Consider the following 144,179-nt stretch of genomic DNA (forward strand, 5'->3'; position numbering starts at 1 on the left):
CTTTCCATCCAAGTTCAGTTATAGTTCTCAATAATGTGTATAATGCAGGAAGTAATATTCATTTATGATTAAAAAAATATGTTGTAGTTCATGTATTTAAATATTTTTGAAATATAAGGCAATTGATATAAAAACTAAATATAAAAGATATAATATGTTAAATAAATATCATGAAAAATATTTAGGGCTTAGGCTCCACCAGCCTGAAAGATCAGGACTGTAGGATTTTGTACAGCTGCTCAACCACCTTCAGTCACAGTGAGTCTCGAGCACAATAATAAACAGCAGAATCTTCAGTCTTCAGACTGTTCATCTGCAGATACAGCTGCTGTCTGCTGTTGTCTCTGGAGATGGTGAACCGGCCTTGGACTGACTGAGAGTAGTATTTGTAGCTGCCACCACCACTGCTGATAGTGGCAACCCACTCCAGTCCTTTTCCAGGAGCCTGTCTGACCCAGCCCATCCAGAAGCTGCTGAATGTGAATCCAGAGGCTGTACAGGTCAGTGTGTGGGATTCTCCAGGTCTTTTAACCACTGGTTCAGATTCTGTCAGAGTCTGACCATCAACACCTGTCAAACAAAAGCAGAAATGCATGTCATGTGTTACACTACCATAAATGAAAATAAGTCGTATCAAGATCAGAGAAACTGTTGACCTGCCCAGCAGAGAGTTAACAGCAGCAGTCCTGTCCTATAGTCCATCATGTTCAACTGTGTGTCCACTGTTCTCTGTCATCCTCTCTACAGTCAGATAAGTAGAGGTGGAAGACATCTGAGTTTTGCATTGACTCCTCCTCACAGGGAGGAGAGAGGTGGAGTGGACTGTGATTTCAGTTTATTGTTTGTCAAAACTTTGTCTGACATGGTTTAATTTCATTTGTGTAAAACACCACAACCACCTTTCCCACTTTATTTTAATAAAACCTATTATTTTTGATTTTAGTTCAGAACTCACAAACAAGGTTTATAATATAATTCATCTTGGAATCACAGTTTCTCATCACTCACGTGAGAATGAAACAGTAAACCATAAAACTGAAGAATGAATGTTTTAGCATCCAAGAGTCATAAGCCTCCAAGAGTCCCTCTTGCATGTCTCAATATTTCAGTTGGCTGCTTATCATTTTTTAGTCTGAATCATGTTAAGACTTTTTTTCCTCTTTCAACACTGATATTTAAGAGGTTGTTCTTTATCTTCTGCTATCGGAGGGGAGCTTCAACAGACCCACTTTAAGGACATCAGGGGAGATGAACCACAGTAGGAATAAAAGGAGGAACATTGACACACACATTACTTCCTTAAGTCAATACACAGTAAGGTTCATTGTATTGTTATTAGTTATTAGTATTTTTCTTAAAGTTCTGCTAAAGACAGGTATTAAAGTATGTGAAAATACTCTGCTATATTTAATATTTTGTTTTACAATTTCCCACATAAAAAGTAAACAAATAAAACAATAACAACAACAACGAAGCTTCCCACAAGTTGACAGGATGGGTTCCTTCGGTTTGTGATGTATTGAACCCAGGCTGTCTGAATCTGTTCTTTTTGAGACTGTCATTGGTTCACAGCAGTTCCAAGGTGGAAATACTCACTATGACATTTACTACTTGTTTTTCTTATGATATGTCTCATATCATATAACAAAGCCATGGCGACATGTTAACAAGAATCTTGATTTTCATTGAAGGGAGTCTTTACGTACATTTTATTCAGGTTGAAATTAAAAAATTAGGTAAAGCAGCAGGGTGCATTATGTCATTTAGTAATATTTCTTGTTTTTATTTTAAACAACAAAGTGTATTTATCAGCTGAAAACATGCACACGGACTTTAAATATAAAAACTATGAAAAGATAGTAATGATGAAAAGTAATGATGAAAAAGAAAAATCACATTTCATGTCACTTAAGTTCTAGTTTGAGTTGTCACAATGCAGTTTATGAAGGGAACATAGCATTTTATTTTGTCATGTTAAAGTAAAGTAGAGAATGTGAGCTGCAGAATGAAATGAAATTTCTGAATTTTGTAAATGTTCTCGAATTAAATAAGTGATGAGTTTGGCATTAATCAGCAATCATCACCTCTCATAATATGTTTGGAATTAATTAATTTCCACTTTTTCAGTGCTAATTACAATCTAATGAGAGATTTTTTTATTTTTTTCCCACAGTAAACTGGTGTGAAACCATTAGTGGTCTGAGGGCTCCTCCTCTGGTGGCTTCATGTTACAAGTGTTTTTGTTCAGGTCGACTGATGCTTTGTGTTATTGTGTCTCTGGCACAGTAATACACAGCAGAGTCTTCAGGCTGCACATTCTGTCCATTTAGAGTCACTGTTTTTCTGGATGAGTCTGTGCTAATACTGAACTTGTTCTTTAGTGAATCTTTGTAGTATGTGTGGTGCACCTCCAATCCACTCCAGTCCTTTCCCTGCAGGCTGTCTGATCCAATGTGAGCTGAGGAACAAGGAAGCTCACTGAGTTTGCATAGAATCAAACATATGAAGCATCAGTGTTGGTCCAACTGGAGCCAATAGAAGAGTCTGTTCAGTGTCATTATATCTGCAGAGTGAAAATGTGTCTGGAAACCATCTCTACTTTACTTTGTATATTTTGATTTCATTACTAACTCCATTTAAACACACTGACCCTGCTCCTGAATTTACAGAAACAACAACAATAACCAGCTGAACCTTCAGTCTTTTAGTTGGTCATCTTTAGTTCAGTCAGGAGAGAATTCACTCTGTGTTCATGAATACACTTTATTTCCATTTTCAAAACAAGAGAGGAAAAGTGAGAGATGTGAGAGTGGGCCCCATCATGATGTCATCATATGAGAAAAGTAAATCACCTGAAGTCAGCTGATTTACAAGAAGTGGGGTGAGAGAGAGGGATAAAACGAGATACTTGTGAATGGAAGAGGCATAAAGATAGTCTTCCTGATTGAACTTTCTACATCTTGTAGACATGATGAACCAAGTCTGGTCTGTTGTTTAATTAATTCAGTTTATCATTTCTGACAGTAGAAAGTCTTCAAATCAAATCACCAGTCAAACATTTTGAAAATCATCATCAAATGTTTTATGTTTTTATGTCAGAAGACATGTAAAACCTTTTCACTATAGAGTTTTTTGTGATCTGTGATGGTTCAAAGATCAGTCAGTTCAGATGAATGAGATGAGCTGCTGTAACTGTCTCATCACAGAGACAGAGGAGAGAAAAACAAGACTTTAACTGCCCTCTAAAGGTTTAAAGTGGAACTACAATATATGGTCCACTTCAATATTATGTTCATAAACTTATTTCCATTTATTCACAAAAGTTCATACAGAGTAACAAGACTGTTCTATATGTTTTACTTATTGTTTTATGAGAAACAACAACCCCAGGAGGTCAAAATAAAAATCAAACTTTTTGCTCTATCAGTTAAATTAAGATCAGGACTTTAGGATTTTGTACAGCTGCTCAACCAACTTCAGTCACTGTGGATCTCGAGCACAATAATAAACAGCAGAATCTTCAGTCTTCAGACTGTTCATCTGCAGATACACCTGCTGTCTGCTGTTGTCTCTGGAGATGGTGAACCGGCCTTGGACTGACTGAGAGTAGTATTTGGTGCCACTATCGTATCTGATATAAGCAATCCACTCCAGTCCTTTTCCAGGAGCCTGTCTGATCCAGTTCATATTGTAGCTGCTGAATGAGAATCCAGAGGCTGTACAGGTCAGTGTGTGGGATTCTCCAGGTCTTTTAACCACTGGTTCAGATTCTGTCAGAGTCTGACCATCAACACCTGTCAAGAGAATAAAAAAACATCAAGTGAAAGAGGCTGGTTGGACAAATAAAAACTATGTAAAAATATGTTATGTGAATATTTTCACCTGCCCAGCAGAGAGTTAACAGCAGCAGTCCTGTCCTATAGTCCATCATGTTCAACTGTGTGTCCACTGTTCTCTGTCATCCTCTCTGCAGTCAGATAAGTAGAGGTGGAAGACATCTGAGTTTTGCATTGACTCCTCCTCACAGGGAGGAGAGAATTTAAATGGCCTTCACCTTAATTTTTGACGATTTTGAACTAAAACGGTTACAATAGAAGTTTAGATTTTGATTAAAAGATAAAATATTACTTAAATTTTTGAGTCTGTGCTGCATTGTCTGCTGAGGTTGAATTTTGTGCAGCATTTTTTTATTTTTATTTTAAATTTATTTTTTGTTTGTTTGTTTGTTTTTTTTATTTGTTTTCCCCAAAACTCTGAAATAATGAATGTCAGTTTTTTGGAAATAAAGCAGGAATTGTTTTTTGTTCAGTGTTAGTAACATGACACAAAATCTTTGAGAAATAATAGCTGATGTGAGATATGACATTCCTGGCTGAAGTCTACAAAGTAAATTTGAATCTGTTCTCATCTTTCACTGTGTGCAGGCTGGCAGGAGACTGTTGTGGATGGAGGCTTTATGTTATGTGTAAAATATAAATGATTCATTGTTTCATACAAATCATCATCATGGATAATAAAAAACACCAAACTCAGCTGCAACAAATGCAATCCAGATAAACTGAATGTTCCCATTGGTGGTAAATAGAGGAAGTAGTTTTTGTATAACTCTGCTATCACTGTCTCTCACTGTGTCTCTGGCACAGTAATACACTGCTGTGTCCTCAGTCTTCAGACTGTTCATCTGGAGATAGACTTTACTGCTGGAGTCATCTCTGGAGATGGTGAATCTGCCCTGGACTGACTGGGAGTAATAGATAGGAGTACTAGATGTGTCTATATAAGCGATCCACTCCAGTCCTTTACCAGGAGCCTGTCTGACCCAGTTCCAGACTGAGCCTCCAAAATTAAACCCAGATGTTGAGCAGGTGAGTCTGTGGGATTCTCCAGGTCTTTTAACTGCTGCTTCAGACTCTGTTATGGTCTGACCTTCAGCACCGATCCAAACAGACAGAACAACCACCAACAGTGTGAGCTTTCTGTCAGCCATGTTGACAGTTTGCTTAGTAAGTTTTCAAATCCATGAATCCTCTTTAAATATGATGTCAACTGAATCCCTGTGAGAATTTGTTTACAGGAAACTCCTCCTACGTCACGTTCTGCTTTCACAGTCAAAGTCAGTATTTTGTGTTGACTCACAGCAACACAAAATATAACAGCATTTAAACAAATGACACATTCTAGTTTAAATCATCTGTACCTCCATGACTATAAAGAAATGTAGATAAAAAAAACTGAAAATATAATTATTATTTTTTGACACCTCTTCACTGAGGGGTCCTGAAGATGTTTTCTGTTAAAACTAAAACGCCTCAAACGTTTCACATAATGACTTTATTTCTGTTTACTTTTTTATTACTGTTGAAATTCTAAGATCAAGAAAACCATTTCACACCTGATTGTAACTGTAGGATTCATTTATTCCTTTGTGTGTTTGTTTGTAGATCTGATTGTGTAACTGAAAACACCAGTGAAGAAAGAGCAAGATAATGAAGACTTTAAATTTCAAGGTTTCAATATTCAAACTGTGTTTGAAGCCACAGACACACAGAGAAACTCTGAACCCTGAGAGGAAATGAACTGAAACTGTGTGATGATACAGAAAACTAACTGCTGTAGTGAACAGGAACATTTCTGCTGCTTATCTGTCACATGAAGTCTGTGAAATTGTTCTTTTTTTGTCAAACTGAAGACAAGTAAACAGGACAGTGTAACACTTGGACAGTTACTGTCAGCAAGTGTTACCTCCATTTATTCTCCCACTGCAAACTAAACAAAGTGAAAAAACTAAATCTCAGATCAGACAATTAGCAAAAACATCTAAGAACACAAATTCTCTTCATTGTTGCCCACTGTTGATCTTGGACAGTTACAATATAAAGCATGTTGAGATGTTCCAGTCAAAGGAATTTCAAGATGTTGAAGCTTTTTGCAGCCGACTCTGAATTAAAGGATGCCAGAGTTTCAAAGAACAAAGAGGGAAATGTTTCTGCTCACAACTGAAGGATGCTGACAGAAAATCTTTGACAAACAATGACTGAAGATGAAACTGCAGAAACTGGTGGGAAGGTACAGAGACAGTTTTTCAAGGTGAACTGCTGTGAAATCATCAGTGGTCTGAGGGCTCCTCCTCTGGTGGCTTCATGTTACAAGTGTTCAGGCACTGAGGGAGTTATTGTGTGCACTGTAAAAAATGTCCATCAAAATTACGGTAAAAAACTGTCAAATAGCAACAGTAAAATACCGTAAAATCAAAATGGCATATCACTGTAGTAAATACATTGAATTACCGTAAATCAAGAAACGGTAAATAACTTTAAATTTTACGGTCTTACTAAGTAGAAAATATGGAATTTTACTGTGAATGTTATAAAAAGTTTGCAAAATTCATGGTAAAATACCGTAATGTCATGATATATGGTTTTGGGAAGACTGGGCAGACTGTTAACGGTACTTGGTCGTGTTAGCTAGCGGTTTTGTTGACAGGTAACTTCGCCGTTGGTTCATTCACTCAGGTGCGTTCATTTTTCAAATTCAAAAGGACTTTATCGGAATAAACATTTAAAAAACAATGTTACCAAAGCTCCAAAATGTCATTCGCCCAAATATTCGGCCAGAACATAATAAGAGTGATATGAAAATTAACACAGCGCTGCCCATTGGGATTATTGTAATAAACCTGGTTTGGATTTAAGAAGGTAGAGCGCCCACACACAGAGACTTTAAACTGTGCACACACACACAAATGAAGGAGGAGAAGAGGGAGTAATGGGAAATAATAATCTTTAGTTATATAAAATTTATGCAACAGAGCCTTACACCAGGATTTTGGGACCCGTCTGAGCCCTATTTCCCCATGTCTGTCACCTACACGGGGCTAAAAGGTGTCTGGTATGGGCAACCGCCAATCTCAATAGCTGCACACAGGAGCAGCACACATGGACCTCTCCCTCTGAGGGCACTGCACTGCAGCTCACACTCAAAGCATCCCCACAAGGGAAACACCACACTGCACTACACTGCAAACTGAATGAATGGTCCTCTCACAGGCGTCAACAGCTCACTCCGCGGCGCCCTCCGTCCCCATGTAAAGGCCCTGGCTGCGTCTTAAATTCTACACAAATAGGCTTTACACTACAAAAGAAGGACACATTCATAAATCCTAGAATCACTTAACTTCCCCAGGGGTCAAGATCCTCCACAAACTGGGAAGCAGACAAAAAGGCGCTCCTATTATCCCCCACGATCACTAGCTCCCCCTGCCTGAAACGGGAACCGGTCCCTAATGCCCGCTGCCTCTCTTCACCTCCGGCAGCCTTAAACGGCATGCGAACAACACCCGCCCGCCCACAATGAGTGCAAAGTAGGGCAAGCTCGGCTGGGCCTCAGCCCTGTGCCATCCATCGAGATCCGCTTTCCACAACACACACAACTCTCCAAAAACGTAAAACTTCAACAATCTTGTAGCCCAGCAGTTATCAGAGCTCCCCCTCAGATCATCTTTATCTGGGATACTATTGTATTAATGACTTGTTGTACACTAACATTCAGTGTTAGTAATTAATAAATGATTCGAACGTAATGTTGTGGCATTACTGTACATTTCATTATTTGTTTGTTATGAAACAGACAGAGCAGAAGTGCATATTACATGAAAAGTGTTCAAATTACTGATATCTTAAGCACTTCAGCTAAATGTAAAGCTAAACTCACATTACATTTATTGTCCGGCAAGTACAGAGGAGCAGGTGATGGACAGGTGATGATGATGAACTGGTAGCAGCCAGCCCGGCTGTGGAAGGTAAGCGAGATACAGAGGTAATGGACATCAAAACATCTTTTGGTTAAAAAATAATTCATAATGCAAGACATAATGCAGCGCCTCAACACCCGCTGTCAACAGCTGTTCTTTGTGTTCTTTGACATCTTGTTAGTTCTTACATTGATTACTTGAGTTTCTGTACTTTTTCTTTTAACTGAAAACTCTAAACAATCTTCATCCATCAGCACATCTTCTTCACAGTCTTAAACAGACTCTGCCACTCTGGTTGCAGTCTGTCCTGTCTGCTCCGGTTTTCCGTCGCTCATTTGCAAGGCAAGTCAATCATATCATGTCACCGCGTGACAACGCCCTCTATTTTGTGCAGGCGCGACTGAGAAGGCCTCAGGTCTCACACACAGAGGTTGTGGAAGAAGAGGAAGAGGGGTCGCAGCTCGATATGAGCTCAGTAAAACAGATGCAGTTAAAAATGGATCATTTTGCATGTAACTACAGACCTATGATAACCTTCAATAACATTTTAGCCCCCTGCCCAGTTTTAATGAGAGTTAGCTTCACCGATCCTGATTCAGTTCCGGCCTACGAGCTGCCAATTAACAAAGTTATTAAGATTAAATAAATAAGTACACACCATATTCAAAAATATACGAATTCACTTCACTTGTAGTTTCTTCACTTCTGTTGTCCCATCAGCTCCGGTCCCAGACCACATCTAAAGTAAGTTAATTACAGGACGGATTTCTTCCCGGGTCCAGTTCATGTCTATATCACAACATTAAAAGAAAGTAATTGATATTCACAGACCTGCTGGTTTGTTTGGTAAAGGTAGACTGGAGTTGACTGGGATTTGAAGTAGCTGTTAGAGACTCATCACACTTGTGGTTTTGAGTCATAGTCTTTTATAGTTTTGTTTTTTTAATCTTTCTGAAACTACATGTTTCATTCATACTAAATGTTATTTCTACCTAACACTTATTTAATTTGGTGAATTTCTTCTCAAAAGTAGGAAGTAGGGTCTTTTGGGAAATCCTAATCTCACCAATGAGCTTGTTCTGTGTCATTTCTGATAACTGACGTGACTGGATGTGAAGTTTTTTCAAGCTTTTATCAAGAAGCGAGTTCTTCAGTTGGACGGTGCAGTGAACAGCTTCATGTTAAACCTGTGTGTTAAACGCGGCTCCAGTCCAAGTCCAGTGAAAGCAACCACTGAATACACAACAAAAACAAAACTGGGAAAGATTCAACAAAAACAAACCAGCCACAACCATTAGCCCACGCTAACATTACAGTGAGATGCTCCACAGCAATGCTAGTGAACCTGTTAGCGATAGCACACATTCATAATACTGTTACCAAACATCTTGGCATTTATAGGTCAAATATAGTTTTTTTAAATTTTCATTTTGTACAGACACCAAAGCTCACACTGAAATTAAACAGACACAACATACAATGTAAAAGAACATTTGAGATCAGGCTGTTGAAAAAAACAAATACACAACAAATACTTTATTTTCATTTTTAATTTACTTTTATTTTTATCAAATTAATATTTCATCAATACATATAATATAATGTAATACATACAGAAAAATATTCTTTCTCTTCCTTTACATTCACACTTAAGGGCAATTTAGAGTCATCAATTAACCTAACGTTCATGTCTTTGGACTGTGGGAGGAAGCCGGAGAACCCGGAGGGAACCCACGCAGACACGGGGAGAACATGCAAACTCCACACAGAAAGGCCCCAGGGAGTCGAACCCAGGACCTTCTTGCTGTGAGGCCACAGCGCTAAGCACTGCACCACCGTGCTGCCCGCTTATTGCTTATTTTTATTTATCTAACTGTGAAATATTTACAGTGTTAATTCCCCAGAGAGCAAGCCGTCTACCTGAAACTGAATTACAATTTTTGGCGACTGTGGCAAGGAAAAACTCCCTTTAAGAGGAAGGAACCTTGGGAGGAACCGGGCTCTCTGGGTGGGGGGGGCCCTTCCTCCTGAGGGCCGGCGCTCCTTCTGGTCCTCCTCTGCTCCTGATCCAGCCGCCCCAGGCTGTGGTCTTCATCCATCTTCTTCTGGATGTGCTGGTACGATGTCTGCATCTCCTGCTCAGCCTCACTCTTCACTGAAAGAGAAAGAAAAAGAGAATGAAACAGAGGGGGGGGTACTTACCTTTTGATGCCTGTTCCCGTGGTCATTCCTCTGGACTTGCTGTCTTCAGGAGCCAGGTGCCTGCTGATGGTTTCCACTCAGGCTTCTTCAGGAGCGTCCTGCCGTCTAGAACTGAGAATAAATCCAGGTGTTTTTCTGTGTTTTCTCAGCTGTAATTAGTGTGAAATGTACAGAAGAGCAGTGTTGGTGCTGAGTCTCTCTCTGCCACATCCTCTCCATGATGTGTCTGACTTCAGTGCACATGTGGCAGAGCTCAACTCTTACTTGTCTTCTGTAGAACAGGATGTAGGCGGTTCTTCGTCGCCGGTCACACACGGAGGCGCCGCTGGTTTCAGTTACCGCTGCATCGTTGTAGGTGAACCAGCGGTCGGTCGGGTCTATCTGGCCCACATCTGGATCCACCCCGTCGCAGATGTAGTGTCCTAGCAGGAGCAGAAGAAGCGTTATATGGGCTGTGTTGGATGTTATGAAGGTCGTCTGACTTTAACTGATAGCAGCGATTCAGTGAACATCATTGTTACTTAGACTCAGTGTGACATTAAGGAGAATCATGGATCATCTTACCTCTCGTTGCTGTGGCGCCGATATGGCTGATGGTGCTAACCAAACTGTAGCAGCCACCACCCTGAGAGGGAACACAGTGGATCAGAGTTAGTCTACACACAGTCCAAACATCTACTTCTATCAGCCCCAGTCTGGTGATTTTGTTTGTTATCAAATCTCTGAGTTTTTCTTTACCTGGTTGGAGGGCACCACCAGCTCTCTGGAGAGGAGGACGGGGTTGTGGTCTTTAATTAGCTGGAGAGTTGGAGTAAACCTGAAGCGCTTCAGGTGTAAGACCAGCACTCTGTAGACAGCAGGGGACAGAGGAAAAATTGAAATGTAGCAATACAAATTCTTACGATTGGTATTTCTCCTAATCAATACTTCACAGTTTGTCCTTAGAGTCAGTGGAGGCCAGTTTGATACCAGTGGGTGAACCAGTATCATCTCTGTGCACTGTGGTCAGGAGGTTGTTCATGTGTGATGGATCTGATGTCTCTCACCTTGGCAGATTGATAAATGAGGAGCGCTGGCCTGACCTGGTTGCTCCGCACTCGCAGGTGTACTCCAACTCCGTCTCCTGCAGAACAACACAAAACCAACACGCTGTCACTTCTTCTACATGCACGACGACAAACAGCTACACATCCACACACACTGACACAGGTAGTGATGGTGTGATTGAACTGTGTCAGAGTTTTCTGCATCATATCATCACATGATATCAGTGGGTGTGATGTGATTGAATGAGGACAGGTGTTTCTTACCATCAGGTAACATTCCAGCAGTCGTTGTACTGTTTCTGCTCCAGGTACCAGGTGCAGGGAGAGGTTTGTGAAATCCTCCTCTCTGCTGGATTCTGCATGGCAACTACACATTGAACAGATAACACAGTTGTAATACAGCTGCAGAGGTGACGATGAGGCTACTGCGTAGTGTTCAACACTTGACTTCTCTGCTGTGAAGCTGAAGGTGTGTAACTGTGTGGCTTTACCTCTTGCACTTCCTGGTGTTTAGCATCTTGAACACCAGGTGATCCTCCACCGGACAGCTGTAGGTCCTGTCTATGCTGGGAGCCAGCACCTGCAGCTGTAGGCCCAAACACCTCACCTGTTGTAGCACGGCCGTGAGGAACTCGTGAGCGTCCTGTAGTTATACAAGCACACAGTTGCACAGAGAGGTTTAAGCACAGAGGAGAAACTATCAGGAAGCTGTGAAACCACAAACCTTAAAACCTGCTTACTCACTTTCTGGTGGAGGTCTTCAAATTCTTGGTTCCACAGAGAAACCGCCTTCTTGAATGTGGAGAGAAGACGGGTTTTGTGACGAACATCAGTGGAGAAGTGAGACCCACTGATGTCTGTTAATGATCTGGAGAGAGAGAGAGAGGGAGAGAGAGAGAGGGAGGGAGGGGTGGTTAGAGACTCTGTCTGTGATATGAAACATTGTGGTGTTCAGGATACAAGTGAAGGATGAAATGAGTGCTTGTGTCTGAGGGGTGCTGTACCTCATGATTACACCTTCGGGGATCAGACTCCAAACCTGCTCCTGTTGGCTGATGTCTCTGACGAAGTCCTCCAGTGTCAGGAGGCTCTGCAGGCAGGAGTTGATGTAGCAGAACTGTGCTGGGTTGGGGAACCTGACACACAAACAGAACAAGTCATTTTCTCCCTGCAGCTGTTTGTCTCTTTGATTCTCCACAGCCTTTTTTCTGGTGTTTGTGGATATGCAGATGTTCTTACCCAAGACAGTGGATCTGCTGTTGTCTGAGGGTCTTGTTGTTGGTCACAGGCACTTTTTTCTTCTTCTTCTTGGGCTGGTCTTCAGGAACGCTGTCGTCTTTTGGCCGTCCTTCCTTCTCACTTTGGTCTTTAAGCTCCACCACCTTGTCGCGCTGAGGGGTGGAGTGGCACTCCTCCTTCGGGGGCTGTTCTTCTGGGGAGGGTGCAACCTTACATCTCTTCTGTTGGGGTAAAGGAGTACTGAGGTTAAATCATACAAAGAAACGCTCATCAATTATGAAATATCTGGTTGACACTGAGAGCTGCACTTTGTGTCAAACATACGTACCTTCCAAAAATGCCACCACCGAGGCTTCTTCGCAGTCTTCCTCGGGGTTTTGTCATCGGAGGTGGAGACGCTGGTGACAAAGAGGAACATTTGTTATCTCACTGGGAACTCACTGATTGGCTGGAGAGAAAACTTAAAGAGATAAATCAGCTTCTAGTCACTGGTAAAGAGCAAATACAGCCTTGTATTAACACTAACAGGATAAAAGTTTGAATTCCACAAACTCATCAGATTCTCTGAGACACTTAAAGTCCCAGCTAACAAAGAGGCTGAAGGATTAAATCTCATGTGTCTTTACCTTTGCTTCTCTTTTTTATCTGGATTTTTCTTTGTCTGTGTGGAAGAAACAAAAAACAAAAAGAAGCAATAATTAGAAACTGTGTCAAATATCATTGATAATATTTACAACAAGTTCAGATATGAGTCTTAAAAAATACTGAAATGTGTTTGATATGAAGCCATGACACTGCCAAACATACCAAGGGGCGACCGAAGAGTCGATATATCCAAGGGGTCGTGTCTCCTTTCTTTTTGGTGACAGCCGGAGCGTCGGGGGCGCCGACACTGGTGAAGAAGAGAAACACAGTTGGTATCATGAGGCGATTATTATTGCTCCTATACAAACAATACAAAATCATCCCCCAGAGTGAATAAGGAAGCTGATGGACCTGAACATGGAGATGAAGAAATAGTCAGGAAAACAGTCTGATAATAGTTATGAGCTTTCTTACCTCTCATCTGCCACCAGTTGGATAACAGCTGTTGATTTCTGTAGAGAGAAAGGAAAAATAAATGAGATTAAAATGACTGGAAACATGATGTATCTTCACAGCTGATATAAAGTGGCTTCACAGACAGTTTCTCCTAAACACTGTGAACTGTGAAGTGGACACAGTTCCACTTTTTACCGTCCACAGGGTCGAATCCACAGCGGAGAAATGACAGAGAATGTGTGGTGTATCTAGAAAACAAACCTTTCCGCTACAGGAAAACAGACGAAACATCTTGATGAGTCTTGTCGAAGTGTAACTTGGACTGAGAGTAAAGAGCTTCTGTCTGCTGGTTTGATGAACTGTGATCTGTTCTACAGGAGCTCTGACTTCACAGTGACCCTTCTAGAACGTCACTGTGATGTCATCATGTCAGTGTGTGAGGAAGCAGCTCCGAGTGTCAACATGGTGTCAGTGTATATATGCTGTAAAACTGTGGTCTGAAAAGGCCCAAACTAAATCAGGTATCTGTCTTTTAGAGTGAGTCCAACTCAGATCTGAAGTCTCTCAGAAGCTCTCAGTAATGACAACTGATGACTGAACCGACACAAAAAGGCAGAAAAACACTCACGTCCACATCAGAGGAAATAATTCAGTGGTGTGTAAGCACTGCTGAAGTGTCCATACAGTTCATCCACTGTCACTCAGACCTGTTACTGTGTCTCTGTCCACAGAAGCAGCTGAGAGGACAACATGGAGATAAACTGTCTCTCAAACTGTCCTCTATAGTCACTAGAGGATCATGCAGAGTGTGCAGGACATAAACTGGCTTGTTCTTATTGATTCCTTTATTTTATTCCACACACCCACTGTAGCTCTGTGGGCCCAGAGTAAAACCATGAACTTCTTCATAACAACAGGAGATCTGTGTGATCTGCACATGAAGCTAAATGTGTGTGTTTGTTTGTGAATGTGTTGGTGTAAAAGTCAAATCATCACAACTTGTAACAAATGAAATAACAATAATTTACTGATATATTGTTTTGTCTTTCTTTCATTTTCCTCTGACAACCTTCAGCACAATGGTGAATAACAAAGAAAACATGAAGCAGTAACAGGTTGATATTTGGATTCAAACTTTATTAACAAGGTCAAATTTATTTGGGTCCTCACCCCGAGACATGCGCGTAATCATGAAAACACATGAACTCGTTATTACACATGTTGGAATTTATAGGTCAGACTTTTACAAAACTATTCCCACTTCAAAATGATATAAAGTAGATGAAGTTAGATCCACAACTTTAATAATGACAAACAAACACAAAGCACTAACACCGTTCAGCAGGCGTTCCCGCTGGTTTTACGCACGGACCATGGGAGGTTTTCTGGAGGTGAGTTGGAGCTGAAACTGAAACACAACATACATGAGTCGATACGCACAACACTGTGTGAGAGCGACACACAGCAAACACACTCACTGACCGAGCTGCTGACGGAACAGATTCATATAGAAGCAGCTGGAGATTGTAGTGTAATTTACTGGACAGTGGCAATAGAGATAGACAAGAACACAGTGGAGAGAGAGGGGATGATATGTAGCATGGCCCAAGCCACAATTGAACCTTGGCTGCTGTGATATTAAAAATATGTGTTACATGGTCTTTGGCTGGCCCAGCTGCTCATGTTTTTGAGTCATTTAATTGTAAATTGTAAGAGTGAAAGAGTTGATGATTTCATATTTCACTTGAGGGGATGTATATCCTGTCGTCTTATATCTCCTTACACTTTCTTTCAGGTAGTCTACTAGTGTTTGTACTTGACATGGAGTCATCAACTTCTTTGCTGGCCTACTAATCTACCCTTGTGATCAGATACCAGTCTTGTCAAGGATAAATAGTGATAAGTGATTGCACAGTTGACCATGCATTAATTTAACAACAGAGGGCTTTATGTTAATCTCTTTTTATAAGCACTGGTTGCCGCCCAGAAGGAGACCGGCCACACATCAAAACAATGGCTGAGGGCTGAGTCTCAGGAGAAAAACAGACCACCACACACTTCTAGTGGGTCAAGAGTGATGATTGAGAGGATTTATGTTTGCACAGGTCCGTATGTTGTTGTTTTTTTTTTTTTTGAAAATTCTGCATACTCTACCTTTAAGCACAGCATAAATCTAGGCCTTTCATAATCTAATTGTGATGGAAATAATGGAGAAACTGGTTTACTCTTAATAAAAGATGATACAAGGAGACTTGGATGTATTACGAAGGAAACATTTATTGACACTGGATCTAGGCGAATTCAAAGATAACATAACAAGTGAGAATGATCCCTTTAACACCTTAGCCATACCATTTTTTAACAAATAATTCCACCTTCTCCACAGCACGGTGCAGCTGGATAATGCAAGGCAGTCAACTTTGCAGGAATGCGCTATGGCCAGTACTCTGATTCGTCGTCATCGTTATCAGCACTCAGCTTCAGTGAGTACATTTAAATAGATAGGCTTCTGAACTGGTGCTGCCATTAAATGTTTTTGTTTCTTCATACCTGTCAAATACTTACATGGCCCCATCAATAATTATGTCTCCCATATATGTCTACTACCCTGTTATCTGGAGTTCCTTAAGGGTAAATCCTCGGGACTATCCTTAAAAAAATCTAAATCACTCAGTCGATGTCAAATCAAAAGCATTGTGTGTTTTCAGCTGTAGCCTCCACAGTTTCTCCCTCAATCTCTCTCAAACTATTAGATCTGCTAAATCTGGTAACTGTTTTAAGCGCCTCCTGAAATCATATTTATAGGTTGGCCTTTTTATGAGATTTTTTAAACCTACTCTTCATTCACCGTTTAATTTTTTTCTGTTCCAACTTCTTTAATTAATGTTTTGTTTTGTGTTGTTGTTGTTGTTGTTGTTGTTGCGGGAAGCACTTTGCAACAGTGTAAGTGCTATATAATAATAATTATCATTATTATCATGAACAATTTTTTCTCTGTTGTCTTTCTTTGTCTGGTTGCAGAGAGATTCATGCCAGTCCACAGTAAACACCTGATTGAAGACTGCTGGTGAATTTTCAAGCAGAAATGATGACAACACCTGCCCAAAGTTCCAGTTTCCTTAAATCTTTGTTTAGAAATATTCTGCTGTCAAATAAATACAATTCAGCCCAATTAAAATATCACTGATTCCAAAAAATGTGTTTAAGTCTAAAACATTTAAATATTTTTTTAATTATCTGAAGTGAGGACATTAAGGATGTGAGTAAACGGGGGACTGATCAGGACTGTTAGGGTTAGGATTTTGTGCAGCTGCTCAACCACCTTCAGTCACTGTGAGTCTCGAGCACAATAATAAACAGCAGAATCTTCAGTCTTCAGACTGTTCATCTGCAGATACAGCTGCTGTCTGCTGTTGTCTCTGGAGATGGTGAACCGGCCTTGGACTGACTGAGAGTAGTATTTGCTGCCACTATCGTATCTAATAGCAGCGATCCACTCCAGTCCTTTTCCAGGAGCCTGTCTGATCCAGTGCATCCCGTAGCTGCTGAATGTGAATCCAGAGGCTGTACAGGTCAGTGTGTGGGATTCTCCAGGTCTTTTAACCACTGGTTCAGATTCTGTCAGAGTCTGACCATCAACACCTGTCAAGATGAAACAGAACAGAGTTTTCCAAAAGTGCAACTTTCTAAAAGTAACTTTATCTCAAGATCAGAGAAACTGTTCACCTGCCCAGCAGAGAGTTAACAGCAGCAGTCCTGTCCTATAGTCCATCATGTTCAACTGTGTGTCCACTGTTCTCTGTCATCCTCTCTGCAGTCAGATAAGTAGAGGTGGAAGACATCTGAGTTTTGCATTGACTCCTCCTCACAAGAGGAGAGAGGTGGATTGGTCTTGAATCTCACCTCTTGTGTGGTGAAAACTGTTTTAAAGTAGTCAGCAACATCACCACTGCAGTAATTAAACCTTATTGTTTTGTAATCTGCTTGATTATTTTTAAACAATGACCAATAATTAGTGAAGTGGTGCACAGCACAACTGGATGTGGCACTGTGAGAGAATTTCATCATTTCACAGCAGAAATGTTAGTAACATATTATCATTAAGAAGAAAACATGCTGAGTTTTCATGTTTGGGCTGCAAACAATTAAACGAACCACTAATTTCCTTCCCTGCCACTGATTCCTGCTCATGGATGTTACAGGGAGAAGTGTTAAAGCCAGTCTCTGTCTGCCCTCCAGAGTTCAGAAATAGGAACAGTAGCTACTTTTAACATTGAAGCTGACCCACATGACACCCAGAAATACTGTATGTAGCAGAATCGCAGAAATTCTGCTCGAGGTCTCCTCACTCTCTGTATTTCAGCATGTGACAAGGAATGATTGAATTGTCTTAGTTGCTTTATATTGAACAGATGTAGTTTCTTATTTTATATATATACACAAAACTTTATTGACTGTTTCATCTAATAAAACTGCCCATAATTTCTCTCGACGTTTCTCTGCAGTATAAACATGACGACACAATCACAACCTTCATACTTAAGTCATGCTCAGTTTTATGCTCAGTTGACGTCTTTAGAAAGTTATGATCAAGTTTTTCTCATTGTGAGCCACATGTCATGTTTTACAGTTTTTCTGTTCCACATTCATGTTTCTCAGTATCACTACTCATTACATGTTTTATTTTTATTTTTTTATTTTACATATATTTTATTTAATACTCTGACATGTTGAATCGTAGGCCTTCTGTAAGTCTTAAAATTAAAGCGCTTAAAGGAAGTGCACTTACTCAAGGACTCATGAGAGTAAGTTGTGCAGGAAGTTGCTCTGCAACAGTCACAGTAGCAACATGTTGTCATGGTGATTTGTGCAGACTCTGCTTTTCCTTATAGCATCTTTAGCATTTTACCAAATAAATCCACGGCTGTGCATATTGTGTTTCTTCCTTGTAGCAGCAATCCTAACTTTTGTCTATGTGAGTACATGTTTGTGAACAACAGGATGAGTTTGTATCTCTAATTACTTTGTGTAAGGCAGAAAAAATCAAATATTCCTGATGACTCTGTGCTTTCTGTTTATTTTTTGTTGTCGAGGACCGACTCAATCAGTATTTAAACAACTGGAAAATTAGTAAATACCAATATCAGACACCTTCACCTCAATAGGTATAAAGACCTGCTGAGTTCATTCATGAAAATGTTTTTCTTTTTTTCTGACCGGTCTTCATTGAAGGATCCAGCAGTTTTATTCTTGTAAATTTTAACGGACACGATTTAGTTTCACAATGACTTTAAGTCTGTTTACTTTTTAATTGCTGTAAAAAAAATATTCTCTAATTCTCTAATCTAATTATCATAAGTGAACTTAAAGCAACATAATCTTATTGAATGGTTGACTTTGCTGCAGCTGGTTGAAAATCTGTATTTTTACATTTTTCTGTATTCAAATTGTGTTTGTGGCCACAGACATACAGAGAAACCTGCAGCCTTGAAAGGAAATGAACTACTTAGGAACTGAAACCTGTATGAAGATATGCAAAAACTAACTGGTATGGTGACGGGGAAAATGTCTGCTGACTTATCTGTCAAATCAAACTGCTCTTTTATATCACACTTGATAAGAACAATGTTGTAGAAAACTTGGAGAGTTGTTTTATTGATGATCTGTTATGGAATGAGCAAGATTTCTCTGTTCAGGGAGATTTCTATTCATATCAATGTTTAAAAATATTTTCTCTTGGAAAATACACCTTTAAACTCCAATCAGATATTAAAGCTTCTCAGACAGTTTAAGGTGAAACTGTGTTATATCCTTTCCTCACAAATATGTCCCTGGAGAATTGATGTCCAGTATCATCTAGTAGAGGGAAGTCTCCTGCTGTTCATGACTGGCTGCTGAGCAGCCACGTTCATCACTAACAGTGTGGCTCAATAAATAAATTGATCGAATTTCTGTCTTTATTCTATTTAATGATTTTGTGATTTTGTGTTAAAAATAAATGATAAAATAAAACGGTATTTTAAATCTGTGTTCAATAGGTCAATGAGGTTGTTTTATTGTTGTTCATTTCTTAGACCAAATCTAAAGAGAGGGCAGACTTCACTTTTAATGTTTTCAGAGAAACTTGGAGCCTCTCAAAGAAAACAGCTGCTTGGAAACTGAAACCTGCAAATGCATTTCACAGTTCAGTTGTTGTTTTCTTTAGTGATCGTGTTTATCAGCATTATTTTGAACAAAGCTCTGAGCTTTGTCACTGATAAAGTCACATTGTTGTTTGTAAATGGAAGCAATTTAAATCTTTGTTTAGAAATATTTCTTCTGTCAAAAAAAAAAAAAAAATTGAACTCATTAAGGACATTAAGTATGTGAGCTAATGGGGTCTGATCAGAACTGTAGGATTTTGTACAGCTGCTCAACCACCTTCAGTCACTGTGAGTCTCGAGCACAATAATAAACAGCAGAATCTTCAGTCTTCAGACTGTTCATCTGCAGATACAGCTGCTGTCTACTGTTGTCTCTAATTTACAAAGCAAGTGGACGCTTCACAGATGACCAAAAAGTTCATTTTGAACATTCATGAAGACAGAAAGACAGAGTTTGGCCATAATATTCGAGAGAAACTAATTATCAGGGAGGAGAGAATCAAACAGAAAACCATGAAACTGTACAATGAATGTTTCATGTATGAATTACATTGATTGCCCTTCATTATTAAGTGCAGTCAATGTTGAGACTTTTCTTTTCTCCTTCAACAGTCATGTTTAACAGGTTATCTGTATCTCCTGTCATTGCAGGGACACTTCTACAGAAACACTTCTACAGGTCGTAGCAGAGAGTTGATTTTGATTTGACCAGTTGTTGATTTGCTGATTTTGGTTGATTTTGTCACTGTCTTCATATGTCATACCATTGTAAGGACATCAGGGAGATAAAACCTAGTTGGAGTAAAAGTGAAGAAAGTTGGAACAGACACACACATCATTTCATCATGAGTCAATACACAGTAATGTTCACTGTGGGCTTACTATTGGTGGTTCATTTTAAGTTCCCTCCAGACATGTTTTTTATGTAAAAATATTCTGCTATTATTATTATGCGGTTTAACATGGTTTTCCCACATAAAAAGTAAAAAAAAAAAACTACTCTGACATTGGTTTCTTTTGTCAGGTTTCTCTTTCTTTTTAAAAGACAGATGTAGTTATCAGCTGAAACCATTAAAACTTGAAATATAAACATTGTGAAAAGATGCTTTGTGTTATTTATATTCCTTTACCTCCTATATTCCTTTAGCTTAACTCTTGTTAAATATGTTCACAGACTGTTTCTCTCTTCAACAGTGAACTGGTGTGAAATCATTAGTGGTCTGAGGGCTCCTCCTCTGGTGGCTTCATGTTACAAGTGTTCAGGCACTGAGGGGTTTTTGTTCAGGTCTACTGATGCTTTGTGTTATTGTGTTACTCTCTGGCACAGTAATACACAGCAGAGTCTTCAGGCTGCACATTCTGTCCATTTAGAGTCACTGTGTTGCTGGAAGAGTCTAAGTTGATACTGAACTTGTTCTTCAGTGAATCTTTGACGTCTGTGTCCCTACTGATCCACTCCAGTCCTTTCCCTGCAGGCTGTCTGATCCAAGCTGTGTAGTGTCTGCTCACAGAATAAGAGACCTGACAGGTGATGGTCAGACGTTGACCTGGCTGCACAGTCACAGAAGCTGGCTGTGTCAACTGTTGACACTTCACACCTATTAAAAGAAGAAAATGTTTTGTTTTCAATGATCAAGTTAAACAGCAAAAGAAGAAATGTTGACTGTGACAAATCCAGAGAGACTCACAGGATCCAGCTGCCAACAGCAGCAGCAGAGCTACACAAAACATGGTTGATGGTGAAAGTGAGCAGCTGTGAACTCCACTGACAGTCTGATGTGAAGTTTTTATAGCTGAGGAACAAGGCAGCTCACTGAGTTTGCATAGAATCAAACATATGAAGCATCAGTGTTGGTCCAACTGGAGCCAATAGAAGAGTCTGTTCAGTGTCATTATATCTGCAGAGTGACAACATGTTAGGAAGTCTCTACTGCTTCACATGTGATATTTTGGTGTCATTATTCATTTTATTTTATCATTTAAAATGACCAGTTTAACAACTTTATGAATTACTGCATCTCTGCTTTTCCTGTGATCTATTTATGTCCAAATGTGTTGTTTTCAAACCAAACTGTTTTTATTGTAATTTATTACAAAACAAAACACATTCAATGAATTAAAATGACAAGAAGAATTGTGATAAACACCTGTAGAAACTGATCAACCACCAGGAATGCTACTTTCTATGAGCCATGTTTACAGTCTGTTTCATGTATTTTCAATTATTAAAATCCACCATTTAAATGATGAGTTATTTTCCTGATAAATTGGGTTTACTCCTTATTAAGTACATTTTCTATGACATATGAGCACAGCATTTATTAAGCAGAACTTTTTCACATCCATGTATTTGCTGACTTATTTATTAGCTGCAAACATAAGTAGTGACAGCAGACGGGATCATGGTAAATGGTGTAAAAAAAAAACTTTGTCGCTGGTTTGTATTATTTGCACAAAAGACTTTTAATAGCCTCAGTGTTTGAAGAAACGGAGAAACCTGAAGCCTCTAACAGAAAAGATCTGAAATCTGAAATGTGCAACAATAAGAAAAAAAAAAAGTTACGTAGTTTTAATTCGTGATGAAATCTATAGTAGTTAATGTATTTAAGCATGATATAATTTAACACATTTAACACAGTAATTTACAATATTGTGTCTTAATTCATCAAAAAGTATTGTTTCAGGGCGTGTAGTACTGACTACACAGAGGCTGTACAGGTCAGTGTGTGGGATTCTCCTGGGTTTTTCTGGGGATGGAGTGTTTCTGTTAAAGACATTTCAGACAAGTCATTTGTAGTTACATTTTATTTTATTACTTCTGTGATTAAAGTATCCTTTTCTCCATGTGAAATATGATATCACATCCTGACATAGGTTCAATTCAATTCAATTCAATTTTATTTGAATAGCGCCAAATCATAATATACATTATCTCAAGGCACTTTCCAGGGTAAGGTCAAGACCTTACTTTGTTACAGAAAAAAACCCAACAGTTCCAACAACGAGCAAGCGCTTGGCGACAGGGGGGAGGAAAAACTCCCTTTTAACAGGAAGAAACCTCCAACAGAACCGGGCTCAGGGTGGGCGGCCGTCTGCCTCGACCGGTTGGGTTTAGGAGAAGATAAAAAGAGGGGGTGGGGGGAGGAGAGAGGAGAGAAGAGAGAGAGAGAGAGACCGGGAACAGCTGTGTAGGTAATGGTGTTATCAATAATAATGACAGGTAACAGTGGTTAATAGTAAAGATGAGTAGTGGTGGATCTGGATCCTGCTGCTCCCGAGGCAGAGATACCTGCAGAATGAGGACAGAGAGAGGGAGAGAGAGGAGAAGCACAAACTACGGGAGAGAAAAGGAAACAAAGTTAATGGCATGAAGTCATCAAGAGAGAGAGGGGGAGAGAGACAGAAATAGAGAGAGAGCGCCCAGTGAATCATGGGAATCCCCCAGCAGTCTAGCTCTATAGCAGCATAACTAAGGGATGGGTCAGGACATACCCGAGCCAGCCCTAACTATAAGCTTTACTAAACAAGACAGTTTTAAGCCTGATCTTAAAGGTAGAGAGGGTGTCTGCCTCCTGACCCCACACTGGGAGCTGGTTCCACAGGAGAGGAGCCTGATAGCTGAAGGCTCTGCCCCCCATTCTACTCTTACAAACTCTGGGAACCACAAGTTGACCTGCATTTAGAGAGCGACGTGTCCTATTGGGAAAATAGGGAACTATAAGCTCTCCAAGGTATGATGGTGCCTGACCATTAATGGCTTTGTAGGTGAGGAGGAGGATTTTAAATTCGATTCTGGATTTTAGGTGCACTTTTTTGTTTTGTGGTGTGTTTTCACATTTAAAAAATAAATAGATTAAAAAATATGTGATATCATTGATAGAGTGACAAAGGTTAAGCTGAATTTACTGATCAATGTTCTTCAGTCAGATTAATGGTCCAGTCACATAGTTGATTTGGTTTTTATACAGGTGTGTTTGTGGTTTGTGTCATTGTGCAGCATGCATACACAGTAGTACACAGCTGTGTCCTCAGGCTGCAGATTCTGTCCTGTTAATGTCACAGAACTAGTAGAAGTGTATGTGTGGTGAAGGAACTTTGCATTATTCTGCTGTCTGCTGTTGTCTCTGGAGATGGTGAACCGGCCTTGGACTGACTGAGAGTAGTAGATGTAGCTACTACCACCACTGATATAAGCGATCCACTCCAGTCCTTTTCCAGGAGCCTGTCTGATCCAGCCCATGTAGTAGTCACTGAATGTGAATCCAGAGGCTGTACAGGTCAGTGTGTGGGATTCTCCAGGTCTTTTAACCACTGGTTCAGATTCTGTCAGAGTCTGACCATCAACACCTGTCAAGAGAATAATAAACATCAAGTGAAAAAGGCTGTTGAGACAAATCATGTAAAAATATGTTATGTGAAACTTTTCACCTGCCCAGCAGAGAGTGAACAGCAGCAGTCCTGTCCTATAGTCCATCATGTTCAACTGTGTGTCCACTGTTCTTTGTCATCCTCTCTGCAGTCAGATAAGTAGAGGTGGAAGACATCTGAGTTTTGCATTGACTCCTCCTCACAGGGAGGAGAGAGGTGGAGTGGACTGTGCTTTCACTTTCTTGTTTGTCAAAACTTTGTCTGGCATGGTTTAATTTCATTTGTGTAAAACACCACAATCACCTTTCCCATTTTATTTTAATAAAACTTAATATATATGATTTTAGTTCAGAACTCACAAACAAGGTTTATAATATAATTCATCTTGGCATCACAGTTTCTCATCACTCACGTGAGAATGAAACAGTAAACCATAAAACTGAAGAATGAATGTTTTAGCATCCAAGAGTCATCAGCCTCCAAGAGTCCCTCTTGCATGTCTCAATATTTCAGTTGGTTGCTCATCATTTTTTAGTCTGAATCATGTTAAGACTTTTTTTCCTCTTTCAACACTGATATTTAAGAGGTTGTTCTGTATCTCCTGCTATCGGAGGGGCGCTCCAACAGACCAACTTTAAGGACATCAGGGGAGATGAACCACAGTAGGAATAAAAGGAGGAACATTGACACACACATTACTTCCTTAAGTCAATACACAGTAAGGTTCATTGTATTATTATTAGTTTTTAGTATTTTGTTTAAAGTTCTTCAACAAAAACAAGACTTTAACTGCCCTCTACAGGTTTGAAGTGGACCTACAATATGGTTTAGAGAGAGGCCTGAAAACAGAAGTTGAACAAGATGTTGTTTAGTTTTGCTCTTTGCTTTGGTGCGATTGACCAGTTTTTCACATGTGTATATTCATGAGACAGAGACAGTAAGTTTGCCTGATGCATGATTGAAAAGAAGATTTATAAAGTACAAACTGCACATCAGTGTCATGCACCCTAACCTTGAATGAGTAAGTCTCACAAACACAGAATAAACAGCAGCTTCTTCAGTCTTCAGCTGTTTATCTTGAAATCCCTCTGAGACAGTGAGATGGTGAAGTTGAGTGAATGTCGGTTCAGATCAATGAGAAAAGCAGATTTCAGTGTCGCCTTGTAGTGACAGAGGAGACAGAAACTTGACACTTACTGCTCTCTAGTGTTTATATCAAGGAAACATTCAGTTTTACCCTCATATTGGGACAGTTTAGATTCCTCATAGTTATAACTGTAACTATGTAGAACTGTGGTTACTTGCTTGCTATTATTTTAATTCTTACACAGTGAGTTCAGTAACCAGATTGCTGTGTTGTGACTGATGCTTTTTTTTCCCTTTTTAGATTCATGTGTAATGGTTAATGGTCATTAATGATGATCCTTCACGGGGCCAGTTTGCACAGTTTCACTAATAACAACAACAACAACTGATATAAATGAATGGCTGTATCATTTTCTTCAAAAGCGTGAAATAAGAAAATGTGAAATCATTGTTGTAATAATGAGGACTGCAGGATTTTGTACAGCTGCTCAACCACCTTCAGTCACTGTGACTCTCGAGCACAATAATAAACAGCAGAATCTTCAGTCTTCAGACTGTTCATCTGCAGATACACCTGCTGTCTGCTGTTGTCTCTGGAGATGGTGAACCGGCCTTGGACTGACTGAGAGTAGTATTTGTAGCTGCCACCACTATAGCTGATGAATGCAATCCACTCCAGTCCTTTTCCAGGAGCCTGTCTGACCCAGGCCATAGCATAGTCACTGAATGTGAATCCAGAGGCTGTACAGGTCAGTTTGTGGGATTCTCCAGGTCTTTTAACCACTGGTTCAGATTCTGTCAGAGTCTGACCATCAACACCTGTCAAGAAAATAAAACACATGAAGTGAAAGAGGCTGGTGGGACAAATATAAACTATGTAAAAATTTGTTATGTGAGTATTCTCACCTGCCCAGCAGAGAGTGAACAGCAGCAGTCCTGTCCTATAGTCCATCATGTTCAACTGTGTGTCCACTGTTCTCTGTCATCCTCCTGCAGTCAGATAAGTAGAGGTGGAAGACATCTGAGTTTTGCATTGACTCCTCCTCACGGGGAGGAGAGAACTTGATCAGAATAATTTAGTGAGCAGATACATTTTATGATCTGAATTTCAATTGTTTAAAAACTGTATCTCAGTTTATTAATGTTATTCAGGAGCTTCATTCACGAGAAAAATCCAGACTGACAAACAAACTTCAGACTGTCAGTGAAAGCACCATTTTGTGTAGTTTGTAATATGAACCATGAAATAGGCCGAAGACTATTGATTCAATAACTATGACTTTTGTGATTCATTCAGTATTTTTGTTATGTTTTCTTTTTTTAAATATTGACATACTGTATATAAGAGACACTTTCTGTAGATGTCTTGTTGAATTAGGACCTTTAAAACAAAGTTGTGCTTTCAATAAGGTTTCATGTCTAACAGTGTCATTCAATTTTCACTGTGGGAACACATACAGTAATGTTTCAGTGATGACAAAGTCAGTGTGTTGAAATTGATGAAAACTGTTGCTTTATAATTTAATTAAGAACCATTTTTAAAATCTAAAGAGTGTTTCCCTCTTTACTGAAACAGTGAACTGGTGTGAAATCATCAGTGGTCTGAGGGCTCCTCCTCTGGTGGCTTCATGTTACAAGTGTTCAGGCACTGAGGGGTTTTTGTTCAGGTCTACTGATGCTTTGTGTTATTGTGTTACTCTCTGGCACAGTAATACACAGCAGAGTCTTCAGGCTGCACATTCTGTCCATTTAGAGTCACAGTGTTGCTGGAAGAGTCTAAGCTGATACTGAACTTGTTCTTTAGTGAATCTTCGTAGTCAGAGCCTCCAGTATATCTCCATCCAATCCACTCCAGTCCTTTCCCTGCAGGCTGTCTGATCCAAGCTGTGTAGTAGCTGCTAACAGAATAAGAGACCTGACAGGTGATGGTCAGACGTTGACCTGGCTGCACAGTCACAGAGGCTGGCTGTGTCAGCTGTTCACACTTCACACCTGTTAAAAGAAGAAAATGTTTTGTTATCAATGATCAAGTTAAACAGCAAAAGAAGAAATGTTGACTGTGACAAATCCAGAGAGACTCACAGAATCCAGCTGCCAACAGCAGCAGCAGAGCTACACAAAACATGGTTGATGGTGAAAGTGAGCAGCTGTGAACTCCACTGACAGTCTGATGTGAAGTTTTTATAGCTGAGGAACAAGGAAGCTCACTGAGTTTGCATACAATCAAACATATGAAGCATCAGTGTTGGTCCAACTGGAGCCAATAGAAGAGTCTGATCAGTGTTATTATATCTGCAGAGTGAAAACGTGCCAAGAAAACACCTCTGCTTTACTTTGTATATTTTGATTTCATTACTAACTCCAACAATCAGGAGAAGTGGATTCAGGTGTGGCTCTGTTCTCCTGACACATCTCTACCACTCTGACCTCCCCCTAAACAGGAAGAAGACCAGAAGCTCAAGGAGCCACCAGAGGGATGGAGACTGTGTTTTGCTGTTTTTCTTTTTTTGTTGTTGTTTTTTTTTTTGGGACAAAGTGCTTTAACCAGTTGAAATCATGCTGACACTTTAAAAATAATACTTTAATGCCCCAAATTTATCATTTATGTTTCATCATTGCTAAATATGTTCAAAGGCTGTTTCTCTCTTCAACAGTGAACTGGTGTGAAATCATCAGTGGTCTGAGGGCTCCTCCTCTGGTGGCTTCATGTTACAAGTGTTCAGGCACTGAGGGGTTTTTGTTCAGGTCTACTGATGCTTTGTGTTATTGTGTCTCTGGCACAGTAATACACAGCAGAGTCTTCAGGCTGCACATTCTGTCCATTTAGAGTCACTGTGTTGCTGGAAGAGTCTAAGCTGATACTGAACTTGTTTTTGATGGTCGGACGTTGACCTGGCTGCACAGTCACAGAGGCTGGCTGTGTCAACTGTTCACACTTCACACCTGTTAAAAGAAGAAAATGTTTTGTTATCAATGTTCAAGTTAAACGCAAAAGAAGAAATGTTGACTGTGACAAATCCAGAGAGACTCACAGGATCCAGCTGCCAACAGCAGCAGCAGAGCTACACAAAACATGGTTGATGGTGAAAGTGAAGAGACGAGAGCTTCTGATCCTCTTTAACCTCCACTGACAGTCTCATGTCTTTATAACTGCGTCACAAGGAAGATGAGTTTGCATAGAGACTTGACAGATGATGGTCACATGGATGTGGGTCCATTTAGCAGTTAAAATAATGCTGTGTTTCATTTATACCTAATCTTAGCTGTTGAGATGAATTTTAAAGAAATTGTAAATTTGATTCTAGCATTACATTTGCTCTTTTATTTCTCTCCACAGAATTTAAATGATATATTATAATGGTTAGATTCTTGTTACAATCATATTCTGGGTTTAAAGTCAACTTCAAGGGCAAAAACAGACAATAAAACTGTATTTAAACAACTGTACAGTTAGGAAATACTGATATAAGACACCTGCACCTCCATAAAGACCTGCTGAATCATTCCATGAAAATGGTTTTATTTATTTTTTTTTGGTTGTTGACATAACTTCACTGAAAGACACAAATATTTTACATCTGATTTGACTCTTTTTGACTTTTTTTGTTAGTTTGCTTTTAAGTTTTCAGTCTTCAAATTGTGTTTGAAGCCACAGACATACAGAGAGACCTGGATCATTTTGAGGAAATTAACTACTTCAGAATTGAAATATGAAATGTATGAAAATGTGCAAAAAGCTAATTGCTGTGGTCAACAGGAAAATGTCTGCAGACTTATCTGTCAAAGAAAAGTCTTTTTGAGAAATGTATGTTGGAAAATACACCTTTAAACCCCAAACAGACATCTGTGGTTCTCACGCAGAGTTTAGTAAAAGTGCTCAGTGTCATTTTCTTGGGCTATTTGAAGTGAAGACATTAATCATTTGAGTGAATACAGGTCTGATGAGGACTGTGGGATTTTGTACAGCTGCTCAACCACCTTCAGTCACTGTGAGTCTCGAGCACAATAATAAACAGCAGAATCTTCAGTCTTCAGACTGTTCATCTGCAGATACAGCTGCTGTCTGCTGTTGTCTCTGGAGATGGTGAACCGGCCTTGGACTGACTGAGAGTAGTATTTGGTGCTGCCACCACTATAGCTGATAAATGCAATCCACTCCAGTCCTTTTCCAGGAGCCTGTCTGATCCAGGCCATATGGTAGCTGCTGAATGAGAATCCAGAGGCTGTACAGGTCAGTTTGTGGGATTCTCCAGGTCTTTTAACCACTGGTTCAGATTCTGTCAGAGTCTGACCATCAACACCTGTCAAGATGAAAAGGAATAGAGTCAGGTTTTTTAAAAGGGAAACTTTCTAAAGGTAACTTTAAGACAAGATCAGAGAAACTGTTGACCTGCCCAGCAGAGAGTTAACAGCAGCAGTCCTGTCCTATAGTCCATCATGTTCAACTGTGTGTCCACTGTTCTCTGTCATCCTCTCTGCAGTCAGATAAGTAGAGGTGGAAGACATCTGAGTTTTGCATTCACTCCTCCTCACAGGGAGGAGAGAATTTAAATGGGCTTCACCTTCATTTTTGACGACTTTGAACTAAGATGGTTACAATAGAAGTTTAGATTCCAGCCATATGAATTTGATTAAAAGATAAAATATTACTAATTTTTTTTTGTCTGTACTGCATTGTCTGCTGAGGTTGAATTTTGTGCAGCATTTTTTTTTGTTTTTTTGTTTTTTGTTTTTTTATTTTTAAAGTAGGATTTGTGTTTTGTTCAATGTTACTAACATGACACAAAATCTTTGAGAAATAATAGCTGATGAGAAATATGACATTCCTACATTCCAAGTCTACAAAGTAAATTTGAATCTGTTCTCATCTTTCACCGTGTGCAGGCTGGCAGGAGACTGTTGTGGATGGAGGCTTTATGTTATGTGTAAAATATAAATGATTCATTGTTTCATACAAATCATCATCATGGATAATAAAAAACACCAAACTCAGCTGCAACAAATGCAATACAGATAAACTGAATGTTCCCAGTGGTTGGAGTAAATAGAGGAAGTAGTTTTTGTATGACTCTGCTATCACCGTCTCTCACTGTGTCTCTGGCACAGTAATACACTGCTGTGTCCTCAGTCTTCAGACTGTTCATCTGGAGATAGACTTTACTGCTGGAGTCATCTCTGGAGATGGTGAATCTGCCCTGGACTGACTGGGAGTAATAGATAGGAGCACTAGCTGTGTCTATATAAGTGATCCACTCCAGTCCTTTACCAGGAGCCTGTCTGACCCAGTTCCAGACTGAGCCTCCAAAATTAAACCCAGATGTTGAGCAGGTGAGTCTGTGGGATTCTCCAGGTCTTTTAACTGCTGCTTCAGACTCTGTTAGGGTCTGACCTTCAGCACCGATCCAAACAGACAGAACAACCACCAACAGTGTGAGCTTTCTGTCAGCCATGTTGACAGTTTGCTTAGTAAGTTTTCAAATCCATGAATCCTCTTTAAATATGATGTCAACTGAATCCCTGTGAGAATTTGTTTACAGGAAACTCCTCCTACGTCACGTTCTGCTTTCACAGTCAAATTCAAGACTCACAGCAACACAAAATATAACAGCATTTAAACAAATGACATATTCTAGTTTAAATCATCTGTACCTCCATGACTATAAAGAAATGTAGATAAAAAAACTGAAAATATAATTATTATTTTTTGACACCTCTTCACTGAGGGGTCCTGAAGATGTTTTCTCTTAAAACTAAAACGTCTCAAACGTTTCACATAATGACTTTATTTCCGTTTACTTTTTTATTACTGTTGAAATTCTAAGATCAAGAAAACCATTTCACACCTGATTGTAATTGTAAGATTCATTTATTCTTTTGTGTGTTTGTTTGTAGATCTGATTGTGTAACTGAAAACACCAGTGAAGAAAGAGCAAGATAATGAAGACTTTAAATTTCAAGGTTTCAATATTCAAACTGTGTTTGAAGCCACAGACGCACAGAGAAACTCTGAACCCTGAGAGGAAATGAACTGAAACTGTGTGATGATACAGAAAACTAACTGCTGTAGTGAACAGGAACATTTCTGCTGCTTATCTGTCACATGAAGTCTGTGAAACACTTGGACAGTTACTGTCAGCAAGTGTAACCTCCATTTATTCTCCCACTGCAAACTAAACAAAGTGAAAACACTAAATCTCAGATCAGACAATTAGCAAAAACATCTAAGAACACAAATTCTCTTCATTGTTGCCCACTGTTGATCTTGGACAGTTACAATATAAAGCATGTTGAGATGTTCCAGTCAAATGAATTTCAAGATGTTGAAGCTTTTTGCAGCCGACTCTGAATTAAAGGACGTCAGAGTTTCAAAGAACAAAGAGGGAAATGTTTCTGTTCACAACTGAAGGATGCTGACAGAAAATCTTTGACAAACAATGACTGAACATGAAACTGCAGAAACTAGTGGGAAGGTACTGAGGCAGTTTTTCTCAGTGAAATCATCAGTGGTCTGAGGGCTCCTCCTCTGGTGGCTTCATGTTACAAGGGCTCTGACAAAGTAAAAGGCAGATGGGAATCTGATCTGGGTACGAAAGAGCCTGCAGCCTGGAATGCCCTGTGTAACCAGCCCTCCAGTGTCCTGGTATCTAATTCTTCCTGGGAGAGAAAATATTAAGATTCTACATAGGCTTCATATCACTCCTGAAGCCAGACACAGAATTAATCCAACTCTGTCAGAGTTTTGGACTAAATGTCAATCTGCTGTTGGATCATTTTTTCATTGTTTGTGGAGCTGTCCCCATGTCCAGCAATTTTGATCACAATTGTTCAGCAGTTTAGTGTAACTTTTAAGTGCCGTCTACATCTTGGTGCAAGGACCTGCCTGTTGGGACTAAATGATGAGTTACCAGCTGATTTTTGACACAGGGAGATTTTGCATATTCTGCTGCACTGTGCTTGGAAATGTATTTTGGTCCTTTGGATCACTGACAAAGCTCCTTCCCTCAATCAGTGGCTACAAGTTGTGACAAGTATCATTCCATTTGAAACCTTTTCCACAGCACTAAAGGATAAACCCTTTTTATTTTACTTGATTACCAGATGCCACCGCATCTCGTAGGATGAGGTCGGGGCTGATGGATCTGGCCTGGAGAAGGGATGTATAGACATAGCTCGATATGATGTCATACTGCAGTATATGTTGCTGTCTTTCATGCACTCCCTGGACTTTCAAATGTACTTATTTATTTATTTTATATTATTTTTATCCTTTTCTGTGTGTGTGTGTGTGTGTGTGTGTGTGTGTGTGTGTGTGTGTGTGTCTGTGTGTGTCTGTGTGTGTGTGTGTCAGGTTTAATTGCTTGTATTTTGTATGCTGTTGTTATTAAGTTCTGTGTTTTCCTTTTTTTTTTTTCGTTTATTTTATTCACCCTACAACATTCACACTCATGCATCCTTTCTACTCACACATCATGCACTTCACACTGAATTTTCTGACAGCCACACTCGAAAATGTATGATTATTTTGTGAGGAAATGTATTTTCATTGATTTGTCTGTTAAATAAATACTTCTGTTTATCTTTAACATTGTGTGTCTCCCTCCTTGTCATGGCTGGAAGAGCCAGGCTGTGACTGTTGTCCACTGCAGTTCAAAGGTGGATTTTCACATCCAAGGTGTTGACTTCTTATTTCTCTCATGATATGTCTGGTTTTATATAAAAAGACATCACACAGACATGTTAACGAGCTCAAAAACTTGATTTTCATGGGAGTGGGACTTTAATTGAAACCTGTGTGGAAATATGCAAAACACTAACTTCCGTGGTGACAAGGAAAATGTCTGCAGACTTATCTGTGTAATGAAACCCTTCTTTTATAATACATTTGAAAAGAGCAACCAAAGTTGTCGAAAACCTGGACAACTGTTTTATTGAATTGGATACATTTGAACTGAGGACATCATTCATGGTAATGGTGGTCTGATGAGGACTGTAGGATTTTGTACAGCTGCTCAACCACCTTCAGTCACTGTGAGTCTCGAGCACAAGAATAAACAGCAGAATCTTCAGTCTTCAGACTGTTCATCTGCAGATACACCTGCTGTCTGCTGTTGTCTCTGGAGATGGTGAACCGGCCTTGGACTGACTGAGAGTAGAATTTGCCACTACCACTGCTATAGATATAAGCGATCCACTCCAGTCCTTTTCCAGGAGCCTGTCTGATCCAGCCCATGTCGTAGCTGCTGAATGAGAGTCCAGAGGCTGTACAGGTCAGTGTGTGGGATTCTCCAGGTCTTTTAACCACTGGTTCAGATTCTGTCAGAGTCTGACCATCAACACCTGTCAATACAATAAAAAAACAAAAAGTGAAACAGGCTGGTGAGAAAAATAAAACCATGTAAAAAGATGATATGTGAATATCTTCACCTGCCCAGCAGAGAGTTAACAGCAGCAGTCCTGTCCTATAGTCCATCATGTTCAACTGACTGCAGAGAGGATGACAGTCAGGTTTTTTAAAAGGGAAACTTTCTAAAGGTAACTTTAAGACAAGATCAGAGAAACTGTTGACCTGCCCAGCAGAGAGTGAACAGCAGCAGTCCTGTCCTATAGTCCATCATGTTAAACTGTGTGTCCACTGTTCTCTGTCATCCTCTCTGCAGTCAGATAAGTAGAGGTGGAAGACGTCTGAGTTTTGCATTGACTCCTCCTCACAAGGGGAAGAGAACTGTGTTGGATTTGGTCTTCATTTTAATGTTTGATGAAACTTGAAAATTAATGTTCAGAAGTCAATCCTTCAAGTGAGCTTATTTAAAGTTTTGACATGTTTTAATTTCATTTTGGAAAAGTAAAAATAACCAAATTGTAATGAATCATGACATTGTGTATTCTCATCCCTCCCTGTGGTGGTCAGCAGATGAGCTAAAGTTGGTCATAAAATTAATGAATGACAAATCGGACAATTCACCTTTCTGTTCATCTTCAGATCCAGCAAATCTTCTTGTCCAACTAACCCTCCTATTGTGTTAACAAGCACTGAAGGAAACAGTGAGCAAATTATCATCCAGTAAAATGTTTTATCTGCTAAGTAACTTATTATTCATTCATAACCATAATATATGATCTTACTTTGATGTTTTATAGACTATACATGTTTATGCATTTATGCATCAATGAGCTCAAATGATATGACATCACTTAATAAACAATGAATTAATATGGTAAACTTATCATTAAATAACCCAAATGTGTACAATAACTGAGGTTACACTGCGACAGCTGGGTTCAGTAGATGTGAATGTGTGTGTGTGTGTGTGTGTGTGTGTGTGAGAGAGAGAGAGAGTGAAAGACACAGTAGGTGTGTGTGGGATCATATTTGCTTCCAGTCTCTACATTTGAATTCAAGTCAAACACTTTCTTGGCATGAGACAGGAGTTTAATATTATCACACCGTATTATTGTAGCATTTTGTTACATTATTTTTCTTTTGTTATAATTTCTGTTGTATCCAGTGTAAATCTTTGGCAACATTTATGATGTATTTCTCTGTGTAACCAGCCCTGAAAACTACTTGGTCAAATTTGACCCATAACACCACAGATACTGAATCTTCTGCTGTCAGACTCTTGACCTCGAGGTACTGAGTGCTGCTGGACTCATCTTCAGTCATGAGGAAACGGCTTTGAAAGGAGCTGCCATAGATAGCAGAGTCTGAACCTGTGTTCATCCTCCCAATCCACTCCAGAGCTTCCCCTGGTCTCTGTCGTATCCAGTGTATGTTGCACTCTGTCATCTCAAACCCAGATATGACACAGGACATCTTCACTGTGTCTCCAGGTCTTTTCACCTCAGATGGAGACTGGTCCAACACAAATTTGAATCACAGGTTGGACATTTGCAAAAGAAGTAAAGCAAAATTCATTTTCTCACCATCAATATTAATTACTACAATGATAATCTCCTGTCTTTCCTATTACACGGTCATCAGCATTTCAAAATAAAATACTGCCATAATTCAATGGTTGATCAACTTTTGTCATATCACATGTTGCTATATGAAGTTGGGTTTTGTCAAATTATCATTCTCAAAAAGTAGAAATTAATAATGAAGGGAAAATACAAAGAAGTAAAGACAGTTTTTCTCAGTGAACTGGTGTGAAATCCTCCTCTGGTGGCTTCATGTTACAAGTGTTCAGGCACTGAGGGGTTTTTGTTCAGGTCTACTGATGCTTTGTGTTATTGTGTTACTCTCTGGCACAGTAATACACAGCAGAGTCTTCAGGCTGCACATTCTGTCCATTTAGAGTCACTGTGTTGCTGGAAGAGTCTGTGCTGATACTGAACTTGTTCTTTAGTGAATCTTTGTAATGAGATCCTCCAGTATATTTCATTCCAATCCACTCCAGTCCTTTCCCTGCAGGCTGTCTGATCCAAGCTGTGTAGTAGCCACCAACAGAATAAGAGACCTGACAGGTGATGGTCAGACGTTGACCTGGCTGCACAGTCACAGAGGCTGGCTGTGTCAACTGTTCACACTTCACACCTGTTAAAAGAAGAAAATGTTTTGTTATCAATGATCAAGTTAAACAGCAAAAGAAGAAATGTTGACTGTGACAAATCCAGAGAGACTCACAGGATCCAGCTGCCAACAGCAGCAGCAGAGCTACACAAAACATGGTTGATGGTGAAAGTGAGCAGCTGTGAACTCCACTGACAGTCTGATGTCAAGTTTTTATAGCTGAGGAACAAGGAAGCTCACTGAGTTTGCATAGAATCAAACATATGAAGCATCAGTGTTGGTCCAACTGGAGCCAATAGAAGAATCTGTTCAGTGTTATTATATCTGCAGAGGGAAAACATGTCTGGAAACCACCTCTACTTTAATTTTTGATTTCATTACTAACTCAGTTTTATCACATTGACAATGTCCCTGCATTTCCAGAAAAGACAACAACAAACAGCTGAGCCTCCAGTCTTCTGGTTGGTCATCTTTAGATCTACTTCCTACATCTGGTGGACATGATGAATCCGGGCTGCTTAATAATTAATGCATGAGCAGCAAACAGTGCGATGAGCCTATTGGATTGATTTTTTTTAATTTTTTGTTTTACAAATAGTTTCATTGTAATTATTATGAAGAAGAAATCACCTTTTAGAGGGTCAGACTCATCAAACTTTGCACACGTGTCAGGCCTGTTGAAAATGTATATGTATCATGGGTCTTGCAAATGGGTGGGCAAAGTGGGTCCATAGCGTCCCCTAGAAAATTTCAGTGAGGCACTACTCGCTCTGTGTTTCACCTACATGTATGAAAGTCAGTCGGCACATATAACAATGAAATGAGCTGAGTTTTTCTCTTTGCTTTGGTGCGATTGACCAGTTTTTCACATGTGTATATTCATGAGACAGAGGCAGTAAGTTTGCCTGATGCATGATTGAAAAGAACATTTATGAAGTACAAACTGCACATCAGTGTCATGCACCCTAACCTTGAATGAGTAAGTCTCACAAACACAGAATAAACAGGAGCTTCTTCAGTCTTCAGCTGTTTATCTTGAAATCCCTCTGAGACAGTGAGATGGTGAAGTTGAGTGTCAGTCAGTTCAGATCAATGAGAAAAGCAGATTTCAGTGTCGCCTTGTAGTGACAGAGGAGACAGAAACTTGACACTTACTGCTCTCTAGTGTTTATATCAAGGAAACATTCAGTTTTACCCTCATATTGGGACAGTTTAGATTCCTCATAGTTATAACTGTAACTATGTAGAACTGTGGTTACTTGCTTGCTATTATTTTAATTCATGCTCAGTGAGTTCAGTAACCAGATTGCTGTGTTGTGATTGATGTTTTTTTGTTGTTTTTTTTACATTCATGTGTAATGGTTAATGGTCATTAATGATGATCCTTCACGGGGCCAGTTTCCACAGTTTCATGAATAACAACAACAACAACAACAACAACAACAACAACAACAACAACAACAACAACAACTGATATAAATGAATGGCTGTATCATTTTCTTCAAAAATGTGAAATAAGAACATGTGAGATCATTGTTGTAATAATGCAGATTGTAGGATTTTGTACAGCTGCTCAACCAACTTCAGTCACTGTGAGTCTCGAGCACAATAATAAACAGCAGAATCTTCAGTCTTCAGACTGTTCATCTGCAGATACAGCTGCTGTCTGCTGTTGTCTCTAGAGATGGTGAACCGGCCTTGGACTGACTGAGAGTAGAATTTTCTGTCACTGTCATATTCAATAGTAGCAACAAACTCCAGTCCTTTTCCAGGAGCCTGTCTGATCCAGGCCATCCAGTAGCTGCCAAAGTTAAATCCAGAGGCTGTACAGGTCAGTGTGTGGGATTCTCCAGGTCTTTTAACCACTGGTTCAGATTCTGTCAGAGTCTGACCATCAACACCTGTCAATATGAAAACAACATTAAATGAAATACGTTGGTGAGAAAAAAAAAACTATTTAAATTTATGACATATGAAGTATTTTCACCTGCCCAGCAGAGAGTTAACAGCAGCAGTCCTGTCCTATAGTCCATCATGTTCAACTGTGTGTCCACTGTTCTCTGTCATCCTCTCTGCAGTCAGATAAGTAGAGGTGGAAGACATCTGAGTTTTGCATTGACTCCTCCTCACAGGGAGGAGAGAGGTGGAGTGAGCTTGGCGTTTAGTGTAATGTTTGATGAAATAATTTTATTTCCCAAATGAGTTAAACTACAGTCAAAATATAATGAAGCATATTGAACAGCAGATGAGCTCAGTAATCTACAGAATTCCTCTGATCATCAACATCCATCAGAATTTTTAAAATGACTTTATTGTCATCTCATCGTGTCACAAAATGAACTAATGTTTTGATTATAGTTTAGATTGTGCACACATCACTTTTCTAATGAATGATTTATGTTTAGGTATGTGACATTTTTACATTACTCAGTCTACATAACATATTGTTGATGAAATAAGATGAATGAAATTTCTTTTCTGAAATAAAGTTTTTTTATTCTTTCAAACTCTTCTTTCATCTTGTATCAAATCTGCTTCTGTTCCACCTGCAAGGGAAGCGGGTGGAAAAATAGTAAAAACATGCACACACGTGGAATTTCCACAGCAAGCGTTTACAGGTGCTGGTCATATAATTAGAATATCATGAAATAGTTGATTTATTTCAGTAATTACATTCAAAAAGTGAAAGTTGTGTATTGTATTCATTCATTACACACAGACTGATATATTTCAAATGTTTATTTCTTTTAATTTTGATGATTATAACTGACAACTAATGAAAACCACAAATTCAGTATCTCAGAAAATTAGAATATTACTTAAGACCAGTACAAAAAAAGGATTTTTAGAAATGTTGGCCAACTGAAAAGTATGAACATGAAAAGTATGAGCGTGTACAGCACTCGATACTTGGTTGGGGCTCCTTTTGCCTGAATTACTGTAGCAATGCGGCGTGGCATGGAGTCGATCAGTCTGTGGCACTGCTCAGGTGTTATGAGAGCCCAGGTTGCTCTGATAGTGGCCTTCAGCTCTGCTGCATTGTTGGGTCTGGCGTATCGCATCTTCCTCTTCACAATACCCCATAGATTTTCTATGGGGTTAAGGTCAGGCGAGTTTGCTGGCCAATTAAGAGCAGGGATACCATGGTCCTTGAACAGGGATACCATGGTCCTTAAACCAGGTACTGGTAGCTTTGGCACTGTGTGCAGGTGCCAAGTCCTGCTGGAAAATGAAATCTGCATCTCTATAAAGTTGGTCAGCAGCAGGAAGCATGAAGTGCCAAGAAAACTTCTTGGTAGACGGCTGTGTTGACCTTGGACCTCAGAAAACACAGTGGACCAACACCAGCAGATGACATGGCACCCCAAACCATCACTGACTGTGGAAACTTTACACTGGACCTCAAGCAACATGGATTCTGTGCCTCTCCTCTCTTCCTCCAGACTCTGGGACCTTGATTACCAAAGGAAATGCAAAATTTACTTTCATCAGAGAACATAACTTTGGACCACTCAGCAGTAGTCCAGTCCTTTTTGTCTTTAGCCCAGGCGAGACGCTTCTGACGCTGTCTCTTGTTCAAGAGTGGCTTGACACAAGGAATGCGACAGCTGAAACACGTCTTGCATACGTCTGTGCGTGGTTCTTGAAGCGCTGACTCCAGCTGCAGTCCACTCTTTGTGAATCTCCCCCACATTTTTGAATGGGTTTTGTTTCACAATCCTCTCCAGGGTGCGGTTATCCCTATTGCTTGTACACTTTTTTTCTACCACATGTTTTCCTTCCCTTCACCTCTCTATTAATGTGCTTGGACACAGAGCCCTGTGAACAGCCAGCCTCTTTAGCAATGACCGTTTGTGTCTTGCCCTCCTTGTGCAAGGTGTCAATGGTCAGCAGTCAGCCGTCTTCCCCATGATTGTGTAGCTACACAACTAGACTGAGACCATTTAAAGGCCTTTGCAGGTGTTTTGAGTTAATTAGCTGATCAGAGTGTGGCACCAGGTGTCTTCAATATTGAACCTTTTCACAATATTCTAATTCTCTGAGATACTGAATTTGTGGTTTTCATTAGTTGTCAGTTATAATCATCAAAATTAAAAGAAATAAACACTCGAAATATATCAGTCTGTGTGGAATGAATGTATTCATTATACAAGTTTCACTTTTTGAATGGAATTATAGAAATACATCTACTTTTTCATGATATTCTAATTATATGACCAGCACCTGTATATTACCACCACGCAAGCTCTTGGCCCGTGGTGCGGAAAACAGCCACAACCAAAAAAACACAGATCTCAGACTTTCAAAATAAGACCTCTTTTTGGATCATGAATAGTACTATATGGTGATATTAACTCTTAACCCTCAAGAATGAGATAACAATGAATACATGACTGACATATTAACATTTTAGCTTTTTAACACTTTCAGAGATTAAGTTTCTACAATTATTTAACAGATTTTAAACATATCTCATGAATTACTTCTCATGACCACAATGTCATTATCAGATAATTTTTAAATCTTATTGGACAATGGATTTCTCAATTTCTTAAAGCTTGTAACAGATTATGAATTATGATGCTCGTTTCTTAACTTGTCACTTCTTGTCAGGAACTGGCTGCACATTTCTCTTCCTGCTGCTGCAGAGAGACAAAGTGAGAGTGTAGTAATTTTACTGTTGGGAGATGACTCCTGTCGTTACACAACAGCTGCAACAACACAAGAATAAATACACTGCTGCGTTCTCAATCATACAACCTGTTATTTGTGTCTAATTTTCAATATCACTTCTTTCAGCCTGAGATCCAGTGGAACAAAGTTTATTTGTGAACTTTTCTTTCTCAAGTTTGAGAAGTCAATGAAAAGGGTGTGAACATTTGAGACTAGTTTTACTGTTGATGATTTAAATATCAAGTGTTTTTGTTGACTAAATCTTGAATAAATTGTTTGTGGATTTCTTTGGACAAAACAAGAATAAAACATCCAGAGTTTTAGTCAACTTAAACTTGCCCAAAAATAAATTAGATGATGTTGACTAAATATGAGTGAAACTAACCTGGACTGAGAAAAACAGATACAAACACTAAACAATTTACAGAGGAAAGAGAAAATTGGCATTAATTGCCCTGTAATGTTTTCATAATAGGAAGAGTAATATTTCATATTCACATTATGTAACTCACCTACAGTTAAAATACATAGTTCAACATAGTTTGATCATGAAATTTCACTGTATTATTTTGTACTATTATTGTATTATTATTTACTCATGAACAATGATTTTAGCAAAGAGAGAAATCTTGTTCTCAGCTGAAGCAAAGTTTTAGATATTAACTCATTATGTTTTCTTTTATTGATGTATTTTAGAGGCTGTTATGTAATGATGATCTTTTATTTTACTGGGTTTATGATTAAAAAAAGCAAGAAAGACAAAATGAACATATGATTACTGTGAATCTCTCGGTCACAGGATTTTGTACAGCTGCTAAACCAACTTCAGTCACTGTGAGTCTCGAGCACAATAATAAACAGCAGAATCTTCAGTCTTCAGACTGTTCATCTGCAGATACAGCTGCTGTCTGCTGTTGTCTCTGGAGATGGTGAACCGGCCTTGGACTGACTGAGAGTAGTATTTGCCACTGCCACCAGCATCAGTTGCAACCCACTCCAGTCCTTTTCCAGGAGCCTGTCTGACCCAGCCCATCCAGTAGCTGCTTAATGAGAATCCAGAGGCTGTACAGGTCAGTGTGTGGGATTCTCCAGGTCTTTTAACCACTGGTTCAGATTCTGTCAGAGTCTGACCATCAACACCTGCCAAACAAAAGCAGAAATGCATGTCATGTGTTACACTACCATAAATGAAAATAAGTCATATCAAGATCAGAGAAACTGTTGACCTGCCCAGCAGAGAGTGAACAGCAGCAGTCCTGTCCTATAGTCCATCATGTTCAACTGTGTGTCCACTGTTCTCTGTCATCCTCTCTGCAGTCAGATAAGTAGAGGTGGAAGACATCTGAGTTTTGCATTGACTCCTCCTCACATGGAGGAGAGAGGTGGATTGATCTTGAATCTCACCTCTTGTCTGGTGAAAACTGTTTTAAAATAGTCAGCAACATCACCATTACAGTAATTAAACCTTATTGTTTTGTAATCTGCTTGATTATTTTTAAACAATGACCAATAATTAGTGAAGTGGTGCACAGCACAACTGGATGTGGCACTGTGAGAGAATTTCATCATTTCACAGCAGAAATGTTAGTAACATATTATCATTCAGAGGAAAACACTGATTGTTGCTCATGGATGTTACAGGGAGAAGTGTTAAAGCCAGTCTCTGTCTGCCCTCCAGAGTTCAGAAATAGGAACAGTAGCTACTTTTAACATTGAAGCTGACCCACATGACACCCAGAAATACTGTATATAGCAGAACAGCAGAAATTCTGCTCGAGGTCTCCTCACTCTCTGTATTTCAGCATGTGTTGCTTCATATCTGTTCTATCAATATATACAAAACTTTATTGACTGTTTCACTGTATAAAACTGTCCCTAATCTCTCTAGACGTTTCTCTCCAGTATAAACATGACGACACAATCACAACCTTCATACTTAAGTCATGATCAGTATTATGCTCAGTTGATGTCTTTAGCAAGTTATGATCAAGTTTTTCTCATTGTGAGCCACATGTCATGTTTTACAGTTTTTCTGTTCCACATTCATGTTTCTCAATATCACTGCTCATTACATGTTATATATATTTATTTTACATATATTTTATTTACTACTCTGACATGTTATACTTTGAACAGTAGGCCTTCTGTAAGTCTTAAAATTAAAGCGCTAAAAGGAAGTGCACTTACTCAAGGACTCATGAGAGTAAGTTGTGCAGGAAGTTGCTCTGCAACAGTCACAGTAGCAACATGTTGTCATGGTGATTTGTGCAGACTCTGCTTTTCCTTATAGCATCTTTAGCATTTTACCAAATAAATCCATGGCTGTGCATATTGTGTTTCTTCCTTGTAGCAGCAATCCTAACTTTTGTCTATGTGAGTACATGTTTGTGAACAACAGGATGAGTTTGTATCTCTAATTACTGTGTGTAAAATCAGGCAAAATCAAACACGTTTGTCTTTCTTCATTTTTTCTGTGCTTTCTGTTTATTTTTGTTGTCAAGGATCGACTCAATCAGTATTTAAAAAACTGGAAAATTAGTAAATACCAATATCAGACACCTTCACCTCAATAGGTGTAAAGACCTGCTGAGTTCATTCATGAAAATGTTTCTTTTTTTCTGACCGGTCTTCATTGAAGGATCCAGCAGTTTTATTCTTATAAATTTTGACTGACATGATTTAGTTTCACAATGACTTTAAGTCTGTTTACTTTTTAATTAATATTCTCTAATTCTCCAATCTAATTATCACAAGTGAACTGAAAGCAACATAATCTTATTGAATGGTTGACTTTGCTGCAGCTGGTTGAAAATCTGTATTTTTACATTTTTCTGTATTCAAATTGTGTTTGTGGCCACAGACATACAGAGAAACCTGCAGCCTTGAAAGGAAATGAACTCCTTAGGAACTGAAACCTGTATGAAGATATGCAAAAACTAACTGGTATGGTGACGGGGAAAATGTCTGCTGACTTATCTGTCAAATCAAACTGCTCTTTTATATCACACTCGATAAGAACAACATTGTAGAAAACTTGGACAGTTGTTTTATTGATGTTCTGTTATGCAATGAGCAAGATTTCCCTGTTCAGTGAGATTTCTATTCATATCAATGTTTAAAAATATTTTCTATTGGAAAATACACCTTTAAACTCCAATCAGATATTAAAGCTTCTCAGACAGTTTAAGGTGAAACTGTGTTATATCCTTTCCTCACAAATATGTCCCTGGAGAATTGATGTCCAGTATCATCTAGTAGAGGGAAGTCTCCTGCTGTTCATGACTGGCTGCTGAGCAGCCACGTTCATCACTAACAGTGTGGCTCAATAAATACATTGATCAAATATCTGTCTTTATTCTATTTAATGATTTTGTGAGTAAAAAATAAATGATAAATAAAATGAATTTTATTTATCTATGTTCAATAGGTCAATGAGGTTGTTTTATTGTTGTTCATTTCTTAGACCAAATCTAAAGAGAGGGCAGACTTCACTTTTAATGGTTTCAGAGAAACTTGGAGCCTCTCAAAGAAAACAGCTGCTTGGAGACTGAAACCTGTGTGACAGTCTCCATCAAAGTAGATGTAGTTTAGACAAAGATATTAGTGGAAAACAATTGTTAGACAAGTATTTGCTGGTTTAACTGTCGAAGTACAAACACTATGAGACCATTAATAAGGTGTTGTCACATAAGTGGAGCTTGAAACCCATCCACCCTACTCAGTTCTGTTTCAGATGATGTGAAACAACATTCACCTCAGCAGGCAAAGAACAAAGAGGCTTGATGATGGACAGTCTCTGCAGGTGGGACTGCAGATGGAAAGAAGCTCTGCAGACTGAGTAAAGCTCGTCATCAGTCTATAAACTTGTGAATGCAGGTCATCAAATGCATTTCACAATTCAGTTGTTGTTTTCTTTAGTGATCGTGTTCATGAGCATTATTTTGAACGAAGCTCTGAGCTTTGTCACTGATAAAGTCACATTGTTGTTTTGTAAATGGAAGCAATTTAAATCTTTGTTTAGAAATATTCTGTTGTCAAAAAAAAAAAATTGAACTCTCTGTAGTGAGGACATTAAGCATGTGAGCTAATGGGGTCTGATGAGGACTGTAGGATTTTGTACAGCTGCTCAACCAACTTCAGTCACTGTGAGTCTCGAGCACAATAATAAACAGCAGAATCTTCAGTCTTCAGACTGTTCATCTGCAGATACAGCTGCTGTCTGCTGTTGTCTCTGGAGATGGTGAACCGGCCTTGGACTGACTGAGAGTAGTATTTGCTGCTGCCACCACTACTGATATAAGCGATCCACTCCAGTCCTTTTCCAGGAGCCTGTCTGACCCAGGCCATGTAATAGCTGCTGAATGTGAATCCAGAGGCTGTACAGGTCAGTGTGTGGGATTCTCCAGGTCTTTTAACCACTGGTTCAGATTCTGTCAGAGTCTGACCATCAACACCTGTCAAGACAATAAAAAGCAAAAAGTGAAATAGGCTGGGGTGAAGAATAAAACCATGTAAAAAGATGATATGTGAATATCTTCACCTGCCCAGCAGAGAGTTAACAGCAGCAGTCCTGTCCTATAGTCCATCATGTTCAACTGTGTGTCCACTGTTCTCTGTCATCCTCTCTGCAGTCAGATAAGTAGAGGTGGAAGACATCTGAGTTTTGCATTGACTCCTCCTCACAGGGAGGAGAGAACTTGATCAGAATAATTTAGTGAGCAGATACATTTTATGATCTGAATTTCAATTGTTTAAAAACTGTATCTCAGTTTATTAATGTTATTCAGGAGCTTCATTAAAGAGAAAAATCCAGACTGACAAACAAACTTCAGACTGTCAGTGAAAGCACCATTTTGTGTAGTTTGTAACATGAACCATAAAATAGGCTGAAGACTATTGATTCAATAACTATGACAGTTGTGATTGTTGTGGTTTATGTTCAGGTCTACTGATGCTTTGTGTTATTGTGTTACTCTCTGGCACAGTAATACACAGCAGAGTCTTCGGGCTTCTGAAGGCTTCTTCTGCTGTAACTGACAGCAGGATATCAAGTCTTTATAGCAGACTGTGAGGAAGTTCACTCTGCATAGAGAAGGACACTGACAGGATATAAAAGAAGGATGGACTGTTTTCACACAATTATCGAGACTCACATTTGTCTCTGAAGTAAAAGAGAAGAAAATGTATTTCTGTGCAGATACCTGTGAGAGTGGTTGAACTCTTCTCATCTAACTCTTGGCACGAAAACAAATAAGCATATTTTCCAAAATGTATAGCTATTCCTTTTATGCTGGACAATTTTATAATTGGCTTAATGAGGATCTTAAATGTTTTTGTAAATTGAATCATTAATTTTTTCAATACAATAACTGAATCTATGTTTTTTTACATGACGTATGTTCAGTAATTTTTCTTTTTTAAATTAAATGTGCTCGTGGAGCTTGTGCAGACCCGACAAAAGAAACTCAGGGAACCTCACATGTCATGTCAGATTTTAAATCTGGAATTACTGAAGAAAGCAAATGACTTCCTGGTGTAGCAGTTTACAGTTTAATACTCTGTAACAATTGTGATTATTCAACAAGACGAGGTTAAAACCAAGTATATGTGTAATATCTTGGTGGTGTGTAGGTTCGACTACGTTTAATTGCCCCCGACTACAACAAACTTCAAATACAACCCATAAATGAAGATATCCGATTTGGAGAGCAAACAATATCTTTTAATTTAGAAAAGGTATTCAACAGGCAGGTTGATTTACAATCAATTGATGAGGCTTAAAACAGACTGAGTAGATAATATAACAGTGAGACTAATCATAGAACACCCGGCCTTCAGGTGTTACTTTATACACTCCAAATGAATAACATGCAACACAAAATCACTCCATGCAATAAAAACACCTTGTTCTATAGCTCTCACACAAATAAAAACACATGCAATTAGATTAAGTCACGCTGATCAACCTCAGTCTTCCCCTGATCAAATACCCCCTGTTGTGACCTTAACGGTGCTTTGCCTCGGGTTTAAAAGAAAATTAAGAAAATTAAGAAAAATAAAAGCAGCAGCAATAAAAACAAATAATGGATAAAAGCAAATAACATAACCCTAAAACAACTTCTGACAACCGAGACAGTGCACCGAGCTCTGAAATGCAGAAGATAAAAAAGTTACTCTCCAAAATATGACCAATTGAATAAAATGTACATTGCATTCTACAAACAGAAAAATACTAAAAAAGCAGAATCGTTAAAACAACAACACGCAGCTGTCTGTGGCTGTGCCTGATCCTAAATAGCAGCTGGGGGTTGTGCCAATCACACACGGCTGTACCTGGTTGCCTACTCGCCACTGCCTGGGATGGTCCCCTGGCTACATATGGCTGGAACGAGTTGTGCCCTAGTTTCAGCTGGTTCCAGCTCTGTATCTGTTTGATTCTCTCCTCCTCTCTGTGCTCACATGTACAGTATTTTAATACAGCTGAACTTCCAACAATGCTCTTTTCATTTCGATGTTTTCCTGTTTCTGTTGTCAGAGAATGGAGCATGTATCAAATAGTGACTGAAACGCAGCCAATGAAAACTACATTACATTAACATTACATGCTAACATGCTAACTTCCAACTTCCAAGCCATTTCCAAGTTGCTGCCCTGCACTGCTAAAATCCAGATTTCATAACCATGATGTCATCTGACAAAATCACCAAACACGAGTTAAACACAAAGGCTGTGCTGAGTTTAGCAATATTTAATTGTAAAATGATCTCTGAGAGAAGCGACTGAATATTAGGGTGTTTTCACATGTAGTTCTTACCAAACACAGTCCTGGAACTACATGGATGTGCTGGGGTAAATTTTCAGTCACATCTTTGAATCATTTAAGATAAGATGTACAGATATTATTATTTTTTAATTCATATTGATGTAATGTATTGAGTTTGCTGTCAGCAACCAGATTGTTGTGTGATTGTCTATAACAATACCATTAAAAAATTCAATATTAGATTCAAAATATGAAATACTTAAAACTTAGGCTCTGTGAGCCTGAAAGGTCAGTGCTGTAGGATTTTGTACAGCTGCTCAACTAAGTTGATTCACTGTGTGGCTGTCGAGCACAATAATAAACAGCAGAATCTTCAGTCTTCAGACTGTTCATCTGCAGATACAGCTGCTGTCTGCTGTTGTCTCTGGAGATGGTGAACCGGCCTTGGACTGACTGAGAGTAGAATTTGTTGCTGCCACTACCATTATCAACCCAGGAGAGCCACTCCAGTCTTTTTCCAGGAGCCTGTCTGATCCAGTTCATCTCGTAGCTGCTGAATGTGAATCCAGAGGCTGTACAGGTCAGTGTGTGGGATTCTCCAGGTCTTTTAACCACTGGTTCAGATTCTGTCAGAGTCTGAGAGAGGGGAACAACAAATATAAAACCAGCAACTTTCCAGGTTTAGTCCCAGCAGGTAGTAACTGTAACACAGGTTTTCACAGTGAAACAGATCAAGGGGTATTCTCCTCCTTGTACCATCACCTCACTATATTTTAGTAAAGAAATTCCTAGAGATGAATAATTTCATCACTGTTACATGAGAACAACAACAAACAGCTGAGCCTTCAGTTTTCTACTTGGTCATATTTACATCTATTCTTTAAATTTGTTTCAAATGATGAACCAACCCCAGCCTGTTGTTTAATTCATTTAATTGATCATTTCTAATGGTGGAAACTCTCTGAATTAAATTGCATTATCACTGTACCTTTTGAGGCTGTTGTTTTGGATGTTATTCCTTTGTATGTTGTCTCACAGGTGTAAACAGCTTTAGTTTGTTCAGTCTGTATTCTTGACCTTCAGGACACTGATAGCTGAGTATGACTCTCCGTTTTTTTGGATGGGACTTTGACTGTAGTCGTTCAACTCTGCACCATTCTTTTTCCATTTAAATGATTCAAGTGTTGCATTTTCACTGTCTTCAATTGTGCAGACCAGGGCCTGGGTGTCTTCACTTGGCACCGATAGCAAAGTCAGTTTTGCAGGAAGAACATGTTCTGAACAGATGAAGGAAACAGCAGAGTTAAAGTCATTCCATTTTATATTCATATGCATATGAATCTTTCATCTACAAGTGACGAGATGGTTGGCTCAAAGGAAAAATATATGTGTCAGACAGACAAAGGAAATGTCACAAATGTGAGGGAATAAATATTACTGAACATTCGCAGTTAAGAACAAGATGAATGAGGATGGTAAGTTGACCCATTACACAGTATACTGAGGAAGTTAGAGAGATGTGTTAACAAATTAACAACACCACATACTTTTGACTTGCACTCTTTTGGAAGATCCATCATGAGTTACTGAACATCGAAAAGACTTCCTTGAATCCCAATCAGATTTTGATACTTGGGTCAAACTGACTGCTGTATATTTGTTGTTTTTCTCAGCAGGAGGATATTGTGCTGAGGTCAGGCTGGTCCCACTGGCATCGGTCCACTGGAAAGTAAGAGTCTCTGGGAAAAAGTCGTGTGCAAGACAACCAACGGTGATTTTATCTGCAGTCCCAGGTGTGCACTGAACCAAAGGAAACACAGTCGGGGATGCAGTTGACCCTGGAAAAAAGTTTGATAAGTTTAATGTCAAGCAAATTATGAAACACAAATAATGAATTGCTCATCAGATAAACTGATCACAGATAATTATTGAACTTTTCAAAATGCTTTCTACGAAACAGCTGCATTAAGAATATCTTGATGGCTCTGTTTTTGGGTTTTGCTCCATCTGATCAGTACAAACTTCAACAAGACCATGACCTAAACTTCTCTACCATCAATAATCACATTTTAAATGAAAAATCATTTGATCACTGAAAATATTGTGTAGAAATGTGGCTTACCTGATTGAACTGTGACTTTAGTCCCTTTACCCCAGTAGTCAAAAGCATCACAGTGTTGCATCTCCATTCATTGCCTGAACAAAAACCTGGAGCTCCAGAAAAATGCTGAAAAGCTTAAGTAATTGTCTGAGATGGATAAAAATCCTGGTACACGTGATACCCTGGTGTCATCCTGCAAACATGTCTGTTGTACTGATTCTTAATCAGTTCTTGAAATTAAGATTTACCCTAAGAAAACATTTACATCTTTGCACTAGCGTTCATTATAAACTATGACTTAATCCAATTTTAAAAATGTATCTGCTTATTAAAATAGATAAACGTGGCAGTTACCTCATTTTCAAATAAGAAATATTTTGTCCTGTCATTTTTTTAATCACATGAAAAGATAAGTGTAAGATTTTTGCTCTCATCCCATCACAGTGAAAAACCCTCATACAAAAACCAAACACCGTTTCCTGCACTGGAGAATAAGGGGACCTGTGTTGTCATCAGTGGGTAAGAACAAAACAAAACTTAAATTTTAATGTACAAAAACTATGTTTTTTTTTATTCATTCATTCTATGCTTTTATCAATTTATTTCTATCCTCATAGTCATGCCTGCATTTTTATTTTTTATTTGAGAATTTCTTTGTTTTCATTGGATTGAAATCATCAGTCAAACAATTCGATAAAACACTTTGGTCAATGTTAGTTTTTTTAAATGTGCTCTTGAAATAATTTGAGTTGACCTGACTTATTTAATTCATAATATTGGACAAAACTGCAACATCATAATCTGGTATATTATCTGTGTATGCTAATCATCTGTTTTACAGCTACAGGAAATTTGGAAATCACGGACATGTTTGGCATCGCCTGCAGACGACACTAAAAGAAAAGACACATTTTCCATCATCTGTTTCAAAGAGGGAGCTCGGAATATTTCTGTGTGAAGTACAGTTTCAGTCTGCAGCAGCATGAGACTAAGTTTTAAGGTTATTTCTGTGTCTAGTTTTTGTCTCTTCATTTGAGTACAGCCTGTAGGGTTGTTCATCCTTTATGCATCTGAAAGAGAGAAGATCATAACTATTATTGCCCACATCTAGTGGTGGTGAAAACAAATGAAGCAAAGCCTGCAAAGCTGATTTCTTCTTTGTTTTGTTTTTTTTTTTTTTTTTATTTTAGCAATGGTTCATTTACCAACAATAATCCAACAACACTGGTGCAAGAACAAGAAGGAACATGCTGAAAAAAATGTATAATACACAGTATGTAAGAATAATTTTACCACAGTGAATCATAACTTTACTAAAATGCCAGTAATGAGAAATAGATATAAAATAATAGATTACATTTTTAAAATAATCTCCAACAGTGTGAATTTAATCTTTTTTGTCAGTGCTGCTGTGTCCATACAACCTTATTCAAACAAACAAAAACAAAACAAAACAAAACTTAAATTATAATCAACAAAACAATATTGTATCATTATCTGTCATTTTTGTGCATATCTTTTAATCCGATAAATTCAAAATCACTCAAAGGTCAGTGTTCAGCATTTTTTGTGACACAGACCAGTAAATGGTTGTTATCATCCTTTAATTCAGACCATAAATGCAAAATAATCTGCTAATATGAAATATATTTTGTGAGTATTTTTAAGAAATTGAAGACCAACCAGGACCTTTTAGCCTCTCAACTTGTTTATGTGTGTGTGTGTGTGTGTGTGTTTGTTGTTTTTGCTCAATTAATTTTGTTTCATTTTTCTTTCAGCAAGTTGAGTGTCAACTGAAGGGAGGCTGGGCACTTATGGTGGTGTGTGTGTGTGTGTGTGTGTATTGTGGGGAGGGTATTAATTCAATTAGATACATTTAAATTTAAAGGTTATTTTAAAATACAATGGATTTACAAAGCTTCTTCGTGCCACTGTGACATCTGCAGGGGTTTGTGTGCAGCTCTGTGGCTTCCTGTGTCACTGTGGCTGTCGAGCACAATAATAAACAGCAGAGTCTTCAGTCTTCAGGCTGTTCATCTGCAGATACACCTGGTCCACGTTGTTGTCTCTGGAAATGGTGAAGCGATTCTGGACAGACGTGGAATAATATTTATTGCTTCCACTTGGAGCAGAAATGTAGGCAACCCACTCCAGTCCTTTTCCTTCAGCTTGTCTGATCCAGGCGATATGAGCATCACTATCTGATATTCCTGCATATGTACAGCTCAGTTTGTGGGATTCTCCAGGCTGCTTTACCACTGGTGCAGACTCAGTCAGTGTCTGACTGCAAACACCTGAGGAGAAAAGCAGTTTGATCAGAACAGAGCCAAACGTAAACCCTGACACTGAAAAAGAAAAGTGCACAAGTGTGGAATTCACCAGAAATTGCTGACAGCAGCAGGAATGTTACACATGTAGTTAAAGCCATCATGGACATTTGTTGTGTGTCTGGTTGGTGTTGGCAGTGAAATAAATATGGATGGAGGAGATCAAGATTTGCATGGACTCCTCCTCACAGTGCAGAAAAATTATTCACCAGCTGAAGAGATTTAATCTACGAACTCAAAGTATTTTTGTTGATCATATGAAAATATTGATTACAGGAGTTTTCTGGTGAATATTTGCTTCTTATATTTGTGTAAAAGCAAACACAATGAGACACCATAAGCAACCTACAATCAGCTGCTTTTATGAATTGGTGGCACACAGCACATTTGAACAGAGTATTGTGTGACATTTTTTTGCCGTTTTAGGGACAGAAGTGAAGAACACATATGGTAATGGAGTCGTATCAGGACACTACTGTCACAGTGTGCAGCTTTTCTTTGTGCACAATAAACATGACAGGACAAACATGTATACACAAACACAGTTTACACATATAAGCATGTGAAAAAGTATCAAAGTTGCATCTATGTTGACAGGGTGCAGATACCATCACAGACACTTGCAGAATGGATGAAAGTGTTTCCTGTGGGTGTGTGATTTTGTCACTGCCGTTAAGTTGGTGTGTGTTCCATGTGAGGCCATCACAGTGATCAGTGTTAAACACACAGTCGGTCCTTGTCTGCTCTCTAGAGTCTTAAACAAAGCACTGCAGCTATTTTCACATAATGTGTAACATAATGTGATTTATCTCACTGATGAGTCCTTAAAATATAGAAGGGGGTTGTGTTTGAAGCTCTGTCATACACACATAAGCTCTTCAGGAAAGGAGGGTGGAGAGGATTTTTGAATGATGTCTTTTGATAATACAGTCGTGGTTTTGTAAAACATATGTGCAGGTGGTGATGCTGATTTGAGTAGTGTTGTATCCATACAAGCTTATTCTTTTCAATTTCTAATGAGTATTTTTTTGAATACATATATATATATATATATATATATATATATATATATATATATATATATATATATATATATATATATATATATATATATATATATATATATATATATATATATATATATATATATATATATATATACACACACATACATACACACACACATACATTCATATAAAAAATATGTTGAATTACTTCTAGTACAACTCATTATCTTTTGCGATGAAAAACAATAACCCTTCCACTGATGGTTCTTTTTTTGAATACTTTTAATGAGTGATGGAGATCTAGTTGGACATTAAACTTCCATGTGTTATTCCAAGTGTCTGTGTTTCTGTTTGACTTTATTCCCTAACATCGCTGTCATTTTCTGGACATTGATTGCGATGAATGTAACATCATGGTCACATTGCTACTTGTTGTCTGTGGAGGTTTTTGTGCAGCTGCTCCACTGTCTTCAGTCACTGTGTCTCGAGCACAGAAGTAAACAGCAGAATCTTCTGCTGTCAGACTCTTGACCTCGAGGTACTGAGTGCTGCTGGACACATCTTCAGTCATGAGGAAACGGCTTTGAAAGGAGCTGCCATAGCTAGCAGAGTTTGAACCTGTGTCCATCCTCCCAATCCACTGCAGAGCTTCCCCTGGTCTCTGTTGTATCCAGTGTATATTGTTGCTTGTCATGCTGTAACCATATATGACACATGACATCTTCACTGTGTCTCCAGGTCTTTTCACCTCAGATGGAGACTGGTCCAGTTTGATCTCACTCCAAACTCCTGTAAGTAAAGAAATGATGAACATTATCTGACACACTTTTAAATCACATATTGAACATTGACAAAAGAAGTGAAGCAGAACTGATTTTCTCACCATGAATAGTGAGTACAAATAACAAACAAAAGACAACTGTGTTTTCCATGCTGTAATAAACACTGTAGTTCAGAGGTGTCTGATCAGTGTGTTTCAGTAACACATCAAACTGTCCCAGTGTTCTGCCACTAATGATGACAGCTGCTGCTGATGTGTTTATAAGGAGCAGAGAGTTTACATAGACCTCCCTCTACAGGTTCACTAAGGGAATGTGTAACACGTCTGATTTTCATAAGAAGAGCATCTTTACAACAACAGAGGAAAATGTAAAACATCAGAATCCTAGCAGCTAAATTCTGGACTGATGGAGCAGAGGAGTAAAACATTTATATTCTACAGTGACAGTCTCAAAATCAAGGTGCTGTGTTTAGTTTACAGCCATGTTTTCATTTCAACTGTTGGGCAAATAACAAAAAGAAAAAGTATTTGTTCATCAGTTGCAGCGATAGACTATACACACTGATGTCAGTGGAAGTACAGCAAAGTCAAATCAGCAGTAACAAAAAACTGCCTGTAAAACTGAATCGATTCCATAAACATACAAGAACATTCTCAGTGAATCAGATAATTATATCATCATTAATGTTTACATTTAGATCATGTGTTTAAGTCATGTATGTTTCTGGGTATTTGAGGGTGTACACAGTAATACACAGTTATGTCCTCAGTTGCCTAAAAGTTGCCTCTTTTGTAAAGAAAGTGAAGCTACAACAAAATCATATAAACAATATGTAGACTTGTGTTTCCTGCAGATAGTTGGAGGTTTTCAATTGTACATGAAAGATGTAAAACAGAAATCCTCTCACACAAAGAGAAAAGTTTCTTTGTACCATATTCACAGTATCTAGCAGCTACTTTCCACGTGCAGTCCCAGCAGGTAGTTACTGTAATACAGGCTTTACCTGTCTGAGTTAATTCATCATTTCTGTCTTTTTTAATGAATGTGTGATTATGGTTGTTTTTGGAAACCAGGCCATGAGTTTTCTATGTGCAAGTTTTCATGCTGATGGTTTGTGTTATTGTGTTACTCTCTGGCACAGTAATACACAGCAGAGTCTTCAGGCTGCACATTCTGTCCATTTAGAGTCACTGTGTTGCTGGAAGAGTCTAAGCTGATACTGAACTTGTTCTTGAGTGAATCTTTGACGTCTGTGTCCCTACTGATCCACTCCAGTCCTTTCCCTGCAGGCTGTCTGATCCAAGCTGTGTAGTAGCCACCAACAGAATAAGAGACCTGACAGGTGATGGTCAGACGTTGACCTGGCTGCACAGTCACAGAGGCTGGCTGTGTCAACTGTTCACACTTCACACCTGTTAAAAGAAGAAATTGTGATGTACTTGACTTCCAGTTCTTATAAATACAGTTAAATATTTTAAAGCTGAGTTAAACAAAAGTTTGGCCCTTGACAAATGTGAATTGCCCTGAAGATCTGTCTTCAGTGACTTTGTCGGAGAGTTTCACATAATTGCAAAGAACTAACTGTAAGTTTGAAACAGTCTGTGATGAGAAAACATTAATTTCTTTCATTCTTTGTTAATTTTTCAAATAAAAAGCTAATTTGAGGGCAATGATTTACAAAATATATTTACAGCAGCAAACGGTTACTGTTCATAGTTCAGTGACGGCATTCTCTGAGGATTCATTTTGATGAATCTCAAATGCTCTGCTACTGAAAACTATTTGTGTATTCAAGCTATTTATTTGTTTATTTATTTATTCTTTAGATATATTCTTCCCCAAAAATATAATAGTTAATTAAGATATCGCTGGTTACAGAAGAGCATATGTTTGCTATTATGGAAATATTTTATTTTCCTGAACTACATGAAGTGAGGGTATCAGTGATGTGAGGTAATGAGGGTCTGATGAGGACTGTGGGATTTTGTACAGCTGCTCAACCAACTTCAGTCACTGTGAGCCTCGAGCACAATAATAAACAGCAGAATCTTCAGTCTTCAGACTGTTCATCTGCAGATACAGCTGCTGTCTGCTGTTGTCTCTGGAGATGGTGAACCGGCCTTGGACTGACTGAGAGTAGTATTTGCTGCTACCACTGCGATAGATATAAGCGATCCACTCCAGTCCTTTTCCAGGAGCCTGTCTGATCCAGCCCATCTCGTAGTCACTGAATGTGAATCCAGAGGCTGTACAGGTCAGTTTGTGGGATTCACCAGGTCTTTTAACCTCTGGTTCAGATTCTGTCAGAGTCTGACCATCAACACCTGTCAGTACAAAAGCAGAAATGCATGTCATGTGTTGCACTACCATAAATGAAAATAAGTCATATCAAGATCAGAGAAACTGTTGACCTGCCCAGCAGAGAGTTAACAGCAGCAGTCCTGTCCTATAGTCCATCATGTTCAACTGTGTGTCCACTGTTCTCTGTCATCCTCTCTGCAGTCAGATAAGTAGAGGTGGAAGACATCTGAGTTTTGCATTGACTCCTCCTCACAGGGAGGAGAGAATGAAGCAGTAAATCCTGAAAATGTAAAATGAATATTTACCTTATGAGTAATAATCTTCCAGTTAATCTGGTTGCCCTTCATTATTTCACAAAGAGAGAATCATGTCAATACTTTTTTCATCATCTTCAACAGTGATGATTAACAGGTTATTTGCATCTTCTGCTGTTGTCGAGCTGCCTCTACAGAAACACTTCCAGTCAAATAACCTCAGTGGTTGTTTTTCAGTCATAACATTTTGAGGACATCAGGGCAGACTGACCCCAGTAGGATTGAAAATGAGCAAAACTAACATAGAGACACACACTTCACTCCCTTTTGAGTAAATAGGCCATATTATTATTTATGAATAGTTTATTTAAAGTTATATGTAATTTAAAATGTTGAAATGTCTAAAATGTTGACACATGACTGACTTATGTTTTGTCTTAGTGTTACGGCTGCCTGCCAGATGCTCATTTTTTTTTTTTTTTCCAGTTTAAGACACATTTTTAAGATACACTTTTTACATCGGTTCTTTTCAGTTATATATTTTAATCGGATGAAGGATTTTAGTCAACAGATCTCTGGATCTTCAATTATCTGTGAAAAAAACCAAGCAAATGTTAGACAGCTCAGCTCCCAGCCTCTCTGAGACGTCCTAAGTCCACTGAAGAGCATCAGTGAATCACTGATTTTTAAAGTGAAACTGCTTTATTTGGTGTTTCTACTGGTGTTAATCCCCTGGTCTGTTTGTCAGAGAGAGGAGGAGATCTCTGGGCATAATTTGGCTGCTCGTTAAAACCTTCTGATCGTCTGGTTCGTAAGTTATCAGCGAAACAATTGAAACAAGGGTTAGCAGCAGTCTCAGCTCACAACCTTTCCCTGACTTCTTGTGTCCGCCGTACAGCTTCAGTGAAACACTAACTTTAAATGTGAAACTGCATTATTCAGTGCTTTTAATGGTTATAATGACCAGGTCTGTTTGTTATGGAGAGGAGGAGACTTGTGGATAATAAAGCTCCCAGTAAAAACCTCCTGAGCAACTGACACTGCAGGAATCAAAACCAGGAGAAGCTCTCGGCAATGGTGGTGAAGACAGCAACTCCCATGATCCCACATCATTTCACAACATGACTGAGAGACTCCTAGCAGCATAAGTTTAAAGACCTCCTTCAATTAAAAAGTTTTGAACCATGTTAACCCATGCCCATGGTGTTTTTTTTTTTTTTTTGGTCACGAGTGAAATCAACAGCATGACTACGTATTTCCACCTTGAAACTGCAGTGAACCAATGCCAGTCTCATAAAAGTGGATTCAGACAGCCAGGGTTTTATACGTCATATAACTAAGGAACCAATCCTGTCAACTTGCGGGATGAGGAGTCGGCAAAATAAACCTGAAACCTTATTTGCATTAGAAAAAAACCACGAACATTGTGTCAGCCACTGCCAGTTACAAGTTGACAAACAATGTTAACAAATAAAAGATGCTAACTATGCTAACCGTTCTGATACGTCTGCTAGTTGCCGATTTTGGTGCACATCAGATTCTTCATCTGCATCTGGGTCTGACTGAGGCTCAAACATGTGGCTGAGTCTCTCTGAAGTTCCCTCTGCGAACCATCTTGATATGCTCTGCTCTTTCACCTGTCAACCTAGTAGAAGTAGTGGTTGTGGGCAGGACACAAGGTCAGATCCAAAATTTCTCGATGAGGAAGTAAGAGTAGATGTGATCCAGCCTCAATTTTCCAATTATTTTTTTTTGATCACTTTTTATGTGGGAAAAAATATGAATAATACCAGAGTATTCTTACATAGTTTAAAACAACTTCAAAGTTCCCCTCTCTAATGCAAACTCTCACTCTCTGTACTGACAAGGTTTTGGGTTTCTTTTGCCTCCCAACAGATTTGTAATGTATGAAACTCTGGCTGTCTGAATCTTTTCTTTTTGAGACTATAATTGGTTCACTGCACCTCATAGGTGTAATATTCACCATGGTGCTAACTGCTTATTTTGCTCATGATATGTCTTTTATTATATGAAAATCAAATATATGTTAACAAGAAACTTGATTTTCATTGGCAGTGCTCTAAGTTGTATGATGCATCTATCATTTATGTGTCAATGAAATTTTACTTTTAAAAAAAATGAAAAAAATCAACAAAAAAAAAAAAAAAAGTGTAGTAGTAGTAGCCAGAACCATGCAAACTGACTTAAAATATGAACATTGTAAAAAGATGCTTTGTGTCATTTATATTCCTTTAACTTCTCTATTGCTAAATATGTTCAAAGACTGTTTCTCTCCTTAACAGTGAACTGGTGTGAAATCATTAGTGGTCTGAGGGCTCCTCCTCTGGTGGCTTCATGTTACAAGTGTTCAGGCACTGAGGGGTTTTTGTTCAGGTCTACTGATGCTTTGTGTTATTGTGTCTCTGGCACAGTAATACACAGCAGAGTCTTCAGGCTGCACATTCTGTCCATTTAGAGTCACTGTGTTGCTGGAAGAGTCTGTGCTGATACTGAACTTGTTCTTTAGTGAATCTTTATAGTATGTTGTTGATCCAGCAGCAGCGCTGCCAATCCACTCCAGTCCTTTCCCTGCAGGCTGTCTGATCCAAGCTGTGTAGTAGCCGCTAACAGAATAAGAGACCTGACAGGTGATGGTCAGACGTTGACCTGGCTGCACAGCCACAGAGGCTGGCTGTGTCAACTGTTCACACTTCACACCTGTTCAAAGAAGAAAATGTTTTGTTATCAATGATCAAGTTAAGCACCAACAGAAGAAATGTTGACTGTGACAAATCCAGAGAGACTCACAGGATCCAGCTGCCAACAGCAGCAGCAGAGCTACACAAAACATGGGTGATGGTGAAAGTGAGCAGCTGTGAACTCCACTGACAGTCTGATGTGAAGTTTTTATAGCTGAGGAACAAGGAAGCTCACTGAGTTTGCATAGAATCAAACATATGAAGCATCAGTGTTGGTCCAACTGGAGCCAACAGAAGAGTCTGTTCAGTGTTATTATATCTGCAGAGGGAAAATGTGCCAAGAAAACACCTCTGCTTTACATTTTATAATTTCATTTCATTTCCACATTAAATGTCTCTGCAATTTGGGTAATGAAACAGTTGTTAACTCAAGATTTTAATGTCTAAAATGTCTAAAATTGCAAATTAATACATTATTCTAATTATTATATAATTGCAAATAACGATGATCATTGATCAACTGTCAACACCTCCTACATCAGAGTCATGATTAACATCAAAGCATACATCTAAGCCTCCATGACAAGACAGATGAGCTGAGTAAACACTGAATATTAAGATATTATTATAATATGTTTTAAATACATGTGTCACCAGATTTTTGCTTCCATTCATAATAACTAATTGTGGTTTTACCAAATTATATGTCCACATACTTCACTTCATATAATCTACACTGGAAGTTAAACACATTCAAACATAATGAAAAATAGATTTTCATATATTTTTTGTGACGGCAGCACGGTGGTGCAGTGGTGAGTGTGGAGTTTGCATGTTCTCCCCGTGTCTGTGTGGGTTCCCTCCGGGTACTCCAGCTTCCTCCCACAGTCCAAAGACCTGCACATTAGGTGAATTGGTGACTCTAAATTGCCCGTAGGTGTGAATGTGAGCGTGTTGTTTGTCTCTATATCTCAGCCCTGTGATAGACTGGCGTCCTGTCCAGAGTGTACCCTGCCCTTGCCAAATGTCAGCTGGGATTGGCTCCAGCCGCCCCACCCCAGCCACAACCTTGTACGGATATGTTTTGAATAATGAATAAATTAAAGTCTCTTTAATTGTCCTGACAGAGAACAATATGACAGCAGAAGATAGTTTTTCCTCCATTAATCCAGGAAGTGACAGTTTGTCTTGTTGCAGAATCACTGGTTCATTCCTCTGGTGTTTTATAAAGGAAACTTTTTATTTCACATCATTTTGTGACCTACTTCAATTCCACATAGTTGTTACTGCAACTTACCTAAAAAGTGTATCTGCCTGTTCATCTTGTATTCATTCTCATAGCTCATGATTTCAGCAATCATGCTGTGTGATCGTTATAGTAAGACTTTTTTTTTTTTTTTTTTTAATTTGTGTTTAATGGTTCATGGTTCTTGATGGTGATCCTTCTCAAAGCCAATTTCCACAATTTCATGAACAACAACAACTTAATATAAAAAACATGATATAAATAATATATATGTATAATTCTTTCTTAGGCTTTACAGTTGTATCAACATGATTAAGATGACGACTGTAGGATTTTGTACAGCTGCTCAACCACCTTCAGTCACTGTGACTCTCGAGCACAATAATAAACAGCAGAATCTTCAGTCTTCAGACTGTTCATCTGCAGATACAGCTGCTGTCTGCTGTTGTCTCTGGAGATGGTGAACCGGCCTTGGACTGACTGAGAGTAGTCTTTGCTGCTGCCACCACCACTACTGATAGAAGCGATCCACTCCAGTCCTTTTCCAGGAGCCTGTCTGACCCAGGCCATCCAGTAGCCACTAATGTCAAGTCCAGAGGCTGTACAGGTCAGTGTGTGGGATTCTCCAGGTCTTTTAACCACTGGTTCAGATTCTGTCAGAGTCTGACCATCAACACCTGTCAAGAGAATAATAAACATGAAGTGAAAGAGGCTGGTGGGACAAATAAAAACTATGTAAAAAGATGATATGTGAATATGTTCACCTGCCCAGCAGAGAGTGAACAGCAGCAGTCCTATCCTATAGTCTATCATGTTAATTGTCAAAGTACAAACACTATGAGACCATTAATAAGCAGCAGAGTCTTCAGGCTGCACATTCTGTCCATTTAGAGTCACTGTGTTGCTGGAAGAGTCTAAGTCGATACTGAACTTGTTCTTCAGTGAATCTTTGTAGGCTGAAGCGTATCCAACACGTGCACTTCCAATCCACTCCAGTCCTTTCCCTGCAGGCTGTCTGATCCAAGCTGTGTAGTAGCCACCAACAGAATAAGAGACCTGACAGGTGATGGTCAGACGTTGACCTGGCTGCACAGTCACAGATGCTGGCTGTGTCAACTGTTCACACTTCACACCTGTTCAAAGAAGAAAATGTTTTGTTATCAATGATCAAGTTAAACAGCAAAAGAAGAAATGTTGACTGTGACAAATCCAGAGAGACTCACAGGATCCAGCTGCCAACAGCAGCAGCAGAGCTACACAAAACATGGTTGATGGTGAAAGTGAGCAGCTGTGAACTCCACTGACAGTCTGATGTGAAGTTTTTATAGCTGAGGAACAAGGAAGCTCACTGTGTTTGCATACAATCAAACATATGAAGCATCAGTGTTGGTCCAACTGGAGCCAATAGAAGAGTCTGATCAGTGTTATTATATCTGCAGAGTGAAAACATGTCTGGAAACCACCTCTGCTTTAATTTTTGATTTCATTAATAAATCAGTTTTACCACATTGACAATGTCTCTGCATTTCCAGAAAAGACAACAACAAACAGCTGAGCCTCCAGTCTTCTGGTTGGTCATCTTTAGATCTACTTCCTACATCTGGTGGACATGATGAATCGGGGCTGTAGTGCCTGAGCAGCAAACAGTGCGATGATCCTATTGGATTGATTTTTTTTTTTTGTTTTACAAATATTTTTATTATAATTATTATGAAGAATAAATCAGGGTCAAACTCATCAAACTTTGTCAGGCCTGGTGAAAATGTACATGTTTTATGGGTCTTGCAAATGGGTGGGCAAAATGGGTCCATAGCGTCCCCTAGAAAATTTCAGTGAGGCTGTAACTGTGTCATCACAGACACAGAGAAAAACAAGACTTTAACTGCCCTCTACAGGCTCAAAGTGGACCTACAATATGGTTTAGAGAGAGGCCTGAAAACAGAAGTTGAACAAGATGTTGTTTAGTTTTGCTGTTTGCTTTGGTGCGATTGACCAGTTTTTCACATGTGTATATTCATGAGACAGAGACAGTAAGTTTGCCTGATGCATGATTGAAAAAAACATTTCTAAAGTACAAACTGCACATCAGTGTCATGCACCCTAACCTTGAATGAGTAAGTCTCACAAACACAGAATAAACAGCAGCTTCTTCAGTCTTCAGCTGTTTATCTTGAAATCCCTCTGAGACAGTGAGATGGTGAAGTTGAGTGTCAGTCGGTTCAGATCAATGAGAAAAGCAGATTTCAGTGTCGCCTTGTAGTGACAGAGGAGACAGAAACTTGACACTTAATGCTCTCTAGTGTTTATATCAAGGAAACATTCAGTTTTACCCTCATATTGGGACAGTTTAGTTTCCTCATATTATAAATGTAACTATGTAGAAATGTGGTTACTTGCTTGCTATTATTTTAATTCTTACACAGTGAGTTCAGTAACCAGATTGCTGTGTTGTGACTGATGCTTTTTTTTTCCTCAGTTTCACTAATAACAACAACAACTGATAAAAATGAATGGCTGTATCATTTTCTTCAAAAGCGTGAAATAAGAACATGTGAAATCATTGTTGTAATAATGAGGACTGTAGGTTTTTGTACAGCTGCTCAACCACCTTCAGTCACTGTGAGTCTCGAGCACAATAATAAACAGCAGAATCTTCAGTCTTCAGACTGTTCATCTGCAGATACACCTGCTGTCTGCTGTTGTCTCTGGAGACGGTGAACCGGCCTTGGACTGACTGAGAGTAGTATTTGTAGCTGCCACCACCATAGCTGATTAATGCGATCCACTCCAGTCCTTCTCCAGGAGCCTGTCTGATCCAGCCCATATGGTAGTCGCTGAATGTGAATCCAGAGGCTGTACAGGTCAGTGTGTGGGATTCTCCAGGTCTTTTAACCACTGGTTCAGATTCTGTCAGAGTCTGACCATCAACACCTGTCAAGAGAATGAAACACATCAAGTGAAAGAGGCTGGTGGGAGAAAAAAAAACCAGCAAAAAAAAAATGTAAAAATATGTTATGTGAATATTCTCACCTGCCCAGCAGAGAGTGAACAGCAGCAGTCCTGTCCTATAGTCCATCATGTTAAACTGTGTGTCCACTGTTCTCTGTCATCCTCTCTGCTGTCAGATAAGTAGAGGTGGAAGACATCTGAGTTTTGCGTTGACTCCTCCTCACAGGGAGGAGAGAATCAAACAGTAAACCATGAAACTGTACAATGAATGTTTCATGTATGAATTACATTGATTGCCCTTCATTATTAAGTGCAGTAAATGTTGAGACTTTTCTTTTCTTCTTCAACAGTCATGTTTAACAGGTTATCTGTATCTCCTGTCATTGGACAGTTAGCTTCATTATTAAGCACAGTCTGCATCATGTTATGAATTTGAGTAGTTTATGAACTTTACCACCTCTAAAGAAACACAGGAGACCACTGTTTGTTTATCATTTCAAACCAACACTCAACATTATTTCTTTTAACCATGACCACACTTGTTCCACAACCTTTACCACATGTTTATCATCTGAACCATGAGAGTGAAGGTCTTTTAAACTTCACAAAGGGCTTATTTTAACCCAAACCATGAACTTTCCCTGAATGTATCAGAGGGTTAAATTACTTAGCTATGGTTGTTCAGGTTGACAGACTCATTGGCTGATGTTCATATGTCATACAATTTTAAGGAAATCAGGGAAGAGAAACCCCAGTAGAAATATAAGTGAGGAAATACACACAGACACACACATCACTTCCTCATGAGTTGAAACACAGTCAGGTTCATTATATTATTATTAGTCAATAGTCACTTATTTAATGAAGTTGTATTCAGGTTAGTCAAAGTAGATGCATCATTTTAATATTAACAGAAAGGTCCCTGCTTTTTGAAAATACCAAAGTATAGTTATCAGCTGAAATCATGCACAAGGACTTTAACTACATTGTGAAAAGACTTTGTGTTATTTATATCAATTTAACTTCTTCATCTCTAAATATGTTCAAAGACTGTTTCTCTCCTCTACAGTGAACTGGTGTGAAATCATCAGTGGTCTGAGGGCTCCTCCTCTGGTGGCTTCATGTTACAAGTGTTCAGGCACTGAGGGGTTTTTGTTCAGGTCTACTGATGCTTTGTGTTATTGTGTCTCCGGCACAGTAATACACAGCAGAGTCTTCAGGCTGCACATTCTGTCCATTTAGAGTCACTGTTTTGCTGGAAGAGTCTGTGCTGATACTGAACTTGTTCTTGAGTGAATCTTTGTAGTATGTTGTGTATCCAGCAGCAGCGCTGCCAATCCACTCCAGTCCTTTCCCTGCAGGCTGTCTGATCCAAGCTGTGTAGTAGCTACTTAGAGAATAAGAGACCTGACAGGTGATGGTCAGACGTTGACCTGGCTGCACAGTCACAGAGGCTGGCTGTGTCAACTGTTCACACTTCACACCTGTTAAAAGAAGAAAATGTTTTATTATCAATGATCAAGTTAAACAGCAAAAGAAGAAATGTTGACTCTGACAAATCCAGAGAGACTCACAGGATCCAGCTGCCAACAGCAGCAGCAGAGCTACACAAAACATGGTTGATGGTGAAAGTGAGCAGCTGTGAACTCCACTGACAGTCTGATGTGAAGTTTTTATAGCTGAGGAACAAGGAAGCTCACTGAGTTTGCATACAATCAAACATATGAAGCATCAGTGTTGGTCCAACTGGAGCCAATAGAAGAGTCTGTTCAGTGTTATTATATCTGCAGAGTGAAAACGTGTTAGGAAGTCTCTACTGCTTCACATGTGATATTTTGGTGTCATTTGATGACATTTTATTTTATCATTTAAATTGACCAGTTTAACAACTTTATGAATTACTGCATCTCTGCTTTTCCTGTGATCTATTTATGTCCAAATGTGTTGTTTTCAAACCAAACTGTTTTTATTGTAATTTATTACAAAATAAAACACATTCAATGAATTAAAATGACAAGAAGAAGTCGTTGGTTTGTATTATTTGCACAAAAGACTTTTAATAGCTTCAGTGTTTGAAGAAATGGAGAAACCTGTAGCCTCTAACAGAAAAGATCTGAAACGTGTGACAATATGAAAAAAAAGTTATGTAGTTTTAATTTTTGATGAAAACTATAGTAGTTAATGCATTTATGCATTTTATAATTTAACACATTTAAAACAGTAATTTACAATATTGTGTCTTAATTCATCAAAAAGTATTGTTTCAGGGTGTGTAGTACTGACTACACAGAGGCTGTACAGGTCAGTGTGTGGGATTCTCCTGGGTTTTTCTGGGGATGGAGTGTTTCTGTTAAAGACATTTCAGACAAGTCATTTCTTGTTACATTTTATTTTTATGATTTCTGTTATTAAAGTATCCTTATTTCCATGTGAAATACAATATCACATCCTGACTTTTTTGCTTTGTGGTGTGTTTTCACATTTAAAAAATAAATAGATTAAAAAATATGTGATATCATTGATAGAGTGATAAAGGTTAAGCTGAATTTACTGATCAATGTTCTTCAGTCAGATTAATGGTCCAGTCACATAGTTGATTTGATTTCTATGCAGGTGTGTTTGTGGTTTGTGTCATTGTGCAGCATGCATACACAGTCGTACACAGCTGTGTCCTCAGGCTGCAGATTCTGTCCTGTTAATGTCACAGAACTAGTAGAAGTGTATGTGTGGTGAAGGAACTTGTTCCTCAGAGCATTGTTTTGATAAAAGTCACCTCCTCAGCAAAATCTACACCACTGGTTTTCTTTCACGCTGTCTGATCCAACCTGTTGCATAGCTGCTACTAGTCAGAGAATAACCAGAGACCTGACAGGTGATGGTCAAAGACTGTCCAGGCTGCACATCCACTGAGTATATTGCATATTGTTGAATAATTCATGTATTCAACATCATGCAAAATACAGTATAACAATAGATAAATATAATAACAATATATAAACAATTACATTCAGTAATTGAAAAGTGAACTCTTTCTTCTCAAGTTTTCACATTAAAGATACTTGAGTCATATATTGTAACCCAGGTGTGACTGTGGTTGAAATTGTGATGTATTTGACTTCCAGTTCTTATAAATGCAGTTAAATGTTTTAAAGCTGAGTTAAACAAAAGTTTGGCCCATGACAAATGTGAATTGCCCTTAAGATCTGTCTTCAGTGACTTTGTTGGAGAGTCTCACATAATAGCAAATAACTAATTGTAAGTTTAAAACAGTCTGTGATGATAAAACATTAATTTATCTCATTATTTGTTCATTTTTCCAATCAAAAGCCAATTGAGGGCAATGATTTACAAAATAAATTTACAGCAGTTTGTAGTTCAGCGACTGCATTCTCTGAGGATTCATTTTGATGAATCTCAAAAACTCTGCTACTGAAAAATATTTGTGTATTCAAGCTATTTATTTGTTTATTTATTTATTCTTTAGATGTATTCTTCCCCAAAAATATCATAGTAAAACCTAATTAAAATATTTCTGGGTACAAAAGAACATATGTTTGCTATTGTGGAAATATTTCATTTTCTTGAACTACCTGAAGTGAGGGCATCAGTGATGTGAGGTAATGAGGGTCTGATGAGGATTGTAGGATTTTGTACAGCTGCTCAGCCAACTTCAGTCACTGTGAGTCTCGAGCACAATAATAAACAGCAGAATCTTCAGTCTTCAGACTGTTCATCTGCAGATACAGCTGCTGTCTGCTGTTGTCTCTGGAGATGGTGAACCGGCCTTGGACTGACTGAGAGTAGTATTTGGTGCTACCATGAGTGGAGGCAACCCACTCCAGTCCTTTTCCAGGAGCCTGTCTGATCCAGGCCATCCAGTAGTTGCTGAATGTGAATCCAGAGGCTGTACAGGTCAGTGTGTGGGATTCTCCAGGTCTTTTAACCACTGGTTCAGATTCTGTCAGAGTCTGACCATCAACACCTGTCAAGAGAATGAAAAAACATCAAGTGAAAGAGGCTGTTGAGACAAGTAAAAACTATGTAAAAATATGTTATGTGAATATGTTCACCTGCCCAGCAGAGAGTGAACAGCAGCAGTCCTGTCCTATAGTCCATCATGTTCAACTGTGTGTCCACTGTTCTCTGTCATCCTCTCTGCAGTCAGATAAGTAGAGGTGGAAGACATCTGAGTTTTGCATTGACTCCTCCTCACAGGGAGGAGAGAGGTGGAGTGGACTCCACAAAAGTTGTTAAATTTAGAAAATATTAACTTTCAGTGAGAGAAAAGTCTTCAGAAGTTGAATTTTATCATTTGACTTTTCCTTGTTTAAAAACAGATTTTTGGTGTAATGATAATGTATATTTATTATTTATTTATTGTTAATTCACAGGGAAAAAAAACACACACACAAAACATCACAGAATGGAAATCTTGTAAAATTCTTAAACAACCTCTTAAAATATTCATGAAGTAGTGATTCTGAGAATAATGATAAACAGGAACTCAACTGAATGAATTTCCTTTCTTACAAGGTTTGACAGTGTCGCTCAATTTTCACTGTGGGAAGACAGAAGTAATTTTTCAGTGACTATAAAGTCAGCGTATTTATATATAATATAATATACAACATCATATGTCATCAAACCAAACTATTCCTAAATGTTTTCCACAGCCTCCAATTCTTTGACACTAACTTCATGTCCCCATCATCCAGGACCAAGCTGCTCCCATCTTGTTATGTTGTAATGTTTCACTAATGCACTGAAGTGCATCTGAATTTTCTTCTTTTTTTTTGTTTTTACTTTTACTTTGTTATGAAAAGCATCTTGAAGTGTCTTGTTTTGTGCTCTAAAAAGATTTCATCTTTAGCCCCTTTCCCCTGTTTAAAAAACCCACTAAGACCCACTAACCTCAGGCTGTTGTCAGCAGTGGCAAAGGGTACCATCAACATTCACACCTGGGGTCAAATGACTCTACAGTAGAGCCAGGTATTTATGAGCCCTTGCTCTGATTGGCTCTGATCAGCATTGATAGCACTGGATGGTCAGACGTTGACCTGGCTACACAGTCTCTGCATTCTCTGCATTTTAGATCATGAAACAGCTTTTAATTCAAAGTTTTAATGTCTAAAATGTACAAAATTCTGAATGAAAATGTGAATTGTTATTCAACTACAAACAATGATGATCATTGGTTAACTGTCGACACCTACATCAGAGTCATGATTAACATCAGAGCATGACAAGAAAGATGAGCTGAGTAATTTCTGAATATTAAGATATTATTATAATATGTTTTAAATCCAGGCTCTGCCAGATTTCTGCTTAAGTGTTAATTGTTGTTTTACCAAATTATGTATCCTCAGATTCACTTTACTTAATTTACACTGGAACACATTCAAACATCATGAAAAATATATTTTCATATAGTTTAGTCTGCATTTATTTATTCATTCATTATTTGCTTGCTTACACATTTTTAGTAGAAGTAATAACAGTGGTCATGTCTGATCATGTCAGCACTATACAAAGTTCAGGGGGGTGGATCAATCTATCCATCCAGGTTCAGTTATATTTCTCAATGTGTATAATGCAGGAAGGAATATTCATTTATGATTAAAAAATATGTTGTAGTTCATGTATGTAAATATGTATGAAATATAAGGCAATTCATATAAAAACAAAATACAAAAGATATAGATAGATAGATAGATAGATAGATAGATAGATAGATAGATAGATAGATAGATAGATAGATAGATAGATAGATAGATAGATAGATATAAGACTGTAGGTTTTTGTACAGCTGCTCAACCAACTTCAGTCACTGTGAGTCTCCAGCACAATAATAAACAGCAGAATCTTCAGTCTTCAGACTGTTCATCTGCAGATACACCTGCTGTCTGCTGTCGTCTCTGGAGATGGTGAACCGGCCTTGGACTGACTGAGAGTAGAGTTTGCCGCTACCAGCAGTATCAACCCAGGCGATCCACTCCAGTCCTTTTCCTGGAGCCTGTCTGATCCAGGCCATGTAGTAGCTGCTGAATGTGAATCCAGAGGCTGTACAGGTCAGTGTGTGGGATTCTCCAGGTCTTTTAACCACTGGTTCAGATTCTGTCAGAGTCTGACCATCAACACCTGTCAAGACAGAAAAAGAAAGTAATTTGCTTTTAAATCTTTTGAGGCTTTTGATGGAAAATTAAAATCACGATCAGAGAAATTGTTGACCTGCCCAGCAGAGAGTTAACAGCAGCAGTCCTGTCCTATAGTCCATCATGTTAAACTGTGTGTCCACTGTTCTCTGTCATCCTCTCTGCAGTCAGATAAGTAGAGGTGGAAGACATCTGAGTTTTGCATTGACTCCTCCTCACAGGGAGGAGAGAGGTGGAGTGAACTTTGATGTCAACTTGTCTGGTGAAACTAGAATGAATTTTCAAGTGTTTGTCCACGTCAGTAAAATTCTAATATTTTCTGATGAATTTCATGTTTCATATCAATATTAACACAGAAACAACCAGGTTTCCTCCTTTATAATTAGCAGACAGCAGCAGAGGTGTTTGAGGGAAAGCATGAAGAGAGTTCAGTGTGTGTGTCACCTCTCATGCTCTGATTGTAGGTGTCATGTGATGACCAGGACCTGCAGGACGCAGTTCATCATGGGAAATATGTCTCTGGAGAGTTTATGTCCAGTCCATCATCTAGTGAAGGGAAGTCCACTGCTGGTGATAACTGGCCGTCTAACAGACATGTTTGTCACTTCAACTAGTGCAGGTCAGGGTGCAGCTCCAAGTTGCTGCCAGTCACAAACAGACTCATCATCATCAGATAAACAAGACTAAGAGTCTACAGCCATGCTACTGGCTCTTTGTATCCAGGCACAGGAGACAAACAAATCACACTTATATCATCAGTAAAGCAGTGATGACTTCTGAAACCTCAGAGGAGGAAGATAACATGAACAGAGCCTTTTCAACCCACTAACACATTTTTGTCTTGAACGTCATTGACAATTTTAACCTGGTGAAGAACGAGAGAGATTGGGATCACTGAAGACTGGAGATTTTGTTTTTGAGATTTAGTTGTCAGGGCAAGTTTTTGAGAAGTTAATCTTTTTGTCATGGTCAAGGTTTTTAACACCAGCTGTTCAGTCACAACTTACATGAGAGCTGTAGAGAGTGAATGCATTTGAAAGTAAAGGCCTATCAGGGAGAAACTGCCCATGATGTCCTTTATTTATGTTCTCATGAATTCAAATCTCACCGTGTGTGTGTGTGGTTCAGTCACAAGGGCCTCTGGGTATTTGTACAACTCTGTTGGTGGTTTGTGTTACTGTGGGTTGACGTACACAGTACTACACAGCAGAGTCTTCAGGCTGTAGATTCTGTCCTGTTATCGTCACTGTTCCAGCAGAAGTGTCTCTGGTGTAGCTGAACTTGTTCTTCAGAGCATTGTTTTGATAAAAGTTGCCTCCTCCCCAACGATGGAAAATCCACACCATTGATTTTCCTTCACACTGTCTGATCCAACCTGTTGCATAGTTGTTATCAGTCAGAGAATAACCAGAGACCTGACAGGTGATGGTCAAAGACTGTCCAGGCTGCACAACCACTGAGTCTGTCTGGATGAGATCAATACTGTACACACCTGTGGAAACACAAATCAACATTATCTCCATCATTCATCTGAATATTCAGTGTTTCCAATGTGTTTATTAGTGTGAATCCACTGAAAGCTCCTCACAGGATCCAGCTGCCAGCAGCTGTATCAGAACTACAGAGAACATGGTTGATGTAGAAGCTGAACTGATGTGAGCTCTTCTGTCCTCTCACTGACACAGACACACACTTCACTTCTTTATGAGGAACCTTCATTTGCATATTGTTGCATATTTAAATTTGTCCTTTGTCAAGAAAAATTAAGGAATAAAAAATGATATGTAAAGACTTCTGTTTCCTGCAGAAAGTTTTACATTAAAAATGTAAAACAAAACAAAAAGAAAAGTTTCTTTGTACCATATTTACAGTATCTAGCAGCGACTTTCACTGTGCAGTGCCAGCAGGTAGTTACTGTAATACAGGCTTTAACTGTCTGAGTTCAACTGATCAAGTGTTTTTTTCCAACGTTTTAGTCTTTTTGGTCCAGGAGATGAATAATTTCATCACACTTCATCTATCCACATAATGAAAATGAGGACTGTAGAATTTTTTACAGCTGCTCAACCACCTTCAGTCACTGTGAGTCTCGAGCACAATAATATATTTATATGTATTTTTATTAATTTATTGTTAATTCACATGGGAAACCACACACACACAAAACATCACAGAATGGAAATCTTGTAAAATTTCATGTATTTGTTTTCTCTTAAACAACCTCTGAAAATATTCATGAAGTTGTGATTCTGAGAATAATTAAAAAAAAAAAAACAGGAACTCAGCTGGATGAATTTCATTACTGAAAAGGTTTGAGAGTGTCACTAAATTTTCACTGTGGGAAGACAGTAAGAAGTAATTTTTCAGGACTATAAAGTCAGCGTATTTATATATAATATAATATATAACATCACACGTCATCAAACCAAACAATACCAAAATGTTTTCCACAGCCTCCAATTCTTTGACTCTAACTTCATGTCTCCATCATCCAGGACCAAGCTGCTCCCATCTTGTTATGTTGTAATGTTTCACTAATGCACTGAAGTGCATCTGAATTTTCTTCTTTTTTTTGTTTTTACTTTTACTTTGTTATGAAAAGCATCTTGAAGTGTCTTGTTTCCACTGTTTAAAAAACCCACTAAGACCCACTAACCTCAGGCTGTTGTCAGCAGTGGCAAAGTGTACTGTCAACATTCACACCTGGGGTCAAATGACTCTACAGTAGAGCCAGGTATTTATGAGCCCTTGCTCTGATTGGCTCTGATCAGCACTGATAGCATTGGATGGTCAGACGTTGACCTGGCTGCACAGTCTCTGCATTCTCTGCGTTTTAGATCATGAAACAGTGTTTTAAATCCAGGCTCTGCCAGATTTTTGCTTCAGTGTTAATTGTTGTTTTCCCAAATTATGTGTCCTCACATTCACTTTACTTAATTTATACTGGAACACATTCAAACATAATGAAAAATATATTTTCATATAGTTTAATCTGCATTTATTTATTCATTCATTATTTGCTTACTTACATATCTGTAAACAGAAGTAATAACAGTGGTCATGATAATGTCAGTAAAAAGTTCAGGGGGGTGGATCAATCTATCCATCCAGGTTCAGTTATATTTCTCAATGATTTGTATAATGCAGGAAGGAATATTCATTTATGATTAAAAAATATGTTGTAGTTCATGTATGTAAATATGTATGAAATATAAGGCAATTGATATAAAAACAAAATATAAAAGATATAATATGTTAAATAAATATCATGAAAAATATTTAGGGCTTAGGCTCCACCAGCCTGAAAGATGGGGACTGTAGGATTTTGTGCAGCTGCTCAACCACCTTCAGTCACTGTGAGTCTCAAGCACAATAATAAACAGCAGAATCTTCAGTCTTCAGACTGTTCATCTGCAGATACACCTGCTGTCTGCTGTCGTCTCTGGAGATGGTGAACCGGCCTTGGACTGACTGAGAGAAGAATTTTTTGCTGCCACCACTATTCTCAATCCAGGCGATCCACTCCAGTCCTTTTCCAGGAGCCTGTCTGATCCAAGCTGTGTAGTAGCTACCAACAGAATAAGAGACCTGACAGGTGATGGTCAGACGTTGACCTGGCTGCACAGTCACAGAGGCTGGCTGTGTCAACTGTTGACACTTCACACCTGTGGAGGAAAACATGTTGAATATTGACTCAGTGTAGTAACAGTGACCAGTCAGTGCGCTGTCATCATACTGTCAGTGTCTCTGCCTCAGTGAGACTCACAGGATCCAGCAGCAGCAGCAGCAGCAGCAGCAGCAGCAGCAGCAGCACAGCTACAGAGAACATGGTTGATATTGAAGGTGATCTGATGGGAGCTTCTCTTCTTCTGCTGTAACTGACAGCATGATATCAAGTCTTTATAGCAGACTGTGAGGAAGTTCACTTTGCATAGAGAAGGACACTGACAGGACATAGAAGAAGGATGGACTGTTTTCACACAATTATCAAGACTCACATTTGTCTCTGAAGTAAAAGAGAAGAAAATGTATTTCTGTGCAGATACCTGTGAGAGTGGTTGAACTCTTCTCATCTAACTCTTGGCACAAAAACAAAGAAGCATATTTTCTAAAATGTGTAACTATTTCTTTTATGCTGGAAAATTTTATAATTGTCTTAAGGAGGATGTTAAATGTTTTTGTAAATTGAATCATTAATTTTTTCAATACAATAACTGAATCTGTTTTTTACATGACGTATGTTCAGTAATTTCTCTGTTTTAAATTAAATGTGCTCGTGGAGCTTGTGCAGACCTGACAAAAGACACTCAGGGAACATGTCATGTCAGATTTTAAATCTGGAATTACTGAAGAAAGCAAATGACTTCCTGGTGTAGCAGTTTACAGTTTAATACTCTGTAACAATTGTGATTATTTCACAAAATTAGTTTAAAACCTAGTATACAGCTGGAACGCGTCATGGCCTAGTTTCAGCTGGTTCCAGCTCTGGACCTGTTTGATTCTCTCCTCCTCTCTGTGCTCACATATACAGTATTTTAATACAGCTGAATCTCCAACAAAACTCTTCTCATTTCTATGTTTTTCCATTTCTGTTGTCAGACAATGGAGCACATATCAAATAGTGACTAAAACGCAGTCCATGAAGACTACATTACACTAACATTACATGTCAACTGTGACGCCCCTCCCACTGCCTTGGAGGTTGTCCTGGCCAACCTCAACAGGCCATTGGTTGACATGGGAGGGTCGTCAGCTGGTGCAGCTCAGCTGAGGCCTCCTGGGCTATAAAAGCTGGCCCATGTGCTGATCTGTCCTCTCCCTTCCAACTGCTGACAGCCTTTGCATTGACATTATGCTTCGCTTTTGCACATACAACACCTTCACAGCACATATGCTACTCATTCATGCACTGCTTTCATGACAACACTTACTAATTTCCACACCCCATTGCTTTTTATGTGTGTTGTTTTTAGTTGTGATAAATTGTTTGCTTTTAGTTTAACTTTGCTTGGACTCCCTTCTTGTCACATTCACTGAGCCAGTTTGTGACATCAACTTCAAAGCCTCTTCCAAGTTGCTGCCCTGCGCTGCTAAAATCCTGTTTTTGTAACCACGATGTTGTCTGACAAAATCACCAAACACATGAGTTAAACACAACTGTGCTGTGAGTGGAGCTATGATTAATTGTAAAATGATCTCTGAGAGAAAGTAAGAAGTGACTGAAGATTAGGACTAAACTCAGTCCTGGAACAACATGGATGTGCCGGGGCTGGTTCGGTACATTCAACCAAACACCAGATCTCAGAATCTCATCTTGGTAACAGATGAGACTGGGAGTTGACACTGACTGGTTATTTCAAAGACACTTCAGCATAAATTTTCAGTCTAATATGATGAATCATTTAAGATAAGATGTACAGATATGTTTTAATTTATAGAGATGTGTTGCATTGAGATTACTTTCAGAAACCAAATTGTTGTGAGTGATTGTCTATAAAGATACCATAAAAATTCAAGATTAGATTCATAAGATACTTGATACTTAGGCTCTGCCAACATGAAAGGTGAGGACTGTAGGTTTTTGTACAGCTGCTCAAACAACTTCAGTCACTGTGAGTCTCGAGCACAATAATAAACAGCAGAATCTTCAGTCTTCAGACTGTTCATCTGCAGATACACCTGCTGTTTGCTGTTGTCTCTGGAGATGGTGAACCGGCCTTGGACTGACTGAGAGTAGTATTTGTAGCTGCCACTACCATCATCAATCCAGGCGATCCACTCCAGTCCTTTTCCTGGAGCCTGTCTGACCCAGGCCATCTCGTAGCTGCTGAATGTGAATCCAGAGGCTGTACAGGTCAGTGTGTGGGATTCTCCAGGTCTTTTAACCACTGGTTCAGATTCTGTCAGAGTCTGACCATCAACACCTGTCAAGAGAATAAAAAACATGAAGTGAAAGAGGCTGGTGAGAAAAATAAAAACTATGTAAAGAGATGATGTGAATATTTTCACCTGCCCAGCAGAGAGTGAACAGCAGCAGTCCTGTCCTATAGTCCATCATGTTAAACTGTGTGTCCACTGTTCTCTGTCATCCTCTCTGCAGTCAGATAAGTAGAGGTGGAAGACATCTGAGTTTTGCATTGACTCCTCCTCACATGGAGGAGAGAGGTGGAGTGGACTGTGATTTCACTTCATGTTTGGTTTAACTTTATAATAAATATTGAGGAGGATTTGGAGATGATAACTTTGAAGTTTGTCTTTCATGTTTAAGTCTAATTAGTTTAACATACTTTGTTCTCCTCAGTGTCTCTACACTACAATATAAAATTCCCTGGTGTTTATTGGTGATAGGACTCAAGTCACTGTCATGATAGTGAAAACACAGAGCAGTGTTGCAGTAGTTCAGGCCGAGCACTGAAGCTGTGTCTGAATCATCAGCTGTTTTATTCCTGCTCCACAATCACTGTCTTCTTCACAATGTGAATCCAGAGTCTGTACAGGTCAGTGTTTGGGAAGAAGCCTCAGCTGATACTGGTAGAAAATCCAGACTCCACACATGGACTTGCACACAAGGCTTTCTTGCTGTGAGGTTAGGGTGTTTGACTGAGCCAACATATCACCTCACTATCAGAAAAGGTTTGTAAAGGTTGGTGCTGCTGTCCATTAACCTTCAGTGTATTTGACCATCAGAGAAATTAGTATTTTCATTTTCAGTCTGCCCTGTCTCCATGTCATCACAATACAACTTATTTATGAATCACCATGAGATAGAGCGATGGTTTGAAGCCCTGGAACAGACATACAATATGTATCTGTGTTAAGATTCACAATATGAAATGATGTGAACACCAGGTAAATCTCCTGGACTGATCAGCTGTCCAGGGGGTTTCAACCAGTGAATGCTATTATACCACCCACCAGACACACTTCACCTCTTTAGAAGAAACCTTTATAATGTTTGATATTGTTAAATATTTAGATTTCTGTTTTGTCAAGAAACTGAAGCAACAACAAAATCATGTAAACAATATAAAGACTTTCCTGCAGAGGTTTGCAGTTTTACATAAAAGATGTAAAACTAAAATCCTCTCAAACAAAAACAAAAGTTTGTTTGTTTGTACCATATTCACAGTATCTAGCAGCTACTTTCACTGTGCAGTCCCAGCAGGTAGTTACTGTAATACAGGCTTTAACCATCTGAGTTCAACTGATCAAGTGGTATTTTCCAAAGTTTCAGTCTTTTTAGTACCTAATCTCCTCCTATACCATCATTTCACTGTAGCTCAATGAAGAAATTCCAAGAGATTCGTAATATCATGACTATCTCATGAGAACAACAATAAACAGCTGAACCTTCAGTCTTGTCATTGGTCATCTTTAGATCTACATCCTACATCTTGTAGACATGATGAACTAACCCTGTTTATTTAATTTAGTTGATCACTTCTGGAAACACTGCAAAAAAACTCCAAGAAGTTTTCTAATTATTTCACAACTTAACAAAATATGACAAAATGTAATAAAAAACAACAACAAAAAAACAGTCTGAATGTGTGATGGTTCAAAGATCAGTCAGTTCAGATGAATGAGATGAGCTGCTGTAACTGTCTCATCACAGAGACAGAGGAGAGAAGAACAAGACTTTAACTGCCCTCTAAAGGTTTAAAGTGGAACTACAATATATGGGCCACTTCAATACTATGTTAATAAAGAGATTTAAAATGCTGTAATTCATAATATTCTACAATGCTAACGTAGCTGCGTTAATATGTTGTTTATTTTATTTTCATTTATTTTTTGGTGAACCTTTTCAAAACGTGTGTGTGTCATATAGTTTGAATTTTTGCGTATTCTAATATTGTTTTGAGTGGATGTTTAGTTCATGGTTCCAGTGACCTGTTGTATCCATATACCGTCTATGGTTGTGGCAAGGGGGACTTAATTAGTGATGCACAAGAGATGTATAGGTGGATAAAGCTGGATGACTTTTGTGCTGGTAAGATGTGTTGTGATCTTTTTATATACAGTCTATGGTTGTGATGCTCTTTCGATTAGTTAAACTATGGCGATTTTTTGTTTGTTTTGTTTTTCTTTTCATAATTTGTGGAAATGTCAAAATATATAATTGTCAATGTGTTAATAAGTTTTGCCATTAGTTTCGGTGGTTAAAAATTGCTGTTGATTCTGTTAATCCTATAGTAGATTTTGTTTTGCTCATTTGCACATTGTCTGATTCGCTGCAGGGGACTGAGAGAGAGTCTGCCCCTGTGTGTGGGACAACTATGGCCCTTGCTGCTCTTCTTATAGATGAAAGATGCCGATCCTGATTCCTGGTGTGATTAGTGTTCTTCAACTTATGAGCAACCATCCAGCAGCTGCTACACTAACGCAAACATTTTTTTTCACTGATTCCTCTACAGCTACAAGACAGGAGATATGTATATATGTGTGTGTGTGTGTGTGTTGGCATATATTTATGTGATATAATCTATAGATATAAGTGTGTACATGTAATCCTAGTTTTATTTAAATCTTTTCACGATTTTATGAAAAACAACACCCATAAAAGTCAAAAGAAAAATCCAACCCTTTGTGAATCAGCACAGTAAGGATGAGTATCTTAGGTTTTTGTATAGAAAAAAAAACTCCAATCACTGTGTGGGTCTCCAGCACAATAATAAACTGCAGAATCTTCAGTCTTCAGACTGTTCATCTGCAGATACACCTGCTGTCTGCTGTCGTCTCTGGAGATGGTGAACCGGCCTTGGACTGACTGAGAGTAGGATTTATCACTGCCACCACCATTGCTGATAAATGCAACCCACTCCAGTCCTTTTCCAGGAGCCTGCCTGACCCAGTGCATCCAGTAGTCACTGAATGTGAATCCAGAGGCTGTACAGGTCAGTGTGTGGGATTCTCCAGGTCTTTTAACCACTGGTTCAGATTCTGTCAGAGTCTGACCATCAACACCTGTCAATACAAAAGAGAAATCAGTCATTTGCTACAATGCAACAAGCTTTTAAAGACAACTTCAACTCAGTATCAGAGAAACTGTTGACCTGCCCAGCAGAGAGTTAACAGCAGCAGTCCTGTCCTATAGTCCATCATGTTAAACTGTGTGTCCACTGTTCTCTGTCATCCTCTCTGCAGTCAGATAAGTAGAGGTGGAAGACATCTGAGTTTTGCATTGACTCCTCCTCACAGGGAGGAGAGAGAATCAAACAGTACAGATCTCAGGTTCATAATCCTCCAACAGTCCCTCTTGAATATTTCACTAATTAACTTTGTTAATAACTTTCATTGTTAAGCTTGGTCAGCATCATGTTTATACAATAGTACAAAGTACTTATTATTAATGTTTGGTATTGTCATGAACCAGCTCAAATATAAGAAAAAACAAAGACCACACAAGTAATCAAAGTTCAATGTAAATGAATAAATTTTTTTGACTAATCATACACAATACACACATTTAGTATGACATTTATAAGGTATTTAATAGTAAAAGTGACAAAATAAAGCAAAACAAAAGCCAAAACACAACCAAAGCAGAATGTTTGTCACTGGGAGGAGAGAGAGGCAGAACTGATGTCTCCAGTCCTCTGAGAGAACAATCAGGAGAAGTGGATTCAGGTGTGGCTCTGTTCTCCTGACACATCTCTACCACTCTGACCTCCCCCTAAACAGGAAGAAGACCAGAAGCTCAAGGAGCCACCAGAGGGATGAGAGACTGTGTTTTGCTGTTTCCTGTTTTTGTTGACAAAGTGCATTCAAAACATTTTTTCTCATTGAACTGGTGTGAAATCATCAGTGGTCTGAGGGCTCCTCCTCTGGTGGCTTCATGTTACAAGTGTTCAGGCACTGAGGGGTTTTTGTTCAGGTCTACTGATGCTTTGTGTTATTGTGTCTCTGGCACAGTAATACACAGCAGAGTCTTCAGGCTGCACATTCTGTCCATTTAGAGTCACTGTTTTGCTGGAAGAGTCTAAGTCGATACTGAACTTGTTCTTTAGTGAATCTTTGTAATGAGAGCCTCCAGTATATTTCATTCCAATCCACTCCAGTCCTTTCCCTGCAGGCTGTCTGATCCAAGCTGTGTAGTAGCTACCAACAGAATAAGAGACCTGACAGGTGATGGTCAGACGTTGACCTGGCTGCACAGTCACAGAGGCTGGCTGTGTCAACTGTTGACACTTCACACCTGTTAAAAGAAGATGTTTTGTTATCAATGATCAAGTTAAACAGCAAAAGAAGAAATGTTGACTGTGACAAATCCAGAGAGACTCACAGGATCCAGCTGCCAACAGCAGCAGCAGAGCTACACAAAACATGGTTGATGTTGAAAGTGAGCAGCTGTGAACTCCACTGACAGTCTGATGTGAAGTTTTATAGCTGAGGAACAAGGAAGCTCACTGAGTTTGCATAGAATCAAACATATGAAGCATCAATGTTGGTCCAACTGGAGCCAATAGTAGATACAAAAAAGTATGTAGAAAACTGTCCCGAATCTCTCTTGACGTTTCTCTGCAGTATAAACATGACGACACAATCACAACCTTCATACTTAAGTCATGCTCAGTTTTATGCTCAGTTGACGTCTTTAGAAAGTTATGATCAAGTTTTTCTCATTGTGAGCCACATGTCATGTTTTACAGTTTTTCTGTTCCACATTCATGTTTCTCAGTATCACTACTCATTACATGTTTAACATTCTTTTTTATTTTACATATATTTTATTTACTACTCTGACATGTTATACTTTGAATCGTAGGCCTTCTGTAAGTCTTAAAATTAAAGCACTTAAAGGAAGTGCACTTACTCAAGGACTCATGAGAGTAAGTTGTGCAGGAAGTTGCTCTGCAACAGTCACAGTAGCAACATGTTGTCATGGTGATTTGTTTCTGTATAGCGTCTTTAGCATTTTACCAAATAAATCCACGACTGTGCATATTGTGTTTCTTCCTTGTAGCAGCAATCCTAACTTTTGTCTATGTGAGTACATGTTTGTGAACAACAGGATGAGTTTGTATCTCTAATTACTGTGTGTAAAATCAGGCAAAATCAAACACGATTGTCTTTCTTTATTTTCCTGATGACTCTGTGCTTTCTGTTTATTTTTGTTGTCAAGGACAACTGGAAAATTAGTAAATACCAATATAAGACACCTTCACCTCAATAGGCATAAAGACCTGCTGAGTTAATTCATGAAAATGTTTTTCTTTTTTTCAGATCGGTCTTCATTGAAGGATCCAGCGGTTTTATTCTTATAAATGTGACTGACACGATTTAGATTCACAATGACTGTAATTCTGTTTACTTTTTAATTGCTGTAAAAAATTATTAAATGGAAAATATTTTACATCTGATTTTACTTGTAAGATTCATTGTTTTGGTTATTCTATTGTTTTTTTTTTTTACTTCTGATCTAATTCTCTAATCTAATTATCACAAGTGAACTGAAAGCAACATAATCTTATTGAATGGTTGACTTTGCTGCAGCTGGTTGAAAATCTGTATTTTTACATTTTTCTGTATTCAAATTGTGTTTGTGGCCACAGACATACAGAGAAACCTGCAGCCTTGAAAGGAAATGAACTACTTAGGAACTGAAACCTGTATGAAGATATGCAAAAACTAACTGGTATGGTGACGGGGAAAATGTCTGCTGACTTATCTGTCAAATCAAACGGCTCTTTTATATCACACTTGATAAGAACCACGTTGCAGAAAACTTGAAGAGTTGTTTTATTGATGTTCTGTTATGGAATGAGCAAGATTTCCCTGTTCAGTGAGATTTCTATTCATATCAATGTTTAAAAATATTTTTCTATTGGAAAATACACCTTTAAACTCCAATCCAATATTAAAGCTTCTCAGACAGTTTAAGGTGAAACTGTGTTATATCCTTTCCTCACAAATATGTCCCTGGAGAATTGATGTCCAGTATCATCTAGTAGAGGGAAGTCTCCTGCTGTTCATGACTGGCTGCTGAGCAGCCACGTTCATCACTAACAGTGTGGCTCAATAAATACATTGATCTAATTTCTGTCTTTATTTTATTAAATGATTTTGTGAGTTAAAAATAAATGATAAATAAAAGGAATTTTAAATATGCGTTCAATAGGTCAATGAGGTTGTTTTATTGTTGTTCATTTCTTAGACCAAATCTAAAGAGAGGGCAGACTTCACTTTTAATGTTTTCAGAGAAACTTGGAGCCTCTCAAAGAAAACAGCTGCTTGGAAACTGAAACCTGTGTGACAGTCTCCATGGAAGTAGATGTAGTTTAGACAAAGATATTAGTGGAAAACAATTGTTTGCCAAGTATTTGCTGGTTTAATTGTCAAAGTACAAACACTATGAGACCATTAATAAGGGGATGTTGCAGAAGTGGAGCTTGAAACCCATCCACCCTACTCAGTTCTGTTTCAGATGATGTGAAACAACATTCACCTCAGCAGGCAAAGAAAAAAGAGGCTTGATGATGGACAGTCTCTGCAGGTGGGACTGCAGATGGAAAGAAGCTCTGATTTCACTCGAATCTCCTGCAGACTGAGTAAAGCTCGTCATCAGCCTATAAAGTTGTGAATGCAGGTCATCAAATGCATTTCACAGTTCAGTTGTTGTTTTCTTTAGTGATCGTGTTCATGAGCATTATTTTGTACGAAGCTCTGAGCTTTGTCACTGATAAAGTCACATTGTTGTTTTGTAAATGGAAGCAATTTAAATCTTTGTTTAGAAATATTCTGCTGTCAAAAAAAAAAAAAAAAAGAACTCTCTGTAGTGAGTATGTGAGCTTATGGGTCTGATCAGGACTGTAGGATTTTGTACAGCTGCTCAACCACCTTCAGTCGCTGTGAGTCTCCAGCACAATAATATATGTATATGTATTATTATTAATTTATTGTTAATTCACATGGGAAACCACACACACACAAAACATCACAGAATGGAAATCTTGTAAAATTTCATGTATTTGTTTTCACTAAAACAACCTCTGAAAATATTCATGAGGTTGTGATTCTGAGAATAATTAAAAAAAATATATATTTAAAACAAAAAACAGGAGCTCAGCTGGATGAATTTCATTACTGAAAAGGTTTGACAGTGTCACTCAATTTTCATTGTGGTAAGACAAAAGTAATTTTTCAGTGACTATAAAGTCAGCGTATTTATATATAATATAATATATAACATCATATGTCATCAAACCAAACTATTCCAAAATGTTTTCCACAGCCTCCAATTCTTGATACTAACTTCATGTCCCCATCATCCAGGACCAAGCTGCTCCCATCTTGTTATGTTGTAATGTTTCACTAATGCACTGAAGTGCGTCTGAATTTTCTTCTTTTTTTTTTTTGGTTTTTACTTTTACTTATGAAAAGTTATGAAAAGCATCTTGAAGTGTCTTATTTTGTGCTCTAAAAAATCACATCTTTAGCCCCTTTCCACTGTTTAAAAAACCCACTAAGACCCACTAACCTCAGGCTGTTGTCAGCAGTGGCAAAGGGTACTATCAACATTCACACCTGGGGTCAAATGACTCTACAGTAGAGCCAGGTATTTATGAGCCCTTGCTCTGATTGGCTCTGATCAGCACTGATAGCATTGGATGGTCAGACGTTGACCTGGCTGCACAGTCTCTGCATTCTCTGCATTTTAGATCATGAAACAGTGTTTTAAATCCAGGCTCTGCCAGATTTTTGCTTCAGTGTGAATTGTTGTTTTCCCAAATTATGTGTCCTCACATTCACTTTACTTAATTTACACTGGAACACATTCAAACATAATGAAAAATATATTTTCATATAGTTTTTTCTGCATTTATTTATTCATTCATTATTTGCTTACTTACATAATATGTGAGTAAAACAGAAGTAATAACAGTGGTCATGTCTGATCATGTCAGTAAAAAGTTCAGGGGGGTGGATCAATCTATCCATCCAAGTTCAGTTATATTTCTCAATAATTTGTATAATGCAGGAAGGAATATTCATTTATGATTTAAAAAAATATGTTGTAGTTCATGTATGTAAATATTTTTGAAATATAAGGCAATTGATATAAAAACAAAATATAAAAGATATGATATGGTAAATAAATATCATGAAAAATATTTAGGGCTTCGGCTCCACCAGCCTGAAAGATCAGGACTGTGGGATTTTGTACAGCTGCTCAACCACCTTCAGTCACTGTGAGTCTCGAGCACAATAATAAACAGCAGAATCTTCAGTCTTCAGACTGTTCATCTGCAGATACAGCTGCTGTCTGCTGTTGTCTCTGGAGATGGTGAACCGGCCTTGGACTGACTGAGAGTAGTATTTGCTGCTACCAGCAGTATCAACCCAGGCGAGCCACTCCAGTCCTTTTCCAGGAGCCTGTCTGATCCAGGCCATCGCATAGATGCTGAATGTGAATCCAGAGGCTGTACAGGTCAGTGTGTGGGATTCTCCAGGTCTTTTAACCACTGGTTCAGATTCTGTCAGAGTCTGACCATCAACACCTGTCAAGACAGAAAAAGAAAGTCATTTGCTTTCAAATCTTTTGAGGCTTTTGATGGAAAATTAAAATCACAATCAGAGAAATTGTTGACCTGCCCATCAGAGAGTGAACAGCAGCAGTCCTGTCCTATAGTCCATCATGTTCAACTGTGTGTCCACTGTTCTCTGTCATCCTCTCTGCAGTCAGATAAGTAGAGGTGGAAGACATCTGAGTTTTGCATTGACTCCTCCTCACAGGGAGGAGAGAGGTGGAGTGGACTGTGTTTTCACTTCATGTTTGGTTTAACTTTATAATAAATATTGAGGAGGATTTGGAGATGATAACTTTGAAGTTTGTCTTTCATGTTTAAGTCTAATTAGTTTAAAAGACTGTGTTCTCCTCAGTGTCTCTACACTACAATATAAAATTCCCTGGTGTTTATTGGTGATAGGACTCAAGTCACTGTCATGATAGTGAAAACACAGAGCAGTGTTGCAGTAGTTCAGGCCGAGCACTGAAGCTGTGTCTGAATCAGCTGATTGACATCAGCTGTTTTATTCCTGCTCCACAATCACTGTCTTCTTCACAGCTGTGTGTCCATCAGCAGACCATCTCCATGCAGGTGAACAGAGAGGACATTATTACCTGACACTTCCCACTGTTCCTCTGCTCAGACATTCATCACATGTTTGTGTTGCACTGATTCTTTCAGAGCTCGAAACTCTAATGTAAACAGCTCATTTATAAATATACTCGTGTTATATTTGTGTATCAAGATGTTTCTCATTAGGAATTTTTTTGTTGTTTTCTTTCCAGTTACAGGATGAAAAAAACAACCAAATAATCAGGTTTGAAAGCAAATAGTCTCTGTCCAGTCTCCAGTGTTTACATCAGCGTTTTTAGTCCTTTTCTATCAGTCTGCGACACAAATGTAGAGATGGAAGAGAAACTCACCACATCTCTGGAAATAGATCATCATTTTAAATATTGATTACAACTGTGTTTGTGCTGTTCATGTTATTCATCATAACATATTTAATTCATTCTGCTCAGCAGTATTTGATGGACTTTCCATTTACTGGATATATCATGAATAGATGTCAAATCATGTAAATTCTTAACAGCAGCTGTTCAAGCACAATATTGAGAACATTAGTAACTGTCACTGTTGTTGAAGCAGCACAAGTTCACTGCAATGAGAATCAGGAAGTCACAAAGCACAACATCAGCTGTTGTTTTAACAGTGGGCAGCATGTGTCTGTGTTTGGAGTCAAACTCCTTCTCCTTATGTTCTACTGCCCCCTGTAGGTCTCTGTGAAACATTTCTGTAGAGTTTTTGTAAAGCCTCTCTGCTCACTTTAACCAGTGTGTGTATCTGACACAGTAATACACAGCAGAGTCCTCTGGCTTCAGGTTGGACAGTCTCAGATACACCACGCTGTTGTGATTTCTATCCTTCCTTGCACACTGCTGGCATGGACAGTTTTACTTGCATCGTTGTATATTAGCCCCATCCACTCCAGTGCTTTTCCTGCAGGTTGTCTGATCCAGTTCATAACACAGCAGCTAAATGTGAATCCAGATCCTCTGCAGGAGAGACTGAGAGTCTCCCCAGGCCTTTTCACGACTGAACTGGAGGGAATGGACTCCATACTCTGACCTGTACAACCTGATGAGATGAAAGGAGAGAGGAAGCACAGATTGAAGTGAGACAGTCATCTCTGAAGGTTTCTGCTATCACTGACTGACCATCAGTCAGTGTTGTCTGATAAAAGATGACACATCAAGAAGCAGGAGAACTCACAGGACAGAGAGAGAGCGACCAGCAGAAGAGTGAGTGTGTTCATCATCCTGAGGCTGGAGATGTGACCTCTGATGCTCCACACAAACTACAAGAGCAGTCAGCAGGACACAAGTACACTGCACACACTGAGGATTTGCATCAGGACATCATGGGGAGGGAGGGGCTCATGTACAGGAAGTCTGCTCTGCTTTCATTCAATCATATCAGTTATTTTATATTTCTTTTAATGCAAGTGATTGACCATCAGTGTTGAATTCTATATCTGCGATGATGAAAAACAAAAATATGACATTTTCGATATCACTTTATTATCGTCATTAACATCATCATGAAGTTAAATAATTGAGATTTTCTGACCTTGTTGTTATTCACAGTTCATTTTTAAAGGAAGGGTTTGACATCAGAAAAATCATAACTTCCCTACATGTCTCATCTTATCGTTAGAATTTATTTTATTTCCGGTTTTTCAGAGCAAATTACATTCTCAGTGAACTAGGGTGAAATCATTAGAGGTGTGACACTATCAGTAAACAGAACAACTTTGTTGTTTGACAGACTGATGTGTTTGACTTGTGGCCTTCATCAGCAGGCCATTGGTTGACATGGGAGGGTCGTCAGCTGGTGCAGCTCAGCTGAGGCCTCCTGGACTATAAAAGCTGGCCCATGTGCTGATCTGTCCTCTCCCTTCCAACTGCCGACATCTTTTGTTTTGGCATTATGCTTTGCTTTTGCACTTACAAACCTTCACAGCACATATGCTACTCATTCATGCACTGCTTACATGACAACACTTACTAATTTCCACACCCCATTACTTTTTATTTGTGTTGTTTTTAGTTGTGATAAATTGTTTGCTTTGAGTTTAACTTTGCTTGGACTCCCTTCTTGTCACATTCACTGAGCCAGTTTGTGACATCAACTTCAAAGCCTTTTCCAAGTTGCTGCCCTGCGCTGCTAAAATCCTGTTTTTGTAACCACGATGTTGTCTGACAAAATCACCAAACACATGACTTAAACACAACTGTGCTGTGAGTGGAGCTATGATTAATTGCAAAATGATCTCTGAGAGAAAGTAAGAAGTGACTGAAGATTAGTACATTCAACCAAACACCAGATCTCAGAATCTCATCTTGGTAACGGATGAGACTGGGACTTGACACTTGACTGTTTTTTTCAAAAACACTTCAACATAAATTTTCAGTCTCATATGATGAATCTTTTAAGATAAGATGTACAGATGTTTTAATTTATGGAGGTGTATTGCATTGAAATTATTTTCAGAAACCAGATTGTTGTGAGTGATTGTCTATAAAGATACCATAACAATTCAAGATTAGATTCATAAAATACTTGATACTTAGGCTCTGCCAACATGAAAGGTGAGGACTGTAGGATTTTGTGCAGCTGCTCGACCACCTTCAGTCACTGTGAGTCTCCGGCACAATAATAAACAGCAGAATCTTCAGTCTTCAGACTGTTCATCTGCAGATACACCTGCTGTTTGCTGTTGTCTCTGGAGATGGTGAACCGGCCCTGGACTGACTGAGAGTAGTATTTGAGGCTGCCACTACTATAAATCCAGGCGATCCACTCCAGTCCTTTTCCAGGAGCTTGTCTGATCCAGACCATCTCATAGCCGCTGAATGTGAATCCAGAGGCTGTACAGGTCAGTGTGTGGGATTCTCCAGGTCTTTTAACCACTGGTTCAGATTCTGTCAGAGTCTGACCATCAATACCTGTCAAGATGATAAAAAACATGAAGTGAAAGAGGCTGGTGGGACAAATAAAAACTATGTAAAAAGATGATGTGAATATTTTCACCTGCCCAGCAGAGAGTTAACAGCAGCAGTCCTGTCCTATAGTCCATCATGTTCAACTGTGTGTCCACTGTTCTCTGTCATCCTCTCTGCAGTCAGATAAGTAGAGGTGGAAGACATCTGAGTTTTGCATTGACTCCTCCTCACAGGGAAGATAAAGCTTTTTTGTACCGGGGTCTCAGTTATCGTTTAGTTTATTATCTCATACACACTTTTTGAAATGTGCATTATACATATCTTATACGTATCTCATTTAGTTATTTTTATTTATCTCTTTAGTATTAGGAAACGTCCTATTTATGTAGAATTGAATGTATACTTAGCATTAGGAAATGTCTTGTCTTGTCTTGTCTTATCTGTCGTGCCTATGCAGTGTGCACTTTATATGTTTCACCGCGGGAGAGTGGGAAACGTCCTTTGGATTCCTTTGTATGTCTTAACATGTGAAGAAATTGACAATAAAGCTACTTTGACTTTGAGTTTGACTTATAATGATCATAATCATATTCCTTTAAATACTCAAACATCCTTATTAATGTCATGAAATTATTGTTTACATCTACTAACCCCAAATTAAACCTACACTAGGACTTAAGTAGTCATGGCTATTACACATTCACATGTTTAAAATATATAACACTTAACAGGGGTTATCTTCCTAAAAATAGGAAATTTTTTGAGTTTGAATTTTGAGTAGCATTTTTTTTTTCTGAGAGAGAGAAATTTGTCTTTGAACATGATGAATGCCTTGAATGATTTTTGGTACAAACATTCCCTTGGACTGTAACATTAACTTATTAAAAAAGGTTTGTCAAAGGTCAAAGGTCAAACATGTTTTTGACACAACTTAACACACATGAATTATAGTATAAAATGATGAAGTGATGACATTTTATATCCAAAAGGTCAACGGTCAACTTTGCTGTGACATCATAATGTTCTGTAAAAACACTTGTGGTTATGATTCAACACTGACCCAGGAAAAGAAGGAGAGGTTGGTGGAGGCACACAACTTCTTGACTTCTTTTTTCATTTTCTTTTTGGGGGATGGGGTTGGTGGACTGGTTTCACTTTGAAAAGTTTTGGAGAGTCTGAACAAAACGGTTTGAGTGCTAAATGATTTATCATTTTCATATCATATCATCATATTTGTGGAAATTCTAATCATCAATAAAGAAAAAGACATACAGCAAAATCAGCTGCAGCAAATGACCAAAACCAAACCAGTGGCGGTGGCAAATAGGGGAACTAGTTTTTGTATGACTCCGCTATCACTGTCTCTCACTGTGGCACAGTAATAAAGTGCTGTGTCCTCAGTCTTCAGACTGTTCATCTGGAGATACACCTGCTGTCTGCTGTCGTCTGTGGAGATGGTGAACCGGCCTTGGACTGACTGAGAGTAATAAGTGGTGCTGGTATAGATTGTAGAGATCCACTCCAGTCCTTTACCAGGAGCCTGTCTGATCCAGTTCCAGACTGAGGCTCCAAAATTAAACCCAGATGTTGAGCAGGTGAGTCTGTGGGATTCTCCAGGTCTTTTAACTGCTGCTTCAGACTCTGTTATGGTCTGACCTTCAGCACCGATCCAAACAGACAGAACAACCACCAACAGTGTGAGCTTTCTGTCAGCCATGTTGACAGTTTGCTTAGTAAGTTTTCAAATCCATGAATCCTCTTTAAATATGATGTCAACTGAATCCCTGTAAGAATTTGTTTACAGGAAACTCCTCCTACGTCACGTTCTGCTTTTACAGTCAAAGACTCACAGCAACACAAAATATAACAGCATTTAAACAAATGACACATTCTAGTTGAAATCATCTGTACCTCCATGACTACAAAGAACAAAAGAGAAAAAAAACTGAAAATATATATATATATATATTTTTGACACTTCTTCATTAAGGGGTCCTGAAGATGTTTCTGTTAAAACTAAAACAACTCAATAATGATTTTAATTCTGTTTAATTTTTAATTACTTTTAAAATTCTAAGGTCAAGAAAACAATTTCACACCTGATTGTAATTGTAAGATTCATTTATTCCTTTGTGTGTTTGTTTGTATATCTGATTGTGTTACTGAAAACACCAGTGAAGAAAGAGCAAGATAATGAAGACTTTAAATTTCTCATGGTTTCAATATTCAAACTGTGTTTGAAGCCACAAATGCACAGAGAAACTCTGAACCCTGAGAGGAAATGAACTGAAACTGTGTGATGATACAGAAAACTAACTGCTGTTGTGAACAGGAACATTTCTGCTGCTTATCTGTCACATGAAGTCTGTGAAATTGTTCTTTTTTGTGTAACACTTGGACGGTTACTGTCAGCAAGTGTTACCTCCATTTATTCTCCCACTGCAAACTAAACAAAGTGAAAACACTAAATCTCAGATCAGACAATTAGCAAAAACATCTAAGAACACAAATTCTCTTCATTGCTGCCCACTGTTGATCTTGGACAGTTACGATATAAAGCATGTTGACATGTTCCAGTCAAATGAATTTCAAGATGTTGAAGCTTTTTGCAGCTGACTCTGAATTAAAGGACGTCAGAGTCTCAAAGAACAAAGAGGGAAATGTTTCTGCTCACAACTGAAGGATGCTGACAGAAAATCTTTGACAAACAATGACTGAACATGAAACTGCAGAAACTGGTGGGAAGGTACTGAGGCAGTTTTTCTCAGTGAACTGGGGTGAAATCATCAGTGGTCTGAGGGCTCCTCCTCTGGTGGCTTCATGTTACAAGTGCTCAAGCACTGAGGGAGTTATTGTGTGCACTGTAAAAAATGTCCGTAGAAATTACAGTAAAAAACTGTCAAATAGCAACAGTAAAATACCGTAAAATCAAAATGGCATATCACTGTAGTAAATACATTGAATTACCGTAAATCAAGAAACAGTAAATAACTTTAAATTTTACTAAGTAAAATATGGAATTTTACTGTGAATGTTATAAAAAGTTTGCAAAATTCATGGTAAAATACCGTAATGTCACAAGCGTGTAATTACCCTAAAATTGATGGTATCATTCTGTCTGAATTACAGATTTTGCTGGTGTTTACGTTTAAATTTACGGTACAAAACCATTAAATCATACCATCATTTCTATAGAAAGTGGAATGTTAAAAAGTATGGTATATTCAAGCAATACATCAGGACAGGCCGTGGTATGTGCTTATTATATCACAGTTAAGGGGCGTTGTAAGCGGCACAGCGTCACGCGATGTCGCTTGAAAAGTTCAAATTTTTCAACTTCAAGCGATGAAGCGATGGATGTGTCAACACTTTTTGGAGTTATTTTTTATCCCTTGTGACCCAAACCCTCCCTCAGTCTCTACAGTCACACACAGGCGGCAGCGAGGGTTGAGCTGCTGGAAAGTTAGTGACTGAAATGTTATGAGCAGCTGTGAATGTGCTCATGTGAAAGTCAAACCATCACAACTTTTTCTGAAAATGTAATAAATGAAATAACAATTTCCTGAAATATCGTTTTGTCATTCATTCATTTTCCTCTGACAACCTTCAGCACAGTAGTGAATAACAAAGAAAACATGAAGCAGTAACAGGTTGATATTTGGATTCAAACTTTATTAACATGGTCAAATTTGTTTGTGTCCTCACCTCTCTCCCTCTATCTCTCTCAATACAATGGAACTAGCAGTAAATACAAAAAAATACAAAAAAAGATAAAACAACACATTTGTTATACTTAATAAAGTGATAAAGTAATTGAAATAATAAAATGAATGAATTTAAAAGGTTAAATTCCGTCATTAATATGATATATAATATTTGTCAGTGTTTAGTGGCCTGATAACAGAAGGAAAGTTGTAGTTTGTAACTATTTAAGTTGTGGATCTCACTTCATCTGCTTTACATCATTTTAACAAATGAAAATATGAATAAAAACTGAAGTGAGTATCTGGAAAAACAACGCTGTCAGGTAACCCAACGCTATTTCACTGCGAGTTTTGAGTTATTAATTCCTCATGACACTCACTGTTTATGTCTCTTGATATATGGTTTTGGGAAGACTGGGCAGACTGTTAACGGTACTTGGTCGGGTTAGCTAGCGGTTTTGTTGACAGGTAACTTCGCCGTTGGTTCATTCACTCAGGTGCGTTCATTTTTCAAATTCAAAAGGACTTTATCGGAATAAACATTTAAAAAACAATGTTGCCAAAGCTCCAAAATGTCATTCGCCCAAATATTCGGCCAGAACATAATAAGAGTGATATGAAAATTAACACAGCGCTGCCCATTGGGATTATTGTAATAAACCTGGTTTGGATTTAAGATGGTAGAGCGCCCACACACAGAGCCTCCATCGAGATCTGCTTTCCACAACACACACAACTCTCCAAAAACGTAAAACTTCAACAATCTTGTAGCCCAGCAGTTATCAGAGCTCCCCCTCAGATCATCTTTATCTGGGATACTATTGTATTAATGACTTGTTGTACACTAACATTCAGTGTTAGTAATTAATAAATGATTCAAATGTAATGTTGTGGCATTACTGTACATTTCATTATTTGTTTGTTAGGAAACAGACAGAGCAGAAGAGCATATTACATGAAAAGTGTTCAAATTACTGATATCTTAAGCACTTCAGCTAAATGTAAAGCTAAACTCACATTACATTTATTGTCCGACAAGAACAGAGGAGCAGGTGATGGACAGGTGATGATGATGAACTGGTAGCAGCCAGCCCGGCTGTGGAAGGTAAGCGAGATACAGAGGTAATGGACATCAAAACATCTTTTGGTTAAAAAATAATTCATAATGCAAGACATAATGCAGCGCCTCAACACCCGCTGTCAACAGCTGTTCTTTGTGTTCTTTGACATCTTGTTAGTTCTTACATTGATTACTTGAGTTTCTGTACTTTTTCTTTTAACTGAAAACTCTAAACAATCTTCATCCATCAGCACATCTTCTTCACAGTCTTAAACAGACTCTGCCACTCTGGTTGCAGTCTGTCCTGTCTGCTCCGGTTTTCCGTCGCTCATTTGCAAGGCAAGTCGATCATATCATGTCACCACGTGACAACGCCCTCTATTTTGTGCAGGCGCGACTGAGAAGGCCTCAGGTCTCACACACAGAGGTTGTGGATGAAGAGGAAGAGGGGTCGCAGCTCAGTATGAGCTCAGTAAAACAGATGCAGTTAAAAATGGATCATTTTGCATGTAACTACAGACCTATGATAACCTTCAATAACATTTTAGCCCCCTGCCCAGTTTTAATGAGAGTTAGCTTCACCGATCCTGATTCAGTTCCGGCCAACGAGCTGCCAAATAACAAAGTTATTAAGATTAAATAAATAAGTACACACCATATTCAAAAATATACTAATTCACTTCACTTGTAGTTTCTTCACTTCTGTTGTCCCATCAGCTCCGGTCCCGGACCACATCTAAAGTAAGTTAATTACAGGACGGATTTCTTCCCGGGTCCAGTTCATGTCTATATCACAACATTAAAAGAAAGCAATTAATATTCACGGACCTGCTGGTTTGTTTGGTAAAGGTAGACTGGAGTTGACTGGGATTTGAAGTAGCTGTTAGAGACTCAGCACACTTGTGGTTTTGAGTCATAGAGTCTTTTATAGTTTTGTTTTTTTAATCTTTCTGAAACTACATGTTTCATTCATATTAAATGTTATTTCTACCTAACACTTATTTAATTTGATGAATTTCTTCTCAAAAGTAGGAAGTAGGGCCTTTTGGGAAATCCTAATCTGACCAATGAGCTTGTTCTGTGTCATTTCTGATAACTGACGTGACTGGATGTGAAGTTTTTTCAAGCTTTTATCAAGAAGCGAGTTCTTCAGTTGGACGGTGCAGTGAACAGCTTCATGTTAAACCTGTGTGTTAAACACGTCTCCAGTCCAAGTCCAGTGAAAGCAACCACTGAATACACAACAAAAACAAAACTGGGAAAGATTCAACAAAAACAAACCAGCCACAACCATTAGCCCAAGCTAACATTACTGTGAGATGCTCCACAGCAATGCTAGTGAACCTGTTAGCGATAGCACACATTCATAATACTGTTACCACACACTGAAATTAAACAAACACAACCTACAATGTAAAAGAACATTTCAGATCAGGCTGTTGAAAAAAAGACAATACTTTATTTTCATTTTTAATTTACTTTTATTTTTATCAAATTAATATTTCATCAATATATACAGAAAATATTCTTTCTCTTCCTTTACATTCACACTTAAGGGCAATTTAGAGTCACCAATTAACCTAACGTTCATGTCTTTGGACTGTGGGAGGAAGCCGGAGAACCCGGAGGGAACCCACGCAGACACGGGGAGAACATGCAAACTCCACACAGAAAGGCCCCAGGGAGTCGAACCCAGGACCTTCTTGCTGTGAGGCCACAGCGCTAAGCACTGCACCACCGTGCTGCCCGCTTATTGCTTATTTTTATTTATCTAACTGTAAAATATTTACAGTGTTAATTCCCCAGAGAGCTAGCCATCTACCTGAAACTGAATAACAACATTTTGGCGACTGTGGCAAGGAAAAACTCCCTTTAAGAGGAAGGAACCTTGGGAGGAACCGGGCTCTCTGGGTGGGGGGGGGGGGGCCCTTCCTCCTGAGGGCTGGCGCTCCTTCTGGTCCTCCTCTGCTCCTGATCCATCCGCCCCAGGCTGTGGTCTTTATCCATCTTCTTCTGGATGTGCTGGTACGATGTCTGCATCTCTTGCTCAGCCTCACTCTTCACTGAAAGAGAAAGAAAAAGAGAATGAAACAGAGGGGGGGGGGTGCTTACCTTTTGATGCCTGTTCCCGTGGTCATTCCTCTGGACTTGCTGTCTTCAGGAGCCAGGTGCCTGCTGATGGTTTCCACTCAGGCTTCTTCAGGAGCATCCTGCCGTCTAGAACTGAGAATAAATCCAGGTGTCTTTCTATGTTTTCTCAGCTGTAATTAGTGTGAAATGTACAGAAGAGCAGTGTTGGTGCTGAGTCTCTCTCTGCCACATCCTCTCCATGATGTGTCTGACTTCAGTGCACATGTGGCAGAGCTCAACTCTTACTTGTCTTCTGTAGAACAGGATGTAGGCGGTTCTTCGTCGCCGGTCACACACGGTGGCGCCGCTGGTTTCAGTTACCGCCGCATCGTTGTAGGTGAACCAGCGGTCGGTCGGGTCTATCTGGCCCACATCTGGATCCACCCCGTCGCAGATGTAGTGTCCTAGCAGGAGCAGAAGAAGCGTTATATGGGCTGTGTTGGATGTTATGAAGGTCGTCTGACTTTAACTGATAGCAGCGATTCAGTGAACATCATTGTTACTTAGACTCAGTGTGACATTAAGGAGAATCATGGATCATCTTACCTCTCGTTGCTGTGGCGCCGATATGGCTGATGGTGCTAACCAAACTGTAGCAGCCACCACCCTGAGAGGGAACACAGTGGATCAGAGTTAGTCTACGCACAGTCCAAACATCTACTTCTATCAGCCCCAGTCTGGTGATTTTGTTTGTCATCAAATCTCTGAGTTTTTCTTTACCTGGTTGGAGGGCACCACCAGCTCTCTGGAGAGGACGACGGGGTTGTGGTCTTTAATTAGCTGGAGAGTTGGAGTAAACCTGAAGCGCTTCAGGTGTAAGACCAGCACTCTGTAGACAGCAGGGGACAGAGGAAAAACTGAAACGTGGCGTTACAAATTCTTACGATTGGTATTTTTCCTAATCAATACTTCACAATTTGTCCTTAGAGTCAGTGGAGGCCAGTTTGATACCAGTGGGTGAACCAGTATCATCTCTGTGCACTGTGGTCAGGAGGTTGTTCATGTGTGATGGATCTGATGTCTCTCACCTTGGCAGATTGATAAATGAGGAGCGCTGGCCTGACCTGGTTGCTCCGCACTCGCAGGTGTACTCCAACTCCGTCTCCTGCAGAACAACACAAAACCAACATGCTGTCACTTCTTCTACATGCACGACGACAAACAGCTACACATCCACACACACTGACACAGGTAGTGATGGTGTGATTGAAGTGTGTCAGAGTTTTCTGCGTCATATCATCACATGATATCAGTGGGTGTGATGTGAATGAATGAGGACAGGTGTTTCTTACCATCAGGTAACATTCCAGCAGTCGTTGTACTGTTTCTGCTCCAGGTACCAGGTGCAGGGAGAGGTTTGTGAAATCCTCCTCTCTGCTGGATTCTGCATGGCAACTACACATTGAACAGATAACACAGTTGTAATACAGCTGCAGAGGTGACGATGAGGCTACTGCGTAGTGTTCAACACTTGACTTCTCTGCTGTGAAGCTGAAGGTGTGTAACTGTGTGGCTTTACCTCTTGCACTTCCTGGTGTTTAGCATCTTGAACACCAGGTGATCCTCCACCGGACAGCTGTAGGTCCTGTCTATGCTGGGAGCCAGCACCTGCAGCTGTAGGCCCAAACACCTCACCTGTTGTAGCACGGCCGTGAGGAACTCGTGAGCGTCCTGCAGTTATACAAGCACACAGTTGCACAGAGAGGTTTAAGCACAGAGGAGAAACTATCAGGAAGCTGTGAAACCACAAACCTTAAAACCTGCTTACTCACTTTCTGGTGGAGGTCTTCAAATTCTGGGTTCCACAGAGAAACCGCCTTCTTGAATGTGGAGAGAAGACGGGTTTTGTGACGAACATCAGTGGAGAAGTGAGACCCACTGATGTCTGTTAATGATCTGGAGAGAGAGAGAGAGGGAGAGAGAGAGAGGGAGGGAGGGGTGGTTAGAGACTCTGTCTGTGATATGAAACATTGTGGTGTTCAGGAATCAAGTGAAGGATGAAATGAGTGCTTGTGTCTGAGGGGTGCTGTACCTCATGATTGCACCTTCGGGGATCAGACTCCAAACCTGCTCCTGTTGGCTGATGTCTCTGACGAAGTCCTCCAGTGTCAGGAGGCTCTGCAGGCAGGAGTTGATGTAGCAGAACTGTGCTGGGTTGGGGAACCTGACACACAAACAGAACAAGTCATTTTCTCCCTGCAGCTGTTTGTCTCTTTGATTCTCCACAGCCTTTTTTCTGGTGTTTGTGGATATGCAGATGTTCTTACCCAAGACAGTGGATCTGCTGCTGTCTGAGGGTCTTGTTGTTGGTCACAGGCACTTTTTTCTTCTTCTTCTTGGGCTGGTCTTCAGGAACGCTGTCGTCTTTTGGCCGTCCTTCCGTCTCACTTTGGTCTTTAAGCTCCACCACCTTGTCGCGCTGAGGGGTGGAGTGGCACTCCTCCTTCGGGGGCTGTTCTTCTGGGGAGGGTGCAACCTTACATCTCTTCTGTTGGGGTAAAGGAGTACTGAGGTTAAATCATACAAAGAAACACTCATCAATTATGAAATATCTGGTTGACACTGAGAGCTGCACTTTGTGTCAAACATACGTACCTTCCAAAAATGCCACCACCGAGGCTTCTTCGCGGTCTTCCTCGGGGTTTTGTCATCAGAGGTGGAGACGCTGGTGACAAAGAGGAACATTTGTTATCTCACTGGGAACTCACTGATTGGCTGGAGAGAAAACTTAAAGAGATAAATCAGCTTCTAGTCACTGGTAAAGAGCAAATACAGCCTTGTATTAACACTAACAGGATAAAAGTTTGAATTCCACAAACTCATCAGATTCTCTGAGACACTTAAAGTCCCAGCTAACAAAGAGGCTGAAGGATTAAATCTCATGTGTCTTTACCTTTGCTTCTCTTTTTTATCTGGATTTTTCTTTGTCTGTGTGGAAGAAACAAAAAACAAAAAGAAGCAATAATTAGAAACTGTGTCAAATATCATTGATAATATTTACAACAAGTTCAGATATGAGTCTTAAAAAATACTGAAATGTGTTTGATATGAAGCCATGACACTGCCAAACATACCAAGGGGCGACCGAAGAGTCGATATATCCAAGGGGTCGTGTCTCCTTTCTTTTTGGTGACAGCCGGAGCGTCGGGGGCGCCGACACTGGTGAAGAAGAGAAACACAGTTGGTATCATGAGGCGAGTATTATTGTTCCTATACAAACAATACAAAATCATCCCCCAGAGTGAATAAGGAAGCTGATGGACCTGAACATGGAGATGAAGAAATAGTCAGGAAAACAGTCTGATAATAGTTATGAGCTTTCTTACCTCTCATCTGCCACCAGTTGGATAACAGCTGTTGATTTCTGTAGAGAGACAGGAAAAATAAATGAGATTAAAATGACTGGAAACATGATGTATCTTCACAGCTGATATAAAGTGGCTTCACAGGCAGTTTCTCCTAAACACTGTGAACTGTGAAGTGGACACAGTTCCACTTTTTACCGTCCACAGGGTCGAATCCACAGCAGAGAAATGACAGAGAATGTGTGGTGTATCTAGAAAACAAACCTTTCCGCTACAGGAAAACAGACGAAACATCTTGATGAGTCTTGTCGAAGTGGAACTTGGACTGAGAGTAAAGAGCTTCTGTCTGCTGGTTTGATGAACTGTGATCTGTTCTACAGGAGCTCTGACTTCACAGTGACCCTTCTAGAACGTCACTGTGATGTCATCATGTCAGTGTGTGAGGAAGCAGCTCCGAGTGTCAACATGGTGTCAGTGTATATATGCTGTAAAACTGTGGTCTGAAAAGGCCCAAACTAAATCAGGTATCTGTCTTTTAGAGTGAGTCCAACTCAGATCTGAAGTCTCTCAGAAGCTCTCAGTAATGACAACTGATGACTGAACCGACACAAAAAGGCAGAAAAACACTCACGTCCACATCAGAGGAAATAATTCAGTGGTGTGTAAGCACTGCTGAAGTGTCCATACAGTTCATCCACTGTCACTCAGACCTGTTACTGTGTCTCTGTCCACAGAAGCAGCTGAGAGGACAACATGGAGATAAACTGTCTCTCAAACTGTCCTCTATAGTCACTAGAGGATCATGCAGAGTGTGCAGGACATAAACTGGCTTGTTCTTATTGATTCCTTTATTTTATTCCACACACCCACTGTAGCTCTGTGGGCCCAGAGTAAAACCATGAACTTCTTCATAACAACAGGAGATCTGTGTGATCTGCACATGAAGCTAAATGTGTGTGTTTGTTTGTGAATGTGTTGGTGTAAAAGTCAAATCATCACAACTTGTAACAAATGAAATAACAATAATTTACTGATATATTGTTTTGTCTTTCTTTCATTTTCCTCTGACAACCTTCAGCACAATGGTGAATAACAAAGAAAACATGAAGCAGTAACAGGTTGATATTTGGATTCAAACTTTATTAACAAGGTCAAATTTATTTGGGTCCTCACCCCGAGACATGCGCGTAATCATGAAAACACATGAACTCGTTATTACACATGTTGGAATTTATAGGTCAGACTTTTACAAAACTATTCCCACTTCAAAATGATATAAAGTAGATGAAGTTAGATCCACAACTTTAATAATGACAAACAAACACAAAGCACTAACACCGTTCAGCAGGCGTTCCCGCTGGTTTTACGCACGGACCATGGGAGGTTTTCTGGAGGTGAGTTGGAGCTGAAACTGAAACACAACATACATGAGTCGATACGCACAACACTGTGTGAGAGCGACACACAGCAAACACACTCACTGACCGAGCTGCTGATGGAACAGATTCATATAGAAGCAGCTGGAGATGTGTAATTTACTGGACAGTGGCAATAGAGATAGACAAGAAACACAGTGAAGAGAGAGGGGATGATATGTAGCATGGCCCAAGCCACAATTGAACCTTGGCTGCTGTGATATTAAAAATATGTGTTACATGGTCTTTGGCTGGCCCAGCTGCTCATGTTTTTGAGACATTTAATTGTAATTTGTAAGAGTGAAAGAGTTGATGATTTCATATTTCACTTGAGGGGATGTATATCCTGTCGTCTTATATCTCCTTACACTTTCTTTCAGGTAGTCTACTAGTGTTTGTACTTGACATGGAGTCATCAACTTCTTTGCTGGCCTACTAATCTACCCTTGTGATCAGATACCAGTCTTGTCAAGGATAAATAGTGATAAGTGATTGCACAGTTGACCATGCATTAATTTAACAACAGAGGGCTTTATGTTAATCTCTTTTTATAAGCACTGGTTGCCGCCCAGAAGGAGACCGGCCACACATCAAAACAATGGCTGAGGGCTGAGTCTCAGGAGAAAAACAGACCACCACACACTTCTAGTGGGTCATGAGTGATGATTGAGAGGATTTATGTTTGTACAGGTCCGTAATGTTGTTGTTTTTTGTTTTTTTTTGAAAATTCTGCATACTCTACCTTTAAGCACAGCATAAATCTAGGCCTTTCATAATCTAATGATGATGGAAATAATGGAGAAACTGGTTTACTCTTAATAAAAGATGATACAAGGAGGCTTGGATGTATTACGAAGGAAACATTTATTGACACTGGATCTAGGCGAATTCAAAGATAACATAACAAGTGAGAATGATCCCTTTAGCACCTTAGCCATACCATTTTTTAACAAATAATTTCACCTTCTCCACAGCACGGTGCAGCTGGATAATGCAAGGCAGTCAACTTTGCAGGAATGCGGTATGGCCAGTACTCTGATTCGTCGTCATCGTTATCAGCACTCAGCTTCAGTGAGTACATTTAAATAGATAGGCTTCTGAACTGGTGCTGCCATTAAATGTTTTTGTTTCTTCATACCTGTCAAATACTTACATGGCCCCATCAATAATTATGTCTCCCATATATGTCTACTACCCTGTTATCTGGAGTTCCTTAAGGGTAAATCCTTGAAACTATCCTTAAAAAAATCAAAATCACTGAGTCGATGTCAAATCAAAAGCATTGTGTGTTTTCAGCTGTAGCCTCCACAGTTTCTCCCTCAATCTCTCTCAAACTATTAGATCTGCTAAATCTGGTAACTGTTTTAAGCGCCTCCTGAAATCATATTTATAGGTTGGCCTTTTTATGAGATTTTTTAAACCTACTCTTCATTCACCGTTTAATTTTTTTCTGTTCCAACTTCTTGAATAGATGTTTTGTTTTGTGTTGTTGTTGCAGGAAGCACTTTGCAACAGTGTAAGTGCTATATAATAATAATTATCATTATTATCATGAACAGTTTTTTCTTTGTTGTCTTTCTTTGTCTGGTTGCAGAGAGATTCATGCCAGTCCACAGTAAACACCTGATTGAAGACTGCTGATGAATTTTCAAGCAGGAATGATGACAACACCTGCCCAAAGTTCCAGTTTCCTTAAATCTTTGCTGTCAAAAATAATGCTAAATATTCTGCTGTCAAATAAATACAATTCAGCCCAATTAAAATATCACTGATTCCAAAAAATATGTTTAAGTCTAAAACATTTAAATATTTGTTTAATTATCTGAAGTGAGGACATTAAGGATGTGAGCTAATGGGGGACTGATCAGGACTGTTAGTGTTAGGATTTTGTACAGCTGCTCAACCACCTTCAGTCACTGTGAGTCTCGAGCACAATAATAAACAGCAGAATCTTCAGTCTTCAGACTGTTCATCTGCAGATACACCTGCTGTCTGCTGTCGTCTCTGGAGATGGTGAACCGGCCTTGGACTGACTGAGAGTAGAATTTGCTGCTACCACTACTGATATAAGCGATCCACTCCAGTCCTTTTCCAGGAGCCTGTCTGACCCAGCCCATCCCGTAGCCACTGAATGTGAATCCAGAGCCTGTACAGGTCAGTGTGTGGGATTCTCCAGGTCTTTTAACCACTGGTTCAGATTCTGTCAGAGTCTGACCATCAACACCTGTCAGACAAAGACAGAAATTTATGTCATGTGTTACATTGGCAGCACAAATGAAAATATGTAAGATTAAAATTAGAGAAGCTCTTCACCTGCCCAGCAGAGAGTGAACAGCAGCAGTCCTGTCCTATAGTCCATCATGTTCAACTGTGTGTCCACTGTTCTCTGTCATCCTCTCTGCAGTCAGATAAGTAGAGGTGGAAGACATCTGAGTTTTGCATTGACTCCTCCTCACAGGGAGGAGAGAGAATCAAACAGTACAGATCTCAGGTTCATAATCCTCCAACAGTCCCTCTTGAATATTTCACTAATTAACTTTGTTAATAACTTTCATTGTTAAGCTTGGTCAGCATCATGTTTATACAATAGTACAAAGTACTTATTATTAATGTATGATTAATGTATGGTATTGTCATGAACCAGCTCAAATATAAGAAAAAACAAATGAGACCAAACAATTAATGTTCAAAGTAAATTTATTTGACTAATAATAAACAATACACACATTTAATGTGGGACATGTAGATCAGTGGTGTGGTGAGTGCCAACAAAAGCCAAAACACAACCAAAGCAGAATGTTTGTCACTGGGAGGAGAGAGAGGCAGAACTGATGTCTCCAGTCCTCTGAGAGAACAATCAGGAGAAGTGGATTCAGGTGTGGCTCTGTTCTCCTGACACATCTCTACCACTCTGACCTCCCCCTAAACAGGAAGAAGACCAGAAGCTCAAGGAGCCACCAGAGGGATGGAGACTGTGTTTTGCTGTTTCCTGTTTTTTTTTGGTTTTTTTTTGGTTTTTTTGTTTTTTTCAAAGTGCATTAACAAGTTGAAATCATGCTGATACACTTTAAAAATAATCACTGTGAAAAGATACTTTAATGCCTCAAATTTACTTTTTTTAAAATTTATATTTCGTCATTGCTAAATATGTTCAAAGACTGTTTCTCTCCTCAACAGTGAACTGGTGTGAAATCATCAGTGGTCTGAGGGCTCCTCCTCTGGTGGCTTCATGTTACAAGTGTTCAGGCACTGAGGGGTTTTTGTTCAGGTCTACTGATGCTTTGTGTTATTGTGTTACTCTCTGGCACAGTAATACACAGGCTGCACATTCTGTCCATTTAGAGTCACTGTGTTGCTGGAAGAGTCTAAGCTGATACTGAACTTGTTCTTTAGTGAATCTTTGTAGTATGAAGTGCTACCAACACGTGCAACTCCAATCCACTCCAGTCCTTTCCCTGCAGGCTGTCTGATACAAGCTGTGTAGTAGCTGCTAACAGAATAAGAGACCTGACAGGTGATGGTCAGACGTTGACCTGGCTGCACAGTCACAGAGGCTGGCTGTGTCAACTGTTCACACTTCACACCTGTTCAAAGAAGAAAATGTTTTGTTATCAATGATCAAGTTAAACAGCAAAAGAAGAAATGTTGACTTTGACTAATCCAGAGAGACTCTGGAGCTGTGAACTCCACTGACAGTCTGATGTGAAGTTTTTATAGCTGAGGAACAAGGAAGCTCACTGAGTTTGCATACAATCAAACATAAGAAGCATCAGTGTTGGTCCAACTGGAGCCAGAATGAAAAGATACCTGGAGATCACCTCTGCTAGCTGTCAATACCTGAATTTGTTGTACTGACAATAATTCCATATTAAATTATTCTGTAAATTCTTATATAAATGAACAACAATGAGCATCTTTCTCTGAGGGCTGGACAAGCCACCTATACGGTGTTTGAATTCGAAGGACTTGTTGACAACCATTAATTGTTATCATATTATCTTTCAGCGAAAGAATGATGTGAACTCATGGAAACAAAGGGTGCAAGAATTTTAACTTTCTGTTTGACATGTGTTTCCAATGATTAAACCTTTAAACATATTAGCTTTTTTCCCTTCAGACTTTAACATCCAAAACTTTGAACATAAATAGACCATACATAATACCTTTTATACTATTCAATAACCAGTAGCTGGTGATTTAAGACATCTTCACCTGCATGATGAGAAAGGTTAACTTCGTAAATAGTGGAAAGTAAATTAAAATAATAATAACAACAACAATCATCATCATTATCATCATCATCATCATCATCATCATCATCATCATTATTATTATTATTATTATTATTATTATTATTATTTTCATTATTATTATTTTCATTATTATCAGTAATGATGAGTCGTGGTGGATCCTGCTGCTCCAGAGGCAGAGATACCTGCAGAATGAGGACAGAGAGAGGGAGAGAGAGGAGAAGTACAAACTACGGGGGAGAGAAAAACAAACAAAGTTAATGGCATAAAGTGGTTGAAAGAGAGAGAGAGAGAGAGAGCCCAGTGCATCATGGGAATCCCCCAGCAGTCTCACTCTATAGCAGCATAACTAAGGGATGGGTCAGGACATTATTGTTGTTGTTGTTGTTGTTGTTGTTGTTGTATGTTTTCAATCAAGTACTTCATAAATTATTAATGGATACTTTTTTTAACAATTTCTTTGTCCTTACATAAATTTTATTTTAATAAGCTGGTTAATTTCAGTTTTTTTTATTTATCATTTTTATCTTGTTTTATATTCTTAAATAATCAATCAATCAATATTGTTAACATTATTCTTATGCATATTTTTTCATTCAAAATGACATTGCAAGACAAGTAATACTGAGACAGCTGAATGTTATAAGTTGTGGTGGTGGTAAATAAAGGAAGTAGTTTTTGTATGACTCTGCTATCACCGTCTCTCACTGTGTGTCTCTGGCACAGTAATACACTGCTGTGTCCTCAGTCTTCAGACTGTTCATCTGGAGATAGACTTTACTGCTGGAGTCATCTCTGGAGATGGTGAATCTGCCCTGGACTGACTGGGAGTAATAGATAGGAGCACTAGATGTGTCTATATATGCAACCCACTCCAGTCCTTTTCCAGGAGCCTGTCTGACCCAGCCCATCCCATAGCTGCTGAGTGTGAATCCAGAGGCTGTACAGGTCAGTTTGTGGGATTCTCCAGGTCTTTTAACCACTGGTTCAGATTCTGTCAGAGTCTGACCATCAACACCTGTCAATACAAAAGCAGAAATGCATGCCATGTGTTACACTAGCATAAATGAAAATAAGTCATATCAATATCAGAGAAAATGTTGACCTGCCCAGCAGAGAGTGAACAGCAGCAGTCCTGTCCTATAGTCCATCATGTTCAACTGTGTGTCCACTGTTCTCTGTCATCCTCTCTGCAGTCAGATAAGTAGAGGTGGAAGACATCTGAGTTTTGCATTGACTCCTCCTCACAGGGAGGAGAGAGGTGGAGTGAACTTTGATGTCAACTTGTCTGGCGAAACTAGAGGACACAGTTCATCATGGGAAATATGTCTCTGGAGAGTTTATGTCCAGTCCATCATCTAGTGAAGGGAAGTCCACTGCTGGTGATAACTGGCCGTCTAACAGACATGTTTGTCACTGCAACTAGTGCAGGTCAGGGTGCAGCTCCAAGTTGCTGCCAGTCACAAACAGACTCGTCATCATCAGATAAACAAGACCCAAAGGTAGTTTTGCCTTCAGTGACCATAATGTGTGTCATCATTAAAGTCAATATTTTTGACAGTTTCAGACAGTTAGGTTCATTATTAAGCACAGTCTGCATCATGATGTGAATTTGAGTACTTTATGAACTTTACAACCTCTAAAGAAACACAGGAGACCACTGTTTGTTTATCATTTCAAACCAACGGTCAACATTATTTCTTTTAACCATGACCACACTTGTTCCACAACCTTTACCACATGTTTATCATCTGAACCATGAGAGTGAAGGTCTTTTAAACTTGACAAAGGGCTTATTTTAACCCAAACCATGAACTTTCCCTGAATCTAACCAAGTTGCTTTTATGCTGAAACTTAACCAGAGCACATTTTCTTCTTTCTTCCTCTTCTTCAACAGTGATGTTTAACAGGTTATCTGTATCTGTTGTTGGGGCAGTTATTCAGGAAACCCTTCTCCAGCTTGTATCAGAGGGTTAAATGACTTAGCTATGGTTGTTCAGGTTGACAGACTTGTTGGCTGATGTTCATATGTCATATCATTTTAAGGAAATCATAGGAAGTAGAAATATAAGTGAGGAAATACAAACAGACACACGTATTACTTCCTCATGAGTCACAGTCAGGCTCATGATATTATTATAATTCAATACTCACTTATTTAATGAAGTTGTATTCAGATTAGTCAAAGTAGAAGTATCATTTCAATATCAACAGAAAGGTCCCTGCTTTTTGAAAATATAAGTGTAGTTATCAGCTGAAATCATGCACAAGGACTTTAACTATATTGTGAAAAGACTTTGTGTTATTTATATCAATTTAATTTCATCTCTAAATATGTTCAAAGACTGTTTCTCTCTTCAACAGTGAACTGATGTGAAATCATCAGTGGTCTGAGGGCTCCTCCTCTGGTGGCTTCATGTTACAAGTGTTCAGGCACTGAGGGGTTTTTGTTCAGGTCTACTGATGCTTTGTGTTATTGTGTTACTCTCTGGCACAGTAATACACAGCAGAGTCTTCAGGCTGCACATTCTGTCCATTTAGAGTCACTGTTTTGCTAGAAGAGTTTTAGCTGATACTGAAGGGGGAGTAAATGAATAATATACTACTCTTGAATTACTTGAAATAAGAACATTAATCATGTGAGATAATTATTGTAAAGATGAGGACTGTCAGATTTTGTTCAGCTGCTCAACCAACTCCAGTCACTGTGGCTGTGGAACACAATAATAAACAGAATCAGAATCAAAATCTGTTTTACTGTTTTCCAGCTTATGATGAATTTGTTTTGGTTCAAAATGGCAAACATAGTCATAGGGGGAAGTGCAATATTATTTTTAACTCCCATATTGTGATTGACCTAAGTACATATTAATGAGGCTCAAATATTTACATCTAATGGGCAATATTATTATCCAAAACTATTATCCTAGTTTTGTGAGGAAGGGATCCTTACAGCCAGACAATGTTTCTTTTTTTGTGGTTATTGTAATTCTTTATCAGTGAGTATCAGCCCAGGAAGGACAAACACTGTAGGATTTTGTACAGCTGCTCAACCACCTTCAGTCACTGTGAGTCTCGAGCACAATAATAAACAGCAGAATCTTCAGTCTTCAGACTGTTCATCTGCAGATACAGCTGCTGTCTGCCGTTGTCTCTGGAGATGGTGAACCGGCCTTGGACTGACTGAGAGTAGTAGATGTTTCCACCACCATCACTGATCGTGGAAATCCACTCCAGTCCTTTTCCAGGAGCCTGTCTGATCCAAGCGTTCCAGTGATTACCACCAATCCGTGAATATATGGCACAGTAATACACAGCAGAGTCTTCAGGCTGCACATTCTGTCCATTTAGAGTCACTGTGTTGCTGGAAGAGTCGAAGCTGATACTAAACTTGTTCTTTAGTGAATCTTTGACAGTTGTGTCCCTACTGATCCACTCCAGTCCTTTCCCTGCAGGCTGTCTGATCCAAGCTGTGTAGTAGCTGCGAACAGAATAAGAGACCTGACATGTGATGGTCAGACGTTGACCTGGCTGCACAGTCACAGAGGCTGGCTGTGTCAACTGTTGACACTTCACACCTGTTAAAAGAAGAAAATGTTTTGTTATCAATGATCAAGTTAAACAGCAAAAGAAGAAATGTTGACTCTGACAAATCCAACACTTTCAATAAATTAATGTTACAATAAAAATCAACATAATTATTTGAGCTGTTTTCCTGAAAGAATTGTTTCACCTCCTCTGTAATAGCTGCATTTATTTATTTATCTAATTATTTCCTGTGCATATGTATCTGTTGCTAACAGAAGTAGTAACAGCAGCCAGGATAATATAAGCAGTATAGAAAAAATAAGTTCATTGTTGCTGGTTTGAAGCTGATGTAAACACCTTCCAGCCAAACTTCACTCTTCAATATGTGTAAAATGAGGTTAACACATGACTTTTGTTGATGGTGTCAACATTTTAACTGTGATAATATCCAGTGTACAGGAGCAGCAGGAGCTTTAAGGTTTAGTTCAGTCCAGGGTTCAAGAGGAGAGAGAAACTTGACACAGACTGCCTTCATGTGGTTTTATCACTGAAACATAGTGAGACATTATTTTTCAGTCTCATGATTTGACCTACTGATTATTCCACATCATTTACAGACATCATTCATTTGTATGAATGTGTTGTATTTGTAGGATTAAAGACAGTGGAATAATGTGGCTTATCCACATTATTCCACTGTCTTTAATCCTTTTATGAACAAATTCTCTTTGTTTGTGTGTTTAATGTTTAGACATATAATGTTTGGCATATGTGTTTTTAAGGAATTTCTATAGTACAGGGAGAATTGTAAATTCATTAAAAATAGATATGTAAAGAAGAATATACAATATAAAACATAAAATTGTTGACAGAAATAAATGATAAAAAATCAAATATTTAAGTAACAAATGTAAAAGCACATAAGGGCTCTACCAGTCAAGATGATCAGTACCGTAGGATTTTGTACAGCTGCTCAACCAACTTCAGTCACTGTGAGTCTCGAGCACAATAATAAACAGCAGAATCTTCAGTCTTCAGACTGTTCATCTGCAGATACAGCTGCTGTCTGCTGTCGTCTCTGGAGATGGTGAACCGGCCTTGGACTGACTGAGAGTAGAATTTGCCGCTGCCACCACTATAGCTGATAAATGCAATCCACTCCAGTCCTTTCCCAGGAGCCTGTCTGACCCAATGCATGCTGTAGTCACTGAATGTGAATCCAGAGGCTGTACAGGTCAGTGTGTGGGATTCTCCAGGTCTTTTAACCACTGGTTCAGATTCTGTCAGAGTCTGACCATTAACACCTGTCAAGACAAAAAGGAAAATAGTTGTGTGTTTGCAGCTGGTATAATTTAAAGAGCAACTTTAAGTCAAGATCAGAGAAACTGTTGACCTGCCCAGCAGAGAGTTAACAGCAGCAGTCCTGTCCTATAGTCCATCATGTTCAACTGTGTGTCCACTGTTCTCTGTCATCCTCTCTGCAGTCAGATAAGTAGAGGTGGAAGACATCTGAGTTTTGCATTGACTCCTCCTCACAGGGAGGAGAGAGGTGGATAACAAATACAAAACCAGCTACTTTCCAGGTTTAGTCCCAGCAGGTAGTGACTGTAACACAGGTTTTAACAGTTAAACAGATCAAGGGGTATTCTCCTCCTTGTACCATCACCTCACTGCATTTTAGTAAAGAAATTTCTAGAGACGAATAATTTTATCACTGTTACATGAGAACAACAACAAACAGCTGAACCTTCAGTTTTCTACTCGGCCATATTTACATCTATTCTTTAAATGTGTTACAAATGATGAACCAAGCCCAGCCTGTTGTTTAATTAATTTAATTGATCTTTTCTGATGGTGGAAACTATCTGAATTAAATTGCAATATCACTGTACCTTTTCAGAATCAGAATCAGAATCAGAATCAGTTTTATTACCAAGTATGTTTTCACGTACAAGGAATTTTTTCTGGTGATTGGTGCAATTGAGGATCAGGGGGATCAGCAACAGTGGGGCTCTCTAGCCTTGTTGATAGCAGATGGGAAGAAGCTATTTTTGTGGCGAGAGGTTTTGGTCCTGAAGGACCGCAGCCTCCTGCCAGAGGGGAGTCTCACAAAAAGTTTGTGTCCAGGGTGGGAGGAGTCAGCTACAATCTTCCTTGCATGCCTCAAAGTCCTTGAGGCGTACAGGTCCTGGAGGGATGGAAGATTGCAGCCAATCACCTTCTCCGCAGAGTGGATGATACGCTGCATATACGGTTTAAATACGGTTTAAGGCCTTTCTTTTGGATGTTATTCCTTTGTATGTTGCCTCACAGGTGTAAACAGCTTTAGTGTCCCAGTCTGTATTCTTGACCTTCAGGACACTGATAGCTGAGTATAACTCTCCAGTTTTTTGGATGGGACTTTGACTGTAGTCGCTCAACTCTGCACCATTCTTTTTCCATTTAAATGATTCAATTGTTGCATTTTCACTGTCTTCAATTGTGCAGACCAGGGCCTGGGTGTCTTCATTTGGCACCGATAGCAAAGTCAGTTTTGCAGGAGGAACAGGTTCTGAACAGATGAAGGAAACAGCAGAGTTAAAGTCATTCCATTTTATATTCATATGCATATTCATCTTTCATCTGCAAGTGACGAGATGGTTGGCTCAAAGGAAAAATATATGTGTCAGACAGACAAAGGAAATGTCACAAATGTGAGGGAATAAATATTGCTGAACATTTGTAGCTAAGAACAAGATGAATGAGGATGGTAAGTTGACCCATTACACAGTATACTGAGGAAGTTAGAGAGATGTGTTAACAAATTAACAACACCACATACTTTTGACTTGCACTCTTTTGGTAGATCCATCATGAATTACTGAACATCGAAAAGACTTCCTTGAATCCCAATCAGATTTTGATACTTGGGTCAAACTGACTGCTGTATATTTGTTGTTTTTCTCAGCAGGAGGATATTGTGCTGAGGTCAGGCTGGTCCCACTGGCATCGGTCCACTGGAAAGTAAGAGTCTCTGGGAAAAAGTCGTGTGCAAGACAACCAACTGTGATTTTATCTGCAGTCCCAGGTGTGCACTGAACCAAAGGAAACACAGTCGGGGATGCAGTTGACCCTGGAAAAAAGTTTGATAAGTTTAAAGACAAGCAAATTATAAAACACAAATAATTAATTGCTCATCAGGAAAACTGATCACAGATAATTATTGGTTGAATTAAATAAGACCAAAAGAGTTCAATCTTAAAGACATAAATCAGTGAGAAATTGTGAAATAAATAATGTAATACATACAAGATATATCATGTAGTTGTGAAATAATAAAATACACTTTAAAAAATGCTTTAAAAAGTCACATTATTAAATGTTATTTGATATTTTATTTTATACTTTTTGTTATTTTGCAAAACTGAGCACGTTACACAAACTGCAACATGAATTGTTCTTAACCATTTTGTTGGAACAGTGGCAGGTTTATCTTAATAACAAAGAAATTTAATAAAGAATGTTGTTAAAATAATGGCGAACAAAAATCATCAGCAAGTTAGCATGTGATTGTCTATCTGCACGGTGAAATTGAAGAGAGAGAGATGTCGGCATCCTTTTAATAAGTAAGAGTAAAGTATCGTCTTATTGATTAGTTTGATTTGTCTGTTCAGCTCACAGATAAAGAGACTGAAACTGAGTTCATTAATACAATGGCACCAATATTTCAAACCCAATCTTCTGCATTGTTTTTTTATATATATATATATATGGTACCGTCTTATAAAAATCATCCAGGTACAGTATTGTCTATAAGTATAATCAACAGTAAGAGAAAAAGTAAATAAAAATGTGAATAAAAAGATGTAAACATAATCAGTAATAATCACAATCTAGTTGAATATAATGTAAGAGCAAATCATTAAGTGATAATGCAAAAGAAGAACTTTTCAAAATGCTTTCTACGAAACAGCTGCATTAAGAATATCTTGACGGCTTTGTTTTTGGTTTTTGCTCCATCTGATCAGTACAAACTTCAACAAGACCGTGACCTAAACTTCTCTATCATCAATAATCACATTTTAAACGAAAAATCATCTGATCACTGAAAATATTGCGTAGAAATGTGGCTTACCTGATTGAACTGTGACTTTAGTCCCTTTACCCCAGTAGTCAAAAGCATCACAGTGTTGCATCTCCATTCATTGCCTGAACAAAAACCTGGAGCTCCAGAAAAATGCTGAAAAGCTTAAGTAATTGTCTGAGATGGATAAAAATCCTGGTACACGTGATACCCTGGTGTCATCCTGCAAACATGTCTGTTGTACTGATTCTTAATCAGTTCTTGATATTAAGATTTACTATAAGAAAACATTTACATCTTTGCACTAGCGTTCATTATAAACTATGACTTAATCCAATTTTAAAAATGAATCTGCTTATTAAAATAGATAAGCGTGGCAGTTACCTCATATTCAAATAAGAAATATTTTGTCCTGTCATTTTTTTAATCACATGAAAAGATAAGTGTAAGATTTTTGCTCTCATCCCATCACAGTGAAAAACCCTCATAGAAAAACCAAACACCGTTTCCTGCACTGGAGAATAAGGGGACCTGTGTTGTCATCAGTGGGTAAGAACAAAACAAAACTTAAATTTTAATGTACAAAAACAATGGGTTTTTTTTCATTCATTCATCCTATGATTTTATTCATTTATTTCTATCCTCATAGTCATGTCTGTATTTTTATTTTTTATTTGAGAATTTCTTTGTTTTCATTTGATTGTAATCATCACTCAAACAATTCGATAAAACACTTTGGTCAATGTTTGTTTTTTTAAATGTGCTATTGAAATAATTTGAGTTGACTTGACTTATTCAGTTCATAATATTGGACAAAACTGCAACATCATAATCTGATATGTATATGTATATAATCATCTGTTTTACAGCTACAGGACATTTGGAAATCACGGACATGTTTGGCATCGCCTGCAGACGACACTAAAAGAAAAGAGACATTTTCCATCATCTGTTTCAAAGAGGGAGCTCGGAATATTTCTGTGGTGTGAAGTACAGTTTCAGTCTGCAGCAGCATGAGACTAGGTTTTAAGGTTATTTCTGTGTCTAGTTTTTGTCTATTCATTTGAGTACAGCCTGTAGGGTTGTTCATCCTTTATGCATCTGAAAGAGAGAAGATATGAACTTTTATTGCCCACATCTAGTGGTGAAAACAAATGAAGCAAAGCCTGCAAAGCTGATTTCTTGGCGTGGAATAAGTTTTAGTGCTTCCACTTGGAGCAGAAATGAAGGCAACCCACTCCAGTCCTTTTCCTTCAGCTTGTCTGATCCAGGCGATAACAGCATCACTATCTGATATTCCTGCATATGTACAGCTCAGTTTGTGGGATTCTCCAGGCCGCTTTACCACTGGTGCAGACTCAGTCAGTGTCTGACTGCAAACACCTGAGGAGAAAAGCAGTTTGATCAGAACAGAGCCAAACGTAAACCCTGACACTGAAAAAGAAAAGTGCACAAGTGTGGAATTCACCAGAAATTGCTGACAGCAGCAGGAATGTTACACATGTAGTTAAAGCCATCATGGACATTTGTTGTGTGTCTGGTTGGTGTTTGCAGTGAAATAAATATGGATGGAGGAGATCGAGATTTGCATGGACTCCTCCTCACAGTGCTGAAAAATTATTCACCAGTTGAAGAGATTTAATCTACGAACTCAAAGTATTTTTGTTGATCATATGAAAATATTGATTACATGAGTTTTCTGGTGAATATTTGCTTCTTATATTTGTGTAAAAGCAAACACAATGAGACGCCATAAGCAACCTACAATCAGCTGCTTTTATGAATTGGTGGCACACAGCACATTTGAGCAGAGTATTGTGTGACATTTTTTTAGCCATTTTAGGGACAGAAGTGAAGAACACATATGGTGATGGAGTCGTATCAGGACACTGCTGTCACAGTGTGCAGCTTTTCTTTGTGCACAATAAACATGACAGGTCAAACACATGTCTACACAAAACACAGTTTACACATATAAGCATGTGAAAAAGTATCAAAGTTGCATACAGGTGCTGGTCATATTATTAGAATATCATGAAAAAGTTGATTTATTTCAGTAATTCCATTCAAAAAGTGAAACTTCTATAATGAATATATTCATTCCACAGAAACTGATATATTTCAAGTGTTTATTTCTTTTAATTTTGATGATTATAACTGACAACTAATGAAAACCACAAATTCAGTATCTCAGAAAGTTAGAATATTGTGAAAAGGTTCAATATTGAAGACACCTGGTGCCATACTCTGATCAGCTAATTAACTCAAAACACCTGCAAAGGCCTTTAAATGGTCTCAGTCTAGTTGTGTAGCTACACAATCATGGGGAAGACGGCTGACTTGACAGTTGTCCAAAAGACGACCATCGACACCTTGCACAAGGAGGGCAAGACACAAAAGGTCATTGCTAAAGAGGCTGGCTGTTCACAGGGCTCTGTGTCCAAGCACATTAATAGAGAGGTGAAGGGAAGGAAAAGATGTGGTAGAAAAGTGTACAAGCAATAGGGATAACCGCACCCTGGAGAGGATCGTGAAACAAAACCCATTCAAAAATGTGGGGGAGATTCACAAAGAGTGGACTGCAGCTGGAGTCAGCGCTTCAAGAACCACCACACACAGACGTATGCAAGACGTGTTTCAGCTGTCGCATTCCTTGTGTCAAGCCACTCTTGAACAAGAGACAGTGTCTCGCCTGGGCTAAAGACAAAAAGGACTGGACTGCTGCTGAGTGGTCCAAAGTTATGTCCTCTGATGAAAGTACATTTTGCATTTCCTTTGGTAATCAAGGTCCCAGAGTCTGGAGGAAGAGAGGAGAGGCACAGAATCCATGCTGCTTGAGTGCCAGTGTAAAGTTTCCACAGTCAGTGATGGTTTGGGTGCCATGTCATCTGTTGGTGTTGGTCCACTGTGTTTTCTGAGGTCAAAGGTCAATGCAGCCATCTACCAAGAAGTTTTAGAGCACTTCATGCTTCCTGCTGCTGACCAACTTTATGGAGATGCAGATTTCATTTTCCAGCAGGACTTGGCACCTGCACACAGTGCCAAAGCGACCAGTACCTGGTTTAAGGACCATGGTATCCCTGTTCTTAATTGGCCAGCAAACTCGCCTGACCTTAACCCCATAGAAAATCTATGGGGTATTGTGAAGAGGAAGATGCGATACGCCAGACCCAACAATGCAGCAGAGCTGAAGGCCACTATCAGAGCAACCTGGGCTCCCATAACACCTGAGCAGTGCAATAGACTGATCGACTCCATGCCACGCCGCATTGCTGCAGTAATTCAGGCAGAAAGAGCCCCAACCAAGTATTGAGTGGTGTTCATGCTCATACTTTTCATGTTCATACTTTTCAGTTGGCCAACATTTCTAAAAATCCTTTTTTAGTATTGGTCTTAAGTAATATTCTAATATTCTGAGATACTGAATTCGGGATTTTCATTAGTTCTCAGTTATAATCATCAAAATTAAAAGAAATAAGCATTGGAAATATATCAGTCTGTGTGTAATGAATGAATACAATATACAAGTTTCACTTTTTGAATGGAATTACTGAAATAAATCAACTTTTTCATGATATTCTAATTATATGACCAGCACCTGTATATGTTGACAGGGTGCAGATACCATCACAGACACTTGCAGAGTGGATGAAAGTGTTTCCTGTGGGTGTGTGATTTCGTCACTGCCGTTAAGTTGGTGTGTGTTCCATGTGAGGCCATCACAGTGATCAGTGTTAAACACACAGTCGGTCCTTGTCTGCTCTCTAGAGTCTTAAATGAAGCACTGCAGCTATTTTCACATAATGTGACGTATCTCACTGATGAGTCCTTAAAATATAGAAGGGGGTTGTGTTTGAAGCTCTGTCATACGCACATAAGCTCTTCAGGAAAGGAGAGTGGAGAGGATTTTTGGATGATGTCTTTTGATAATACAGTTGTGGTTTTGTAAAACATATGTGCAGGTGGTGATGCTGTTTTGATAGGTGTGAGTTTAAGCTTTTTTTTTGTAGTGTTACAAGCTTATTCTTTTCCATTTCTCATGAGTATTTTTTTGAGTACATACATACATACATACATACATACATACATACATACATACATACATACATACATACATACATACATACATACATACATACATACATACATACATACATACATACATATAAAATATATTTTGAATTACTTCATCTAGTACAACTCATTATCTTTTGCGATAAAAAACAATAACCCTTCCACTGATCGTTCTTTTTTTTGAATACTTTTAATGAGTGATGGAGATCTAGTTGGACATTAAACTTCCATGTGTTATTCCAAGTGTCTGGGCTTCTTTTTGACTTTATTCCCTAACATCGCTGTCATTTTCTGGACATTGATTGCGATGAATGTAACATCATGGTCACATTGCTACTTGTTGTCTGTGGAGGTTTTTGTGCAGCTGCTCCACTGTCTTCAGTCACTGTGTCTCGAGCACAGAAGTAAACAGCAGAATCTTCTGCTGTCAGACTCTTGACCTCGAGGTACTGAGTGCTGCTGGACACATCTTCAGTCATGAGGAAACGGCTTTGAAAGGAGCTGCCATAGATAGCAGAGTCTGAACCTGTGTCCATCCTCCCAATCCACTGCAGAGCTTCCCCTGGTCTCTGTCGTATCCAGTGTATGTAGTTGCTTGTCATGCTGTAACCAGATATGACACATGACATCTTCACTGTGTCTCCAGGTCTTTTCACCTCAGACGGAGACTGGTCCAGTTTGATCTCACTCCAAACTCCTGTAAGTAAAGAAATGATGAACATTATCTGACACACTTTTAAATCACATATTGAACATTTACAAAAGAAGTGAAGCAGAACTGATTTTCTCACCATGAATAGTGAGTACAAATAACAAACAAGACAACTGTGTTTTCCATGCTGTAATAAACACTGTAGTTCAGAGGTGTCTGATCAGTGTGTTTCAGTAACACATCAAACTGTCCCAGTGTTCTGCCACTAATGATGACAGCTGCTGCTGCTGTGTTTATAAGGAGCAGAGAGTTTACATAGACCTCCCTCTACAGGTTCACTAAGGGAATGTGTAACACGTGTGATTTTCATAAGAACAGCATCTTTACAACAACAGAGGAAAATGTAAAACATCAGAATCCTAGCAGCTAAATTCTGGACTGATGGAGTGGTGAAACAGAACTTGAATGTTTCACAATGATAATCTTAAATCGTGGTGCAGCAGTGTAGTGATATTTTCTTACCCTGGCCTAAAGAATAAAGGAAGTTTGCACCCAATATGTATTTGTTAATACTTTAAAAAGACATACCTACTGCTGAAGTTTTTTTAGATAGTTTCTATCCCATTGTATGGAAACATGAAAAAAAATGTTTTCCCCATCTTTTCTAAGAATCACAGAAAAATAAATGAACATAGATGTGTCCCATCCCTGTTTTACAGTTGAAGTCAGACGAGATCTACATAGATACAAAAACACTTAACTATTCCTCTGTCTGCCAGTAACAAACGATTTCCTGTGTCATTCACTGAACTCCATGAACTCTCAACTACCTCATCAATGAAGCAGAGAGTTCTGTCTGTGTTATTGTTCACCTTTTAAAATAGGTGTGTTTATGTGGTTGAGTGACATGTTGCTGGGTAGTTGTGCAGGTCTGTTGATGGTTTGTGTCCCTCAGACAATATTGTAGATGTTTCTGGCAAAGCTTCACCTACTTCCAGTGTGTGGGGAGAAAAGAAAAGTCTAAAGAACTCCAGCAACACCAGCAGTAAACAGAACAACTTTATTGTTGGACAGACTGATGTGTTTGACTTGTGGCCTCATCAGGGTCACAAAACATATTCAAACAACAGTGAAATAGGGTAAATAATGTTCAGGAGTCGTTCCTCCAAGTCAGTTGCTTTAAAGTTTGTCTGATGAGCCCATGAGTTGTCTGTGCAGCAGGTTATTACAATGTTACGTCATCTCTCATCGCTCCCTATGAGAACAGCAGGTACCACATGAGCTAAATAATCAACAGCTCACCATCATCTACTTACATGTTTGAAATCTGCTTTATTGTCACCTCACCATGTCAGAAAATTAATCAATGTTTTGATGATAATTTGGGTTGTACACAAATCACTGTTTTTATTTATATCCTGATCCAGCCAAGCTTGTTCTCTAGTGAGATGCTTTTTCAGATTGTTCCTTTCTTTAAATTAAATTAAAGTTATTTATTTATTTTGTGTGAATTGTGAAACTGGTAATTCAGCATTAAAAAGCATGATGGTACATTAGTACAACAACAAACAACTTTTCAAACAACCTATTATTTAGGTGTCAATGAAATGTTACCTACAACAAAGTGTAGTTACTTCAAATAATGCACATTGACTTTAAATATTAATATTTTGAAAACATACTTTGTGTTATTTATATTTCTTTAACTTCTTCATTGCTAAATATTGTTCAACTTTCAAAAGAGCTGAAGACTGTTTCTCTCCTCAACAGTGAACTGGTGTGAAATCATCAGTGGTCTGAGGGCTCCTCCTCTGGTGGCTTCATGTTACAAGTGTTCAGGCACTGAGGGGTTTTTGTTCAGGTCTACTGATGCTTTGTGTTATTGTGTTACTCTCTGGCACAGTAATACACAGCAGAGTCTTCAGGCTGCACATTCTGTCCATTTAGAGTCACTGTGTTGCTGGAAGAGTCTAAGACAACACTAAACTTGTTCTTTAGTGAATCTTTGACGTCTGTGTCCCTACTGATCCACTCCAGTCCTTTCCCTGCAGGCTGTCTGATCCAATGTGTGTAGTAGCTGCTAACAGAATAAGAGACCTGACAGGTGATGGTCAGACGTTGACCTGGCTGCACAGTCACAGAGGCTGGCTGTGTCAACTGTTGACACTTCACACCTGTTAAAAGAAGAAAGCGTTTCGTTATCAATGATCAAGTTAAACAGCAAAAGAAGAAATGTTGACTGTGACAAATCCAGAGAGACTCACAGGATCCAGCTGCCAACAGCAGCAGCAGAGCTACACAAAACATGGTTGATGGTGAAAGTGAGCAGCTGTGAACTCCACTGACAGTCTGATGTGAAGTTTTTATAGCTGAGGAACAAGGAAGCTCACTGAGTTTGCATACAATCAAACATATGAAGCATCAGTGTTGATCCAACTGGAGCCAATAGAAGAGTCTGTTCAGTGTTATTATATCTGCAGAGGGAAAACATTAGAAATCACCTGCTTTACTTTATGTTATTACTCACTCAACTGCGACTCTTGGAAAATGTCTCTACATTTACAGAGAAGACAAATTTTGTTGTGAACTGAGGACAACAATAAACAGCAGCTTCATTCAGTTCATGGTTTGTGTTTTCAATACATTTTAATCAATCAGCATTTCACTTGTCTCTTTATCTTATTTTCTTCTTTTCAAACTACTTTCATACAATGTATGATTTGTATTTATGAACCATCTTTAATCTTTATTTTTTTCTTTCCAAATTACAGAAAGAATAATGTTATTTTTCAAAAATTGATGAGACGGAGCTTTTAGATTTTTCAGTTGTTTTGGTTTATCTTCTCTCATGGAAACAGGAAACATGTTTCCCCCTCTTCTCTTGGCATCACTGTGCACAAAAATAAAGAAATTAAAATCAGCTTTGATTTTCTTGAAATTTGGCAAAATCATGTTTCTCTAAGTGTCTCCTACACTGATGTTGCTTCAGAGTAGACTGAAGTCAGATTCAGTCTCATGTAGCAGAAGCAAAAAATTCCCACTAACATTCAGTGAATTCCATCAACTTCCAACTACATAATACATTAATCAGAGAGTACTGTCTGTATTAATGTTCACTTTTAGAACGTGTTTGTGGTTGAGTCACAGATGTGTTGCTGGGTGTTTGTGCAGGTCTGTTGGTGGTTTGTGCAATTGTGGGTTGACGTACACAGTAATACACAGCTGTGTCCTCAGGCTGCAGATTCTGTCCTGTTAATATCACAGAACTAGTAGAAGTGTATGTGTGGTAGAGGAACTTTGCATTATTCTGGTAAAAGTCACCTCCTCCCCAACGATATCAATATAATGTATATTTTATAGATCAAATGAAATAAAAGTGAGGGATATGACTTCCTCCTGCCCATGAACAGATGAACTCACCTTTTGTTCATATTCCAATACAGAAAACTTTATTAGCTGTTTTATTGCATAAAACTGTTCATGTAAATTCACTTTGTTTGGAAACTTTAAGCTTGAATAAGCTGCCATCACTTGTTCTCTGCCCTATAGATCACTGCTGTCTTCTCTCATGAACGGTGATGACACAGACAGATGGAGCTGCAGTCACTGCTCGTAAGATGTTTTGATTCTGTGGTGGAAATTCAACACATTTGGTTGAGACCAAGTTTGTCACAACGTTCAAAAGTGACTTTTGTTTGGGTAGAAATGTTTGAACTGTGACAACATCCAGTGTAGAAGACCAGCAGAAGCATTAAGGTTTAGTCTCAGTCATTTCAGATCAGTGAGGACACCAGATCTGAGAGTCTCCTTTTAGTAACAGAGGAGACAGAAATATGACCCTGACTGACCTCTAGTGGTTTTATATCAAAAACTGCAACATCGTTTTTACACTGATGTTATCACTCACTTACAATTTCAAATCATTTCAGATCACATTTTTTGTTCATGTGTAGAAAGGCAGTTGCAGTAATTTAATTTCCGCAGTAGTTTGTATCAGATCAGTACCATAGGATTTTGTACAGCTGCTCAGCCACCTTCAGTCACTGTGTGGGTCTCGAGCACAATAATAAACAGCAGAATCTTCAGTCTTCAGACTGTTCATCTGCAGATACAGCTGCTGTCTGCTGTTGTCTCTGGAGATGGTAAACCGGCCTTGGACTGACTGAGAGTAGTATTTGCTGCTGCCACTACCACTATCAATCCAGGCAACCCACTCCAGTCCTTTTCCTGGAGCCTGTCTGATCCAGGCCATCTGGTAGCTGCTGAATGTGAATCCAGAGGCTGTACAGGTCAGTGTGTGGGATTCTCCAGGTCTTTTAACCACTGGTTCAGATTCTGTCAGAGTCTGACCATCAACACCTGTCAAGACAATAAAAAGCAAAAAGTGAAATAGGCTGGGGTGAAGAATAAAACTATGTAAAAATACGATATGTGAATATTTTCACCTGCCCAGCAGAGAGTTAACAGCAGCAGTCCTGTCCTATAGTCCATCATGTTCAACTGTGTGTCCACTGTTCTCTGTCATCCTCTCTGCAGTCAGATAAGTAGAGGTGGAAGACATCTGAGTTTTGCATTGACTCCTCCTCACAGGGAGGAGAGAGGTGGAGTGGACTGTGATTTTACTTATGTTTGGTTTAGTGTTGCAGTAGTTCAGGCCGAGCACTGAAGCTGTGTCTGAATCAGCTGATTGACATCAGCTGTTTTATTCCTGCTCCACAATCACTGTCTTATTCACAGCTGTGTGTCCATCAGCAGACCATCTCCATGCAGGTGAACAGAGAGGACATTATTACCTGACACTTCCCACTGTTCCTCTGCTCAGACATTCATCACATGTTGGTGTTGCTGCATTGCTCGAAACTCCAATGTAAACAGCTCATTTATAAATATACTCATGTTATATTTGTGTATCAAGATGTTTCTCATTAGGAATTTTTTGTTCTTTTCTGTCCAGTTACAGGATGAAAAAACAACCAAATAATCAGATTTGATCATAGTGAAAGCAAATAGTCTCTGTCCAGTCTCCAGTGTTTACATCAGTGTTTTTAGTCCTTTTCTATCAGTCTGAGACACAAATGTAGAGATGGAAGAGAAACTCACCACATCTCACACATCTCTGGAAATAGATCATCATTGTAAATAGTGATTACAACTGTGTTTGTACTGTTCATGTTATTCATCATAACATCTTTAATTCATTCTGCTCAGCAGTATTTGATGGACTTTCCATTTACTGGATATATCATGAATAGATGTCAAATAATGTAAATTCTTAACAGCAGCTGTTCAAGCACAATATTGAGAACATTAGTAACTGTCACTGTTGTTGAAGCAGCACAAGTTCGTTGCAATGAGAATCAGGAAGTCACAAAGCACAACATCAGCTGTTGTTTTAACAGTGTGCAGCATGTGTCTGTGTTTGGAGTCAAACTCCTTCTCCTTATGTTCTACTGCCCCCTGTAGGTCTCTGTAAAACATTTCTGTAGAGTTTTTGTAAAGCCTCTCTGCTCACTTTAACCAGTGTGTGTCTCTGGCACAGTAATACACAGCAGAGTCCTCTGGCTTCAGGTTGGACAGTCTCAGATACACCATGCTGTTGCTGTTATCTCTACTGATTTCTGCACGTCCTCTCACACTGCTGGCATACAAGTTTCTACTGGCATCAGAGAAGCCAATCCACTCCAGTGCTTTTCCTGAAAGGTTGTCTGATCCAGTTCATAACACAGCAGCTAAATGTGAATCCAGATCCTCTGCAGGAGAGACTGAGAGTCTCCCCAGGCCTTTTCATTACTGAACTGGAGGCAATGGACTCCATACTCTGACCTGTACAACCTGATGAGATGAAAGGAGAGAGGAAGCACAGAGGGAAGTGAGACAGTCATCTCTGAAGGTTTCTGCTATCACTGACTGACCATCAGTCAGTGTTGTCTGATAAAAGATGACACATCAAGAAGCAGGAGAACTCACAGGACAGAGAGAGAGCGACCAGCAGAAAAGTGAGTGTGTTCATCATCCTGAGGCTGGAGATGTGACCTCTGATGCTCCACACAAACTACAAGAGCAGTCAGCAGGACACAAGTACACTGCACACACTGAGGATTTGCATCAGGACATCATGGGGAGGGAGGGGCTCATGTACAGGAAGTCTCTTCTGCTTTCATTGAATCATATCAGTCACTGTGTGTTTCTTTTAATGCGAGTGATTGACCGTCAGTGTTGCATTCCATATCTGTGATGATGAAAAACAAAAACATGACATTTTAGATATCACTTTATTTTCGTCATTAACATCATCATGAAGTGAAATAATTTAGATTTTCTGACCTTGTTGTTATTCACATTTAATTTTTAAAGGAAGGATTTGACACTAAAAAGAAATCATAACTTTAAACAGAACAACTTTATTTTTGGACAGACTGATGTGTTTGACTTGTGGCCTTCGTCAGGGCCACAAAACATATAAAAAGCTACAGTGAAATAGGGTAAATAATGTTCAGGAGTCGTTCCTCCAAGTCAGTTGATTTAAAGTTTGTCTGATGAGCCCATGAGTTGTCTGTGCAGCAGGTTATTACAATGTTACGTCATCTCTCATCGCTCCCTATGAGAACAGCAGGCACCACATGAGCTAAATAATCAACAGCTCACCATCATCTACTTACGTGTTTGAAATTTGCCTTATTTTCACCTCACCGTGTCAGAAAATTATCATTATTATTAATTATAATTATAATTGGTCAACAACAAAACAGGAGACACAGGAACTTTTCGCAAAAAACAAAACGAAGTGTTTGTTGTCAGGTTGTCTTTTCGACTTCATGGAAGAGCATGCATGAAGTTTTCTCATGGAAGGAAAATGCTGACTTCTGAGTGGTAAAATTTTATTGTGCTGTAAAATGTGTGTGTGTGTGTGTTCATACTGTTGTGTCCACACACTGAACTTCAGCATTTTTACTTATATATTCTGAAACTTAATGTGTACATAAAAAGGTGTGGACAAGATGAAATTAAGTGAAGTTCAGAAGTTTGAAGGAGAAATAGCTGTTGTTTATCAGCAAGTATGAGGACTGGAGGATTTTGTACAGCTGCTCAACCACCTTCAGTCACTGTGACTCTCGAGCACAATAATAAACAGCAGAATCTTCAGTCTTCAGACTGTTCATCTGCAGATACAGCTGCTGTCTGCTGTTGTCTCTGGAGATGGTGAAGCGGCCTTGGACTGACTGAGAGTAGAGTTTGCTGCTACCACCACTGCTGATATAAGCGATCCACTCCAGTCCTTTTCCAGGAGCCTGTCTGATCCAGTGCATGTAGTAGTCACTGAATGTGAACCCAGAGGCTGTACAGGTCAGTGTGTGGGATTCTCCAGGTCTTTTAACCACTGGTTCAGATTCTGTCAGAGTCTGACCATCAACACCTGTCAAACAAAAGCGGAAATGTATGTCATGTGTTACACTAGCATAAATGGAAATAAATCATATCAAGATCAGAGAAACTTTTCACCTGCCCAGCAGAGAGTTAACAGCAGCAGTCCTGTCCTATTGTCCATCATGTTCAACTGTGTGTCCACTGTTCTCTGTCACCCTCTCTGCAGTCAGATAAGTCGAGGTGGAAGACATCTGAGTTTTGCATTGACTCCTCCTCACAGGGAGGAGAGAGAATCAAACAGTAAACCATGAAACTGTACAATGAATGTTTCATGTATGAATTACATTGATTGCCCTTCATTATTAAGTGCGGTCAATGTTGAGACTTTTCTTTTCTCCTTCAACAGTCATGTTTAACAGGTTATCTGTATCTCCTGTCATTGCAGGGACACTTCTACAGAAACACTTCTACAGGTCGTAGCAGAGAGTTGATTTTTATTTGACCAGTTGTTCATTTGCTGATTTTGCTTGATTTTGTCACTGTCTTCATATGTCATACCATTGTAAGGACATCAGGGAGATAAAACCTAGTTGGAGTAAAAGTGAAGAAAGTTGTAACAGACACACACATCATTTCATCATGAGTCAATACACAGCTTACTATTAGTGGTTCATTTCAAATTCCCTCCAGACATGTTTTAAATGTAAAAATACTCTGCAATGATTAATATTTGGTTTAACATGGTTTTACTACATACATACAAAAAAAAAAAAACTACTCTGACATTAGTTTCTTTTGTCAGGTTTCTCTTTCTAATTATCAGCTGAAACCATTAAAACTTGAAATATAATACTTTGAAAACATGCTTTGTGTTATTTATATTCCTTCAGCTTAACTCTAACATTTAAATAACTCTAACATTGTTAAATATGTTCAAAGACATTTTGGTGTGTAATCATCAGTGGTCTGAGGGCTCCTCCTCTGGTGGCTTCATGTTACAAGTGTTCAGGCACTGAGGGGTTTTTGTTCAGGTCTACTGATGCTTTGTGTTATTGTGTTACTCTCTGGCACAGTAATACACAGCAGAGTCTTCAGGCTGCACATTCTGTCCATTTAGAGTCACTGTGTTGCTGGAAGAGTCTGTGCTGATACTGAACTTGTTCTTTAGTGAATCTTTTAGTCAGAGTGTCCAGTATATTTTCTTCCAATCCACTCCAGTCCTTTCCCTGCAGGCTGTCTGATCCAAGCTGTGTAGTAGCCACCAACAGAATAAGAGACCTGACAGGTGATGGTCAGACGTTGACCTGGCTGCACAGTCACAGAGGCTGGCTGTGTCAACTGTTCACCCTTCATACCTGCTTAAACGAAGCACTGCAGATATTTTCTTTATTTCAACATAATGTGACGTATCTCACTTATGAGTTCTTAAAATATAGAAGGGGGTTGTGTTTGAAGCTCTGTCATACACACTTAAGCTCTTCAGGAAAGGAGGGTGGAGAGGATTTTTGGATGATGTCTTTTGATAATACAGTCGTGGTTTTGTAAAACATATGTGCAGGTGGTGATGTTGTTTTGATAGCTGAGAGTTTAACCTTTTTGAATACATACACACATATATATACAGTTGAAACCAGAAGTTTACATACACTATATAAAAAGGCACATAACCTTTTTTTTCTCACCGTCTAACATTAGATCAGATTAAACTTTTCCTGTTTTTGGTCAATTAGGATTACCAAAATTATTTCTATTTGCTAAATGCCAGAATAATGAGAAAAGGATTTTTTTAGACAATTTTTATTACTTTCTTCAAAGTCAGAAGTTTACATACACTAAGATTACTATGCCTTTAAACAATTTGGGAAAGCCCAGATGATGATGTCATGTCTTTGGAAGCCTCTGATAGGTTTATTGACAACATTTGAGTTAATTAGAGGCACACCTGTAGATGTATTTTAAGGCACATATGTTAACATGGACCAAAATCTCTGAGGAATGTTTCCAGCACCTTGTTGAATCTATGCCAGGGTCCAGCCTGGTAAAAGCAAAGTGTACCTAATAAAGTGGGCGGTGTGTGTATATAATTGATTTACATGTTTTACTTTTGGCCAAACTACACAAAGAAAAATGTATTAATTTATACTTTCTTAGGACATAGAGCGAACACTTTTGTCACACTTTTTTCTGTCTCATTGCATGGAAACAGGAAAAAGATCTTCTCCAGGCATTGTCCATAAACAAAAACAAATAACTGAAACATTTGTCATAACCTTTTTGTAATCATTGGAAGAAATCAAGTTTCTGTAAGTCTCTTCTGTTCTGATGCTGGCTGCAGTGGAGGTGAAAAGGGATCTATATGGATACATGAAACCCTCAACTCTGCCTCTGTTTACCAGTAAAAAAAACCACAAACGGCTGTTTTCATTAGATCAGCAAAGTGTAGTGTGTTCATTCATGTTCCCATTCACAGCATATTGGTTTCTGTTGTTTAGTCACGTGTTTCTGTCATAACATGGTGTTTTCAACCAGCCTTAGTGTGTTCTCTGGATATCCTACAGTGTCAGTGCACCTGAACGCACCATGAGGAGCGTTCAGGTGCACTGACACCCTAAAGACCCCTAAAGAAGAGGAAAGTTGAATACTTTTCCCTGTTTATCTCTCTCTGGTTCTAACTCTCCCCTAGAGATCAGCAGGCTGTAGGAGACCAAGCTCAACCAAAGTTGGGGCATCAGACGGTGTGGTACTGCGGAAGGAGCGGGCCCCCCTCCCCCCCTTGGAGTTCTAAGGCCTCATAATTAGAGGAATCCAGCGAGAGTCGAGGTAACAAGACCTCCGATCTATTTTGGTTTTATCATAAACCATTTACCTGTTTTAATCTGTGCTGTGTCCTTTTAGGAATATATTGCCCTGCTTCTCCCCTGATTGAAGGCCGTGCTGCAACCATCTTAAATCCAGCCCACCAGAAACGCACATTTTATTGTGAATAAACAGTGTTCTCCCTTTTTACTCCAACTTGTGTCTTGTTATTTTGATTCAATGCGGTTCCCAACCAATCCAAGTTCTAGAACCTTTCAAACTTTTATTCTTAATTATGTGGTGTGACAATATGAGAAAAGGGGGTGAGGCTGCGCGAAGTACAGGAAACCTCCTGGGGTCTAGACACTGGTGATAGTGGTGATGATGGGAAGAGGAGAATACTGGAGGTCTGGGTGTGATGAGGAGTGGACTCTGATGAGCTCGGCCTGAACTGGATATGAAGACTGGAGGTGAATGAGGTGGAGGAGGGTCACAGCTGAACTAAAAAGACAGCTGACAGCAGGAGAGGGGAGAACAGATTGTAAAGGTTGATGGGAACAACATGATTGGCTGGTTGGGATCATAGCAAGATCTGATTGGTTACAGTAAACACCTGAAGTCAGCTGATTTACAAGAAGTGGGGTGAGAGAGAGGGATAAAACGAGATAGTTGTGAACGGAAGAGGCATAAAGAGAGTCTTCCTGATTGAACTTTCTACATCTTGTAGACATGATGAACCCAGTCTGGTCTGTTGTTTAATTCATTCAGTTTATCATTTCGGACAGTAGAAAGTCTTCAAATCAAATCACCAGTCAAACATTTTGAAAATCATCATCAAATGTTTTATGTTTTTATCAAAAGACATGTAAAACCTTTTCACTGAAGAGTTCGTCTTAATCTGTGATGGTTCAAAGATCAGTTAGTTCAGATGAATGAGATGAGCTGCTGTAACTGTCTCATCACAGAGACAGAGGAGAGAAGAACAAGACTTTAACTGCCCTCTAAAGGTTTAAAGTGGAACTACAATATATGGTCCACTTCAATATTATGTTCATAAACTTATTTCCATTTATTCACAAAAGTTCAGACAGAGTAACAAGACTGTTCTATATGTTTTACTTATTGTTTCATTAGAAACTACAACTCCAGGAGGTCTAAATAAAAATGAAACTTTTTGCTCTATTAGTTAAATAAAGATCAGGACTGTAGGATTTTGTACAGCTGCTCAACCACCTTCAGTCACTGTGAGTCTCGAGCACAATAATAAACAGCAGAATCTTCAGTCTTCAGACTGTTCATCTGCAGATACAGCTGCTGTCTGCTGTTGTCTCTGGAGATGGTGAACCGGCCTTGGACTGACTGAGAGTAGAATTTGCCGCTACTATCGGTATAGATTAAAGCGACCCACTCCAGTCCTTTTCCAGGAGCCTGTCTGACCCAGACCATCCAGTAGTCACTGAATGTGAATCCAGAGGCTGTACAGGTCAGTGTGTGGGATTCTCCAGGTCTTTTAACCACTGGTTCAGATTCTGTCAGAGTCTGACCATCAACACCTGTCAAGATGAAAAAGAAATGTATCATTAGTATGAAGTGTACAAGTCAAGTGAAAACATTAATTTAAGATCAAAGAATAGATGAAACTGTTGACCTGCCCAGCAGAGAGTTAACAGCAGCAGTCCTGTCCTATAGTCCATCATGTTCAACTGTGTGTCCACTGTTCTCTGTCATCCTCTCTGCAGTCAGATAAGTAGAGGTGGAAGACATCTGAGTTTTGCATTGATTCCTCCTCACAGGGAGGAGAGAGGTGGATTGAACTTTGATTTCAACTTCTCTGGTGAAACTAGAAATAATCTTCAAGTGTCTGTCCACGTCAGCAAAATTCAAATATTGTCTAATGAATTTCAAATTAATATCAATATTAACACAGAAACAAACAGGTTTCCTCCTTTATAATTAGCAGACAGCAGCAGAGGTGTTTGAGGGAAAGCATGAAGAGAGTTAAGTGTGTGTGTCACCTCTCATGCTCTGATTGTAGGTATATTCTTCAACAGTGATGTTTAACAGGTTATCTGCATCTGTTGTTGGGGCAGTTATTCAGGAAACCCTTCTTGTATCCGAGGGTTAAATGACTTAGCTAGGGTTGTTCAGGTTGACAGACTTGTTGGCTGATGTTCATATGTCTTATCATTTTAAGGAAATCAGGGGAGAGAAGCCCCAGTAGAAATATAAGTGAGGAAATACACACAGACACACATCACAGCCTCATGAGTCAAAACACAGTCAGGCTCATTATATTATTATTAGTCAATAGTCACTTATTGAATGAATTTGTATTCAGGTCAGTCAAAGTAGATGCATCACTTCAATATCAACAAAATTTTTCTTGTTTTTTGAAAATACCAAAGTGTAGTTAACAACTCAAATCACGCACAAGGACTTTAACTACATTGGGAAAAGACTTTGTGTTATTTACATCAATTTAACTTCTTCATCTCTAAATATTTTCAAAGACTGTTTCTCTCTTCAGCAGTGAACTGGTGTGAAACCATTAGTGGTCTGAGGGCTCCTCCTCTGGTGGCTTCATGTTACAAGTGTTCAGGCACTGAGGGGTTTTTGTTCAGGTCTACTGATGCTTTGTGTTATTGTGTTACTCTCTGGCACAGTAATACACAGCAGAGTCTTCAGGCTGCACATTCTGTCCATTTAGAGTCACTGTGTTGCTGGAAGAGTCTAAGCTGATACTGAACTTGTTCTTTAATGACTCTTTATAGTATGAAGTGTATCCAACACGTGCACTTCCAATCCACTCCAGTCCTTTCCCTGCAGGCTGTCTGATCCAAGCTGTGCGATAGCTACTTAGAGAATAAGAGACCTGACAGGTGATGGTCAGACGTTGACCTGGCTGCACAGTCACAGAGGCTGGCTGTGTCAACTGTTCACACTTCACACCTGTTCAAAGAAGAAAATGTTTTGTTATCAATGATCAAGTTAAACAGCAAAAGAAGAAATGTTGACTGTGACAAATCCAGAGAGACTCACAGGATCCAGCTGCCAACAGCAGCAGCAGAGCTACACAAAACATGGTTGATGGTGAAAGTGAGCAGCTGTGAACTCCACTGACAGTCTGATGTGAAGTTTTTATAGCTGAGGAACAAGGAAGCTCACTGAGTTTGCATACAATCAAACATATGAAGCATCAGTGTTGGTCCAACTGGAGCCAATAGAAGAGTCTGTTCAGTGTTATTATATCTGCAGAGTGAAAACATGTTAGGAAGTCTCTACTGCTTCACATGTGATATTTTGGTGTCATTTGATGTCATTTTATTTTATCATTTAAAATGACCAGTTTAACAACTTTATGAATTACTGCATCTCTGCTTTTCCTGTGATCTGTTTATGTCCAAATGTGTTGTTTTCAAACCAAACTGTTTTTATTGTAATTTATTACAAAACAAAACACATTCAATCAATTAAAATGACAAGAAGAATTGTGATAAACACCTGTAGAAACTGACAACAACCAGGAATGCTACTTTCTGTGAGCCATGTTTAAAGTCTGTTTCATGTATTTTCAATGATTAAAATCCACCATTTAAATGATGAGTTGTTTTCCTGATAAATTGGGTTTACTCCTTATTAAGTACATTTTCTATGACATATGAGCACAGCATTTATTAAGCAGAACTTTTTCACATCCATGTTTTTGCTGACTTATTTATTAGCTGCAAACATAAGTAGTGACAGCAGACGGGATCATGGTAAATGGTGTAAAAAAAAAACTTTGTCGCTGGTTTGTATTATTTGCACAAAAGACTTTTAATAGCTTCAGTGTTTGAAGAAACGGAGAAACCTGAAGCCTCTAACAGAAAAGATCTGAAACATGTGCAACAATATGAAAAAAAACATAGTTACTTAGTTTTCATTTTTGATGAAATCTATAGTAGTTAATGTATTTAAGCATGATATAATTTAACACATTTAACACAGTAATTGACAATATTGTGTCTTAATTCATCAAAAAGTATTGTTTCAGGGCGTGTCGTACTGACTACACAGAGGCTGTACAGGTCAGTGTGTGGGATTCTCCTGGGTTTTTCTGGGGATGGAGTGTTTCTGTTAAAGACATTTCAGACAAGTCATTTCTGGTTACATTTTATTTTATGATTTATGTTATTAAAGTATCCTTTTTTCCATGTGAAATACGATATCACATCCTGACATAGGTGCACTTTTTTGCTTTGTGGTGTGTTTTCACATTTAAAAAATAAACAGATTAAAAAATATGTGATATCATTGATAGAGTGATAAAGGTTAAGCTGAATTTACTGATCAATGTTCTTCAGTCAGATTAATGGTCCAGTCACATAGTTGATTTGGTTTGTATGCAGGTGTGTTTGTGGTTTGTGTCATTGTGCAGCATGCATACACTAATACACAGCTGTGTCCTCAGGCTGCAGATTCTGTCCTGTTAATGTCACAGAACTAGTAGAAGTGTATGTGTGGTGAAGGAACTTGTTCTTCATAACATTGTTTTAAAACAGTCGCCACTGCTTCCTCCCCAGTGATGATGGTGAAAATCCACTCCATTGATTTTCCTTCACGCTGTCTGATCCAACCTGTTGCATAGTTGTCATCAGTCAGAGAATAACCAGAGACCTGACAGGTGATGGTGAAAGACTGTCCAGGCTGCACAACCACTGAGTCTGTCTGGATGAGATCAATACTGTACACACCTGTGGAAACACAAATCAACATTATCTCCATCATTCATCTGAATATTCAGTGTTTCTAATGTGTTTATTAGTGTGAATCCACTGAAAGCTCCTCACAGGATCCAGCTGCCAGCAGCTGTATCAGAACTACAGAGAACATGGTTGATGTAGAAGCTGAACTGATGTGAGCTCTTCTGTCCTCTCACTGACACAGACACACACTTCACTTCCACATATGTAGCATTTGTAATTATTTGTAATTACAAGCTATGTATTTCTTTATTTATTTTTCTTTAGATGTATTCATCCCGAAAAAAATATAGTAGTAAAACCTAATTTAAGTATCACTGGTTCCAAAAGAACATATGTTTGCTGTGATTGAATTGTTTCATTTTCTTGAACTATGTGAAGTGAGGGCATCAGTGATGTGAGGTAATGAAGGTCTGATGAGGACTGTGGGATTTTGTACAGCTGCTCAACCAACTTGAGTCACTGTGAGCCTCGAGCACAATAATAAACAGCAGAATCTTCAGTCTTCAGACTGTTCATCTGCAGATACACCTGCTGTCTGCTGTTGTCTCTGGAGATGGTGAACCGGCCTTGGACTGACTGAGAGTAGAATTTTCTGCTGCCACCACTATTCTCAATCCAGGCGATCCACTCCAGTCCTTCTCCAGGAGCCTGTCTGACCCAGACCATATTGTAGCTGCTGAATGTGAATCCAGAGGCTGTACAGGTCAGTGTGTGGGATTCTCCAGGTCTTTTAACCACTGGTTCAGATTCTGTCAGAGTCTGACCATCAACACCTGTCAAGATAATGAAACACATCAAGTGAAAGAGGCTGGTGAGAAAAATAAAACCATGTAAAAAGATGATATGTGAATATTTTCACCTGCCCAGCAGAGAGTGAACAGCAGCAGTCCTGTCCTATAGTCCATCATGTTCAACTGTGTGTCCACTGTTCTCTGTCATCCTCTCTGCAGTCAGATAAGTAGAGGTGGAAGACATCTGAGTTTTGCATTGACTCCTCCTCACAGGGAGGAGAGAGGTGGATTGGTCTTGAATCTCACCTCTTGTGTGGTGAAAACTGTTTTAAAGTAGTCAGCAACATCACCACTACAGTAATTAAACCTTATTGTTTTGTAATCTGCTTGATTATTTTTAAACAATGACCAATAATTAGTGAAGTGGTGCACAGCACAACTGGATGTGGCACTGTGAGAGAATTTCATCATTTCACAGCAGAAATGTTAGTAACATATTATTATTAAGAAGAAAACATGCTGAGTTTTCATGTTTGGGCTGCAAACAATTAAACAAACCACTAATTTCCTTCCCTGCCACTGATTCTTGCTCATGGATGTTACAGGGAGAAGTGTTAAAGCCAGTCTCTGTCTGCCCTCCAGAGTTCAGAAATAGGAACAGTAGCTACTTTTAACATTGAAGCTGACCCACATGACACCCAGAAATACTGTATATAGCAGAATAGCAGAAATTCTGCTCGAGGTCTCCTCACTCTCTGTATTTCAGCATGTGACAAGGAATGATTGAATTGTCTAAGTTGCTTTATATTGAACATATATATATATATATATATATATATATATATATATATATATATATATATATATATATATATATATATATATATATATATATATATGTGTGTGTGTGTGTGTGTGTTCTATCTATATATACAAAACTTTATTGACTGTTTCATCTGATAAAACTGTCCATAATTTCTCTTGACATTTCTCTGCAGTATAAACATGACGACACAATCACAACCTTCATACTTGAGTCATGATCAGTCTTGTGCTCAGTTGACGTCTTTAGAAAGTTATGATCAAGTTTTTCTCATTGTGAGCCACATCTCATGATTTACAGTTTTTCTGTTCCACATGTTTCTCAGCATCACTACTCATTACTCATTAAATGTTTTATATTATTTTTAAAACTTACATATATTTTATTTAATACTCTATCATGTTATAGTTTGAATAGTAGGCCTTCTGTAAGTCTTAAAATTAAAGCGCTAAAAGGAAGTGCACTTACTCAAGGACTCATGAGAGTAAGTTGTGCAGGAAGTTGCTCTGCAACAGTCACAGTAGCAACATGTTGTCATGGTGATTTGTGCAGACTCTGCTTTTCCTTATAGCATCTTTAGCATTTTATCGAATAAATCCACGGCTGTGCATGTTGTGTTTCTTCCTTGTAGCAGCAATCCTAACTTTTGTCTATGTGAGTACATGTTTGTGAACAACAGGATGAGTCTGTATCTCTAATTACTGTGTGTAAGTCAGAAAAAATCAAATGTTCCTGATGACTCTGTGCTTTCTGTTTATTTTTGTTGTCAAGGACCGACTCAATCAGTATTTAAACATCTGGAAAATTAGTAAATACCAATATAAGACACCTTCACCTCAATAGGTATAAAGACCTGCTGAGTTAATTCATGAAAATGTTTTTCTTTTTTTCTGACCGGTCTTCATTGAAGGATCCAGCAGTTTTATTCTTACAAATTTGACTGGCACGATTTAGTTTCACAATGACTTTAATTCTTTTTACTTTTTAATTGCTGTAAAAAATGATTCATGGAAAATATTATACATCTGATTTTACTTACAAGACTCATTGTTTTTGTTTTTCTATAGTTTTTTTCTAATTATCACAAGTGAACTGAAAGCAACATAATCTTATTGAATGGTTGACTTTGCTGCAGCTGGTTGAAAATCTGTATTTTTACATTTTTCTGTATTCAAATTGTGTTTGTGGCCACAGACAAACAGAGAAACCTGCAGCCTTGAAAGGAAATGAACTACTTAGGAACTGAAACCTGTATGAAGATATGCAAAAACTAACTGGTATGGTGACGGGGAAAATGTCTGCTGACTTATCTGTCAAATCAAACTGCTCTTTTATATCACACTTGATAAGAACCACGTTGCAGAAAACTTGGAGAGTTGTTTTATTTATGTTCTGTTATGAATGAGCAAGATTTCCCTGTTCAGGAAGATTTCTATTCATATCAGTGTTTAAAATTATTTTTCTATTGGAAAATACACCTTTAAACTCCAATCAGATATTAAAGCTTCTCAGACAGTTTAAGGTGAAACTGTGTTATATCCTTTCCTCACAAATATGTCCCTGGAGAATTGATGTCCAGTATCATCTAGTAGAGGGAAGTCTCCTGCTGTTCATGACTGGCTGCTGAGCAGCCACGTTCATCACTAACAGTGTGGCTCAATAAATAAATTGATCCAATATCTGTCTTTATTCTATTTAATGATTTTGTGAGTTAAAAATAAATGATAAATAAAAGGAATTTTGTTTATCTATGTTCAATAGGTCGATGAGGCTGTTTTATTGTTTATTATTTATTTGTTGTTGTTCATTTCTTAGACCAAATCTAAAGAGAGGGCAGACTTCACTTTTAATGGTTTCAGAGAAACTTGGAGCCTCTCAAAGAAAACAGCTGCTTGGAAACTGAAACCTGTGTGACAGTCTCCATGGAAAAGGATGTAGTTTAGACAAAGATATTACTGGAAAACAATTGTTAGCCAAGTATTTGCTGGTTTAATTGTCAAGTACAAACACTATGAGACCATTAATAAGGGGATGTTGCAGAAGTGGAGCTTGAAACCCATCCACCCTACTCAGTTCTGTTTCAGATGATGTGAAACAACATTCACCTCAGCAGGCAAAGAACAAAGAGGCTTGATGATGGACAGTCTCTGCAGGTGGGACTGCAGATGGAAAGAAGATCTGATTTCACTCGAATCTCCTGCAGACTGAGTAAAGCTCGTCATCAGCCTATAAACTTGTGAATGCAGGTCATCAAATGCATTTCACAGTTCAGTTGTTGTTTTCTTTAGTGATCGTGTTCATGAGCATTATTTTGACCGAAGCTCTGAGCTTTGTCACTGATAAAGTCACATTGTTGTTTTGTAAATGGAAGCAATTTAAATCTTTGTTTAGAAATATTCTGCTGTCAAAAAAAATTGAACTCTCTATAGTGAGGACATTAAGTATGTGAGCTAATGGGGTCTGATCAGGACTGGAGGATTTTGTACAGCTGCTCAACCACCTTCAGTCACTGTGAGTCTCCAGCACAATAATAAACAGCAGAATCTTCAGTCTTCAGACTGTTCATCTGCAGATACAGCTGCTGTCTGCTGTTGTCTCTGGAGATGGTGAACCGGCCTTGGACTGACTGAGAGTAGTATTTGCCACTGCCACCACCACTACTGATAGTAGCAATCCACTCCAGTCCTTTTCCAGGAGCCTGTCTGACCCAGTTCATGTAGTAGCTGCTGAATGTGAATCCAGAGGCTGTACAGGTCAGTGTGTGGGATTCTCCAGGTCTTTTAACCACTGGTTCAGATTCTGTCAGAGTCTGACCATCAACACCTGTCAAGATGAAAAAGAAATGTATCATTAGTATGAAGTGTACAAGTCAAGTGAAAACATCAATTTAAGATCAAAGAATAGATGAAACTGTTGACCTGCCCAGCAGAGAGTGAACAGCAGCAGTCCTGTCCTATAGTCCATCATGTTCAACTGTGTGTCCACTGTTCTCTGTCATCCTCTCTGCAGTCAGATAAGTAGAGGTGGAAGACATCAGTTTTGCATTGACTCCTCCTCACAGGGAGGAGAGAGAATCAAACAGTAAACCATGAAACTGTACAATGAATTTTTAATGTATGAATTACATTGATTGCCCTTCATTATTAAGTGCAGTCAATGTTGAGACTTTTCTTTTCTCCTTCAACAGTCATGTTTAACAGGTTATCTGTATCTCCTGTCATTGCAGGGACACTTCTACAGAAACACTTCTACAGGTCGTAGCAGAGAGTTGATTTTGATTTGACCAGTTGTTGATTTGCTGATTTTGCTTGATTTTGTCACTGTCTTCATATGTCATACCATTGTAAGGACACCAGGGAGATAAAACCTAGTTGGAGTAAAAGTGAAGAAAGTTGTAACAGACACACACATCATTTCGTCATGTGTCAATACACAGCTTACAATTAGTGGTTCATTTCAAGTTCCCTCCAGACATGTTTTAAATGTAAAAATACTCTGCAATGATTAATATTTGGTTTAACATGGTTTTACTACATACATACAAAAAAAAAAAAAACTACTCTGACATTAGTTTCTTTTGTCAGGTTTCTCTTTCTAATTATCAGCTGAAACCATTAAAACTTGAAATATAATACTTTGAAAACATGCTTTGTGTTATTTATATTCCTTCAGCTTAACTCTAACATTTAAATAACTCTAACATTGTTAAATATGTTCAAAGACAGTTTTTCTCATTGAACTGGTGTGAAATCATTCGTGGTCTGAGGGCTCCTCCTCTGGTGGCTTCATGTTAGTGTTCAGGCACTGAGGGGTTTTTGTTCAGGTCTACTGATGCTTTGTGTTATTGTGTTACTCTCTGGCACAGTAATACACAGCAGAGTCTTCAGGCTGCACATTCTGTCCATTTAGAGTCACTGTTTTGCTGGAAGAGTCTAAGCTGGTACTGAACTTGTTCTTTAGTGAATCTTTGTAGTCAGAGTGTCCAGTATATTTTCTTCCAGTCCACTCCAGTCCTTTCCCTGCAGGCTGTCTGATCCAAGCTGTGTAGTAGCTGCTAAGAGAATAAGAGACCTGTCAGGTGATGGTCAGACGTTGACCTGGCTGCACAGTCACAGAGGCTGGCTGTGTCAACTGTTCACACTTCACACCTGCTTAAACGAAGCACTGCAGATATTTTCTTTATTTCAACATAATGTGTAACATAATGTGACGTATCTCACTTATGAGTCCTTAAAATATAGAAGGGGGTTGTGTTTGAAGCTCTGTCATACACACATAAGCTCTTCAGGAAAGGAGGGTGGAGAGGATTTTTGGATGATGTCTTTTGATAATACAGTCGTGGTTTTGTAAAACATATGTGCAGGTGGTGACGCTGTTTTGATAGCTGTGAGTTTAACCTTTTTGAATACATACATACATACATACATACATACATACATACATATAAATACAGTTGAAACCAGAAGTTTACATACACTATATAAAAAGGCACATAACCTTTTTTTTCTCACCGTCTAACATTAGATCAGATTAAACTTTTCCTGTTTTTGGTCAGTTAGGATTACCAAAATTATTTCTATTTGCTAAATGCCAGAATAATGAGAAAAGGATTTTTTTAGACAATTTTTATTACTTTCTTCAAAGTCAGAAGTTTACATACACTAAGATTACTATGCCTTTAAACAATTTGGGAAAGCCCAGATGATGATGTCATGTCTTTGGAAGCCTCTGATAGGTTTATTGACAACATTTGAGTTAATTAGAGGCACACCTGTAGATGTATTTTAAGGCACATATGTTAACATGGACCAAAATCTCTGAGGAATGTTTCCAGCACCTTGTTGAATCTATGCCAGGGTCCAGCCTGGTAAAAGCAAAGTGTACCTAATAAAGTGGGCGGTGTGTGTATATAATTGATTTACATGTTTTACTTTTGGCCAAACTATACAAAGAAAAATGTATTAATATATACTTTCTTAGGACATAGAGCGAACACTTTTGTCACACTTTTTTCTGTCTCATTGCATGGAAACAGGAAAAAGATCTTCTCCAGGCATTGCCATAAACAAAAACAAATAACTGAAACATTTGTCATAACCTTTTTGTAATCATTGGAAGAAATCAAGTTTCTGTAAGTCTCTTCTGTACTGATGCTGGCTGCAGTGGAGGTGAAAAGGGATCTATATGGATACATGAAACCCTCAACTCTGCCTCTGTTTACCAGTAAAAAAAACCCACAAGTGGCTGTTTTCATTAGATCAGCAAAGTGTAGTGTGTTCATTCATGTTCCCATTCACAACATATTGGTTTCTGTTGTTTAGTCACGTGTTTCTGTCATAACATGGTGTTTTCAACCAGCCTTCGTGTGTTCTCTGGATATCCTACAGTGTCAGTGCACCTGAACGCACCATGAGGAGCGTTCAGGTGCACTGACACCCTAAAGACCCCTAAAGAAGAGGAAAGCTGAATACTTTTCCCTGTTTATCTCTCTCTGGTTCTAACTCTCCCCCAGAGATCAGCAGGCTGTAGGAGACCAAGCTCAACCAAAGTTGGGGCATCAGACGGTGTGGTACTGCGGAAGGAGCGGGACCTCTCCCCCCTTGGAGTTCTAAGGCCTCATAATTAGAGGAATCCAGCGAGAGTCGAGGTAACAAGACCTCCGATCTATTTTGGTTTTATCATAAACCATTTACCTGTTTTAATCTGTGCTGTGTCCTTTTAGGAATATATTGCCCTGCTTCTCCCCTGATTGAAGGCCGTGCTGCAACCATCTTAAATCCAGCCCACCAGAAACGCACATTTTATTGTGAATAAACAGTGTTCTCCCTTTTTACTCCAACTTGTGTCTTGTTATTTTGATTCAATGTGGTTCCCAACCAATCCAAGTTCTAGAACCTTTTAAACTTTTATTCTTAATTATGTGGTGTGACAATATGAGAAAAGGGGGTGAGGCTGTGCGAAGTACAGGAAACCTCCTGGGGTCTAGACACTGGTGATAGTGGTGATGATGGGAAGAGGAGAATACTGGAGGTCTGGGTGTGATGAGGAGTGGACTCTGATGAGCTCGGCCTGAACTGGATATGAAGACTGGAGGTGAATGAGGTGGAGGAGGGTCGCAGCTAAACTAAAAAGACAGCTGACAGCAGGAGAGGGGAGAACAGATCATAAAGGTTGATGGGAACAACATGATTGGCTGGTTGGGATCATAGCAAGATCTGATTGGTTACAGTAAACACCTGAAGTCAGCTGATTTACAAGAAGTGGGGTGAGAGAGAAGGATAAAACGAGATAGTTGTGAATGGAAGAGGAATAAAGAGAGTCTTCCTGATTGAACTTACACTTAGCTCCATATCTACTTTCTACATCTTGTAGACATGATGAACCAAGTCTGGTCTGTTGTTTAATTAATTCAGTTTAACATTTCTGACAGTAGAAAGTCTTCAAATCAAATCACCAGTCAAACATTTTGAAAATCATCATCAAATGTTTCAACAAAGTGCATTAACAAGTTGAAATCATGCTGATACACTTTAAAAATAATCACTGTGAACAGATACTTAAATACATCAAATGTTTCATTTATATTCTGTCATTGCTAAATATGTTCAAAGACTGTTTCTCTCCTCAACAGTGAACTGGTGTGAAATCATCAGTGGTCTGAGGGCTCCTCCTCTGGTGGCTTCATGTTACAAGTGTTCAGGCACTGAGGGGTTTTTGTTCAGGTCTACTGATGCTTTGTGTTATTGTGTCTCTGGCACAGTAATACACAGCAGAGTCTTCAGGCTGCACATTCTGTCCATTTAGAGTCACTGTGTTGCTGGAAGAGTCTAAGTCGATACTGAACTTGTTCTTGAGTGAATCTTTGTAGTATGAAGCTCCAGTATATTTGCTGCCGATCCACTCCAGTCCTTTCCCTGCAGGCTGTCTGATCCAAGCTGTGTAGTAGCCACCAACAGAATAAGAGACCTGACAGGTGATGGTCAGACGTTGACCTGGCTGCACAGTCACAGAGGCTGGCTGTGTCAACTGTTCACACTTCACACCTGTTAAAAGAAGAAAATGTTTTGTTATCAATGATCAAGTGAAACAGCAAAAGAAGAAATGTTGACTGTGACAAATCCAGAGAGACTCACAGGATCCAGCTGCCAACAGCAGCAGCAGAGCTACACAAAACATGGTTGATGGTGAAAGTGAGCAGCTGTGAACTCCACTGACAGTCTGATGTGAAGTTTTTATAGCTGAGGAACAAGGAAGCTCACTGAGTTTGCATACAATCAAACATATGAAGCATCAGTGTTGGTCCAACTGGAGCCAATAGAAGAGTCTGTTCAGTGTTATTATATCTGCAGAGTGAAAACATTAGAAATCACCTGCTTTACTTTATGTTATTACTCACTCAACTGCGACTCTTGGAAAATGTCTCTACATTTACAGAGAAGAAAAATTTTGTTGTGAAATGAGGACAACAATAAACAGCAGCTTCATTCAGTTCATGGTTTGTGTTTTCAATACATTTTAATCAATCAGCATTTCACTTGTTTCTTTATCTTATTTTCTTCTTTTCAAACTACTTTCATACAATATATGATTTGTATTTATGAACCATCTTTAATCTTTATTTTTTTCTTTCCAAATTACAGAAAGATTAATGTTATTTTTCAAAACTTGATGAGACGGAGCTTTTAGATTTTTCAGTTGTTTTGGTTTATCTTCTCTCATGGAAACAGGAATAATGTTTCCCCCTCTTCTCGTGGCATCACTGTGCACAAAAATAAAGAAATTAAAAACAGCTTTGATTTTCTTGAAATTTGTCAAAATCATGTTTCTCTAAGTGTCTCCTACACCGATGTTGCTTCAGAGTAGACTGAGAGTGAGATGAGATTCAGTCTCATGTAGCAGAAGCAAAAAAAATTCCCTCTAACATTCAGTGAATTCCATAACGTTCCAACCACATAATAAATCAATCAGAGAGCACTGTCTGTATTAATGTTCACCTTTAGAACGTGTTTGTGGTTGAGTCACAGATGTGTTGCTGGGTGTTTGTGCAGGTCTGTTGGTGGTTTGTGTAATTGTGGGTTGACGTACACAGTAATACACAGCTGTGTCCTCAGGCTGCAGATTCTGTCCTGTTAATATCACAGAACTAGTAGAAGTGTATGTGTGGTAGAGGAACTTTGCATTATTCTGGTAAAAGTCACCTCCTCCCCAACGATATCAATATAATGTATATTTTATAGATCAAATGAAATAAAAGTGAGGGATATGACTTCCTCCTGCCCATGAACTGATGAACTCACCTTTTGTTCATATTCCAATACAGAAAACTTTATTAGCTGTTTTATTGCATAAAACTGTTCATGTAAATTCACTTTGTTTAGAAACTTTAAGCTTGAATAAGCTGCCATCACTTGTTCTCTGCCCTATATATCACTGCTGTCTTCTCTCATGAACGGTGATGACACAGACAGATGGAGCTGCAGTCACTGCTCGTAAGATGTTTTGATTCTGTGGTGGAAATTCAACACATTTGGTTGAGACCAATTTTGTCACAATGTTCAAAAGTGACTTTTGTTTGGGTAGAAATGTTTGAACTGTGACAACATCCAGTGTAGAAGACCAGCAGAAGCTTTAAGGTTTAGTGTCAGTCATTTCAGATCAGTGAGGACACCAGATCTGAGAGTCTCCTTTTAGTAACAGAGGAGACAGAAATATGACCCTGACTGACCTCTAGTGGTTTTACATCAAAAACTGCAACATCGTTTTTACACTGATGTTATCACTCACTTACAATTTCAGATCACATTTTTTGTTCATGTGTAGAAAGGCAGTTGCAGTAATTTAATTTCCGCAGTAGTTTGTATCAGATCAGTACCATAGGATTTTGTACAGCTGCTCAACCAACTTCAGTCACTGTGAGTCTCGAGCACAATAATAAACAGCAGAATCTTCAGTCTTCAGACTGTTCATCTGCAGATACAGCTGCTGTCTGCTGTTGTCTCTGGAGATGGTGAACCGGCCTTGGACTGACTGAGAGTAGTGTTTGCCACTACTATCGGTATAGATTAAAGCGACCCACTCCAGTCCTTTTCCAGGAGCCTGTCTGATCCAGGCCATGAAGTAGCTGCTGAATGTGAATCCAGAGGCTGTACAGGTCAGTGTGTGGGATTCTCCAGGTCTTTTAACCACTGGTTCAGATTCTGTCAGAGTCTGACCATCAACACCTGTCAAGAGAATAAAAAAACATCAAGTGAAAGAGGCTGGTGGGACAAATTAAAACTATGTGAAAATATGTTATGTCAATATTGTCACCTGCCCAGCAGAGAGTGAACAGCAGCAGTCCTGTCCTATAGTCCATCATGTTCAACTGTGTGTCCACTGTTCTCTGTCATCCTCTCTGCAGTCAGATAAGTAGAGGTGGAAGACATCTGAGTTTTGCATTGACTCCTCCTCACAGTTAGTTGCCCTTAATAAGCATCGTCTGCATCATGTGGAAACTGACCATTTATCAATTTTACAATATCCTCATGATAATTCTCTGTCTCTGTCCAGTTTAAAGTGTTTAAAGTGTGAGCTCAATTTCAAGTGTCATTGAAAAATGTTTGAACATTTATGTCAATGTGATATTTCAGTTTTTTCATAAATTTGAAAACATTTTCAAACAATTCTCTTTTTAACTTTGTAATTATGGGGTATTGAGTGTAGACTGACGAGAGAAAAAGATTTCTTTTTTTTATTGCAGCATGAGGCTGCAACATCACAAAATGTGAAAAAAGTGAAGGGGTCTGAAGACTTGCACTGTAAAAACTTCGGTGGCTTATTTGCAGCTTTGCATAAAGCATATTTGATGGCTGCAGATGTTTGCAGACAGACATGTGGAGAAACCTAAAACAGCTGTGGAGGAACTGAAACTTGTTTGTTGCTTGTTTTAGATTCATGTTTACCATTTAGAATATAATAAAAAATGTCAGGAAAGTTGTCTCAAACTGTGAATATTATTTCCACATTTTTTAGACATTTCTCTAAAATAAAAAGATGACAGTTATAGTTTCATCAAAAACAAAAATCCTTTCTATGTTAAGTTTCTATCTCCATATGGAAAATATCTGACATCCAAATGACTGACAGTTATAGGAATAATCTCACAACCACAAGAATATCTAGTTTATCTTAATTTGGTGAAATGCATAATATTTGTCCTGCAGCAGCCAGAATGTTTCTATTTATGGACAAATTATCTTTATTGAAGTTGATCATTTTATTTTAAATTTTATTCCTTTTAATTTTGTGTTTTTGTTTTGTTGTCATAATATTTGTCAGTTCTTTTTATGATGAAGGGATAAAGATTCAGACACAGAGTATAAACTGGGGACAAACTAACACAAAGGGGAAGAGAAAACAGTGGAGAACATAAGGAAACAGGGCCAACATGACCTTGTCCAAACAATAGTGTATAAATAATAATATAAAAGCAAAATGTAAAATAAAACATGATATAAATATTATTTAAAAAGAAAATACTCAATGCTCCACCAGCCTGAAAGATCAGTACCATAGGATTTTGTACAGCTGCTCAACCACCTTCAGTCACTGTGAGTCTCGAGCACAATAATATATGTATATGTATTATTATTAATTGATTGTTAATTCACATGGGAAACCACACACACACAAAACATCACAGAATGGAAATCTTGTAAAATGTCATGTATTTGTTTTCTCTTAAACAACCTCTGACATTCATGAAGTTGTGATTCTGAGAATAATAAAAAAAAAAAAAACAGGAACTCAGCTGGATGAATTTCATTACTTAAAAGGTTTGACGGTATCGCTCAATTTTCACTGTGGGAAGACAGAAGTAATTTTTAAGTGACTATAAAGTCAGCGTATTTATATATAATATAATATATAACATCATATGTCATCAAACCAAACTATTCCTAAATGTTTTCCACAGCCTCCAATTCTTTGACACTAACTTCATGTCCCCATCATCCAGGACCAAGCTGCTCCCATCTTGTTATGTTGTAATGTTTCACTAATGCACTGAAGTGCGTCTGAATTTTCTTCTTTTTTTTTTTGGTTTTTACTTTTACTTATGAAAAGTTATGAAAAGCATCTGTTTAAAAAACCCACTAAGACCCACTAACCTCAGGCTGTTGTCAGCAGTGGCAAAGGGTACTATCAACATTCACACCTGGGGTCAAATGACTCTACAGTAGAGCCAGGTATTTATGAGCGCTTGCTCTGATTGGCTCTGATCAGCACTGATAGCATTGGATGGTCAGACGTTGACCTGGCTACACAGTCTCTGCATTCTCTGCATTTTAGATCATGAAACAGTGTAAATCCAGGCTCTGCCAGATTTTTGCTTCAGTGTGAATTGTTGTTTTCCCAAATGATGTGTCCACACATTCACTTTACTTAATTTACAATGGAACACATTCAAACATAATGAAAAATATATTTTCATATAGTTTAGTCTGCATTTATTTATTCATTCATTATTTGCTTACTTACATAATATGTAAGTAAAACAGAAGTAATAACAGTGGTCATGTCTGATCATGTCAGTAAAAAGTTCAGGGGGGTGGATCAATCTATCCATCCAAGTTCAGTTATAGTTCTCAATAATGTGAATAATGCATGGAGGAATATTCATTTATGTCAAATATGTTGTAGTTCATGTATGTAAATATGTATGAAATATAAGGCAATTGATATAAAAACAAAATATAAGATATAATATGGTAAATAAATATCATGAAAAATATTTAGGGCTTAGACTCCACCAGCCTGAAAGATCAGGACTGTAGGTTTTTGTACAGCTGCTCAACCACCTTCAGTCACTGTGAGTCTCGAGCACAATAATAAACAGCAGAATCTTCAGTCTTCAGACTGTTCATCTGCAGATACAGCTGCTGTCTGCTGTTGTCTCTGGAGATGGCGAACCGGCCTTGGACTGACTGAGAGTAGAATTTTCTGTCACTGTCATATTCAATAGTAGCAACAAACTCCAGCCCTTTTCCAGGAGCCTGTCTGATCCAGGCCATCCAAGAGCTGCCAAAGTCAAACCCAGAGGCTGTACAGGTCAGTGTGTGGGATTCTCCAGGTCTTTTAACCACTGGTTCAGATTCTGTCAGAGTCTGACCATCAACACCTGTCAATATGATAAAAAACATTAAATGAAATTCGTTTGTGAGAAAAATAAAAACTATTTAAATTTATGACATATGAAGTATTTTCACCTGCCCAGCAGAGAGTGAACAGCAGCAGTCCTGTCCTATAGTCCATCATGTTCAACTGTGTGTCCACTGTTCTCTGTCATCCTCTCTGCAGTCAGATAAGTAGAGGTGGAAGACATCTGAGTTTTGCATTGACTCCTCCTCACAGTTAGTTGCTCTTAATAAGCATCGTCTGCATCACATGAAAACTGACCATTTATCAATTTTACAATATCTTTAAAGTGAGTATTTTTAGGTAATAGTTGAATAAAAAATAAATAAATTCATGAAAAATAACACCTCAAACAAACATGTTCACCATCAGTCGAAACTGGTCTCTGACGAGATACAAAAGAGGGACATGTAAAATATGGAAATCCATTTTAAAATGAATCAGTGGAATACAGTTTCTCAGCTTTAGACCAGGCTTTAAACTAGGTGAAAAGGGATCTATATGGATACATGAAACCCTCAACTCTGCCTCTGTTTACCAGTAAAAAAAACCACAAACGGCTGTTTTCATTAGATCAGCAAAGAGTAGTGTGTTCATTCATGTTCCCATTCACAGCATATCGGTTTCTGTTGTTTAGTCACGTGTTTCTGTCATAACATGGTGTTTTCAACCAGCCTTAGTGTGTTCTCTGGACATCCTACAGTG

General features: G+C 38.8%; 4 protein-coding genes and 1 gene segment (V, D, J or C); all 5 read right to left on the minus strand.

Annotated features, from left to right (window-relative positions):
* Positions 1-9,312: 9,312 nt before the first annotated feature.
* LOC139609152 (ubiquitin carboxyl-terminal hydrolase 29-like) lies at positions 9,313-100,635 on the minus strand. The gene is made up of 17 exons (XM_071463428.1): positions 100,587-100,635; positions 100,259-100,497; positions 96,880-96,917; positions 96,628-96,712; positions 96,447-96,481; positions 96,149-96,218; positions 95,821-96,041; positions 95,586-95,717; positions 95,326-95,449; positions 95,073-95,224; positions 94,846-94,948; positions 94,582-94,658; positions 94,274-94,382; positions 94,100-94,160; positions 93,800-93,957; positions 93,311-93,646; positions 9,313-9,734 (listed from the first exon to the last, which is right to left on the minus strand). Exons 1-16 carry the CDS (start codon positions 100,633-100,635, stop codon positions 93,641-93,643), a joined length of 1,659 nt encoding a protein of 552 aa, XP_071319529.1. The 3' UTR covers positions 9,313-9,734; positions 93,311-93,640.
* On the minus strand, positions 9,734-25,830 carry LOC139609140 (uncharacterized). The gene is made up of 19 exons (XM_071463405.1): positions 25,782-25,830; positions 25,488-25,694; positions 23,388-23,768; positions 16,677-16,920; positions 13,540-13,546; positions 13,297-13,334; positions 13,045-13,129; positions 12,864-12,898; positions 12,566-12,635; positions 12,238-12,458; positions 12,003-12,134; positions 11,743-11,866; positions 11,490-11,641; positions 11,263-11,365; positions 10,999-11,075; positions 10,691-10,799; positions 10,517-10,577; positions 10,217-10,374; positions 9,734-10,063 (listed from the first exon to the last, which is right to left on the minus strand). Exons 1-19 carry the CDS (start codon positions 25,828-25,830, stop codon positions 10,058-10,060), a joined length of 2,259 nt encoding a protein of 752 aa, XP_071319506.1. The 3' UTR covers positions 9,734-10,057.
* Positions 29,156-30,325, minus strand: LOC139609144 (immunoglobulin heavy variable 3-48-like). The segment is given in 2 exon segments: positions 29,156-29,176; positions 29,966-30,325. Coding segments are annotated over 2 exon segments (381 nt in total).
* Positions 47,861-53,290, minus strand: LOC139618225 (Ig heavy chain Mem5-like). Its single transcript, XM_071473988.1, has 5 exons — positions 53,144-53,290; positions 52,739-53,049; positions 48,948-49,008; positions 48,373-48,663; positions 47,861-48,102 (listed from the first exon to the last, which is right to left on the minus strand). Exons 1-5 carry the CDS (start codon positions 53,190-53,192, stop codon positions 47,885-47,887), a joined length of 930 nt encoding a protein of 309 aa, XP_071330089.1. The 5' UTR covers positions 53,193-53,290; the 3' UTR covers positions 47,861-47,884.
* A 2,592-nt stretch (positions 100,636-103,227) lies between the features above and the next one.
* On the minus strand, positions 103,228-116,089 carry LOC139609156 (immunoglobulin gamma-1 heavy chain-like). Its single transcript, XM_071463441.1, has 9 exons — positions 116,078-116,089; positions 114,980-115,013; positions 114,575-114,885; positions 110,166-110,226; positions 108,873-109,163; positions 108,315-108,602; positions 107,109-107,355; positions 105,670-106,004; positions 103,228-103,541 (listed from the first exon to the last, which is right to left on the minus strand). Exons 1-9 carry the CDS (start codon positions 116,087-116,089, stop codon positions 103,228-103,230), a joined length of 1,893 nt encoding a protein of 630 aa, XP_071319542.1.
* Positions 116,090-144,179: the final 28,090 nt, after the last annotated feature.

This window comes from Trachinotus anak, unplaced genomic scaffold (genome assembly GCF_046630095.1).
Source record: "Trachinotus anak isolate AG129_WGS33_773 ecotype Australia unplaced genomic scaffold, CSIRO_AGI_Tana_v1 ptg000003l, whole genome shotgun sequence".
Taxonomy (NCBI): domain Eukaryota; kingdom Metazoa; phylum Chordata; class Actinopteri; order Carangiformes; family Carangidae; genus Trachinotus; species Trachinotus anak.

What these genes read in the sequence shown, in the direction of transcription:
- LOC139609152 (XM_071463428.1), bottom strand. Translation starts at nt 100,635, where the DNA reads ATGATGGACTATAGGACAGGACTGCTGCTGTTCACTCTCTGCTGGGCA. An exon ending in GACTCTTCGGTCGCCCCTTG is followed by an intron (nt 96,482 to 96,627) that starts GTATGTTTGGCA and finishes TCTTCCACACAG; the next exon opens with ACAAAGAAAAATCCAGATAA. An exon ending in TTGAAGACCTCCACCAGAAA is followed by an intron (nt 95,225 to 95,325) that starts GTGAGTAAGCAG and finishes GTATAACTGCAG; the next exon opens with GACGCTCACGAGTTCCTCAC.
- LOC139618225 (XM_071473988.1), bottom strand. Translation starts at nt 53,192, where the DNA reads ATGGAAAACACAGTTGTCTTTTGTTTGTTATTTGTACTCACTATTCAT. An exon ending in ATTTGTACTCACTATTCATG is followed by an intron (nt 53,050 to 53,143) that starts GTGAGAAAATCA and finishes CTTTACTTACAG; the next exon opens with GAGTTTGGAGTGAGATCAAA. An exon ending in TAAAGTCACAGTTCAATCAG is followed by an intron (nt 48,664 to 48,947) that starts GTAAGCCACATT and finishes ACTTTTTTCCAG; the next exon opens with GGTCAACTGCATCCCCGACT.
- LOC139609140 (XM_071463405.1), bottom strand. Translation starts at nt 25,830, where the DNA reads ATGATGGACTATAGGACAGGACTGCTGCTGTTCACTCTCTGCTGGGCA. An exon ending in AACACCAGGAAGTGCAAGAG is followed by an intron (nt 11,366 to 11,489) that starts GTAAAGCCACAC and finishes TTCAATGTGTAG; the next exon opens with TTGCCATGCAGAATCCAGCA. An exon ending in TGCTGGAATGTTACCTGATG is followed by an intron (nt 11,076 to 11,262) that starts GTAAGAAACACC and finishes GTTGTTCTGCAG; the next exon opens with GAGACGGAGTTGGAGTACAC.
- LOC139609156 (XM_071463441.1), bottom strand. An exon ending in GACGACAGCAGACAGCAGCT is followed by an intron (nt 106,005 to 107,108) that starts GTATCTGCAGAT and finishes TTCTGTTCGCAG; the next exon opens with CTACTACACAGCTTGGATCA. An exon ending in CACCATCTCCAGAGACAACG is followed by an intron (nt 103,542 to 105,669) that starts GCAGACAGCAGC and finishes TTGTATTGACAG; the next exon opens with GTGTTGATGGTCAGACTCTG.